We start from the raw sequence: 144,179 nt of genomic DNA on the forward strand, positions 1-144,179 counted from the left end.
AATGCAGAGATTACAAGTGTGCACCACTATGCTTGGCTTCCTTTTATTTTTATCTTGAAATAGGGTCTTGCTAGGTTGATGAGAGTCACACTATTTGCTGAGGCTATCGTCAAACCTGGGATCCTCTTTTCTCAGCCTCCCAAGTACTGGGATTACCATCAAGTGTCAGCACTCTTGGCAGATTTTTGTGTGTGTGGAAGTACTGGCCATGGAAACCAGGGGCATTGTACCTTCAAGCTACACCCCCAGCCCTATTTTTTAGTCTTTTTATTTTTTTTGAAACAGGGTCTCACTGAGTTGAGAAGGGCATTCCTAAGTAGCTGAGGCTGGCCACGAACTGCGATCCTCCAGACTCAGCCTCCCGAATGCTGGGATTCCAAGTGTGCGCCACCACGCCTGGCCTTAATATGTTTTCTTTAAAAAGAATATCAGTTTATTTTTATCAGTCTAGAGTTTTCTTTAGCTACTCTTGATCACTACACTAAACTTATACATCAGAAAGAATTCCTTAGACGGGACTGTTGGGTGCAGCAGGGACGAGCGACAAGATGGCCGTAGCGTTCTGAGACTTGGCGACCAACATGCATTCCCTTTTAACACGGCCGCATGCCTATTCTGCGGCTTTAATTGTTCACAGGCCCCAGAGTTGCAGACTGAGAACTTGGCAGTCACTGATGTCTCATCTTGGCCAAGGGAATATGAGGGGAAAGAGTCTCTTCCAGAAATAAGAAGCATATTATTTCTTAGCCTGTACTGAGATTCTGAACCAACCTTCCTTCCTCCCTTACTTCCTTTCTTTCTTTTCTCGTTTCTTTCACTCAGACCATTTGTGTCCAGTTTATTTGGTTGCAACAAAGCGAGTTCTGACTAGTTCCCCCAAGCAGGACTTGCCATCAGCAGTGCTACAGGCCCTCCGGGTTCCAGCGCACACCTCCCGAGAACCCGCGAGTGGGTGCATGCGCTGGGCTCTCCCTCAGGCTCGGAACTGCACTTTCCCCAGGTGTACACCCGTCCACCAGCTGGATCCTGTAATTGGGAAAGTGGTTGTGGCCTAATGAATTTAGATATTTATTTATTTATTTATTTATTTATTGCGGTACTGGGGATGGAACTCAGGTGCATTCTACCTCCAAGCTACACTCCCCAGCCCTATTTTTTATTCTTTATTTTGAAACAGAGGGTCTCACTGAGTTGCAAGGACCTCACTAAGTAGCTGAAGCTGTCCCCGAACCTCGATCCTCCTGTCTCAGCCTCCCAAATGCTGGGATTACAAGCATGAGCCACCACGCTCGGTTGAAAGTAGATTTTAAGCCAATTATTTTTAAATTTTTGGAGCTCAACTTAAATGGCAGAGTAGATTTTGTCTGAGAAACGTGGCTTGATCTCTCCAAGAGTTTAGATAATTCATTTAGTTAATAATCATGTCCTGAGTCTGCATTATATATCCACACCTACTAAGCTCTAAGGATCCACTAGGGGGCACAAAAGACACAATTCCTGCCCTCACACAATGGGCGGTATAAGGTAGGTCATTGCTGAGATTAAGTAATTATTAAAAATCTCTGGAAGGGGAGCCGAATGTGGTGGTGAAATCCCAGTGTTTGGGATAGCCATTGGGTTAGCATTTCTCTAAGTATTAAATAAATAGGATCGCAGATTCGAGGACAGCTTCAACAACTTGAGGAGACCCTGTTTCAAAATAATAATAATAATAATAATAATAATAATAATAATAATAATAAAGGGTCAGAGGAGTAGCTCAGTGGTAGAATGCCCCTGGGTTCAATCCCCAGCACCAAATAAATAAATAGGTAAATAATAGGCAAATAAATAAATATCTGAAAGGGGAGAGAGGCACAGGGAACTCTGGGGACCCCATAGCAGCAGGATATTTATTTCTTGGCAGAGGCTGTCAATGAATTTCCCCACGGGAAGTAATATGTAATTTGAGAGCTGAAGGACAGCTAAGAGTGACCGGAAGTGGAGGTGGGCGGGAGGGAAGTGTCATCCAGTAAGGGGAATAACACCTGCTGAGAGCTGTGGGAAGGCATCCCTCGGTGTGAGGTGTGAGTGGTGTGAGGTGTGAGCGCAGGGGATGGAGAGATGGTGGGGAAACCGACAAACCTTGGTCCTGCTGTCCTTCAGGGTGTGTCTGAAGCTTTTGGTCCAGGAGGCACGCGGGGAAAGAACCACGACCTGGGGTTTTGCGGCTCCTTTTCCCTCCGAGCAGCTGTGACTGACCCTCCCTTGCTCTCTCACCCCTCCTCACACCCATCAGTTAAAGTACCAGGTGAGCCTTTCTTTCTGTGTCTGCTGCCCCAGGCCGGCTGGTTGTCCAACCTTGCCCGGTTTTCTCCTAGAAGTCTAGAGGTGGAAGGACTAAAGGAGTAATGAGATAGTGGAGCTCCTGAAAAGAAACCTGAACATGATAAGGAAATTAAAAAGCTAATTTCCAGCCGGGCGTGGTGGCGCACGCTTGTAATCCCCGCGCTTGGGAGACCGAGACAGGAGGATCTCGAGGGTTCGAAGCCAGCCGTGCTGGCTTAAGAGACCCTGTTTCCAAATAAAAATATAAAAAATAGGTCTGGGAGTGTAGCCCGGAGGTAGAAGGACTTCCAGGAACCCCAGTACCACACACACACACACACACAAAAAGCTAATTTTCAGGGAAAAGGAAAGTCAGATTGAAGAAGGGACAGCCATTGGGTTAGCAAAGTATTAAGTAAAATCCAAGCATAGACAAGATGTGAGAATATTAAGTGAGAAAAGACAGTCTTTTCAACAAATGGTGGTGGGAAAACTGGTTATCCATCTGTAGAAAAATACAGGAAATTAAATCTCTGCCTCTCACCCTGTAGAAGAGTCAACTTGAGATGGAAAAAAGACCTTGAAATTAAAATTACTAGAGGAGGGCATAGGTCCAACACACCAACATATAGGCACAGGTAGAGACTTCCTCAATAAGACCCCAAAGCTCAAGAAATTAAAACAATGGGATGGCATTAAACTAATAAGTTTGTGCTCATCAAAGGAAACAAGAGTCTAAACAGAAAGCCTACAGAACTTGAGAAGATCTTGCCAGCTTCGATAGAAAACTAGTATCAAAAATATGAAAGGTCCTTAACAGATATCACCGAAAAACAAGAACAACAAAAACTCAATTGAGAAATGGACAAATAGACACTTCACAGAAGAAGAAATGTAAATGGCCAATAAATATATGAAAAAATGTTCAACATCATTGGAAATCAAGGAGATACAAATTAAAACTGCACTGGGATTCCATCTAACTCCAACTAAAATGACAATCATCAGGAAGTCAAACAACAACACATGCTGGTGAGGATGTGGGGAAACGGGAACTCTCCTACACTATTGGCAAGATTGCAAATTAGTGCAGCCACCTTGGAGATCAGTGTGGAGAGTCCTCAGAACACTAAAAATGAATCCACCATATGATCCAGCTATACCACTCCTGGGCATCTCTTCAAAGGGACTGAAATTAGACTATTATATAGTAACACACATATCCGTGTTTATAGCAGCACAATTCACAATAGCCAAATTATGGAACCAATTCAGGTGTTTATCAACAGATAAATGGGTGACAAGATTTTTTTTTTTTGGTGGTACTCGGGGTGGAACCCAGAGGCTTTCTACCTCCGGGCTATACTCCCAGACCTATTTTCTATTTTTATTTGGAAACAGGGTCTCACTAAGTTGCTGAGAGCCTCACTAAGTGCTGAGGCTGGCTTCGAACCTGTGTGATCCTCCTGTCTCAGCCTCCCAAGCGCGGGGATTACAAGCATGCACCACCACGCCCAGCCCTCAATAGGATTGTATTTATTTATATTTATTTATTTATTTATTTATTTATTTATTTATTTATTTATTTATTTATTGTGGTCCTGGGGATGGAACCCAGGCTTTCTACTTCCGGGCTACACTTCCAGACCTATTTTATATTTTATTTGGAAACGGTCTCACTAAGTTGCTGAGAGCTTCACTAAGTAGCTGAGGCTGGCTATGATCCTGCGCGATCCTCTTGTCTCAGCCTCCCTAGCGCTGGGATTACAAGTGTGCACCACCATCCCTGGCCTCAATAGGATTTTAAAAAGTATTTTTTATAATGCCTACTCTAATAGGCGTGACATGTTTTCTCCTTGTGGTCTTGGTTTGCATGTTCCTGATGGATTAAGGATGTTGAGTATTTATTTCATACACTGATGGGACATGTGTGTATTCCCTTTTGAGAAGTGTCTATTCAGGTTATTTTCCCATTTAAAAATGCTTTTATTGGTATGTTGTAAGTAGACATCATAGTGAGATTCAAAGTGGTGCAAACACATGCACACAGAACTTGGTGCCTTTCCTCTGCATCCCGCTTGGCTCCTTCCTCTCCCTCCCCATATGTTTTATTAAGATTGGTAGTGACACCTGCGCATATGGCTATAACGTTACTTGAACTGTTTACTCATCAACCCTCCCTTTTCCCTCCTCACCTCCCTCCCCAGTTCCCTTCCCCTATTCTACTGGTCTTTCTTTGCATTTATCTCAATCCCTGTTTGTTTCCTAATTTTTTTCTCTGTAGCTTCCATATATGAGGGAAAACATATGACCTTTTTTTTTTGTGTGTGTGTGTGGGTCTGGGGATGGAACCCAGGGGCATTCTACCTCTGAGATACACCCCCTGTCCTATTTTTTATTCTTTATTTTGAAACCAGGTCTCACTGAGTTGCAGAGGGCCTCACTAAGTAGCTGAGGCTGTCCGTGAACCGCGATCCTCCGGTCTCAGCCTCCCGAATGCTGGGATTACAAGTGTGCACCACCACGCCCTTCTAAACATATGACCTTTGACTTTCTGAGACGAGCTGATCTCACCTAGCATGGCATTATCTAATTCCATCCCTTTTCCTGCAAATAACATAGTTTTGTTCTTCTTTATGGCTGAGTAAAATCCCGTTGTGTTTTTATATCATATTTTCTTTATCCGTTCACCTGTTGATGGACACTTGTGTTGGGAAATTTATATGAATCAGAACACAGTTAGATCCCAATCTCTCACCCTGCACAAAAGTCAACTCAAGATGGATCAAAGCCCTATTTGCCCGTTTTTAAATTAAATTATTTGATTTTTGCTGTTGTTTGAGTTCCTTCTATATTCTGGGTATTAATCCTTCATCAGATAAAATCATTTGCAAATATTTCCTCTCATTCTGTAGGTTGTTCCTTCATGCTGTTCCTTTGCCAGGCAAACCTTTTTTAGACTGATATAGTCTCACTTGTCTAACTTTCCTTTTGACATTATATCCAAGAAATCATTGCCCGGTTCAATGTCATGAGGCTTTTTCTCTAGGAATTTTATGGTTCTACTCTAGGTCTTACTCTTGAACCTTTAATCCATTTTAATAGATTTTTATATGGCATAAACAAAGGTCACATTTTATTCTCTTTCATGCAGGTTTCAAGTTTCCCTGACCTTGTCCTCCGAGGAAATTGTCTTCCCCCTATTGTGTATTTTTGGTGCCCTTGTTGAAGAGCAGTTGACCATATATGCATGGCTTTATTTCTGGGCTGTTTTCTTCTGTCCCGTTGGTCTAGATGTCTGTATTTATATCAGTTATGCACATATTAGTTTCTATAGTTTTGTAATAATGTATTTTAATACTTTCATTGGTGCATTACAGTCTCACATCTAACATAATTTATAGTGATGGTCATATACATGCTCGCAGCCTCCTAAGAACTGGGATTACAGGCGTATGCCACCGTACGTGGCTTCCCCTATATTCTTATGGATATCTGAAGGGGGGAAATGCTCTATGGATTAGTTATCTATTGCTGAATAAAGCATCTCTCCAAACTCACAGCTTGAAACAACACATGTTTGTTATCTGACAGTCTCTGTGGGTTAAGGAGTTGGGAGCTGCGCTGAGTGATTCTGGCTCAAGGTCTCAGAGGTGCCGTAGTCGGCCTTAGAGACATTAGACGTCACACAGGGCATCCTCCAGGCTCAGCTTCCCAGTCCGCTCCCAGCGGTGGCTGTTGACAAGGCTCGATTCCTCACTGACTGCTGGACTAAGGATGTGGCTTGTTCTCAGACTGTTCCTAGAGGCCTTCGTCTTTTCTCTGTGGGCTTCTTCACGAACATGGCGGCCAACTTCACTAGGACAAGTGATGGAAGAATGTTTGTGTGAAGGAAGGGGATAGAAAGCACGAGAGAGAGAGAAAGAGAGAGAGAGAGAGAGAGAGAGAGAGAGAGAGAGAGAGAGAGAGAGAGAAGAGAATAAGAGCCTTCAGTTTTTTATTTGTATGATTTTTTTGCAGTCTCTTATTAGTGGTACTGGGGATAAAGGGGCATGCTACCTCCGAGCAACACCCTCCTGCTCTATTTTATTTTTTTTATGTTGAAAAAGAGTCTCACTAAGCTGTGGAAGGCCTCACTAAGTTGCTGAAGCTGGCCATGAACCTGACGTCCTCCTGTCTCAGCCTCCCTTGTGCTGGGATTCCAGACATATACTACCACACCTGGCATTTACATTTTTTAAAATTTTTATTTTGTGATCCTGGGGATTGAACCTAGGAACATTCTACCTGTGAGCTATACTGCTAGCCTTATTTTTTTATTTTTTATTTTGAAACAATGTCTCACTAAGTTGGGGAGAGCCTGGCTAAGTTGCTGAGGCTGGGCATGAACCTGCAACCCTCCCGTCTCATCCTCCCAAGCACCACAATTACAGGCATGCACCACCACATCCGACTGTGCAGTCTTTTTATAACATAATTTTAGAACATACATCCCATAATTTCTGTTGTGTTATGTTCATTAGAGTGAGTCACTAAGTCCCATCGCTACTCATATTCAAAAGAATAAAGCTCACGCCGGGCATGGTGGCGCACGCTTGTAATCCCCGCGCTTGGGAGGCGGAGACAGGAGGATCGTGCAGGTTCGAAGCCAGCTGCTGGTTTAAGAGACCCTGTTTCCAAATAAAAAAATATATAAAAATAGGTCTGGGAGTGTAACCCGGAGGTAAAGGGTTTCCAGGAACCCCAGTACCACCAAAACAACAACAACAACAAAAAACAAAAACAAAACAAAAAAAAGAATAAAGCTCCATCTCTTGCAATGGAGAATAAAGAACATGCGCCGTCACAGTTTATAATGGTCTGCTACTACACGTCTCTCCCTATTGCTGCACTCAGTGACGTCACATTGGTCATCTGAAATCAGTCCTGGTGGGAATATTTGTACCATGCAAATCGGCAAACTCTTAAGTCAAGAGTTGACTCTTAAGTCAAGCTTTTTTTTTTTTTTCCCACCAGAGACCCGAGTGTTAAATAGTTACAACAAACTATTCCTTCATGGGTATAGACCTATGCATTCACAGAATTCTTGTGGAGTAGATGAATTCTAGACTGGGCTTTGGAAGAAGAGAATAAAAGGTTACGAATATAGAAAGAGCTAGTTTTTTAGATTTGATGATAGAGGTGAAGCTAAAAGTGGAGGTTTGAGAAGCTTAAATATGTCCAGAAGTAACATGAAAAATGGAAACCCTGTTCCTTCCTTCCTTCCTTCCTTCCTTCCTTCCTTCCTTCCTTCCTTCCTTTTTCTCCTCTTCCTCCTCCTCCTCCTCCTCCTCCTCCTCCTCCTCCTCCTCCTCCTCCTCCTCCTCCTCCTCCTCTTCTTCTTCTTCTTCTTCTTCCTCCTCCTTTTCCTTCTACTTCTACTTCTTATTTTCTAGTACTGGGGGTAGAACCCAGGGGCTTTCTACCTCCGGGCTATACTCCCAAACCTAATATAATCTATTTTATTTGGAAACAGGGTCTCACTAAGTTGCCGAGAGCCTCACTAAGTAGCTGAGGCTGGCTTCGAACCTGTGCGCTCCTCCTGTCTCAGCCTCCCACGCGCTGGGATTACAAGGGTGCGCCACGTCCGGCTTTCTCTATCTTCTGTGCTCATGTGCACACAGTTTAAAGGGGAGGTTACAGACTTAAATCAGTTATTATACACACACACAGACTTGGAATGCAATTTTTAAAAAAATATCCAACAACCAGGATGAACAACTACATAAATGTCTATGAAGAAGCTGGGTGTGATGGCACGTGATTGTAATCCCAGCATTTGGGAGGCTGAGACAGGAGGATTGCGGTTTGGGGACAGCCTCAGCTACTATTTAGTGAGGCCTTTTGCAACTCAGTGAGACCCTGTTTCAAAAATAAAAAATAGGGCTGGGAGTGTAGCTCAGAGGTAGAATGCCCCTGAGTTCCATCCCCTGTACTGCAAAAATGAATGAATGAATAAATAAATAAATAAATGTCTATGAAGCTACGAACAATGTTTGCTTCACAAAACTTGGGACAACTGATCCACACCTAAAATGTCCCAGAGATTCACAGGCCAAAGTTTGGTTTCCTTTAAACCAATGCCTTGGTGTAGGTGATATGCCCAATAGCGTATGACAAGCACCGCCTCCGTCAGGTTTGAAGAAATTTATTTCAAAAAGAAAACATCCTGCATCGTAGCATTTTAGATTTGAATGAGTCCTTAGGAAACATAAGGGCAAGCCAGGCGTGGTGGCTCATGCCTCTCATCCCAGTACTTGGGAGGCTGAGACAGGAGAATCGCAGGTTTGTGCCTAGCTTCAGCAATTTAGCTAGGCTCTCTGCAACTTAATGAGACCCTGTTTCTGAAAATAAATAAATAAATAAATAGGACTGAGGGTGTAGCCGCTCAGAAGCAGAGTGCCTCTGAGTTCAGTCCCCAGTGCCATAAAAATAATTCTCATTTTATTGAAAATAAATGGTATACATTTAAACTGTGCTTGGTGCCCTCCTCTCCACCCCCATTTTCCCTTCCAGCCTCCCAAAAATGAGTGTCCAGGGTAATCATGCTATATTCATTCTTTTAGACATGTTCAGATGTAGCTCCTCCATTAATCAAGTTCAGCCTTCTTCCTCTCCTATCCTTCCATTCAAACTTTGCTGAAGTTTCCCCTCCATTATCTGGACTCCCTCTGGTATCCCTAATACTCCCTAGTTTGGGCTTATTAGAGAAAACATATGTCCTTTCTCTTTTGTGCTTGGCTGATCTCACTTAACATAATGTTCTCCAGAACTTTCCATCTTCTTGCGAATGACATGATTTTGTTCTTCTTTATAGCTGAATAGAATTCCATTGTGTGTATTTCCCATAATTTTGCAATCTATTCATCTGTTGATGGGGACCTGGGTTGGTTCCATATTTTGGCTATTACAAATTGTGTGGCTATGGACATAGGTATGCATATGTTGCTGTATTTCTCTGATTTCAACCCCTTTGGAAAAATACCCAGGAGTGGTAGAGCTGGATCGTATGGTGGATCTATTACTAGCTTTCTTAAAAATCTCCACACAGATCTCCATAGTGGTTGAACTAGTTTGCACTCCCACCAACAGTGTAAAAGAGTTCCTCTTTCCCCACATCCTCGCCAGCATTTGTTGTTGTTTGATTTCTTTATGCTTGCTACTCTGACTGGGGTTAGAAGGAATCTCAGTGTAGTTTTGATTTGCATCTCCCTGATGGCCAGTGATGTAGAACATCTTTTCATGTATCTATTGGCCATTTGTATCTCTTCTTTTGTGAAGTGTCTATTCAGCTCTTTTGCCCGTTTCTTGATTGGGTTGTTTGTTTTGCTAGTGTAGAGTCTTTTGAGCTCTTTGTATATTCTGGATTTTAGCCCCCTATCAGAGTGGTAGCTGGTAAAGATCCTTTCCAATTCTGTAGGCTTCCTCTCTAGGTTATTGATGGTTTCCTTTGATGAGAAGAAACTTTTTAGTTTGATGCCATCCCACTTGTTAATTCTTGCTTTAGTTTCCTGAGCTTTGGAAGTCTTGTTGAGAAAGTTACTGCCTGTGCCTATATGTTGGAGTGTTGAGCCCATGCCCTCCTCTACTAACTTCACAGTCTCAGATCTAATTTCTAAGTCTTTGATCCATCTCGAGTTGATTCCTGTGCATAGTGAGAGGTAAGGATTTAGTTCCATCTTTCTATAAATGGATAGCCAGGTCTCCCAGCACCATTTGTTGAAAAGGCTGTCCTTTCTCCAGTGTATGAGTTTGGCCCCTTTGTCAAAGATTAATTGACTGTAGGTGTGTGGATTTGTTTCTGTATCTTCTATTCTTTTCCACTGGTCAGTATGTCTGTTATTGTGCCAATCCCCAGTGCCATAAAAATAATTCTTAAAAAGGAAAAAAAAAGCCAGACATGGTGGTGCATGCTTGTAATCCCAGTTCTTGGGAGGCTGAGACAGGAGGATCGCACAGGTTGGAAGCCAGCCTCAGCTACTTAGTGAGACTCTGTTTCCAAATAAAATATAAAATTGGTCTGGGAGTGTAACCCAGAGGCAGAAGGGCTTCCAGGAACCCCAGTACCACCAAAAAAAAAGTGGTTTTCTTGTTAAAACCCAAAATATTATTAATACATGAAACCTTAGACCCAGATGAATTGTTTGGGCTTGAGAATCTTCATGTTTTACAAATTATCCAGATGATTCTGTTGCACTCAAATATAAGATCATGAATAACCGAATCCAAATCTGTCATTTTATAGATTAGGAAGCAAACATCTACGATGTAAAAGAGATCCCCTCAAGGGAGACCACAAAGTTGGTACAATTTCACCTATTTAAAAAGGAAAAAAAACCTCAAGCCCTCATAAATTCATAAAATTGATATTTTGTAGAAAACAGAAGATACAACCTTTGTTTAAAGAGTCGGCTAAAGAGCAACACAGGACTTGAACCAAAATATGTTGTTTACGTGTGTCCTTACTAGTTAATATGTCCCCTATCGCCACAAATTAGTGTGGCTACTTCAAATTGCTAACATGACCATCTTAGCCCTCTACTTCTGAAGTTTTTGGTTTTAGCTGCTCTATTTTCCTTTTCCCCCCTACATTTCCAAGGCTGCTTTTGGGGACATGATTTTAGAAATATAATTATGACTCTGGTTTCAAACTTCTGACCGCATAATCAAACACAGACTGGTCATAGTGGAAAATGTAGTTTTTAGCTCTGTCTACATTGACAAGAAGAATGGCTGGATCCAAATCAGTTCAGCCACGCAATGTGCTGCCATTTCTTTAAAGTGGCAACCTTCTTCTAAGAGTCCCCCAGAGAAGAGCTGCGCTGTAGGAAATCAAGATGGTCAGGGGAGTTTGAAGCTAGCCTTTATAGTAGCACCGTTACCAACCACATCTGAGCTTTAATTTTATTTTTTTGTTCCAACGAAATCATTTAAATATCTAGATCACTTTTCAGGTTGTTATGGGTTGGATCTAAAATGTCCCCCAAAGATTCCTATGCAGTAAACATAAGAGTTGGGACCTAATTGAAGAAAGTGGGTCTGTAAGGAAGACTCTGGGTATCTATCTTGTTCCACCCCAACCCCGTGAGCCAAAATAATTTTTTTTCTAAGTCTTTCTTTCTTTCTTTCTTTCTTTCTTTCTTTCTTTCTTTCTTTCTTTCTTTCTTTCTTTCCTTTCTTTCTTTCTTTCTCTTTCTCCTTCCTTCCTTCCTTCCTTCTTTCTCTCTCTTTTTCTTTCTCTTTCTTTCTTTCTTTCTCTTTCTCCTTCCTTCCTTCCTTCTTTCTCTCTCTTTCTTTCTTTCTTTCTTTCTTTTTTTCTTTCTTTCTTTCTGTGGTACTGGGGATGAAACCCAGGGGCATTCTACCTCTGATCTATGGACCCAGCCCTATTTTTTTATTCTTTATTTTGAAACATGGTCTCACTGAGTTGCTGAGGGCCTCACTAAGTAGCTGAGGCTGTCCATGAATTGCAATCCTCCTATCTCAGCCTCCCAAATGCTGGGATTATAAGCGTGCTCCATCACGCCCGGCTTCTAAGTTGTTTTTCTTGAGTATTTTGTCAAGACAGTGAAAAGCTAACAGGTCGAAGTTTCCACTTAACGCAGTGCATTAGACATGTGAAGGAAGAAAGCTTAGGAAAAATGTCTAGCAGGAAAGATGATCCACCTGACGTTCGATTTTTCTTCTTGCCTGCAGTACTCAATGGCTATGTATTTATTTGGATTTGTGCCATTCTTGAATCCCAGAGACGACCACTTCAGTGTATCGCCTGCTGCAGACACGGGCCAGAAATATAAATCCAGCTCAAGGCTGGATATTTAAAGCTGTAAATGATTTTATATTTTTACTGGGTGAAAGGATTAGAGGTTTCATGTGTCGTAGTCAATTTTCTTTGTATAAAGGATTTAATCTTAATGCCCAACCAAATCCTTTGTCCAAGGCCGCACTGTGTTTTGTGCTCTCCAGGGAGTTACAGAGGAGGGCTGATGTCTACTGCCAAATGACATTGTCTTAAAAAAAAAAATTTTTTTTTTCCTGGAAGAAGCCAGGAATGTGCATAAAGATAATTAAAGACACTATCTGCAAATTGGTAGAGAGCATTTCCTTTCTCTTAAATCTCCGAGATGTAAGAGGCAAGGGCACAGACTCTGACTTCAAGCCAGACGGTGCTATAAATGAAACCCGCACCCCTGGGTTTGGGTTTGATACAGCCGTGCCTCATAGTGAGAGTAAGTGGCTGTGTTAATATTGCCTTTTTTTTTTTTTTGGTACTGGGGATGGAACCCAGGGGTTTTATACCTTTGGGATACATTCCCAGACCTATTTTATATATATTTCTTGGAAACAGGGTGTCACTAAGTTGCTGAGAGCCTCACTAAGTAGGTGAGTGTGATTTTGAACCTGCGTGATCCTCCTGTCTCAGCCTCCCAAGCGCTGGGATTCCAAAGTGGCCACCACGCCCGGCTCTTTTTTTTTTTTTTTTTTTTTTTTTTTTTTTTAAAGATACTGGGGATGGAACCCAGGAAATTCTATCATCACGTGACATCCTCAGCCCCATTTTTTAGTCTTTATTTTGAAACAGGGTCTCACCGAGCTGCAAAGGGCCTCACTAAGCAGCAGAGGCTGTCCCCGAACCCGGATCCTTCTGTCTCAGCCTCCTGAATGCTGGGATTACAAGCACGCGCCACCACGCCCGCCTATATTTACACTTTTTATTTGTTTGCGTCTTTTCCCCCCTTTTCTCTAATTCTTAATGCATGAAGATGAAAACCCTGGTTGGGTTGGAAATGACGTTCCTTTCAAAAGCTCCATCAACAACCTTACATATATTTTATTTCCCCCCCTACCCATTGGTCACGTGACAACGCAGGGTGTCTGGGCCCCTCCAAGACAGCATCCTTGGGGAGCCCAGACCCTTAGCTCGGGTCCCACCTGCAGCGCCCCGGGCGCCCTCGGGCTGGCGCGGAGCTTCGCCGCCCACTGGCCGCCCCCGCTCGCAGTGGTTTCTCCTGCAGCTCCCCTGGGCTGGGCGGCGGTAGTGCAGCCCGCGTCCCGGGTCTGGGCGGCCCCCGCGCGGTGACACTCCTCACTCGGCGGGGAAGGTGCGTCCAGAGCAGGCTGCTGCGGAACCTGCTGGCCCTGGGCAGCGCTCGCCCGCCAGATCCCGGACCCACCCAGAGACAAAGCGGCTGCGGAGCAATGGCCGGGCGCGGAGGCCGGGCGAGGCTGGCCATGGGCGCCGCGCTCCTCGCCGCCGCGGGGCTGCTGCTGCTGCTGCAGGGCGCCCAGGCGCAGGAGCCCGGGGCGGGCGTGCGGCGGCGCCGGCGGCTGCAGCAGGAGGACGGCATCTCCTTCGAGTACCACCGCTACCCCGAGCTGCGCGAGGCGCTGGTGTCCGTGTGGCTGCAATGCACCGCCATCAGCAGGATCTACACGGTGGGGCGCAGCTTCGAGGGCCTGGAGCTGCTGGTCATCGAGCTGTCCGACAACCCCGGTGTCCATGAGCCGGGTAAGGGCGCGGTTCCCCGCCAGCCCCGAAAGCATCCCCGGGGCGGAGGAGGAACGGGCTGGTGGCGATGGGGGAAAGAGGCCAAGTGGGGAGGCCGGGGTACCTCCTGGGAAAGGGTGTCAGCGATGGAAGGAGGGCTGGGGCGGGGGAGAAAGAGACCCAAAGAGCTGCGGATTGCTGCGCCCCGTAGTCCATGCCCCAGCCCTAAGCCATCTCCGCACGCAGCCCTAGGCCATCCTTAGGTGAGCGCAGGCCAGAGAGGCCCGAGGGGGTGAGCCAGCTGATCCCGGTGCACCCCACAGTCACCGCAGAACCTTCCTCGCAGACCCCAGGGGGGAGACAAGGTGCAGAAGGCGGAGTCTTACAGGAGAACGGGAAGAGTCGTTTATATATATTTCCTAATTTCCAGAGCATCAGTTTATTGGGTGTCTCAGGCTCTGCGTACATACATAGGTGTACGTAGGTAGGTGCGCTCCTAGCTCTGGACCATCGGGAATTTTGAGGATATTACCAGCCTGGGGCCGTGGTGTGTGCGGACACCGAGATCTCCTACCACGGTGGAAAAGTGGCCTCTGACAAGCTCTCAGATTTTGAAACTGCACAGGGCCGCTCCTCCCCTTCGGCCGCTTTGAGATGAATGGTTGGATGTTTCCACATACCCGTCCTGTGCATCGAGGCACGTTTTAATTTGTGTTAAAATGATGCATTTAGTAGTTAACACAGTGTCCTGGGGGCGGCAGTTTTGATTTTGCTCTGTGGAAATGATTTAGGCCCCATCTTCTGATAGTGAAGGTACTGCTAAGATAATCTGGGCTAATAATATCAGCATGGAAGGCCTACTTCGTTGTTTTTTTCTTTTTTTAATGACAAAGAAAGCAAGACATATAGGCTAAATATTCGCAGTGCAGGGCTGGGATAGTTTTATAATGTTACATGAAAGCCAAATTGAGAGAGGATTAAACTAGGTGATCGATAGAAGCATTTACTGTTTAATGCATAATGTATGGGTTGATCAATAATAAATCTTTAGAAAACATTTCTTACCTTGAAATAATGTAAGCAAAAAGATTTGAACAAATTGGCTTCCAAAGCCCTAAAATCAGGTCTTGGCAAACATTAATGCAAAGCCCTCCATTAGAATTCAGTATGTAGAATAGGAAATTGTGAAAACTAGTTTTATATTGTTATCTGAAAATAAAGAAAAAATGGTGGTTTGATTTCTACCAAGTCAAATAACCAAAGGTAAGACACCCCAGCCGTCAGAGCTGGTCTAAATGTTTGTGATTCTCCTGCTGCCTACTTAATCAGAATCCTCGGCTATTCCACTTTTTGTACACTGCTTCTCTAGAGCACAACACATTGTTATTCCAAAGAGATCATATTCAAATGTAGAAACAAAATCATAAATGGATAATACTGTAAGAATGTGAGATGATTTTGAAAATGGAAACAGAGCTTGAATATCTATTTTGGTCAGTCCGTTAACATTTACAAATCCCGTTTGTAGAGCTCTATGAGGTAGGGACTGTGTTTTCAGCACCAGGTGAGGCGTGGAGGAGAGCAGGCATGAGTATACATTATGGGATAGTACACATTATGGGAAAATATTCGACATATATTATAGAAAAAGTGTATCAGCCAATAGCTGGGCAACATGATGTTTTAAAATAAAAGGTTTTGCCGGGCGTGGTGGCGCACCTTGTAATCCCCGCACTTGGGAGGCGGAGACAGGAGGATCCTGCAGGTTCGAAGCCAGCTGTGCTGGCTTAAGAGATACTGTTTCAAAAATATAAAATAGGTCTGGGAGTGTAGCCCTGAGGTAGAAGGGCTTCCAGGAACCCCAGTACCACCAAAAATAATAAATAAATAAATAAATAAATAAATAAATAAATGGTTTCATCCCTCATATACATAAAATATGTAAACTCCATTCATTTGACAATTATAAACTTGGAAATGTTGTATAATTTCTGCTTTACAATTCCTTGTTAAGTAAAGGGAACTTTAAGTCCAGGTATTACTTAATAACAGAATTTAAAATGTCTATACATTTTTTTCTTTTTGCAGTACTGGGGATGGAACCCAGGGGCATTCTACCTCTGTGCTACATCCCCAGCCCTATTTTTTATTCTCTATTCTGAAACAGAGTCTCACTGAGTTGCAAAGGGCCTTAGTAAGTAGCTGAGGCTGTCCTGTCTCAGCCTCCTGAATGCTGGGATTACATGCATGCGCTACTATGCCTGGCTATCCATTGTATATTATTATTATTATTATTATTATTATTAATTATTATTTTGTGGTGCTGGGGTTCCTGGAAACCCTTCTATCTCCGGGCTACACTCCCAGACCTATTTTATATTTTTATTTGGAAACAGGGTCTCTTAAGCCAGCGTGGCTGGCTTTGAACCTGCGTGATCCTCCTGTCTCCACCTCCCAAGCGCGGGGATTACAAGCATTCCTCACCACACCCAGCCTATCCATTGTATTTTTAAAAGTAAAAACAAACAGTTGTGAGTCAACACTAAAATAACTACAGGGGTGATTTTCCTTCCATCACCTTCTATGGGGGGTAAGTAAGCTAGAAATCTTCAGGCTGCTATAAATGTACAGGTCTGTTCAGTACGTCAGTTGGATGGTGCTGTGTGGATTAACTTTGCAGAGAGTTTTGGATAAAGAAAATGGCCTTCAAATTCCTTTTACATGAATCTATATTAAGAAACATAAAAAGGAATATCCCTATTCGGAGGTACAAATGAGCTTGTTGTGTGTGTGTGTGTGTGTGTGTGTGTGTGTGTGTGTGTGTGTGTGTTACTGGGGATTGAACTCAGGGGCACTGTACCTCTGAGCTATACCCTGCAGCCCTTTACTTATTTATTTTGTTTTGAAACAAGGTCTTGCCAGGTTGCTGCGAGACTCCCTCCATTGCTGAGGATGTCCTCCGACCTGTAATCCTCCTGTCTCAGCCTTCTAAGTACTGGGGTTGCATGCGATTGTCACTATTCCTGGCTTCAATCAGTTCTTTTGACCTTATGCATAGTCAGCGTGAGCCAGGTTCTATGAACTGTCTACAAGACGGTCCTTGCCCTCAGGGGAATAAAGAATTGGGAGTCTAAGGACACATGAAGGAGCCGAATGAACCATGTGGGGAGGCTGGAGAAAGGAGACCGGGGTTACGAGGCCCGGGGATTCCCTTACCGAAGAATGTGTGACCAGAAGGTGGGAGTATACCGATTATTGAAATTCACAGACCCCAAGGTGGCTCAGATATATTTGAAAGAGAGCAGCTGCCTTAACTATTTTCATCTTATAAGTGCCTTTTTGGGGGCTTTGTTTGAAATAACCATTTTTGATTTGGCTTTAGGAAACACTGTTTCACTTGAACTTATTTACTTGACTAAAACTTTGATGGAGCTGTTCATTTGCATTTTATTTTCCAGAAAGAGAGAGAAGGATTAGCTTTGTCATTTTTTTTAAATCTAGATTTTAAATCTAGATTTCTTTTCGTGGCACTGGGGATTGAACCTAGGAATGTTCTACCTCTGAGCCATATCCCCAGCCTTATTTTATTTTTTATTTTGGAACAGGGTCTCACTAAGTTGTAGAAGGCCTTGCTAAGTTTCTGAGGCTGGACTTGAACCTGCGATCCTCCTGTCTCAGATTCCCAAGAACTGTCATTCTAAGCATGTACCACCACACCCAGCTTAAATTCTTTCTCTGAAATTCAAAAAAGAAAATAAAATATAGTGAGCTAGAGCTAGAGCTTAGAAGTAGAGCACTTACCTATCATGTGCAAGAACCCTGGTTTTTTTTTTTTTTTTTTTTTTTTTTTTTTTTTTTTTTTGCGGGTCTGGGGATGGAACCCAGGGGCATTCTACCTCTGAGCTCCACCCAAGCCCTATTTTTTATTCTTTATTTTGAAACAGGTCTCTGAGGCTGGCTGCGAACCGTGATCTTCCTTTCTCAGCCTCCCAAATGCTGAGATTACTAGCAAGTGCTACCATGTCTGGCTGCCTGGGTTCTTGGTAATTAAATGTAGTTATCATTAATAGGAGAACCCTGACAAAACAAACAACATAAACACAAAATGCCTCTCCCTGCAGGAGAGCTGGCAATTGAGGGATTCGCTTTGATGGATGAGCAGTTTATGGGCAGGTGTTTGTTGAAACCATCAGTTCTCTCCCTGAGCTGAAAGAAGCGATTTTTGTACATGTTTGGTACAGGCTGTGTGCTGAACTTGAACGTGTCTCCTGAAAATGATTCTCTTAGCTATTCAACATTTGAATTCAACCAAAAGAAAAGAAAATTCCATTTTGAATTGGTGAGTGCGGAATATCTTTACCTGTTCTGTCATAACACCATAGGAACCAGCTTCATTTTTGACTGGCTAAAATACTCTTAAAAGAAACCTGGCTGGGCATGGTGGTTCATGCCTGGATTCCCAGTTCTTGGGAGGCTGAGGTTGGAGGATCACAGGTTCGAGGCCAGCCATAGCAACTTAGCAAGGCCTTCTGCAACTTAGTTAAACCCTGTTTCAAAATAAAAAATAAAATAGGAATGGGGGTATAGCTCAGAGATGGAATGCCCCTGGGTTCAGTCTCTTGTATCTCCAACCACACACAAAGAAACATCCTTTTATTTGTTTATTTTTTCTTTTTTTAAATTTATTTTTTATACTAGGAATTCAACCCAGGGGGATTTTACCTCAAGACTAAACCCCAGCCATTTTCTTTCTTCTCTTTCTTTCTTTCTTTCTTTCTTTCTTTCTTTCTTTCTTTCTTTCCTTCCTTCCTTCCTTCCTTCCTTCCTTCCTTCCTTCCTTCCTTCCTTCTTTCTTCTTTTTGTGATACTAGGAGTGGAACCCAGAGGCTTTCTACCTCCAGGCTATACTCCCAGACCTATTTTATACTTTATTTGAAAACAGGGTCTCACTAAGTAGCTGAGGCTGGCTTTGAACCTGTGTGATCCTCCTGTCTCAGCCTCCCAACTGCAGGAATTACAAGTGTACTGGGATTACAGGTGTGCGGGACCATGCCCACCTGGCCACCCCAGCCATTTTTAATTTTTTAAATGGTCTCACTAAGTTGCTGAGGTTGGCCTCAAATTTGTGATCCATCTGTCTCAGCCTACCAAGTACTGGAATTACAGGTGAGCACCGCTACACCCAGCAAGAAATCTATTAATTTATGTCTAAGCAATGAAATTAATGTTCCCACATAATTCTTCTCAGAGTTAAATATGAGCTAAGAGTTGCTTGTTTAAAACACGGATTCTTTTACATGTAGCATAGGATAGCTTTGGGGAATGAATATGATTTATAGCTGAAATGCAATCTTAAAAATTCATTAGAGCATGGCTATTTCTGTCTCGAAAGCTGGAATGATTATTTTGGAGCTCTTCCCCCCCAAGTCTGTTAAAATTTATAGGGCATTAATGCCAGGCATTTGCCAAATACAGTGATGGGACATTTAATAGTAGCAAGATTTCTACACAACTTGTCCCCCCAAAAAACTAAGAAGCAAAAACTTTGATCATTTGTGTGGCCTCTTTTCCTAACAGATTAGTACATATCTTTGTGAAATGACTACTAAGTAACACCTTACAGTTGGTAAAGACAGATGTTAGATTCTGGAGCAGAATCTAGATCAAATCACACTTTGTCAAGAGTTATTTTTAGACCCGAATGAGTCAACACAGCATTTGCCAGAAATAATGTTCTTGATTGACCTGGGATTGGCTAATAAAAGAGAGGAGAAACTGGGCTGGCCCCTGAAATTATGTCCCATGTTCTGACAAAAGAGGTGGTTTTCTATGAAAGCTGATGGTAAGGGAACCATCTCTCAGCAGCTTTCTTGTTGGTTTATTATAAGGGTGAAGTCTCCATCTTTATATTCATGTCCTTGGGGAAAGATACTCAATTATTTTTGTAGTGGGGATTGAATTTAGGTGCATTCTACCTCTCAAGTTACATATACCCTCAGCCTCCATCTTTTTAAAGTTTGAAAACGGGTCTCACTAAGTTGCTGAGTTTGATGTCTTCCAAAGCTCCCGTCTCAGCCTTCCAAGTACTGGGATTACAGGTGTGCGGGACCATGCCCGCCTTGGGAATATTAAGAAATACAAAAGAGTCCTGTGAAGGGTGATAAATTAACCCAGCTTTTCCCTAAGCATATTCAATGAAAAAATTTAGTATGGTTTGATAGGTATTAGGTAAAGAAGGATAAACAGGTTTGTATATTGTGAAACTTATCAAATCTCTTAATATGCCAAGGCGCAGTTCAACTCTCTAAGTCAGTTGTATACAATACAGTACCTTTTTCTTGTTTTTTCCAGTATTTTCCAATTTTCTTTCACAGTGGAATCTCCCTTCTCTTTCTGGTACTGGGGATTGAACCCAGGGGCATTCTACCTCTGTGCTAAGGGCCTTAAGTTCTGAGACGGGGCTCCAGCTTGGGATGCTCCTGTCTCCGCTTTGTAAGTACTCAGACCACAGGCGCGCCCTACCATGCCTGGCTGGGAATCCCTTTATAAAAATAGGAGCTTATCTTGAAATGAGTGCTATCACATCTTGAGAAACACAGTATTAGACCTTTGTCATTCATTATTAAGGATTCATTTGGCAATTTTCTAGCAGAAAGCCTCCTATGGGAGGCTCTACAGGAGGGGGAAGCCTGTGTTTTGCTTTAATTTGGGGCCTATAAACAGCTAGCCTAGTGATTTATGTGGAGTAGACTCTAAGACATGCTTGTTAATTGAGAGCGTGGTGCTGAGGCCATGAGGTGTAAGGCAGTTTTGGTTGGAAAGATTAAAGCTCAACCGGTGTGTTCCAATTCTTTTCTTGTTTAGTAGCTTCTTGCTTTAAATTCCTATTTACTTTTTTCATCTTTTTATAAAATGAAACTGTTTTAAGACTCATCATACCTCACAGGATTTCTGGGAGGCTGAAGTAGTACAGGATATAGGAAAGAACCTGATGTAGGTGTTTGCATCTGGCTATTAAGAAGGTGGGAGCCGGGCGTGGTGGTGCTCACTTGTAATCCCAGCATTGGGGCGGCTGAGACAGGAGGATCTGGGTTCATAGCCAGCCTCTGCTACTTAGCGAGGCCCTCTGCGACTCAGTGACACCCTGTTTCCAAAAAAAAAAAAAAAAAAATTAGCACTCCAGGTGTAGCTCAGATGTAGTACTGAAAAAAAAAAGTGGGCTGGTTTGTACCAACTTTACTTGAGTTGTTCTGAAAAGTTCACACTATACCAGCTTTGTGCTCATCTGGAGCAGGTGCCACGGGCAACATCACAAGGCCTTTGCTCACCTTTCTTTTTTCTTTTTATACTGGTAATTGAACCCACAGGACATTCTACCTCTGAGCTACTCCCCCGCCCTTTTTATTTATTTATTTTGGTGGTACTGGGGATTGAACCCAGGGGGCATTCTATCTCTGAGCTACGCCCTCAGCCCTATTTTATTTTATTTTATTTTTTATTTTGAAACAGGGTCTCACAGGATCCTCCTGTCTCAGCCTCCCAAATGCTGGGGTTACAAGTGTGTGTCACCACGCCTGGCTTTATTGCTTTTTAAAATGCGGGGCATTATTGCTTTTCCTCGGTTTGGCATCCTGCTTTATTCCCCTCAGTAGGAATGCAATGTTCATCATCACTTGAGAATGTCTTTATGGTTGTTTCTTTAGGGAGTTAAATAAATCTAGGACATTTTCCAGCATATTTTTGGCTATCTAACTTATCTTCCTGAAGAATTTATGATGAAATTGCTTAGGTCCTGACTTGAGTTTTAGACTTAGCAGAAGAGAAAGATGTGTGTGTGTGTGTGTGTGTGTGTGTGTGTGTGTGTGTGTGTGTGTGTGTGTGTTACTAGGGATGGAAGCCAGGGACATTTTACCTCTGGGCTACACCCCCAGATCAGCTTTATTTTTTTGTTTGGAAACAGGGCCTCACTGAGTTGCTAAGGCTGGCTTCGAACCTGCAATCCTCCTATCATAGCCTAACCCAAATACTAAGGGTTACAAGCGTGCACCACCAGGCTTGGCATGAAAAAGACCTTTGCAAACCTCCTTTCTCGGCCTTTCCTGACTTTCTGACCTCCACTGGGGTTTTTTATTTGAGTTTCCATAGTTCTCTGAAGAGCTGTACAGCAAAGGTTGACTCTGTAGACTTTGATGGAAGGGACTTGAGTTCAAATCCCGATTCTTATTTTCAACTGCATGTTCTTGGGCAATTTTATTTATTTCTTATTTTGAAACAGGGTCTTGCCAAGTTGTTGAGGCTGTCCTCAAATCTTCGGACCTCCTGTCTCAGCCTCTCAAGCGATGGGATTACAGGCATGTGTCACCATGGCCGGCTTCAGGGATTGCATCTGGTTCATATCTTTATCCCAGATGTCTTACCATGCTTAGGACACAGTGGACATTCAGTGGATACCATAGCATGACCTATTATGATTAAGTACACTGTCTCAAACAGGTAAAAATGTCCATCAGAAAAAAATGCCAGTAAAAAGTCAGTGATATCAGTGTGCGTGTGAGTGTGCCTGTAGCCGGATAACAGTAAAAGATAACAAACAGTATTTCCCCTCGGTGTATACTTAGATCTTACTGTGTTAAATCCAGTTTTGCATAATGGAGAAATCCGCCAGCTGACCTCACCGGTCCCAGGGATATCCGTGCTGTGTTTGCTATCTGTGGTAGCTTGGCTTCCTCTGCTCTTTGGACAGTTTTAAGAAAGTTAAACTTCTTAAATGCTAAATAAAACTCTTAAAGATAATCAGTGAAAATTTATTTGGTAAAATTTTTACCTTTAAAAAATGTCTGCCTGAGCTGGGCGTGGTGGCGCACGCTTGTAATCCCAGCATTCAGGAGGCTGAGACAGGAGGATCGCAATTCATGGACAGCCTCAGCTACTTAGTGAGGTCCTTTGCAACTCAGTAAGAGCCTATTTCAAAATAAAGAATAAAAAATAGGGCAGGGGTGTAGCTTGGAGGTTGAATGCCCCTGGGTTCAATTCCCGGTACCAAAAAAAAAAAAAAAAAAAATCTGCCTAAGCCTCTGGTGGAGTACACTAAGATCTGTTTGCCTGTTTTTTTTTATTTTTATTTTTTAATAAACACTGAAGTCATGGATTGCCAGGTTTTAATTTCCCTTTCCTGCTGAAGTGGTGTTCAAGTTGTATGGTTGAAAATGTCACTAAGGAGGAAGTATGAGAGCTAAAGATGGGCCAAATGGCCTTTAATTTAAAACATTCCCAGCCGGGCATGGTGGCGCACTATTGTAATCCCTGTGCTTGGGAGGCTGAGACAGGAGGATCGCACAGGTTCGAAGCCAGCCTCAGCTACTTAGTGAGGCTCCCAGCAACTTAGTGAGACCCTGTTTCCAAATAAAATATAAAATAGGTCTGGGAGTATAGTCCAGAGGTAGAAAGCCCCTGAGTTCCACCCCCAGTACCACAAAAATAAATAAATAAATAAATAAAATTAAAAAAATATGCCCAAATGAGTTCTCCCTTCTTCCCATTATTACAGGAAGTGCCAGGAGTCCATTGTCCTGGGAATATTTCTTTCTTTTAAAATTTGTGATACAATGTTTTCGAAGTGATCTGACAGCCAGTTCTTTCTAGTAGAATGTGGCCAAAGAGAAGAACTTATGTTTCTAATACTTTTTATCATTTTCAGATGATCTATGTACATCTTAAACCATGTCCAAATAAGTAACAGTTGGCTGGGCGCGGTAAATAATCGGCATCGTAACACTTGGGAGGCTGAGACAAGAGGATCACAGGTCTGCGGCCAGCCTCAGCAACTTAGTGACCCTGTTTTAAACTAAAAAATAAAGTAGGGCTGAGGGTGTAGCTCAAGGGGCAGAAGGCCCCTGCTGAAGTGTCACAAGTAGAGTATTATGGGCTCTCAAGAAAAATTAAATTAATTAATTATGACAACATACCAGGGAACAACTTTCCACTGCTAGTAAATATTTTGCTTTTTACCAAAAATCGGTTTAACTGTAAAATCACTACTAAGCATCATAGTTCTCTAGCAATAATAAATCAGCCCTTATTTTTGGACATTTGGCTTCAAATGAGCGATAGTTTTTTTTTTTTTAAAGGATGTATATTGCTTAAGTTTTGAATAAGCCTAAATAAAACTTATACCTTAAATTTGGGTTGCTAACATTTTTTTTTGCTGTGTTGTTGGAAGAAACAACAATTATCTCCTTTTGCCCGTCAGGCAGCCCTTTGGATGTCTAGATCCTGAAGTAATGCTGTCAGACTAGATGTACCCAATTTCTCTCCAGTACCATTAACATATTTATTTATTATTTGTTTTTTGTGTGGCTCTGGGATTGAATCCAGGGACGTTCTGTCTCCAAGTCATACCCCTAGTGCTTGTTTGTTTGTTGGTTTGATTTTGAAACAGGGTCTTGCTAGGTCTCTGAGAGTCTCGTTATGTTGCTGAGGCTGCCCTTGAATGAAGCTGTGATCCTCCTGTCTCAGCCTCCCAAGTACTGGGATCACAGGTATGAACCACCACACCAGGCGCATCCGTCCTATTTAAACACAGAAAACCTTCCCTTTTCTTTGAAGCTGCTATTCACTGCCTTTGTGTAATATTTTTCCAAGAAACATTTTATATCTCGAGCTAAGTTCAACAACTCACTCAAAGTATAACCTTTCACCATGCGTGAGCCCAGGGCAGAAAAATTTTAAAATTAAAGTTGGGTTGTTACCTTTCAGACTAATATTTGAGTAACCTTTTTTTTTTCTAGCCAAGGAGAGCCATCTAAAGCAACCTTTTACTGTAGCCATTATTAAATATTGCTATTACTATGTGGCATTCCACTGAAATCAACTTTCAAATATGAAATAGAAAATGTAGGCCTTTGTTAATATGAGTAATACTTCAAAATTTATTTAGGGAATATTTAGTGAGTACTCACTATATTTATGTCATTTTGTTTTTTCTGCCCTGTGACCAGATGTCTTTGCTTATCTTGAGGTGTACTATTTCATTTCTTGCCTTAGATTCACTCTTTCACGGTGCTTGGAATTGATTTGCATTCAGTATAAGCAGTGGGCGCATTATTACTTTCTGCAAAATGCCTGCTGCATAGAGATGCAAGGGTGAAAGATGTCCCCTTCTCATCCTTGAAAGAGCAAATATAAAGACAATGTCTAAAGAGGAAAATACTGGAAATGTTAAAGATGTGTACAAAAATTTTTTTTGGTCCATTTGGTGTTTTAGGTGCAGTGTTGAACATCTGATTTTGGAGTATAACCGTTCCCATTGAAATATTTTCATTTATCTAAAACCAAAACACTGTTCAGCACAGATTTTCTGTCTTTCAAGTTTACTAGAGGAAATCATTATTCATTGTGAGAACTCAATTAATGTGAGGCCAGGTTCTCAACCTAAGCAGCACCGTGGGAATTAGGTTCACATGCTTTTGGAAATTGTATTAGCTTGGAAAAATCAACAGAACCTTTACAGAGCTTGCACAATGAGGAATCAGCTCCCTATATGTATTTCCTTAATTGAATATACTTTTTGGAAAATACTAATGCAATAAAAAATGGAGGAAAATCCGGGCATGGTGGTGTACACTTGTAATCCCAGTACTTGGGAGGTTGAGACAGGAGGATCACAGGTTCTGGGCCAGCCTCAGCTACTGAGCGAGGCCTCCACAACTTAGTAATATCCTGTTGCAAAATAAGGAATATAAAATAGAGTTGGGGGTGGAATTCAGAGGTAGAATGCCCCTGGGTTCAATCCCTAGTACTCCAAAAAAAAAAAATAGAGATAGATAATTCTTATGTGAATATTGTGTAGGTAGAGAGTGAATGACCCTGTGAAGGTATATAAGTATATTACAGTGCTATATATACGTCTAGATTTGTCTAGATTTTCACCATGGCAAAATAATTGTAAATACAGATATCTTAAATTACTTTAAATTTCTAATTGGTTTAAGTATGTATATTCATAATTTCTTTTGTATATGCTGTGGAGGATGGAACCCAGGGGCATTCTACCTCCGAGCTGTATTCTCAGCCTGTGAACCTGCCATCCTCCTGTCTCAGCCTCCCAAGTACTGGAATTACAAGCCTGCATCACTATTTTAACTGTATATTTACAATTTTTACTTACATTTTTAAGATGGGTTTTTCATTTTATTATTATTTAAAAATGGCTTTTATTTTTCCATTTTACCTCCATGCATAGTCATTATTAGAAACTGAGAACTTTCTTTGTCTAAATTGTTTGTTCTTTTTAATAAATCACTTCTCAACTGGGCATGGTGGTGCACGCTTGTAATCCCAGCATTTGGGAAGCTGAGACAGGAGGATCACGCAAGTTCGAAGCCAGCCTCAGCTTCTTAGTGAGTCCCTTTGCAACTCAGTGGGACCCTGTTTCAAAATAAAGAATAATAAATAGGGCTGGGGGTGGAGCTCAGAAGTAGAATACCCCTGGGTTCCATCCCCAGTACCCCCTCCCCTAAAAAAAATCACTTCTCAGAAGTTTTTTTCTTTTCAGAAAATTTTCTTAGGCAGTTACTGTCTTTTCTAAATATGGTCATTCTTTGGTGGGTTTTATTTTCCCCATTTTTTTGTGATGCTGTGGATTGAACCTGGGGGCATTTTATTTCTGAGCTATATCCCCTGTTTGTTTGTTTCTTTTTTTTTTTGTACTGGAGATTAACCCAAGGGCATTTTACCTCCAAGCTATACTCCCAGCTCTTTTGGTATTTTGTTTGGAAACAAGGTCTTGCTAGGTTGCTGAGAGCCTCACTAAGTAGCTGAGGGTGGCTTCGAACCTGCGATCCTCCTGTCTCAGCCTCCCAGTACTGGGACCACAGTTGTGCGATACCACGTCTGGCTAACAGTCTGAGTCTTGGCATAGTATTTTGGTTAAATCTCGACTGCCTTCGTTTATTAAACAGGGATATCCTATTAGCTATATAAAGGAACACATTTTCTTCTTGTATATGTCCTTAGCACTCTCCCAATCGTTCTGACAAAAATCAGAGTTGTAAAATGAGGCTTCAGAAATATGTCTGTAAGCCTCAGCAAACAGGGAAACTTTAATCAACCTAGTGAGATCCTGTTTCAAAATAATAATAAAATAGGGCTGGGGATGTAGCTTGGAGGTAAAATGTCCCTGAGTTCAATCCCTAGTGTCACACACACAAAAAGAAATGTAGCCATAAATCCAGATACAGGATTTTGGCTTGAATGTTGTTTTTCCCCTCAGGAGGATCATCTTTCTTGCTAATTTCTTAGCCAAACATTCTAAAACTGCCAGGAGGTCATGGGACTTACAACCATTTATGAATTAAAATCTCGAAATCAACATCCATTAATTAATCAAAAAGTCAACATAGCAACATTATTACAATGTCACTAGAATAGTTGATGAGCAAGTCCAAATATCCAATGAAAACCATACCTTTAATTAAATTCAGGACATACTTTTATTATATTAGCACTTAATTTTCACATTAGCTAAATTATAAAGTGTGTGTCCTCCTATTTCTTTTCTTTTCTTTTTTTTTTTTTGTGGTACTGGGAATTGGATTTAGGGTTGCTCTACCACTGAGCTACGTCCCTGGCCCTTTTTATTTTATTTTGAGATGAGTTCTCTCATTAAGTTGCCTATTCTGGCCTCAAACTTGTGATCTTCCTGTTTCAGCTTTCTGACTAGCTCGGATTATAAGTGCATGCCACTGCACTGGGCGTGCCCTCCTGTCTTCCTTCCTTCCTTCCTTCCTTCCTGTCTTCCTTCCTTCCTTCCTTCCTTCCTTCCTTCCTTCCTTCCTTCCTTCCTTCCTTCTCTCTCTCACTCACTCTCTTTTCTTTCTTTTCTTTCATTTTTTTTTTGTGGTACTGATCATCAAACCCAGGACATTCTATCTCTGAGCTGTACCCTGAGCCCTATTTTATTATCTTATTTTGAAACAAGGATCTCATCAAGTTACTGAGGGCTAGCTAAGTTGCTGAGCTGGTCTTCAACCTGTGATCCTCCTGTCTCAGCTTCCCAAGTACTGGGAATACAGATGTGTTCCACCATGCTTAACTGTGTTTTACCATTTTTAAAAAGAGGTTTCCTAATGAATCTGTCCTTTCTTGGAATCAGGATACTGATGGCACATTTTGGCACGGACTTGCCAGTGTATCTGTTGAGTTTGCAGTAGGTTCTCAATGAATTAAAATGAATGAATGCTTCAGATTGAATGGAACGCATATTGGATATATTGAGGCGCAATTGGCCAAATCATTAACTGTGGGCATGCAATGCGCACCCTTTTTTCCACCTGTAAAGCAAAAAATTCTATCAGTACATAGTTCTGCCGTCTTTCCCTGGGAGCTTCAAGAGAGCCAGCCAACTCTGCCAGGTTTTCTCTGTGTCCACGGGCCTGGCACATATATTTGGTTACAAGCAGGGTCCTATGGTAACACTCTGCCCTAGATTAGTTCTGTTTCTCATTCTGGTCCTTTCCCCACAGAACCCTGGCCTTGTGTGGCCTCCAGACTTGCTTCTTGTTAGATGTGGGTCCTTCTTGTCTCTGCAAGTCGGGGAGGAAGGATCAGACAAAGCTAAGAGTAACATTTAGCATTCCACCAACTATCATTTCAAAAGTTGTAAGAATTGTGTGGTCTGAGCAAAAAAGATGACAATGAAAAAGAAGGAAAGATCTGGAAACAAGACAGAAAATAATTATCTAAACAGCTAAGAAAATGCCAAATCTAGTAGTATAGCCACCTGGGAGGGGAATTGCCACTTCTGATTAATTTTGAAAATGAAGTAATGCTTGGATAGAAACCTAGGGACATGGACCAAGTCAGTAAGACTCTCCTCTTTGGGTTTTTGGGGGTATATGAAATAGAAATTTTCAAAGGGGGCACAACATGGCAGTCAGGTGGTGAGAAGATGGCTCTGGATGTCGGTAGCTTCCGGTGGCACATATGAACCAAACCTCCGTGAGCTGAGACGCTGTCCTCCTGTCTCCTGCTTGCCACCCTACACATTCCTTTATGTAGATGGTTCTAAGACTGAGTAGCCTGTCATAGCATTTTCTTTCAGGGTAAGAATCTTTAACTTCAAGGAAATTTAGAAATGATATTTACACTGTTAGCATTTTAAGTAATTTTAAGCCATATAATGTTTAATAGAATTTGGTACAATATAATGTATTAGATTTGTCATATCATTTATGAAATCAAGAAAATTTGTCAGTACAACTGAAGAGAACTGAATATATTAAAATTATATCTACAGTTTGAAATATTGAAAAGTTAAGTGGTAAATCTCCTTTGAAGGTAAGTGTAGGATCTGCTAGATTTGTTAATCGATTATAAAATTTATAAGCAGAACTTAACTGTTTATGAAATTAGTATGACTGGATTTATAATATGTAGTCCTCCAAAGCTTAATGTTGATTTATAAAAACAAATTAATTTGTAACTCTTTACAAATGACATAAGTCATCCTTCAGGGAATCAAAAAACTTAGACTTAACATTAGTTTCTCTATGTGATGGCCAGAACTCAGTCTACTTTCTGTTTTTGTACTGTGCTGGAGCTGGAACCCGGGGTTTCATGTGAGCTAGGCACGTATTCCAGCACTGAGCTACTTCCTGGCCCTGGAGATCTATTCTTAAAGTAGAAAGGGCTCTTCTGGAAGAGTTTTTGCTATTATTTCAAATGGATGAGCTGTAGGAAATTTAAGGGGTATTAGACAAATACAAACCAGCCAATAACAGCCTGCTTCTGTATGTCCATGTAGAGAACAGTTCTCTAAGCCATCCTCAAATTAGTTTTCTTTAAATTAGAATGTGTCCTGGTTGTTGGTTCCAGTGTTCCATTGTCCAGTCTAGTGTCAAAGAGGAATAGAGTTTTATATTTTTCAGAGTTATACACACTTTGTGTTTCCCAAACTCACTGCAGCTTCCGGTGTTCTTTCTTCTGGTCACTGTGGAATGAACTGGAGAAACTTCGTTAAAATAATATATGAAATGTACTTGTGTCTAAGTTGGTAGGCTGAGGATACTTGCAGGCTTTGCTTTAATAATACAAACCATTTACTATGTGATATATTTTTTATTTTTTTGAGACCTTCTTTCCATTCTTTCTAGACTTCTGGGTATGCTTTTTATGGTTGATTTAGACTGCTGGATAGATGGGAGTTGGGGGTACCTGATCATGTTTTAACATTGTCTCTTCTCCTTTAATTTTATTTTAATTCCACAAATTATATCTTTTAAAAATCATATGTAGCTTTCAGGAGCATATCAATTCAGTGTGAGTTTGGAGATTTTTAAAGTTGCTGTTGTTTTAACGTCAAGGCTGAACTCGTGGTTGCTGTAACTTCATGACCTCAGTACAGGGAGAGGGAAGGAATGAGAATGTGTTTCTTAAATGAATGTACAGAAAGGTGAGACTTCCTGGTGTTTTCTTGAGAATTCATTGGATGGAGGTAATGTTTTTATGGACTCTATAAAGACAGTAGCATAAGGAAGACATTCATACCTTTGCCAACATTTCCAACAGGCCCAGAAGGCTCTCGTTGGCAAATCCTACCACATTTTTTTCCATGATGTTCTCAGTTCCTAGACCAGGTTTAACAGAACACTTTATTATGGAAAGGGCCCTTCTAACAACTTGTAGGTAAAAATCACCCTAATTGGACAGATCATCAAGAGAAAATAAAGACGCTCATTCACCTGGCATTTGGAAATACCAGGTAGAAAAGCTTTCAAACCAGTTCACAGTTGGAAACCAAACTCTATGTAGTAGGGGAGGGGCAGCAAATGAAGTCCTGCATCTTTCTTTGGTTTCTGAGTGTGTTGTTCTACCTGCAACGGTTATGTACTGGGTTAACAATGACAACAAAGAGCTACCTGTATGAGTGACATTTTGTACATCGAAAGAGTAACAGGCAACAGTGTTGTACTGAGTACTTAGGAAGGTATGGAGGTGTTGAATTTTTCTCTACAGGGAGTTGAGCGGAAGGGGAGAGAGAGAATCAAGAGAGGGCTTTCAGAAGGAGGTGGGGATTTGAGTAGGACTTAGAAGATGAATAACGTATGGAAAATAGAAGGCTTCATCATATGCCTTTAAAGATCATTCATGCTTCTGTAGATTTGTCTTTCTGTTCCCTAATGTGGGGACATATAAAGGCTCAAATCAGATTGTGTCTGATAATTACATTCCATTAATGTGAGAATATAGGTTTTGGGCAGTTGTCCTTTGGGGTCAGTTTTCCTCAATCAGGTAATAAAACTATATGGGATGGAAAGCATACCAACATTAGTTGTGTATGTAGATTAAGCATATAAAATAATGTAACATGGTTATATTATGTTATTTTTATATATTATATAATTATAAGCATAATTATATTAAGTGCATATAAGCTGTAAGGTAGTAGGCAGCAGTTGGTTACCAATATTATCTCCTAGGTATTATTGAATGATCTCTAATAAGTCATGGAGTAAAAAATATATCAGATAATTTTTATTTTTCTAGGCCCATTTCCAGCAGTTAAATTTAGATTGATTTGGGTTCTGTTTCAACTATACAATTAAAAAACTATGTTTAATTTTGGGGTATGGTGGCATGCACCTTAGTCCCAGGTACTTGGGGAGGCTGAGGTAGGAGGATCACATGAGCCCAGAAGTTCAAGGCCTGCCTGAGCAACACAGTGAGACCGTGTTTCAGAATCAAAACAGAACAGAAACTTTGTTTAAAAGCAAAATATTTGGGTGTGGTGGCGCAAGCCCATAATCCCGGTATTGAGGAAACTGAGACAGGAGGACCTCAAGCTTGTGACCAGCCTCAGCAATTTAGGGATACTCTCAGCAGCCTAGAAAGCCCTGTTTCAAAAACAAAAAGTAAAAAGGTCTGGGGCTGTAACTTGGAGATAGAATGCCCCTGGGATTAATCCCCAGCACTATAAAACAAACAAACAAACAAACAAACAAACAAACAACCCCCCACACACGTAAGAACAAGGAAAATGATGGAGCTGCCTTACAGGAGAATTCAGCCGGTGGCTCTTCTCCCTGCCTTGGCAGCTGTTTTGAAACGTTCATCCAGCTGCATTTCTCTAACACTTGAATAACGATCATATAGTTTGTCAGATGCTTTTGGGAGAGAAATCCACTCTGTGGAAATATTTAGTATTCAACTAATTTTTTCAATTATAGGTTTCTGATTAGAGTAAATTTATTTTGAATCACTCCTAATGTTGAACCCAATCTTCATTAGTGTTCCACAGAATTGGGAAACATTAGAATTATAGATTTTTTTCCCCTCTAACTGGAAGGAACGCTCTCATTTTATGGATGATTAAATTGAGCTTCAGAGAGCGATTGAACAACCTGCACAAAGCTGTGAAGCCCAAGATGCCTGGAACTTGTTTCCTGATTATATATAGATTTGGACAGTGCTTTTCCAATATGTCCTGTAATGATGTAGGCAGATGGGGAAATGATCCCAACTATGTCTTACGGGGTCATGAACCATTTGTGTATTTGTGTGGACTGGTCTACATGAGAGTTTACGGGAATGTAACTTATCAGTATGTTTGCAGTTGCTTGGGAAAGAGCTTCCTGACTGGTGTGTTGTAAGTGGTTATGGGTGTGCCAGCGCTGGGTGGGCAAGGGCCTGGTATAGTAAAAACTCAGGAAAGAATTTAAATAAATCACTCCAGCATACTGCAAGCATATACAGAAAATGTTATTTTTCTTGGCAGCCAAATCCACTCTCTAGGAAGAAACAAGCTTTTGTTGGAAGAGTGCTCTCATGAACTCTTGGAGGGCTGAGCCTTCAGGGCTGAGACATTAGCAAAACTGAATAAAAAGAAGACATTCAGAGTCCGTGTGGAGAGTCAGACAGGAAACACTGCAGGGCTGGTGGTTGAAGAGAAACTGTGGGGATAACAGAACTTACTAAGCTTTTCCATGTTTTATGGGGTATATTACTTTTTTTTTTCCTTTTGGTAATGGAGATTGAATCCAGAAGTGTCCTACCTCTGAGCTATACCATCAGCCCTGTTTTATTTTTCGCTTTGAAACAGGGTCTCACTAAGTTCCTGAGGGTCTTGGCAGGTTGCTGAAACTGGTCTCAAATCTGTGACCCTCCTGCCTCAGCCTTCTGTCTCCCAAGCACTGGGATTACAGGCATGCGCCACCACACTCAGTTTGGAGTAGATTACTTTGGGAGATAGGATGGAGTTCTTAATCTTCCTTTAAGATAGGCCCTGGCAGAGGCTCAGTGGTAGGGCACCTGATTTTTATGCATGTGGCTATAGGGTCAATTTTCAGGTATTTTTTAAAGATAGGCAATAACAAAACCCAAGACTGTCCCAAACCTAAGATTGCCCAGGGGAAGAACAGTTACTCTAAATTACATACAACGATGAAAACTTATTAGCAAAGATCAGAGAGCCACAGTACCACAGTGCTTCCTACTATCATACATAAAAGACATTTGGGGGTCAGAGAATTTAAGCCAGGCATCTCCTGTCTCCCTGATTTTTCAGTAGTGTTTCTCGATTTCTGATGCACTCCAAATTGGAATCCTGGTCCCAAAAGAACTCAAACATTGGAAGACGGCCTTTGCGGAGGCGCTGTGGTGTGTAAGGGCCACTCTGGGTTTGTGAATCGTATGGACAGTTGCTGCTGGTCATACAGGAGAGTATAAATAACCCAGACTGGGTGAGGTTGCCTTTTAAAAAATAGCACCTGTGTCTACAGTAAATGTTAATGTGCAAAAAGCTTTTTGTGTTAAAGGGAATCACATATTTGTTGAGAATATTATGTATTTATTTATTTATTGGACTGGGGATTGAACCCAGAGGCATTCTACCTCTGAGCTACATCCCTAGCCCTATTTTATTTTTATTTTGAAACAAGATCTTGCTAGGTTGATGAGAGTCTCAGTACTTGCTGAGACTGTCCTTGAGCCTGTGATCTTCCTGTGTCAGCCTCCCAAATACTGACTTACAGGCATGTGCCGCTGCTCCTGGCTGAGAATATCTTTTGAACTTAGAATCAGCACAGTTTCCCAAAGAAAATTTTTCCATATTTGTGATTATTTTATAAAACATACTAAAATGCTATATGAATTATTGATATGTTGAATACTCAGTAAATAACCTTTATCAAAAAGAAGCACTATGAGCTGGGCGTGGTGGTACATGTTTATAATCCCAGCATTTGGGAGGCTGAGACAGGAGGATCGCAGCTTGAAGACAGCCTCAGCTACTTAGTGAAGCCCTTTGCAACTCAGTGAGACCCTGTTTCAAAATAAAGAATAAAAAATGGGGCTGGAGGTGTAGCTTGGGTTCCCTCCCCAGTACTGAAAAAACAAAACAATATGGATAGGAGCTAGGTCTGGCATGAAGAGTCTCCTTACACAATTGTGCAGGAAATGGTAGCGTGCATTATGCTGAAGAGTTCATTAGATGGAGTAGGATCTGCCTGTATCAGACCCACCTTGGTTTGTGGCACGAGCTCTCCTACAACCTGGACTCGAGATAGCTTCTAAAAAGTGAGCCATCAGATGTTACAAATATCAGATTAGAAGGTAATGAAAATGATTAAAAAAGATTGATACACAGAAATATAATATCTGAAATAAAAGAAGAAAATGAAGCCTACTGAAACACAATGTAAGTTAGGAAATAAAGAAGATAAACTGGGTGTGGTGGCGCACACTTGTTATCCCACTACTTGGGAGGCTGAGACAGGAGGATCGCGGTTCGCAGCCAGCCTCAGCTACTTAGTGAGGCCCTCTGCAACTTAGTGAGACTCTGTTTCAAAATAACGAATAAAAAATAAAAATAGGGCTGGGAGGGTAGCTTGGTGGGAGAATGCCCCTGGGTTCAACTCCCAGTACTACCCCCCCCCACAAAAAAGAGGAAGATAAAATTAGGTGGGTGTGGTGACTGCAATCCCAATTCAGAATGGAGAGATGCTGAGTTTGAGGTTAGCTTGAGTTGCTTAGCAAGACTAAATCTCAGAGAAAAATAAAAGTTTAAAAACAGAAGCTTAAAGATGGAATAGACTTTGCAAACACGTTTCACTGTTGCAAAGAGAATATGAATTAATTTTAGATTTTTGCTCACACGTATTTAATGCATAGGCTGCACCTATGCATTGAAGTTAGGATGAGTTAAAGGCTTCACTCCTCCTCCTGCATCCCTGTTATCATACCCATTCTGCAAAACAGAAAACTGGGCCACATAGAGATTAAGTGATTTGTTTAACACCACAGGTTTTTAAGTGGCAAAACCAAGATTGGAATATACACGTATATGTCACTAAGCTATTAAGTAAATACATGGAATCAGTACACACACACACACACACACACACACACACACACACACACACACAGACATATCTCTAAGTAAATTATGTTTGTCTGAAAAATCAGGAAATTTAGAAACTGAGTGTAAATAAATATTTAAATTTGGAAGGGCAAATGGCTTTTTGAGATATATTTGATTTAGCTGGGTATAGTGGTGCAGGCCTGTAATCTCAGTATTTGGGAGGCTGAGAAAGGAAGATTGCATGTTTGGGAATGGCCTTAGCAATATAGGAGACCCTCAACATCCTAGAGAGACCTGGTTTCAAAACAAAGAAATAAAAAGGGGCTGGGGTGTAGCTACGAGGTAGAATGTCCCTGGGTTTGATCTCTACTAGCACACACACACACACACACACCTCTGATTTGAGGTCAGTGAAAGAATCTAAGATAGTTATTTCAACCAAAGTGAAGGATCATCATGGCACGAGTGACCTGAAATCTTGAGATGGGAGGCTCATCTGTCTTGAAAATCCAGCCTTTTTTCTGAAGTGGGTGTTGCCATGGTTACAGGATAACTTAGCAACTGCTGCCTGATTTCATTGGTTGAATGTCTGTGGACCTGCTGGCTGCCTCCTGCTGTTTTTTTTTATTGAGGAGACCATCTGGTATTCGCTGTATTTAAAGGTAAGGTGTGGTTAGACAAAGATGATACTCACTGAGGTGTTAAACCTACATTTTACAGACATTAGCTGTTTTAACCAATCAGCAAAAAGAAATGTCACTTGGAGTCACTATTAGAGTCAATTAACTCATGGTTCTAGGCTTTGGCACTAGGAATTAAAGGGCTCTATTGTTGTATTACTTGCTAATATTGTATTACTTGCTAATATTGTATTACTTGCTATATTTAGCTGCCTAAATATAGCTCATTACATGATCATGTTAATCTTATTATGCCTACAAAATTATTCTCACATTATATGTCTATAAGCCTTCTCACATTATATGTCTATACAAATATATGCATCTGATACATAAAACATAAAAATATACATGTTAATGGGGCAATGTGAGATACTGATCCATGCATGTTGTGTAATGTTTAATTTATTTATTTATTTATTTATTTATTTATTTATTTATTTATTTATTGGGTCTGGGGATGGAACCCAGGGGCATTCGACCTCCGAGCTACACCCCCTGCCCTATTTTTTATTCTTTATTTTGAAACCAGTTCTCACTGAGTTGCGGAGAGCCTCACTAAGTAGCTGAGGCTGTCCGTGAACCGCAATCCTCTGGTCTCAGCCTCTCAAATGTTGGGATTACAAGTGTGCACCACCATGCCCGGCTATGTTTAAATAGAGATATTTTTCCTGGTGTGGTGGCGCACACTTGTAATCCCTGTGCTTGGGAGGCTGAGACAGGAGGATCGTGCAGATTCAAAGCCAGCCTCAGCTACTTAGTGAGGCTCTCAGCAACTTAGCGAGACCCTGTTTTCAAATAAAATATAAAATAGGTCTGGGAGTGTAGACCAGAGGTAGAAAGTCCCTGGGTTCTATCCCCAGTACCACTAAATAAATAGAGATATTTTAAGTAGTTATTACTGAGAATGCTTAATATACCGGGGTATGAATAATTGCCAGGTTTTTCTTTTGCATTTGAGAGAGATAAAAATTATACATTTTAATGTAAATTGCCTAAAAGTGTCAGATGTGTCTATTATAATAATTATAACTACTGTCTTAGCAGTAAATATCTGTCACACGTCTCTGAAAAGACATGCCTCTTTTAAGGAGCTTTCATGGTGGTGGTAGAATAAGACATGTGGGTGTGTTATGATAATCAAGATAGAACATGACAAATGCCAGAAAACCAGGTAACACACAGTAGCGTCTGAAATTAGAGAATGGAGAAGGACAGATCTGGTAAGGACAGCAAGACGTCTCTGTGGAAGAGGTGGTGCCCGACTGGCCTGCATCTTGGCCAGTCTTGGTGGAAAGAGCAGGGAATTCGAGGAGAAGCCCCAGCATTCATCTGTATTGTAACGCCTTCCTAAGAAAGGCCCCAACGTGGCTTTAGAGGAGAGCAGCGGACGCCCGTGCATAGAGCTTGCTGTGTAGAGGGAGCGAATCTTATCAGATAACTTTGCCCATATCATGAGTGAGTCACCTCCCATGTTAGGTTGAGGTTTGGACTAGTCACTGAATTTGTGAAAAAGGATAGACATGCTTTTAACTGCACCACAGTTAAGGGAGCTGTTGTAGACTGGCTGACCATCTGGGGGGAAATACATGGTCATTAGCTTAATATGAAGATCTTCTTTTCAGGGGGGGGGAGGATGGAGGAGGATATGTGGGAGTCATTTGTATGGCTGGTAATGGTGTAGCCTGTGGTTGAGGATGTGACCTCTGAGTTGGGGAGAGGAGACAGAGAAGAGAAGGTGGCTACATCCCCACTCCTACTTTATTTTTTTATTTTGAGACATGGTCTCTTTAAGTTGCCCTATTTTGTGTGTGTGTGTTTGTGTGGTGCTAGGGATTAAACCCAGGGGCATTCTACCTCCAAGCTACATTTTCAGCCCAGTTTTTAAAACAGGGTCTCACTAAATTTTGAAACAGGGTCTCACTAAATTGCAGAGGGCCTCACTCAGTAGCTGAGGCTGGCTGTGAACCTGGATCCTCCTGTTTCAGCCTTCCAAGAACTGGGATTACAAGCCTGCGCCACACATCCAGTTTGTTAATTGGTTTATTTGTTTCCTCAAATATTGGAGATTGTTCTAACTCTTTCAGGCTAAAGTCTTTAAATCCCAGACTACAATATGGGGGAAAAGTTATCAAGTTTAGCCAAGAGAAGTTATATAGCAAACAACTGTTTTAACATATAGTTTATGTGAGTAGAATAACTTATTCCCAGGGAGTATAGCAGAATTTCAGAGATAGACTGGATATTTATTTCTACTAAAGAGTGGAATTCCGATTGTGACAAAGCTTTGCAGGAATTTGAGATGTTGGGGGGGGGGGGTCACTATGGTACTAAAGCCTAGAATATTCCTTCATTGTTTTAATGTGACTATTTTCTTAATGGTCACCTGTATCTACCAATGGTAGTGATTACTGATGCATTAAGGGTTGGTTTCAAATGCTGGAATCTATTATTTTCATTCCATTCAGTTTGGTTTGATTCACTTACGTGAGAAGGTATGGGGGACAGAGTCCTTTAAGCGTGTTGGCTAGATACCAGGGGTCAGACATAGACAATATGAAGACAGCAGCATTTGTTGAGAACTTACTCAATTGTTGAGCATTGTTTAATATTCTCTCCCTTTCACAGGTAAGGAAACACAGCTCAGAGACAGCACATACATTGCTAAACCTCACTAGTTATTAAGTGATAGGAACTTAAAAACGATAGATTGTCAGCTTTCCAAATCCATACTTCTTGCAGTAGCCCTGTGGTTCTCAACCTTAAGCCAGTGTCAGAATCCTTAAAGGGCTTGTTAAAACGCAGATTGAGCCCGGCGTGTTGGCCCACACCTGAAACCCAATATTTGGAAGGCTGAGACAGGAGGATCACACATTTATAGCCAGCCTCAACAACTTAGTGAGGCCCTCAGCAATTCAGCGAGACCCTGATCCGAAATAAAAGTAAAATGGGGCTAGGAGTGTAGCTCAAAGGTAGAAGCTCCTGGGTTTGATCCCAGTACCACAAAAATAAATAAAAAGTAAAGAATACCAACAACCGTGGTGTAGCAAGGCTTTTCAAAGAAGCTATGAAATACTGTCGTGATCCCATCCTGAAATAAACATGGATGAGCCATTCTTTATTAAATTATTTTACACTCTTATGTTCACCTAGGAACCTTCATATCATATAATTCCATAAAATTTTATTACAGGACCAATATTAACAGAAGTTCTAGATTTTCAGGATTGTATATCTGTTGCTACTCTTTCGGAAGCTGTTTTCTCTCTCAACCACACAAAGCTTTTTTTTTTTCTCCCCAATCAGAGATATTAATGAGTCAATCTCAAACGGTAGGAATAACTCACTCAGAAGAATAAATTCAATTTATAAGGGGTTACAAAAATTTAATCTCAAAGCTCTATGGACTGACTCCTTTTGAGGCAACCTGATTATTAATGATTCTATTCACAGCTGAGTCCAAAGGAGAAAATTCCAGCCACACTGGAAGAGTACAGGAAAGAGACCACAGTCATTTCAGTGGCCAAAGACCCAGCTATTAATGGCGACTTATTTTTATTACACATTCGGAATCTTGTCATCCCAGAAGGTACTGAAATAGCAGCTCATTAATGCTTAAGAAGCTGAAGTCTTATAAATTTGCAGTTATTTAAAAACAGAAAGGATAACAAAAGGGGGAGAACCATTTTTGTCTCCGTCTTTGTTTCTTTCTTAGAATGAAAGGAAGGCAGGATAATTTATTAGAAGCTATTTTAAATATCTAATGAGAACCCTGAGGTTAACTTAGAGAATGGGACCAGGTAGCTCGAAATTAAATGATGATGCTATTATGCCTCTCATGAAGGGAAGGCCAGGATTCAGGTACTTTCTTGGCTGTGATGGTAGATAAATTCAGGGAGGAAGGGAGGAGAGAGAGAGAGAGAGAGAGAGAGAGAGAGAGAGAGAGAGAGAGAGAGAGAGAGAGAGGAGAGATGGAGGGAGAGAGAGAGAGAGATATGGATGAGAGATGGAGGACATTACATCTTTTCCTGACCCTACCTAAAGGAAATGGGGAAATGATTATTTCAATATTGCCTAGGGGATCTTGACCACAGTATTACTTACAATAAAATCTGCCTCATCCTATCTCTGGGGAAAATTATTAAAACAAAAAGACATTCTTGGAAAAGGAATTTATAGTAGCAAGAGCAGTGCTATCTGCAACTTTCTGCTTGCCTATCTATATCTGTATATCTATCATCTATTATCTGTCTGCCTGTCTATCTTTCTACCTATCTTTCAGTGCCTTTGGGGAACGAACCCAGGGGCATTCTGCCTCAGAGCATATCCTCAACACTAATATATATATATTTATTTGCAAACAGAGTCTCACTCAGTTGCAGAGGACCTTAAGTTTTTGAGGCTAGCTTCAAACTTTTGAGCTTTTTGTCTCAGCCTCCTAAGTACTAGGATTACAAGCATGCCCTGCCATGCCTAGATTACACTTGGCTACTTAAAACCAGACTTTCTTTGTGAACTACTGTTCTTTAATCCTTCTTCCCTCTCTTTCTCTTCTTCCCTTCTTTCTCCCACTCTTTCCTGTTCCTCTTTATCTGATTTCGTGTTTTATTTAGTTATCTCATCCTGCAGAGCTAACAGTCAACCATCTGGTAGGTACACTTGACATTGTACACAGTTGGTAAATCAGTACCCTAGAAATTGCTAAACGCTTGGCCCAAAATAGCTTTGATCAATGGATGCAGCCTCTTTAAAACCTCCATCGTATGAAAATGGAAAACTGCTTCTCCCTCTTTTTGAGATATGGCCACTTCAGTTCTAATTCTTTTTATTTCTTTCTGCTCCTGGGGACTTAACTGCAGTACTCCAGGCCATTCTACTTCTGCGCTATACCCAGCCCTGTTTTATTTTCAGGATTGAAATAGGGTCTCACTAAGATTCTGAGGGTCTTGATAAGTTGTTGGGGCCAGCCTCAAACCTGCGATCCTATTTCAGCCACCCACGTACTGGGATTACAGGTATGTACCACCACACCCAGCCAATTCTAATTCTTTATAACATCTATAGAAACCATTTGCTATGTTTGAGGGGGTTTTCTCATAGATATCTAGATATGTGGGGTAAACCGATTTTATCTACATGATCATATGATTAATGCACTAAAAATCAGAAGACTTCAAAAATGATCAGTGTGTTCTGTTGTGAATTTAGTGGATTTGAATCCTGCTCATTGAAACATTACACCAACTTCTGGTGTTCTGAGGAAAGAACATTCTATACTGGAAAGACAGGAGACAAGAGCAGCTTGGGGGAGAGAGGGGGGATGAAGTCTCAATTCTTCAGAAGAATAAGCCATCTCTCTAAACTGAAACCACTTCCAACCACAAGGACACCATCTTTTTCCTAATCATTGGTAATTGTTTTGGCTACAGCAAATGGCTACCAAGCTGCTACCATTGGCTGAACTAGTATGTCTTTTAATTCTCCCAAACCCTATTTTAAAATTTTGAGGAAGGTTCTCATTAAGTGGCTGAGGGTTTTGCTGGGTTGGAGAGGGTGGCCTTGAACCTCTCTCAGTCTCCCAGGCACTGAGATTAGAGGCATTCACAACCATGCCAGGCTCAGTGAACTTTCTATAATGTGAGTCTTTAAATGTATATGGGAAGCCGGGCGTGGTGGCGTACGCTTGTAATCCCTGCCGCGCTTGGGAGGCTGAGACAGGAGGATCGCACGGGTTCGAAGCCAGCCTCAGCTACTTAGTGAGGCTTTCAGCAACTTACTGAGATCCTGTTTCCAAATAAAAATATAAAAAAAAGGTCTGGGAGTATAACCCGGAGGTAGAAAGCCTCTGGGTTCCACCCCCAGTACCACACAAAAAAATTTTGTATGGGAATATGGATTAATAAATTAAACATGAGTATGTACACATTTTCTTAAAGAAAAAAGTGGCAAACTTATCCCCAAAGGACAGTTTTTATAGTGGACTAGCCTCCGTCTACAAGCAGAGCAGCGTTAGTTATTTTAGAAGGCTTTTGGGTCCCAGCCAGCCTGAAAGCTGGGTTTAGAAATGTGTTAAAAGTTTTGTTTGAAAGGGTAAAAAAGCACATTATGGAAAAGTTAAACAAGAGACAAAAGAGAAAGTTGTACTTTTATCTTTATGCGGAATATGGATTTTAAAAAGAACGCTTCCCAGTTATAAAGTTCTGCATTTATAAGTGCCATTGCTGTGTGCTGGTGTTTCTTAGGCCTTCCCTGACCTTTGCTGAATTTGTATACACAATTGTACAAAAAACTAAAAAAAAAAAAAAAGCTGACAATGTACACCAAGACCTTTCACTTAAAAGCATATTTAACTGAAGTTGAGAGCCTGCTTTGCATGTCAAGAAGTTATATAAGCAGGATGTGGATACATGTAAATTATAGTCAAATGGCCAACACTGTGGTGAATTTGGTGGTGGAAAAGTTGTAGAAATTAAACATCTTTTATAGTTATATGCACACCTTATAATTACGTAGTCCTTTATAGTTTTCTTCGTTTTTCCTCACCCCACTCCCTTTTCTCCTCCTCCTCCTCCTCCTCCTTGTTTGTCTCTCTCTCTCTCTCTCATCCTGGAGATTAAAGACAGGGCTTGCACATGCTAGGCTACCACTAAACTACATTTCCTAGCCCTTTTTAAGTTTTTTGTTGTTGTTGTTGTTTTGTTTTGGGGTGTGTGTGTATGTGGTACTGGGGATTAAACTCAGGGGCATTCTACGTCTGAGCTACACCCCGAGACCTATTTTATTTTTTATTTTGAAACAGGGTCTCACTAAGTTGCAGAGAGCCTCACTAAATTGCTGAGGCGGGTAGCAAGCCCGCGATCCTCTTCTCCCAACCTTCTAAGTACTGGGATTACAGGCATGCACCACCAAAAGTTGCCTTGGGCAACTTTTCTCATTTTAACAAGACCTTCTCTTTCTTCCCTCTCATGAGTCACAGGTGCCATCTCCTCTGCCTCAAATGTTCTTTTCTTCTCTTTCTTCCTCTTACTTGACCCTTCTTTCTCAAGCATCCATTTCTGTACATCCCTACCCCATGCCTCTTCCCTACCGGGTGTCATGGCTGCATGCTCGCCCTGGCCTTCACTGAGCTGGAAACCCCATGATGACAAGGGAGGAGCCGCAGGGTAGAGAATGGGATCCCCTTCACGCTGTTCTCTGCGACACACCCACACATTTAGTCAATGAGCAGATGTCTGCCTTCTGAACACCAGCTTTGTCGGGTACAATGCTGGATGTCAAGCAGAAGAGACTAGTATGGTTGGACCTCTGTATCTACAGATTCCACATCTGCAGAGGCAACCAACTGCAGACAGAAAATATTTGCCCAAACAAACAACAACAAACAAACAAACTGCTTTGTATTGAACACGTTCAGACTTTTTTCTTGTCATTATTCTCCAAACAGTATAGTATAACATCTATTTACACAGCATTATATGAGGTATTGTAAGTAATCTAGACATTATTTAAAGTACATGGGCAGATGCCTAGGGGTTATAGGCAAACATTATGCTGTTTTATAGAAGGGATTTTGGTATCTCTGGTGAGGGAGTCCTGGAACTCATTTCCCACGGATAGAGGGGCTTGGGGGTCAGATCGCTCTGAATTGAATTCTAACTTTATCACTTCCTACCTTTGGAACTTTCAAGGCTTTACTTAACTTTACTGTGTTTGCTTTCTTCTATATAAGATGTTGGAATCACTAAAATGCCTTGGGAGATTTTGTGTTGGGGGTCATGCTAAGTAGCATGATACAGGCATGAACAGAGGCCGGGGGAACATAGAGGAGGAGGTGATGGACGCAGCTCAAGGGGTCAAAGAAGATACTTTCCTCTGTCCTTCTCGGGGCTTCTGGAGTAGACAGGCCTGGGGACACCTTAAAACTGGGCCGGTGTTTATCTTTCTGGAATGCTGAGTCAAAGGTCTTTGTGAACACAGGTAGAGCGGGTGAACTTCTATTCATGTATATTTAAGATTCTATTCTGATTTTAACTATTAATAGTTTCTTTTTTGAGAAGTATTCTATTTTAGTCTGGCCCAGAAGAATGTTCAGTTCGAAGCATTGCCTGAGCTTGCTTATGGTGTACTGGGGGAAAAAATGCCTTAGTTTTGCTATTTTCTCAAAAGATTGGTATTTTTTTCTGGAATGTAATAGCAAAAATAAAATCTGTGAAGAATTTAGATATATATATATATATATATATATATATATATATATATATATGGGGGGGCACTGGGGATCAAACTCAGGCATTCTACCTCTAAGCTACACTCTCAGCCCGATTTTATTTCTTATTAGGAAATAGGGTTTGCTAGGTTGCTAATAGCCTTGCTAAGTTGCTGAGGTTGGCTTTGAACTGAGATCCTCCTGTCTTAGCCTCTCAAGTACTAGGATTATAAGTGTGCGCTACCATGCCGAGATTATAATTCATATTTTAAGCCATGACTACTTTCTTGATTACTAAAATTACTTGAGGAATTACCATATGAAGAAAATCTCAATCCATCAGGCTGTCAGATTACATTTATCATGAAAATAATTCTACATCTTTCAACAAAATCTATTCCAAAGAAATATTTTTTTAATGACAAATAAAATAAAAGAAATACAATTTTAAGAATCTCATATTGAGCCAGGTGTGGTTAAGCACACTTGTAATTCCAGTACTTGGGAGGTTGAGACAGGACGATTGTGAGTTTTTGGCCAGCCTCCGCTACTTAGTGAGGCCCTCTGCAATTTTGTGAGACCCTGTTTTAAAATAAGGAGTAAAAAGCCGGGTGTGGTGGTTCATGCTTGTAATTCCAGTGCTTGGGAGGCTGAGACAGGAGGATCGCACAGGTTTGAAGCCAGCCTCAGCTACTTGGTGAGGCTCTCAGCAACTTAAATAAAGTATAAAATAGGTCTGGGAGTATAGCCCGGAGGTAGAAAAGCCCCTGAGTTCCACCCCCAGTACTGGCAATAAATAAGTAAATAAATAATAAATAAAATAAAATAAAGAGTTAAAATAGGGCTGGGGGTATAGCTCAGAGGTAGAATGCCCCTGTGTTCAATCCCTGGTACTGCAAAAAGAAAAAAAAAAATCTCATATTGAGTAGAATGACCTGCTTTAATGAAAAAAACGATTTTAAATAATCTGAATGTATCTATACCATAAATCAGATATTCTTGTTTGAAAAGCAAGATTTGTTATGCTTCTAAGAATAGTTTTTATGAAAGAAAAAGACAGTTATGTGATCAGAAAGCATAAATGGTGTGTGTGTGTGTGTGTGTGTGTGTGTGTGTGTGTGTGTGTATGCTAACAGTTGAATGATATTCCTTTGTGAGCTAACTTTAAGGTAGTTTGGTGAATAATATTAGCTGGTTTACATAATTTATCTGAAGAAATTTTGAACAAATATAACCTAACACATACACACACACACACACACACACACACACACTCAGAAGAAGAATGTATATAGAAATCAAATTGAGGTTGAAAAGCAGCATTTCACGTGACTGCAGGGACAGCTGGTTATTATCTTAGTATATATTTGCATGTTGAAGTGAACTACAGTGACTTTGCAGAGTGGCCTATTGGGAGACTCTGACTTAAAACAAAACCCCCCAAAATGTATTTAAATTTAGAAGAACTAATTTTCTCATAAATCACCTCATCGTTATAAAACCCATTCTAAGAGAGTGTGTCTGAAGCGGGCATTAGCTCTTTGATTTATTTCCTTCTTAGTCTTGCTGGTTACAAATCAGAAATAGGCGAAATTAGCGAATATACTAAGAGACCCAATTCTCAAAATATCTCGGAATCACTGACCTTCTGATTGGTGAAGAAAACCTTCGAGAAAGATCTTTACTGGTCTTCATGGCAGCAGATGTGTCTGATTCTTCTCTCAGTGGGAGGGCAGAGGATGCACGTGTTTCTTCCTGTCATTTTGTAGGGTCTGTTGCCGTTCCCTAGGGACCTACTGACTTGGATCATCTTCTAAAACTCCCACTACACGGGGGTAATTTTAGTAAATTCTTTTCTCATTGGATTAAGTGCAGCATCATGGAAGCAGCGTTAGTCAGAAGGGCTGTCTCTCACTACAGTCTTAAACATTTTCTGAGTATCATTTTCTCTTAAAATATGTTTTGGGACGATTAGTAATGACTCATACTTTTATTTTCACCAGGGGTAAAAGATTTTTGGGAAATATTTGTAGTCCACGCGTCTCTCCTATTCGCTATCATTGCCCAAGTATTTCATAACTCAAAAGTGTATAATTTAGCTGGGCGTGGTGGCACATGCCTGCATTTCCAGCACATGGGAGGCGGAGACAGAAGGATCATAGGTTCGAGACCAGCCTCAGCGAGACCCTGTTTCAAGATAAAATGGGGCAGCCAGGCGTGGTGGCGCACGCTTGTAATCCCAGCATTCGGGAGGCTGAGACTGGAGGATCATGGTTCGCGGACAGCCTCAGCTATTTAGTGAGGCCCTCCGCAACTCAGTGAGCCCCTGTTTCAAAATAAAGAATAAAAAATAGGACAGGGGTGTAGCTCAAAGGTCGAATGCCCCTGGGTTCCATCCCCAGACCCACAAAAACAAAAAACAAAACAAAAAACAAACAAACCAAAATAAAATGAGGCTGGGAATGTAGCTCAGAGTAGAATGCCCTTGGGTTCAATCCCCCAGTACCACATGCATACACAAAATGTATAGTTTAAATTATGTTGAAATATATAGATCAAAATCAACACACATATGTTCAGCTAGTGACATATTATATTGTATTTTGAGAAATATTGGAGAATGAATTAAAATCATTATGATATCATTATGATATCCCCAATCCTTACATGAGACCAATCTTTTCTGTTGTTTGTTTAGTTTTCTTTAGGTTCTGGTTTTCTTTAGGTTCTAGACCTCACCAGAGGTAAACATGGAATGCAAAAGAAAGAATTAGGACCTGGCTTTGGTTGTCCAGTTCTAGGCATGCATTAATTTGCATTTTGAAACTTAGGTATTGGACTCCATGAGCGATGGTACCAACTACACTCTCCCACCCACTCAGCCACCTCCCATACTTCCTGCCAATTCGATCCTAACTTTATTGTTACTGTTTTTAGTAGTGGGGATGGAACCCAGGGGCATTAATACCTCCAAGATACACATCCAGCCCTTCTCATTTTGAAACAGGGTCTTGCTAAGTTGCTGAGGGCCTCACTAAATTGTGGAGGCTGATCTTAAACCTGTGATTCTCCTATCTCAGCCTTCCAGGTACTGGGATTACAGGTGTGTGCTACCATGCTTGGCCAGTCCTAACTTTAAATGAGATTAAATCATTGCCTTAAGGTAAGGTATGAAAAACTTTTCTGGATTCCTTAATAAAGCCAAGGGAGAAGGAAACAGAGAAGGTTTAACTAGGCATTCCCTGTTCCCCGTGAGCTCTCTCCCGAGGAGGGTCCTAGGGGATGGGGGCGCTGACCCTTCCCCTTCATAGGGTGATTCAAAATACCATTTTAAATTTTCAGTAGTGTAGCTCATGGCCAGGTGAAGCACTTACACAAAAGGGTGCCGGAGGCTTTGGAGTAACAGAACAGAAACCAGCAAAGAGAAAAAAAGTAGATAAGTTAGGCTGTCCACTCACCTGGGTTAATCTCCAGAGCCACGGCCTCTGCCATGGTCTCCCCAGGCTTTGCCATGCCATCTCCTCTGTCTTCTCTAGGGGACGAGTCCTCTCCTTCATTGTACCCTGTTCTTACCCACTAGGTTTCTGTGTAGGGGTTACGTCTTCCTCGTTCTTCAGGCCTGAGTTAGGTTTAATCTCTCGATGGTCCAGTAGTCCCAGGTACGTCTGCTCTTCACTTTGTCTTGCAGTTGTGTATCCTAATGGCCCTTAAACTTAGTGGTGGTGGGGACCTTGGCTGTCTCTTTCAGCACTATGAGTTCAGCACCTTGGATAGTTCCCAGCACATAGTGGGCATTCAATAAACATTTTTTGATGTACGCATGAATCAATGGGTGAATGCATTCCAGGGGGGGAAAAAAGGACTCAGAACTCTGACACTTGGCTTCCCTTGTTCATAGTGGATGTTTCCTTCATGGTCACCTTGCAGGACTGGAATTAGATTTTATGTAGAAAACCGGGAAGTTCCCTCACAAAAAGTACAAATCAACTGCTAGGCCTAGGAAGCAGAGGATGGGGGGGGAGGGAGGGAAAGGGAGGACCATTTTTTTCAGTTTCGAAAATAATGTGGAATTGATTTTGATTAGAGGGTGGAGGGAATGAAAGAGAGAGGCGGAGGATCGACAGACAGCAGGTGTGGTGTTTTTGGCCATCTTAATTAGCAACGTGCTGGGCCTGGTGGCATGTGCCAACAATCCCAGTACATGGGAGACTGCAAGTTTGAGGCTAGCCTGAGCAGTGTATCAAGGCCCTCAGCAACTTAGCAAGGCCCTGTCTCTAAAATAGAGAATAAAGTAGGGTTGAGGGTGTAGCTCAGGCGTAGCTCAGAGGCTGGGTTCAATACCTATTATCCCTTCCAATAAAAGAAAAATGTTCAGTTTTGCTTTGTTTGAGCTTTGTGTATTTGTGAAAAAAGGAGATATTTCTAGAAGTCAATGATAGCTATAGAAAATTATTTGAACTAAGTTACATATGATTCGTTGATATCATTATTATTACTACTATCATTATTTGCAGTACTGGGGATTGAACTCAGGGCCATTTTACCTCTGAGCTACACCTTCATCCCTATTTTAATTTGAAACAGGGTCTCACTAAGTTTTGGAGGGCCTCACTAAGTTGATGAGACTGGCCACAAACCTATAATCCTCTGTCTCAGACTCCCAAGTACCGGGATTACAATTGTGTACTTCCTTGCCTGGCTTCTGCCTTTTTTTATTTTTATTTTTTATTTTTTAAACATACTTTTTATTGAACATAAATAGTATACATTTAAACTATACTTGGTGCCCTCTCCCGCCTGCCCCCATTTTCCCTTCCCCTCCTCCCACCAATGGTTGTCCAGGGTAACCATGCCACATTAATAATTTTACACATATTCGGATGTAGACCCTCATTAATCAAGTTCAGCCTTCCTCCTCCCCTATCTTTCCATTCAAACTTTGCTGGTATTTCCCCTCCATTATCTGGAGTCCCACTGGTATCCTCTGTGTTTCCTAGTTTGGGCATATTAGAGGAAACATATGTACCTTCTCCTTCTGTGCTTGGCTGATCTCACTTAACATAATGTTCTCCAGGGCTTTCCATCTTCTTGCAAATGATATAACTTTGTTCTTCTTTATGGCTGAGTAGAATTCCATTGTGTGTATTTTCCATAATTTTGCAAACAATTCATCTGTTGATGGAGACCTGGGTTGGTTCCATATTTTGGCCATTACAAATTGTGCCGCTATGAACATAGGTATGCATATGTTGCTGTAGTTCTCTGAACATGGCCAACACCTGATATATAATTTACACTAGGTGAGAGAATTGAGGACCATAAGTCATTTCTTGCTTACTGTTGTTATTTTGGTACTGGAGACTAAACTCAGGGGCATTCTACCTATGAGCTACACCCACAGCCCTCTTTCTATTTTAATTTTTTAAAATTTTGAAACAGTGTCTCACTGAATCCCTGAGGTTCTTGCTACATTGTTGAGGCTGGCCTCAAACTTGAAGTTCTCTTGTCTCAGCCTCCCAAGTACTAGGATTACAGCATGTGCCACCACACCCAACTTTGTTTTCTGTGATTATTAACAAAACCTGACTTTTTTGTTGCTGCTGTTCTGTGCAATGGAAATTTCACTGGGTGTAAATCATGACAGATCACGGACCCACTTCATGTGCCTCTTAAATATTCCATTAGAATCGAATTCTGCAGGAACTGAGCATTCCTTGTCCTCTAAACCTTCATCCCATGACAGATAATAATGATGCAGGTGGTGGTTTAGAATCACAGGCCCGGGAGTTTAATAACTTTTTTTTTTTTTTTTTTTTGGGTGGTACTGGGGATGGAACCCAGGGGCCTTCTACCTCGGGGCTACACTCCCAGACCTATTTTATATTTTATTTGGAAACAGGGTCTCTTAAGCCAGCTGAGGCTGGCTTTGAACCCTCGAGATCCTCCTGTCTCAGCTTCCCGAGCGCGGGGATTACAAGCGTGTGCCACCACGCCCGGCTTTAACTGTTTTGTTTAAAAACACAAACATCAGCCAGCAGTGATGCAAAAGGTCCGTTTGTGTGAATAAGAACTCAGCCTCCTGATTGACATTCAAGCCCCTTGGTGGGAAGAGCCCAGAGCCAATCAGATGGAAGCAGTTACCCAGGATCACAGAAGGCCAGGAGGTGGTGAGGATAATGCCAGACAGCAGACAGAGAGAAGCGCAAACAAGCCCAGAAAAGTCCTCGTTGGCCTTAAAAGAGGCAGATGGCGACAGGAAGCGTTCAGCGAGGGGCGACTGTGCTGAAACTCCAAAGACTTTTATGATGAAATTATCCATCTGTAGTTTAGTCTTTGGGGAAAAATTAAACCTCTTTGCCAGTATTACAAGGAAGGTTGATAGAACCATAGCAGAATATTAAGTACGTACGTATTTGTGTCAGGAGAAGAGAAATGTGAGATGCATTATCCCATCAGAATGAAAGTCTTGTTTGCTTAGAGATTGTGACCAAAATTATAAAAGAAAGTGTTTTGTTTTGCATAAAACCAGTTGGATTGGTAGAAAACCTGTTTCTTTCACATTTTTGATGTAAGAAAATATTCTCCTGAGAATGTTAATGGGTGGTTAAGGTAGCAATGGTACTTTTCTAGTTGAAAGAATAAAACGTTCTCTGTCTTTCTGTCTCCGTCTCTTTCTCCCTTGGAAGACGTTTTGAAATAGTGTATAGGAATGAGAAATAACAACACTGAGATTTAAGGTAAAAGGTTTTAATTTGAAAGTTGAGGAAAAATTACAGCGGAGAAAACTGTCATTTGTAATGGTATGGTGATAATTTGAAAAAAATCATTTAAAATGGTTTCAGATAGATGTCCCTGAATGTTTAGAATTGGTAACAATTTTTAAATGAAAGATCTAGTGTTTGTGCTGACATTTCAGTTCAGAGTTACTTATTCAATTTGCATATTGTAGTTGAAGAATCAAATAAGTTGTTTTTTAATTCTGTTTTTTATTTTATTTTATTTTTTGTGGTACTGGGGATTGAACCCAGGGGCATTCTACCTTTGACCTACACACCAGCCCTCTTTTTTTATTCCTTATTGTGACCCAGGGTTTCACTAAACTGTGAAAGGCCTCACTAAATAGCTGAGACTGGCTGTGAACTTTTGATTCTGTCTTACCCTCCCAATCACTGAGATCATAAGTGTGCTCTATTGCGCCCAGCTAAATTTGTCTTTTTAACCTTTTAGTTTGCTAAAGCCTTTCTACTCTGTACTTGAACATAGGTCTTTGATTTCATGCATCAAAAATATTAGGTACTTCATTCTTATTTAGAAGAACTAATAATTTCATATACTAGGTTCTCATCTATTTTTGTTGCTTTCTGTTTGATTTTTAACTACACTTAAGTGTAAGCTTTGTATTTTTATACTTAAATTTACAATGTAAAATGCTGTGAGACAGATTGGGTGTCAATGTTTCTGTCTTTTATCTCGAGAGTAGAAGACACAAGAATGAAAAATGTTATAAAAATTTGTGTTGCTTAGGCATGGTTTTCCAGTTAGAGAAACAAACTTATGTATCAGAATATTTTTGTATGAACTACAATTATAAAATCTAGGCATTTTTATATCAGTTACTTTATTTAATCCTCAAAATCACCTCTAAAATAGTTATTATCATCTTTATTTTATAATTAGAGAAATAAAGAAAAATATAAACCAAATTAGTTTCTAAGGTTACACACCCAATAAGGAGTGGAGTCTGGACTTGAACCCAATTCTCTGTGTCTCCTAACTCTTCCTCTTTGGCAGTCCTTCCCAATAGCCCTACAGGTTTTGCACAGCCTATGACTTAATCCCATTATCCATTAGGCTACTTGTTCTTTGCACCTGTTGAGGGTTGGTGCTCAGGCAAATGAAAATTGAAAAAGTTACAGGGGAGACAACAATTTGAAGCTCTAGTTGGGAACTACTTTGTCCAAAGTTTCAAAAACCGGCCAGTCAGCTGGGTATAGTGGTGCACTCCTGTCATCCCAGTACTGGTGAGGCTGAGACAGGGGGATCCCAGGTTTGAGGCCAGCAAGTGGTAACTTAGTGAGATCCTATTTAAAAAAAAATAGGGCTGGCAGTGTAGCTCAGTGGTAGACCCGTACCAAATACACACACATACGTAAAACAAGCAAACAAAAAGACCCCAAACAACCAACTCACTAACCAACCAATCAACCAGTTTTTATTAGATGGTGATAGGTTGAAAATCTCCCAATTTCTGAAAATTGGTATCTAATTGAACCCTCATTCACTAAATAATATTTTCCCCAAAGATTTAGAATCTTTTCATTAGTTACTGAAATACAATAGCTTCTTTAAATTTTTTTTTTTTTTTTTGTGGTGCTGGGGATTGAACCAGGGGCATTCTATCTCTTGAGTTTCACCCCTAGCCGGAATTTTTATTCTGTATTTTGAAACAGAGTCTCACTAAGTTGCAGAGGGCCTCACTAAATAGCTGAGGCTGGCCATGAACCCGGATCCTTCCATCTCAGCCTCCCAAGTACTGGGATTAAAAGTGTGTGCTACCATGCTTGGCTTACAGTAGTTTATTTCACACACACACACACACACACACACACACACACACACACACACACACACACATTTGTTTCTACTTCTAGTATTATATACTTTTTTCACTTCCTTAGTATTATGTGTATGGGTATCTCTTAATATCTCAAAGGACTAGTTCCTAATATCTCAAAGGACTAATTCATCCTCATTCTTAGATTTTCTTTCATTTTTAAAATTTCAACCAATTTATCTCCTAGAACGCCTTCAGAAGTATTGTATCATGTAAATTTTCTCTTTTATTGATTAAAATGCATCAAAATATGAATTTTAGAAAAATGAAAATATGTATACTTTTGTTTTTTAGAAAATTATAGCAGCTTTGCTAACATCGGTACTATACTTCTCATTATAGTTGTTTCCAAACAAACATTTTTAACTTGTTAAAAAATTGATTTTTTTAATGTATTTTATTTTTATCCACTTTGCTAAACTCTGAATTCTAATGCTGCCTAATTGATTCTCTCTGATTTTTCTAAGTATACGGTAATTTGCAAACAATGTTTGCATTTATTTACCAAAGTTTGTATATCTTACATAACTGAATATTTCAGATTTTTTTTCTTTGTAGTACTGGGGATTGGACTTAGGAACATAATATTGAGCTATACCTCCAACCTTTAAAAAATTATTTTAAGCCGGGAGTGGTGGTGCACGCTTGTAATCCCAGCATTTGGGAGGCAGAGGATTGCGGTTTGGGGGCAGCCTCAGCTATTTAGCGAGGCCCCTTGCAAATCAGGAGACCCTATTTAAAAAATATAAAAACTAACACCGGGCGTGGTGGCACACGCTTGTAATCCCTGCGCTTGGGAGGCTGAGACAGGAAGATCGCATAGGTTTGAAGCCAGCCTCAGCTACTTAGTGAGGCTCTCAGCAACTTAGTGAGACCCTGTTTCCGAATAAAATATAAAATAGGTCTGGGAGCCGGAGGTAGAAAGCCTCTGGGTTCCACCTCCAGTACCACACACACACACACACAAAATTATATATATATATATATATATATATATATATAACTAAAAAATAGGACTGGGGGTGTAGCTTTGAGGTAGAATGACCCTAGGCTCCATCCCCAGTACTGCATATATATGTATGTATACATATATATATATATATATATATATATATATATATATAATTTTGAAACAGGGTCTCACTAAATTGCTGAAGGTCCCTCCAAGTTGTGAGGCTGGCTTCAAACCTGGGATCCTCTTGTCTCAATCTCCCATGAAGGCATGGGGGCCACCATGCCCGGCTCTGGTGCATTATTAGGTAAAAACGCCACTAGGTAACTCTTTCCCTGATGTTAGTAAAATGGCTCTTCTGTCATATATGATTGTCCATGTGTGTATTGAAACATGTAACTAACTTTTCTTTAGAATTTACAGATTAGATGCTTTAGGCATTTGGATTCATAGCTAGTTATTATTAAATGTCATTTTGATTTGAGATACATTTAATTTAAAGAATACTAAGAATCAACTCTGAGGCAGATTATTCTTTTATTTTCTGATATTTCATTTAGATTTTCATATCTATATTCCTAAAGGAAACTGGCCTGCACACTTGTATTTTTTACAATTTTTATTGGATTTGGAGTTAGAATTTTATTTTCAGAAAATGTCTTTGAAATCTATGTACTGATTAGTGCTATGGTTTGGATAAATGTCCCCCAAGGTCCATGAGTTAAAGGGTAGTTCCAGGGTGATGATATAGTGAGGTGGGGCCCAGAGGGGGGTCCTTAGGTCACTACGGGTTTGCTCTTAGAAGGGATTGTGAGACTCCAGTCTCTTCTTCACCCTCATTGTTTCCTGGCTCGTGAGGTGAGAGATTTGCCATGATGTGGTGCCCTTGTCAGATGCCCAAGGCAATGGAGCCACTCTGTCTTGGACTGGAACTTCTAGAACCATGAATCAAATTAACCAACCTACCTATCTTCCTTCCTTCCTTCCTTCCTTCCTTCCTTCCTTCCTTCCTTCCTTCCTTCCTTCCTTCTTTCCTTCCTTCCTCCCTCTCTCCCTCCTTCTACCTCTGTTTCTCTTCCCTTCCCTTCCTCTCTCTTTCTCTCCCCCCCCCCCGCAATTTTTATACCTTTTAAATACTTTTTTAGGAGCTTAGAATTTAATAAGTTTTTTTGGTGGTACTGGGGTTCCTAGAAGCCCTTCTACCTCCGGGCTACACTCCCAGGCCTATTTTATATTTTTATTTGGAAACAGAGTCTCTTAAGCCAGGGAGGCTGGCTTCCAAGCATGGGGATTACAAGCGTGCGCCACCACGCCCGGCTAGAATTTAATACAATTTTAATCTGAAAAGGATACCCTCCTTTTTTATACGTTAATTACCTCAAGTATTTGATTATAGTGACAAAGAGCTATTATACTATAATGGGAGATGGCCCCATATACGTCTCTATATACATATAGAAAAATTATACTTCTTTTATTTTTTTGGTGGAACTGGGGCTGGAACCCAGGTGCATTCTACCTCCGAGCTACACCCCCAGCTGTATTTTTTTATTCTTTATTTTGAAACAGGGTCTCACTGAGTTACAAAGGGCCCCACTAAGTAGCTGAGGCTGGCCGCGAACCATCTTCCACCTGTCTCAGCCTCCCAAGTACTGGGATTAGAAGCATGTACCACCATGCCCAGCTGAAAAATTATACTACTTAACACTCTGCCTGATGATTAGTTACTTCTTTACTGTCTAAGTCTAAATGAATTAAGGTCAGTCTCTAAGGCAGAAATCTATAAGTATGTAGTTTTATTTGTAAAGTTATTTGACAGTAGCCTTTTTTCTAATATCTGGAAATGACACCTCAAAGTATGGGGCTTGACATGCTGAGGATTTGACATGCTAAAGCAGCATCCTGAAGGCTTCCCTGACCTATCCCTTAATTCCTCCATCCTGTCCCTAGACCCCCCCCCCCCTTCTCCTGAAATGCAAGAGAGCTGTCTCTGAAGCTTCCTTACCTGCTAAAGGAGTTCTTGCAGATGAACACAGTTCTCTTGGACCTCCTCTTTGACATCTCATTAAACAGGGAAGATTAGTGCACAGGAAAAGGAGAGCGAAAGTCTAACACTCCACCCAGGGAGACTTGATCACAGGCAGTCATCTAGTCTTCTAAGAACTGTTACCTGGGATGATTCATTTGCTTAGTAAGAGAACTTTTGTTAGCTAGGAATCTCCTCCCCTCTCACGGCCTGTACCTACCTGCATGGTTTTGATCTGGAATATCTCCCAGAGGCTCATGTGTACAAAGGGGGGCTTTTAGGCAATGGTTGGCTTTGGCCTCATGATGGATTGATCCATGTGATAGATAAATCCATTGTCAATGGATTAATCCATTAGTAATTGAGTGAACTACTGGAGGTGGGACTTAGTTGGAGAAAGTAGGTCACAGTGGACCTGCCATGCTTCTTGGCTGCCACACTCTTCCACCATGACAGTCGGCTTCATGTCAGGTCCAAAGCAGTGGAGCTAGCCAACCATGGACTGATCCTCTGAAACTATGAGCCAAAATAAAACCTTCCTCCTCTAAGTTGTTCATACCAGGCGTTTCAGTGATGAAATGCTGACACGCTACTTCTGGAGGCCCCAGTCCCCTATCCTTTCCAGAAACCACAAGCCTGTATTTTTTTTCTCTGGCTCACAATACTATTTAAGCATCGATCATCTGGCACTTCTTTGAATTTCACACTTTGTGTGACCCCTGTGTCCTTGCGCAGTAAGATATTTGTATGCCTTTGGTTTTCTTGTGAACGTGTCTATTGTCAATTTGTTTTATAGGTTCAATTATAGAGCCTCCGAGTATGGAAAGAGAAGGTCCTTTTGCCCCTCCTTTCCATAGCAGGGTTTGGAGACTTTTCATTGCTGTGTTCTTCTATAGGTGGGGGTTTCTCCAAAGTATAAAACCACAAATGTGTTGAAACATGTGCTTTTGGTACTTACAGACCTGGCCATGGCTTTTGTTCTGTGGGCGGAGATGGGGCCGCATCTTAGTTGGTGTCATTTGTATGGCTGGTCAGTCTCTCTTCTATCTCCTGGATTTGGCATTTGTAACTTTCAGACCCAGTGTCTTTCTGACAGATATGGGTCTCATTCCCAGACTGGTGAATGCCTCACTCTTTTTTGAGTTTGCCCAATTAATCCCTCACATTAACTAACAAACGCCATATCCTTCCTGCTCTTACAGTAGAAACTGGGACTTTTCTTGGGCATACTTTCTTGGGTATATCTTTTTATCCATGAGAGTACAATTTGAGTTATATTTATAGCTAAATATCTTGTGCTCACCTTGATATCTGTCCTAAAATTCTACCAAATATATCCTGACATAGGACAAAAACTATAAACAGGAAAGCACATATGGATAGTTAGTGCTTTCTTAAATACTGTTCTTTAAATTTTAATCATGTACAAGCATAGCATAGCTTTCTGTCTCCATTTATTATATCCCTTTTATTGCTTTGATCTGGTTATTTCTGTTTTTCTTTAATTAGTTTGCAAGAGGTTTGTCTAGTTCAGCATTTTGCAAGCAGTTCCCTGAATACTAAAAGGACAAGTAAGCTTGGGAAATCTTAACTAAATACCCTTTTTTAGGAGAAAAGGACATATTACCATAAGAAAAGATCTGAGAAGTTTTAAAGTAAAAGGGGAAACTTTTGAAGTCTACTTAATGATTAAAAGAACTTAAAAATAAAGAACTTAATTGTGTAGAGGAAGACTTTTTCTTGGCACCAACTAGTGTCCTTGGGGAGGGATTTTGATTGTTTCCCTTAACTTCCATTTGAGAAGTGTTAGTCTATTTTATCATCATTATTTTTATTTTAAATAAGGAACTTTGAAGTTTGTTTATCCAAGGCATTGTTTTTCTTTCTTCTGATTTATTATTTTTACATGTATTTTTTTTTTTTTTTTGGTGGTGGTACTGGGGTTCCTGGAAGCCCTTCTACCTCCGGGCTACACTCCCAGACCTATTTTTATAGTTTTATTTGGAAACAGGGTCTCTTAAGCCAGCACGGCTGGCTTCGAACCTGCACAATCCTCCTGTCTCCGCCTCCCAAGTGCGGGAATTACAAGCGTGTGCCACCACACCCAGCTTTTACATGCATTTTAAATATGATTCACGCTTTAAAGGAATCTTTTCATCTTTTTACAATTTATAAAGCTTATTTTTTCTTATATCAAAAATGAAAGCCATAATGTCTCTGAATATACTTTTCACTAATCCTAAAAGTTTTGCAATTTAATAACCTCGTTTTGCTATTTTATAAATGAACCTGTGTGTGTGTGTGTGTGTGTGTGTGAGAGAGAGAGAGAGAGAGAGAGAGAGAGAGAGAGAGAGAGAGAGAGAGAGAACTGAACCCAGAGGCATTCTACCTCTGAGCTGTACTCATTTTATTTTTATTTGGAAACAGGGTCACACTAGGTTGATAAGAGTCTCAGTACTTGTTGAGACTATCCTCGAACCTGTGATCCTCCTGTCTTAGCCTCCCAAATACTGGGATTACAAATGTGCACCACCATGCTTGGCTTGTATACTTTCTTACTTGTAAAATTTTACCTTTTAAAATTTATCAAAAATTTCTTATGACTAATTGTGTAACTCATTTTATTTCATGTGTATGTTTCAAGGTGAGTCTTCTGTTTCTAGATTATTAAAAGAGGCATGTTTTTAGTAATTTTCTTTTTTTGAAATCTCTATTATCCTTATTTTTTGTTTACTTGACTTACTGTAAACAGGGGAAGGTAGGTTTGAACTATTATGTAATTATGTTTGATTATTTTCTATTTGTAAAGGCATTTTCTATATATACTATATCTTCCTGCTGAATAGTTCAGAGTTAATTACTTACTAGATATGGTATCTTTTCAAAATATAAAATGACCCTTTTCATGACAGAGTTTTTTTTAAGTCTTCTTTTTGCATTACTGGGGATTGAGCCCAGGAGCATTCTGCCCCGAGCTATACCCCCAGCCCTGTTTCTTCCTTCCTTCCTTCCTTCCTTCTTTTCTTCCTTCCTTCTTTCCTTCCTCCTTTCTTCTTTCTTTCTCTCTTTCATTTTTTGAGTTCCACCCTCAGGGGCATTTGACCTCCGAGCTACACCCGCTGCCCTATTTTTATTATTTTTTATTTTGAAACAGGGTCTCACTGAGTTGCAGAGGGCCTCACTAAGTAGCTGAGGCTGTCTGCGAACCGTGATCCTCTGATCTCAGCCTCCTGAATGCTGGGATTACAATCGTGCGCAACCACGCCCGGCTTTATATTTTTATTTTGTTAAAAACAAAACACAGGTAGTTCTCCTCCTCCTACTTCTTTCTTCCTTCTTCTTTTTGTGGTACTGGGGATTGAGCCTATGGGCATTCTACCTTTGAGCCACATCCTAAGCTCCATTTTATTTTTAGGCCCTATTTTAATTTTAATTTTGAAACAGGATCTCAATAAGTTGTTGAGGTTCTCGTTAAGTTGCTGAGGCTGGCCTCAAGTCTGCAATCCTCTTGTCTCCGCCTCTTAAGTACTGTGACTACAGGCATGCGCCACTACATCCAGCTTACTAGTTCTTTTTTACTGCATATCTTAGCTCTTAAAATAACTTATTGAGTTTCTGGAATTTATAGAACTTCACTCAAACTTTTTTAAATCAATATATCCTTTATATGCTCACAGAGAAAATATGAAGTGAACTGACTTTGCTGGCTTTCTATTTAGGAAAACAGAGAATTTTACCTGCCGATTTCTCAGGTGGATAAAGAAACGCAAGACATAAAAGTGTACCAGCGTTACTAGATATGGACAATAATGCCATTCAAGGATCAATTAAAGTCAGAAGCATCCCAGAGCAACATGCTTCCTCAAAAGCCCACTTAATTTCAGTAAGGTCCCAGAGAGAGGTTTTTAGATTAGTGGTGTGCAGCTGCAGGGAGGTTGTCTATCTAGGGGACATCTAGCCATGGCTGGAGAGATGCTTTAGTTGTAACAACTTGAGCCAAAAGTGAGGAAAGATGCTCCTGGCACTTGGTAGTCAAAGGCCATGGATACTGCTAAGTAGCCTATGATACACAGGACAGCTTCCCAGAACAAAGAATGACCGGCTCCCAGAAGCCAGTGGTGCCACGGTGATGCCTGTTTTAGCTCAGATGATGCCTCTTGGTGCCTGAACGGAGGACTTCAGCGATAACCTTTGCTATGTTTTTTTGCTATAGTTTGGAGTACAAGACTCTCACAAGCTCGGATCTAGAGCCTCAGCCAAAATAAAGTAACTGATCATTTTCCCACGCTGACAGAAATTCTCTAGGGAAATGCCTTTCGATCCTAGAATTTTAGGGCTCTGTTCTCAATGCTTCAACCAAATCATTATGTAAGTCTATAAGGACAGATCCTTCAAGAAGGATACACACAAGCTCCTTTTTTGTACTTAAAAAAAATACAATTGAAGGTTAGATATTGGAGCAATTCCTGTGTCTGAATGACAGTTTAAGGTCAGCCTTTGTTATGCATAGTGATTTTTTCTGCTTAAACAGGAAAATGCTAAGTCCAGGGTCCAATTATAGTAAGTCATCTCAAGTGCTCTCGGACATCGACTCCCTGTTCTGTTTCCTGCTGCTTAAAGTGGGGTGCCCCAGCCCGTCTGCCTGCCAGAAGCACAGGCAACACTTAGACCTTGTTAGAAATTCAGGCTCTTGGATCCCAGACCAGCCTCACCAAATCAGAATCTCTATGTTAACAAGGCCCCAGGTAATTCTGTCAGCAATTTGGGCTGGACTCAGCTGGGTGATTCTTCTGCTAGTCTCACCTGAGTTCTTTTAAAAGCTGGTGGATTCAGAAACGCCCTTAGGTATCTGACTTGTGGTGTTAGCTATTGGCATGTATTTCCAGTGGACCAGAGGAGCCTACACAAGGGTATGAACCCGGAGAGGTATGATTCATGGGAGGAAATTAATCAGTTTCCTACATCTCCTATTTGAAATACTGTTGTCAATCCAAGAACGTAGAAAAGCATTCCCAGAACATACGTTGGGTAGATTCTTTTCTCTTTTACATTTATTTTTTAAAAAATTATTGTTTCTTTTATGTTACAAATGCTTGAAGTGTCCAGAAAAGATCAAATACACAGAGGAAAACATTAATAAAGCGTCCAAGATGAACCATAACAATTTTAAGTCCTTGTCTATGTTGTGCTTGTGTTTGGGGTTGTTTTTTCATGCTAATTATGTGATTAGCCGATAAACAGTATTTTATGCTTAGCATCTAAATTCCTAGGGAAGTTATAACTTTGGGTGGAATGAGGCCAGCTTTGGTGGTTTGGGGAGTCATTCTGCGAGCAATCTTCATACACCTTAGAGAGTTTATGATTATTGAAAGTTGAAGGGAAATTTTTTAAAAAAACACCCCAAAGCAACAAAAAAGAAGAAATATTATCGTTTCTGTGTTCTTTAAAATGAATTGAGTCTTATTTTTGTCTCTTTTTAATAGTTACAGAACTCACACAGCCTAGAGGCAGTTTTAATTTCTTAAAAATTACTGCTTGCAAGTAACCATATGTGGCCAAATTGGTTGCATGTGTTGATTCAGTTTTTGGAAGACATCATCTTAGTCATATTTAATATAAGACCTTCTTGTTCTCCGAGGAAAATGTCACTTTGGAAAATTTGCACATTTCTCCCCCCAAAGTAGTGTAAAACGTGACAAAAAACATAAAATTTTTTTCTTGGCTCAGCTTTCCAAATGTAAGTGTGTGTGTGCGTGTGTGTGTGTGTGTGTGTGTGTGTGTGTGTGTGTGTGATTTCAGAATCATGTTTGTAGATATATTCTCCAAAATCTCATTTCAGTGACATTTTGAAGGAAATAGACTAGAATGTGTTTTTAATTAATATTTAAGATTCATTTTTTTCTGGTGCGAATTCCAAAAGGATGTTAGACACTTAATGAAATTTCCAATATAATGGAATGCTAAAACTGTGGGGTAGTAACATAAAATTTTCATCTCATGTTGGAGTTTGAAAATACATAAAGCTGCCGGGCGTGGTGGCGCACGCTTGTAATCCCTGCGCTTGGGAGGCGGAGACAGGAGGATCGCGCAGATTCGAAGCCAGCCGCGCTGGCTTAAGAGACCCTGTTTCCAAATAAAAATATAAAATAGGTCTGGGAGTGTAACCTGGAGGTAGAAGGACTTCCAGGAACCCCAGGACCACAAGAAAAAAAAAAAAGAAAATACATAAAGCTATATAAAAGATTTTTTCTGACATATCTAATACATATCTCACAAAAGAAAGTTACGGCTAGATACTTTTCTCATACTGAACAAAAGAGAGAGTGAAATTTAGGGTGGGGTTGTTGTATCCTAGGAAAAACAAAACGAATAATCAGAGCATGATTTAAGTTAAATATTTGGATTTAGTCAAAGCCAAGGCTGATGAATTCTGGCACGGTCCAGAGAAACCCAATCACGAGATGGGACCATGTATAAGGCAGGAACCACCCTCTTGTTATTACCAACCCAGCACCTTGCCTTTCCAGAAGAAACTGTCCTTAATGGCGCTCGTGACCAACCCTACGCTCTTACCTCTTCTGGTAACTCACCTCACTTGCAGAGACTTGATGGTCATTGCAAGCCGGCACTTGTGCGCGGGGCCAGCTCCTGCGTTTCCACCCTGACCCCTGACCCCTGCTCTTTGCCAGCCTCTTGACTTTTTTGTCTCAGATCTCCATAAGATCGCATTTTATGAAATTTCAGGAGCTGTGGTGTTGGTTTATCTCCACCGTGGTCAGTTCTTGCTCTGGTAGGATTTCTCTGTCTTAAAATGATACCGCTGGTTTCTACGGTCCACACCGATCCGATGCCACCTGGATTAACCCTAGCGGTTGTTTTTGTATCTGCTGTATACTAGTCTGGGTATGGATTAAATGGGGTAATATTACAAAAATCGAATTGACTGTCTCTGAGTGCAAGAGGGAAGGCGAAGGGGACAGGGGGAAGGAAACAGGTCCTAAGCCAGGCACTTCCTATCTTCTTATTTTCATGCTCTAGTTTTCTATGAAGCAGGTGTTAATATCTCCAGTAAGATCACCTAGCTGAAAAGAGGGATTGTTTCTGAGAACGACAGTGCTTTTTACTTTCTTCTAAGTTTGGAGCATGTGAAATGGAAAGATTTTTGGCTTTTTTTGTCAGTATACATTATGCAATGGTGGTAACTGGAATTACGTACTGAAGAAGCTTGAAGTTTTGTCAGGCATGCGTGAAAGCTGATGAGATTTTTTTTGTTTGAATATGAAGCCATGGAAATATGTAAGGGTAATAAAACTGCCAGGGAGCAATTAGAATGGCTAAATATATGAGGACAGACATGAAGGGAAAGAGGGCTTTAACAGAAAAAACATTCCTATCTGCTGCGGTGATTGAAGAGAGCAGATAATAGAGACGAGAGAGGGGGAAAGAAACCCTCTTTTCTTTCCTCCTAAACCCCCTTAAAAATACCCAACAAAACAATCAACAAGGCAAATAATCTGACACTAGGAGGATGATTCCAGAAGGAATAAAGATTGGGAGAGACAAAGGCATTTCCAACGTGTGTGTGTGTGAGTGTGTGTGTGAGTGTGTCTGTGTGTGTGAGTGTGAGTGTGTCTGTGTGTGTGAGTGTGTGTGAGTGTGGGTGTGTGTGGGTGTGTGTGAGTGTGAGTGTGTGTGAGTGTGTGTGTGTGAGAGTGTGAGTGAGAGTGTGAGTGTGTGTGTGTGTGTGTGTTATTTACTTTCTTTTTTTCTTCTTTTTTTTTTTTACTTTCTTTTACATTAAAAATTTTTATTTAAATTAAAGATTATAGCCGGGCGTGGTGGCGCACGCTTGTAATCCCGCGCTTGGGAGGCGGAGACAGGAGGATCGCGCAGGTTCGAAGCCAGCCGCGCTGGCGTAAGAGACCCTGTTTCAAAAATATAAAATAGGTCTGGGAGTGTAACCCGGAGGAAGGAGGGCTTCCAGGAACCCCAGTACCACCAAATAAATAAATAAATAAATAAATAAATAAATAAATAAATTAAAGAATATATATATATATATATTTGGCAGAACTGGGGATGGAACCCAGGGCCATTCTACCTCCGAGCTACACCCCCACCCCTATATTTTATTCTTTATTTTGAAACAGGGTCTCGTTGCCAAGGGCCTCACTAGGTAGCTAAGTCTGTCCATGAACCGCGATCCTCTGTCTCGGCCTCCCTAATGCTGGGATTACACGCGTGCGCCATCAAGCCTGGCCTAGCAAACCTTTTGTTTGCAGAGTCAGATAGGATTTCCAGCTGTGCTGGCCACACAGTCCTCCTCTCAACTTCCCACCTCTGTGCTGGTAGGAGAAAGCAGAGGCAGAGGGCACTGAACAGGAGCGGCTGTGCCAGTAAAACACTCTTCACAAAACAACACAGCGGGCCTGGGTGCTGCAGCCGGCGCTGGCTGGGGTCCTGACTCGCACGCCATGGATCCCGCCAGGCTGAGCGGAAGAGCTGATCTTGGCTGCTCGAGGGAGGAACTTGGCCCAGGCCTCGTGTCTTTGTCCTGCTTATCTTGCGCCCTTCCGTCTTGCGTTCTCTGTGCTCGTCCTGTTGGCCTGATTGCATTCAAATCCTGGAAAGTTTCTTCCTGACTCTGGGTCTTTACACAAGCTGTTTTCCTCCCCTGGAAAACCTCACTTCCCTAAGATCTACTCAGCCTCCTGTTCTCAGCTGAAATGTTTGTCTATCTCCCTCCCTTCCTTCCTTCCTTCCTTCCTTCCTTCCTTCCTTCCTTCCTCCCTCCCTCTCTCCCTCTCTCCCTCCTTCCCTTCCCTTTCCTCCTCCTCCTCCTCCTCCTCCTCCTCCTCCTCCTCCTCCTCCTCCTCCTCCCTGTCTCTCTCTCTCTCTCTCTCTCTCTCTCTCTCTCTCTCTCTCTCTCTCTCTCTCTTTCTTTTTGCGGTACTGGGGATTGAACCCAGGGGCATTCTACCTCTGAGCTACACCCCCAGCCCTATTTTTTTCCTTTATTTTGAAATAGGGTCTCACTGAGTTGCTTAGGCCCCTAAGTAGCTGAGGCTGTTCGCGAACCACAATCCTCCTGTCTCAGCCTCCTAAATGCTGGGATTACAAGCTTGCGCCACCACGCCCCACTAAAATGTCACTTTCTCATGGAAACCTACATTTTCCTTCCAAACTAACTTGATTTTCTTTTCTGTTAGATCTGTGCTCCCCCCCCCCATAACTTTTATTATAATTCCCACTCTAGTTAAATACATATTCCTGTGGTTATCAGTTTGACATTTAGTTCCTTGCTAGACTATAAACTCTTGAGGGTCAGGGAATGTGCCTGAGTCTCCAACCCTTGATTAACATCTGACCCAATGCCTTGGATAGTAGACACTTAGCAAATATTTGCTGAAGAACAACAGTTTGTTTTTTTGGTACGGGGAATTGAACAGGAGGACATTCTACTTTTGAGCTGTCCCTCTAGCTCATTTTATTATTTATTTATTTGTATAGTACTTGGGATTAAACCCAGGACATTCTACAACCTTAGCCTGTTTTTTTTTGGGGGGGGGGCGGTACTGGGGTTCCTGGAAACCCTTCTACCTCTGGGTTACACTCCCAGACCTATTTTATACTTTTTTTTTTTTTTTTTTTTTAATTTGGAAACAGGGTCTCTTAAGCCAGCGAGGCTGGCTTCGAACCTGCGCGATCCTCCTGTCTCCGCCTCCCGAGCGCGGGGATTGCAAGCGTGCGCCACTATGCCTGGCTAGCCTGTTTTTTTTTTTTTTTTTTTTTTTAATTTTGTAACATAGTTTTGCTAAATTGCTGAGGTTGTTCTTGAACCCATAATCTTCCTGTCTCCGCCTCCCAAGTACTGGGATTACAAGTGTGCACCATCATATCTGGCTTTTAATTTTAAAATAGTTTTTGCTAAGTTGTTAAGGGTCTTGCTAAGTTGCTGAGGCTGGCCTTGAACCTGTAATCCTGCCTCAGCCGCCTAAGTACTGGGATTACAGACATATGCCACCATGCTTGACTAAAAATAAATATTTTCAGTCGTGTGAACAAATGAAAAATTTCAGAGCGGTAGCTCGACACATTGAGGACATCTTTGGAATAGGGAGATCAAAATCTGGTTTCTAAGGCTGGACGTAGTGGCTCATGCCTGTAGTCTCAGTAGTTGGGAGGCTGCAACAGGAGGATCATGAGTTTGAGGCTGGCCTCAGCAACTTAGTGATGCTTTCAGCAACTTAGTGAGATCCGATTTCCAAATTAAAAAAAAAAAAAATAGGGCTGGAGGCATAGATTAGAGGTAGAATGACCCTGGGTTCAATCCCCACCAAAACACACACACTACTACTGCTGCTACTACTGCTGCTGCTGCTACTACTAGTAGTAAAATAAAATCTGGATTCTAGTATTGTACCTGGCTAGCAAAGCCATCCCGGAACAACTGTCAGGTGAGACCATTGGTACCACACCCGCACAGTCAGAGGCTTCCAGAGAGGGTAGGCGGTGATCAACTATGATAATAACATTAAAAACAAGCTGTAAGCTGAAGCGCATTACACGGACACGCTACCTTTCTTCCGCTTGCTTCCTTTATCTCCGTGCGCTATAAGCTTGGTGTGGAGTCGTTGCTATCTTTATTTCTCGACAGTTTGCTAGTATCCTAAGATCGTGTAACTTGCATTCTGAGCCAAAGCAATTCAACGTCGTGGCTCGATGGGAACAGCGCCCTGGACGGGGTGCGCCCAGGTTGTCCTGTGTGGTGCGCCCCGCTGGATGGCGCGGTCCGCAAACCCAGCTGGCTTGTGGCTTGACCCCCCAGCAGGCTCTCCCCAGCCTTCCCTGGGCACCTGACTCGCTGTCCCGCGGGCTGCTCCCCTGGCTGTAGATGGGCGCCTCGGACAGTCCAGTTCCTGAGCTGAGGACGAGAGTTTCTGCCCTGCTGCCAGCCAGGCCCGGCTCCTCTCTGCGCACCAGCTGCCCACGATTCAGAAGCACAGGAGACTCCACCTTGTATTTTGGAGTTTTGTATCAATACCTAAATTCATCTTTTTTTATTTATTTCAAAATAGGGTTTTGCTGAGTTACTGAGGCTGGTCTCAAGCCTGCGATCCTCCTGTCTCAGCCTCCCAAGGACGGCAGGCGTGTGCACCATGCCGGCTGTAAGCGCATCTCTGAGCTCTGTGGTGGAGCAGGGGTTTTTTTTTTTTTTTCCTGTTTTTATTATGCTCAAAATGCCTCTAACGTTTGGAGTGTTTCCTATTAAAACAGTCTAGAGAAGAGCATTGTGTTATTATTGGGCAAAAGCTGCCCAGTCAATTTCCTATTTAGTCTATGTTAGAGACACTCTGATGTCAAAAGATTTTAATAACTTATGTAGTGGTCCTTTTGTACCTCAGCTGAAGTAGTATCCCCGGGGAATTCAGAGGCTTAAAAAAGGATTGTAACCTTCACTAGTCACTATTCTCTACTCCTCTTTGAGTTCAAAATTAACTGCTTAGGAGGCTTTGGTGTTACGAGTATTTAAGTTGAAGCTGTCTTGACATTCTTTTTTTTTTTTAATTGGTGCAATGTATTCATACATCATAATGGTATAAAGAAAATACTTTTGTAGACATACATGCACACATCGCCCAGTTAGCCCCTACCCAATCCGCACCCCGTTCCCTCCCCATCCCTCCTTCCCATGCTTGGCTTAGTGGTTGACATCTAGTTTTATAGCAATTTATCCAATATTAACGATGATAATCTCACAAAACAGTTTCATTTGTCTGATACCAAGCTTTTGATGATGACTAAAAATTAACAGTTCAATATTTCTTTTTGCTTTCTTTTTTACCAGAGAATATTTTTTTTCTGTTCTTTTTTTTTTTTTTAGGTGAAGCTATCATACATTTATTTATTTATTTTTCAGAAAAAAAATCTATCCTGATACGGAATATGGACTCTAGATACCCAAAACAATCTCAAAGAAGAACAAAGCTAGAAGATGTATATTTTCTGATTTCAAACCATACAAAGCTACAATAATTGAAACAGTGTAGTACTGTTCCAGAGGCAGATATATAAACCATTGGAGTTAAATAAAAGCCTAGAGATAAATTCTTCAATATATTGTCAAGTTATTTTTGACAAGGTTTCCATGGACATTTGGTGGAGGAAATAATAATCTTTTAACTAAATATTGTTGAAAAATAATAATTACATGAAAAATAATAAAATTGGACCCTTACCTAACATATATACAAATATTAACTCAAAATAGATAAAAGACCTAAGTATAAATCTTAATACTATAAACTTTTAGAAGAAAATCTGGGTCATAAAACCTCACAACATTGAAATTGGCAGTGATTTCTTGGATATGATTTCAATGGCACAGGCAACAAAAGGGTAAATAAACTCCCTAAAAAAAAATATTGTATATCCAAAGACAATGTAAACAGAGTTAAAAGTTACTGATAGAATGGGATAAAATATTTCCAAATGCTATATCTGAAGGTATATTAATATTCCAACTAGAAATCCTAAAAATTAGCAACAATAAAAGCAAACAATACAATTTAGAGATAGGTAAAAGACTAACATAAATAATGAATCTCCACAGATAACCAATCTTAGTTGTCTGTTGGATAGAAAATCTTGTTTCTCTGGTTCTGGTGTGTGTTACCTATTTCTTCTTTGTAGTTAATCTCTTTGAGTATTTTCTCTAGCTCTGGTTTTGAAGACATAAATTCCTTCAGTTTCTGTTTGTCATGGAAGCTTCTTATTTCTCCATCTAATTTGATAGAAAGTTTTGCTGGGTAGGAAATTTTTGTCTGGAAGTTGTTTTCTTTCAGAGTTTGGAATATGTTACTCCAAGCCCTTCTGGCTCTCATGACTTGGTTTGGGAAGTCTGGAGTGATTCTAATTGGTTTGCCTCTGAATGTCACTTGGTCCTTTGTTTTTGTTGCCTTTAAGATTCTCTGCTTGGCTTCCACATTGGTCATTTTGACAATTATGTGGCGTGGGGATCCTCTTCTCTGATCCTCTCTAACGGGAGTTCTATAAGTTTCCTGGACCTGTGTATCGACCTCTTGCTCTATGTTTGGAAAATTTTCTGCTATTACTTCCTTGAAAAGATTGTTAATCCCTTTGGTTTCACCTTCTTTTCTCTCTTCTATTCCAATTATTCTTAGGTTAGCTCTCTTAAAATGGGCCCATATTTCTTCAATGTCAGATTCCTGCTGTCGAATTTTTTTTTCTAAATTAGAAACTATGCGTTCATTTTTTGAATGATCATCTTCTAGGAGCGAGATTCTATTCTCCATGTGGTCTAATCGGTTGTTTGTACTTTGAATTGAGGCCTTTACTTCATTAATTGCATCCTTTATCTCTTTTTGGCTCTTTCTGAATTCTTTTCGAAACACCTCTATTATTTCTACAGTTATTTTCCTGATTTGATCTTCTATAAATCTCTAATTTTCTGTTTTATCGGGTTCTGATGTTGTGGGGTTGTGGGCATTCATTGCTCCATTGTTATTCCTCTTTCCCATGATTTCGGAAGTTTGTGCCTTCTCTGGGTTCTTCCCTGGGTCACTACAATTTCACTTAAAAGTGCTGTGGATCTCGAGACTATGGTATCTCAGTCCCCACTACTCCTCTACTGGGTTGTATCGCAGAGTCTCAGACCCAGGGAGTCAATCAAGGCTGCTTTAGACCATGGGGGGTGCCAGGTTGGGCGTTCTCCTATGGTGTAATATCTCTGCCACCACCACTCCCCCACTGGGTCAAGTCCCTGGGAGTACAGTACTGGGATTTCTCCTCTAGGGGCCCCAATTTGACTCAGTGTTGAGTGTGCAGACAGAGCTGTCGTGGACTCGGTGAATTTGCTGCTGCTGCCGCCGGTAGCAATATGGTGCCGCTGCCGCGCCCTCAGCCATGAGGCTGGCGTATTTCTTTTCTGTTTTTGAACTCCACTCTGGGTCCCTGCAGGGTGCGCTGAGCCCAGCCCCTGGGAGCTTTAGGTGCTCTCTGTGCCGAGAAATCTGCTGAATCCCGTCCGGCTGATCTGCAGCGGCTCACCTCTGCTCGCTGTCCACCGCTCCTCTCTGGAGCTCGGTAGGCTGTTGAGTGTGTTGGTCTGGTGCCGTCCGGTGAACTCGCCGCTGCTGCCAGCAGTAAGGCACTGCTGCCGCGTTCTCGGGCATGAGGCCGGTGTATCTCCTCTCTGGTTTCTGAGCTCTGTTATGAGTTCCCTTCCTCTCTGGAGCCTGGTGCTGCAAGGCAAAATGGCGTCCGCCGCTTCATGACGTGGCTCTACCTTTTTGTATTTTTATTTTTTTATTTTTGGTACTTGGGATTGAATCAAGGGGCTTTCTACCTCTGAGCTGCACTCTGAGCTCTGTTTATTTTTTATTTTGAAATAGAGTCTCGCTAAGTTGCTGAGATTGGCCTTGAACCTGACAGCCTCCTGTCTCAGCCTCCCAAACACTGGGATTCCGGGCATGTCTCATCACACCCGGCTCACGTTGCCTTCTTTACTTGAGGCACAGTTATGTTGAATCACGTCCCCCTCTCTTGCTTCATTTCACCAACATAGGTTGGTTGTCCTTTTGCTCAGCCCCTAGTAATGAAGCCGCAACCATCACTCCTGGTTCCTCAAGTCCAGTGGGGGACACGGATGGGTAATTTGAATGTGTGATTGCAAATATGGTGGGTGTTAAAAGTCACCAAGGTAAAAATGGTTTTTAAAAGAATGGAAACCAAACTACCAACCTAATGCATGCGTATCTGTGTTCATAGCTGCACAATTCGCCATGGCCAAATATGGAAATAGCTGAGATGTCCATCAACAGATGAATAGGTTACAAAACTACAGGATATGTACACAAAGGAATTTTACTCAACCATAAAGAAAAAGACAATTATGTCATTTTCAGGGCAATGGATGGAACTGGAGGACATTATGCCAAGTGAGATTAGTCAGTCACAAAAAATAAGAAATCGGATGCTTTCCCTAATATGTGAGAGATAGGGAGAAATGGGTCATAGGAGGAACTCGAGACGAAGAAGGAGAAACTATAGGTGAGCAAATAAGGTGACCTGACTCAGGGGGTGGGGGGAGAGTGAAATTCCCTAATGGACATGATGTACATTCACAAACATATCAAAATCAATCACTAAGCCAAACATGAGAAGTAGGGAGGGAAGAGTGGGGTGGGGATTGGGTAAGGGCTGATTGGGTGATGTGTGCATGTATGCCTTTGCCATCTTGTACCCTTAAGATGTACGGCTACAATGCACCAATAAAAAAATTAAGAAAAGACAAAATAGTTCTGATGTAGAGGGACCTGTCTGTCTTAAGGGCTAGTATGTACTCTAACTTTGGCCATCTTTGAACCAATGGATGGTAGAGTTTGTAGCAGAGTGTCAAGAAGTATTAGCTGAAAGGATGAGAATTAATGGCTAAAAGCAAGGGCAAAGGTCCTTAGCTCACCTCCAACGGGAGGACTGGCCCCTTTAACGCTGGACAAAGCAGTACAAATGCAAATTTCTTTCTTTCTTTTTATGGTACTGGGGATGGAACCCAGAGGCATTCTACCTCCAAGCTACACCTCCAGCTCTAGTTTTTATTCTGAAACAGGGTCTCATGGAGTTGCAAAGGGCCTCACTAAGTAGCCGAGGCTGTCTTCCATCCACGGTCCTTCGGTCTCAGCTTCCTGAATGCTGGGATTACAAATGTGCGCCACCACACCAAATGCAGATTTGATTTAAGATTCTCCTGACTCATGAGTCCTGGTGTCTTAAATGTTGTCAGTTGGGAATGGTGCCACGTGCCTATAATCCCAGTACTTGGGAGGCTGAGACAGGAGAATCACAGGTTTGAGGTCAGCCTCAGCAATTTAGTGAGACCTTGTTTCAAAATAGAAAAATAAAATAGGGCTAGGGGTGTAGGTCAGAGGTAGAATGCCCCTGGATTCAATCCCCAATAACACACACACACACACACACACACACACACACACCACCAACACCAACACCAACACCAACACCAACACCAACATATACACAAGCACTGTTTTCAGAAGTATCTGTACTGGGCGTGGTGGTGCACACCTATGATCCCAGTACTTGGGAGGCTGAGGCAGAAGGATCACAGGTACAAAACCAGCCTCAGTAACTCAGCGAGGCTCTCAGTAACTTAGTGAGGGCCACTTTCCTAATTAAAAAAAAATAGGGTTGGGGGGTGTAGCTTGGAGGTAGAGTGCCACTGTGTTCAATCCCAGCACCACCACCACCTGACCCTACCACCCCAAAAGAAAGGCTCATACCTTTGGAAGATCTGACTATTATAATTCTGATTTAGAAAAAATAATAGTAAGAAATATCTTCTTTGCCAAGCTTATTGAAGATTCTTTTTTGGATAGTTGCTTCCTCTTTGAAAAAGCCAACCTATCCAATATTAACAGCAGTAACAACAACAAAACCAAAATAATTACATAAACATCAGTTATCTGGTACCTCCCAAGAAGTAGCCTTGGGTTGGGCCAACTTTTTCTTTTTCTTTTTTTTTTTTTTTTTTTGTGGGTCTATGGGTGGGACCCAGGGGCATTTGACCGAGCTACACCCCCTGCTTTATATTTTATTCTTTATTTTGAAACAGGGTCTCACTGAGTTGCGGAGGACCTCACTAAGTAGCTGAGGCTGTCCACGAACTGCCATCCTCCGGTCTCAGCCTCCCGAATGCTGGGATTCCAAGCGTGCGCCACCACGCCCAGCTTGGGTTGGGCCAACTTTAACGTTTGATAAGGCGACAAAAAGCTCATGCAAAAGGGAAATAGGTAAGGTGGAGGAAGAGGCGGGAAAAGCAAAATTAACCAGGAGAAAGAGAGCAGAGTCTTTGTTGTTTATCGTTCTGATTTATAAGTCAACAGAAATTCATTTCCTGGTTAAATTGTTAGAAATAAATTATTCATGGCTGAGCCATCTGCGTCCCCTCCCCTTGCCAATTTATAAAAGGAACAATATGTCGTGGCAGGAGGCAGCTGAGGCCAGTGTTTGAATGTGACTCATATCACCTTAAAGACTTGCTTCCTTTTCCAGCCTCGCTCACGTCTCGTGAGACGGAGGTGCATCCGCGTTTCCTACTTTCGTCCGTGAGTCAGAGAGACTAATCATAAAAGACTCCCTCACTCCTGAGAGCGAGCATTTGCTTACAGCAGGGCTGCAGTCTCTAAAGGTGGAGGCAGCGACCTGATTAAAAAGGGGAAGAGCTTGCATCAGGTAGAGAAAATGTTGGCGTTCTAGATCAGAGAACCTTGAAGCGATGGAGGATGGGTGGAACTAGGGGGGCGTAGCACTCCCCGGTCTGCTCAGAAACCCAATTTAAGTGACCAAGACATAATTCTCTGCATGTGAAGTTTAGGTTTTTTTTTTTTTTTTAGATTTTGAGACCTTATTCCAAAGACTACCATTTGCATAATGTAATTTTTCTATTCATTAGCTTCATAGAAGACTTCCATACCAGCCCCTCCTTCTTTCTTTTGTTTTGTCTGCTAAAATCAGTGTGGACATATGCATTTGTTTTTCTGGTTTAACTTTGTGTGTTCTCTGTCCAAGTTTTCCACATGCCTGTCATGCTGCGAACCCTGTAACCAGAAAGGCTCCTAGTGTTCTTCTGCCAGTGATGAATCAATCAATGGTAGGCAGGAAGAATGGTGGTTTTAATGTTAATCTTGGATTTGGGAGACTGAGACAGGATGATTGCAGGTTTGAGGCCAGCCTCGCCGATGTAGAGAGACTCTTGGCAACCTAGTGAGACCCTGTTTCAAAACAAAAAAATAAAAAGGACTGGTGGGGTGGTATACCTTGAAAGTAGAAAGCATGCCCCTGGGTTCGATCTCCTATACGCACAAAAGAAAACAAAACAAAAACAAAAATAAAACACACAAACATACAAACAAACTCTTTACTTACGTAGAAGTTGGATCAGTTTGAGCTGAGCCCTCTTACAGACACTGGCAAAATGGGAGTGTTACCAAGGTATTTGTTTGCAGCAGAGATTTAGCAGACATGTCGAGAATCTCTGCACTGACTGCTGGATCCTCCTCTTAGCTCTGGTTTCTGGAGCAGAGGTCCGATTTGCAGAGTTTGGGCAAAGGATTGTGTGACTCCGGGGAGCACTGTGAGGCTCCATGAGCAGACTTCTGTAACAATCAATACACCTTATCTACTTTCTAGGATTTCTTCCACGGATTCTCCCCAGGGAGCTTCTTTGGCCCCTAAGTAACATTAGTAGCAATGCTGGGAGAATTCCGGGAGCAGTTGGAGATCTCGCCTCCGCCTGAGTTCTCTGGTTTGGAGATAGTTGTTTTGGGGGGTTTTCCTGAGTGACAAGTGAATACTTGAAAGATACTGGCTAATTAGTGCTTGAGGATGATTCCTCTTGGTTCCCCGAGACCCTCTTAGTTGCCCAAGTGGCTGGAGCGCGCCCCCCTCTCCCTGTCTAGCATCAAATGTCAGCAAGCTGTCAATCATAAGACTTCATCTCTGACAGCCTAATCTCAACCATGAAAGTCTAAGATGTTATTGCATCGAAGGCAACTCAGGATGTCCCTGGATGCAAAGTACATCCAGAGGGAAGCAGAGTCAGGAACTCAGGTACCGAAATCTCCGCTGACTGTGACTTTATCTAGATCTTTATCCCAGGTACCCAGCATTGCTGACTGTTTTTTGCAGGCGGGTTGAACATGGGGGCGTCTCCGGACCAGACTTAAGAGAGCCCTGGAGACTCAGCGCTGCAGTGGTCTGCTCCAAAGGCAGGTTGCAATCAAAGGATGGCGAAATCGATGGGACATGGTGGTGGACGCCTGTCATCCTAGCACTTGGGAGGCTGAGACAGGAGGCGCAGGTGCCAGTGGGTGCAGGATGGCCCCGTTTGTGACTGTTTCCCAGCCTCAAAAACCTGAGACCCTGTCACACTCAAGAGTCCTGCTAGATAATGAAATTGCTCTTTGGGGCTCAAATAGCATAGAGAATGTTGGAATATTGTGCATCTGTAGAAGTGAACATCTGGAAGAGTTGGCTTGTGTGTATCCTGAACACCTAAGGAGGCTGCATTAGTGGTACTTGGACATTGGCTTCCCTGTTTTTTTTTTTTTTTTTTTTTTGGTGGTACTGGGGTTCCTGGAAGCCCTCCTTCCTCCGGGCTACACTCCCAGACCTATTTTATATTTTTGAAACAGGGTCTCTTAAGCACGGCTGGCTTCGAACCTGCGCGATCCTCCTGTCTCCGCCTCCCAAGCGCGGGGATTACAAGCGTGCGCCACCACGCCCGGCATTGTTTTTTGTTTTTTTCTACTGGGAATTGAACCCAAAAGGACATTCTAACGTCAAGCTACAATCCTAACCCTTTAATTTATTTTTTAAATTTAAAACAGTCTCTGTAAATTGCTGAGAGTACTGCTAAGTTGCTGAGGCTGTCCTCAAACCCGTGATCCTCCTATTTCAACCTTCTAAGTACTAGGATGACAGCCATGTGCTACTGTGCCCAGCTACTTTTGCCCTCCTTTGAATACAACTTGCCTTTGGAGCAGACCGCTGTGGTACCTGATTTCTGGGGCTCTCTCAAGCCAGGTCCATAGACTCCCCTATTTCCAGGTTGCATGCTAGAATCAGTAATTACCACATGCAGAGTGGGTGTTTCCCTTATGACCTTGGTGTCAGTTCCTTCCAACTATTTATTTCATCATATTTGGGTTTTCCTTTACAGATCTTTCTTCAAAAATTTTTCTTTGAGCTCTGAGGCCACAAAAAATTTGGGGTTTGACTTTCATGCCTGGCCAGAGGGCCTGAGTCATGGTTGAGGACTTATGGGCACTCTGACCAAACCCAAATAACCACTTGCTCCATTTCTGCCCTGGCTGCCCTGGGTTGTGAACGCAGATATGTTCAAAGCATCTTTGTAGATGTTTCTAAATCAGGATGGTCTCTTCTGCTGGTAATGGGAGCAGACGTGTGTTTCCTATTTTGCATGTATAAATAAATAAATTATTTATTAATTAAATAGTATTTTGGGTCTGGCAGAACCTTTTCCTCGTGGAGGAAAATTTCTTCCTACAGCAAAGCCGTGAGTTTTTGAACCCAGATGTAACTGCTGCTCACACTGGTGTGTTTATAGCAATGCTTGCAGATTCCCTCCTGAAATCCCTTAAGCTTGTCTTCTGGAGATGTAAATAAACGCAACCTATAGGCAACTCGTACAAAAGTGCTCAGTTCTGTTTGCAGACTATAACAAAAATACCATCATCATAAACATAAGGTGTTGGAGCTGCACTGTTAAATATGGCAGCCACATGCCACTATTTTAGTTTAAAAGAAGCTGGGCGTGCATGTGCAATCCCCAGTATTTGGGAAGCTGGCTCAGGAGGATTGCAGGTTCCAGGCCAGCCTTGGCAACACTGCTAGACTCTCAGCAACCTAGCAAGACTCTTTTTCAAAGCAGAAAATTTAAAAAAGGCTGGGGATGTAGCTAAGAGATAAAACACCTTGGGTTCAACCCCCTGTACCATCCTCTATATTTTTTAACTAACTAAACTTATGTATAATTAAAAATCCACTTCTCCTGTTGCATTGGCTACATTTCAAACACTTAAATCTCACTGCACGGATAGCAATGATTCGAACATTTGTGTTCTCCCCAAATTTATTTGTTGGAAACCTAATTACCAATGTGATGGTACCTTCAGGAAGTACCTGGATCATGAGGGTACAGGCCTCACAAATTCAATTAGCACCCTTATAAGAGAGACCCTTTTCACCACGTAAGGACACAGCTTGAAGGCAGCACCTGTGTGCCAGAAAAGAGGCCCTCATCAGCCATCAAAACTGCCAACGCCTTGCTCTTGGCCATCTTAGCTTTTAGAGCTGTAAGAAGAAATTTCTGCTGTTTATTATCTCCATGGTTTATGGTATTTTGCTGGAGCGGTCACTCTAAGATTGCCTTCAGCACGTGAATTTGGAGAGGACACAATTTAGCCCACAACACTTATAAAGGACGCATTATCATTAGTCTCATGTAAGCATTGAGATGATTCAGGTCCAGAGGATAAATAGTTTTCCCAGAGTCTTGCAGCTGGTGCACGGTGGGAAGCCTGACAGCCCGCGTGCCCTCAGAGCTTGCGTCCACACACCACTGGAAGGGGTCCTGGATCTTCTTAAGTTGAAAAAAGAATTGAGCTTGAAACCAATAAAAAAAGACATAAAGCCAGGCATAATGGTGGTGCGCGTCTGTAAGCCCAGTACTTGGGAGGCTGAGACAGGAAGATGGCAGGTTCGCAGCCAGCTTCAGGCAACTTAGCGAGGCCCTGTTTCAAAATTAAAAAATAAAATAGGGCTGAGGCTGTAACTTGGAGGTAGAATGCCCCTGAGTTTTATTCCCAGTGCCATTAAAAAAAAAAAATAGCTATGCTGAGGTGAAGCATTGGGTGCATTGATGGTGGCCAGTGGGGGAGACTGGATATGGGGCAGGTCACCGTTGCCTCTGGGTTCTGGTATATGTCAACGCCAGTTCCCCAAAGCTCTCGACTCCCAGCTTTGTCCTCTCTCCTTTCCCTCATTTCATTTCCTGCCAGTTTTATCTGGGGATGGAAACTTCTGGTAAGTAGAGGAATTCTTGGGCCATGAAAGTGTCAAGTCATGCTCGCCTTATAGATTACAGGATTGTTGTAGCAGGTGAAGAACCAAATTCCTCACTATTGGAAGTTGGACAGCTTTCTCTAGTGACTGTTTTTTATTTTTAATAAAAAGAAAATAAACAAGATGGGCATGGTGGTATATGCTTGTAATCCCAGTACTTGGGAGACTGAGACAGGAGGATCATAGGTTTGAGGCCACTCTCAGCAACTTAAGGAGGTCCTCAGCAACTTAGTGAGACCCTGTTTCAAATAAAAAAAAAATAGAATAGAGCCAGGGGTGTAGCTCAGAGGTAGATTGTCCTTACGCTCGATCCCCAGTACAACAAACACAAAAGAACATAAACATTATATTAACTTCTCTATCTATCTATGATCCTATTTTCTTTCTTCTAGTAGTACTTACGTATTTCTTCTCTTTTTCTTCTTAGACATGATAGAAATTATTCTATTTTTTGTTATTTTTGATCGTTGGTGTTATTTATGCTCTGCATTTATGTTTTATTTAGTATTTAGGCTCTGCATTTTAAATTATCTTTTAAAAAATCAGTTTGAAAAATAATATCTACTCCTACTTTCTTTTGGCTGTTTGGTATTTTCTTTGGCTTTGAAAAGATGAAAGAAATGACAAAAAGTTAGCATCTTTTAAAAATAACAGCAATAACAAGTTAGATTTAGAAGTGGAAAATGTTCCTTTCACAATTGTATACCCAGGAATAGACTTAACACAAAAGGTGCAACACCCATGTGAAGATGTACTTTATTTTAAATTTTTATTTAAATTTTTTTTGTGGTACTGGGGATTGAACTCAGGGACATTCTACTTCCAAGCTACATTCCAGCCTTTAAAATTTTTATTTTATTTTATTTTTGTTTTGCAACAGGACCTTGCTAGATTGCTGAGGGTATTGCTACATTGCTTAGGCTGTCCTTGGACCTGTGATCCTTCTCTCTCAGCCTCCCAAGTACTGGGATTATTGATCTTTTTTACTATTATCTTTTTTTCTAAGCTGTTAAGTAGTTTAAAAATATTTTAAAGAAAGCAACTGTTTATTTTGTTCATAGATAAATACTTCTTTGATAAAAATATTTTTGATGTAATATCTCAAACTATTCAAATATAGAATATTAAATAGTTTTTTAAAAATCATGAGTTTCATAGAACAATCACGAGGTTCAGTATAAAATTTTATGTTGACATTTTAGGATAGTAGATAATGTTTACTTGGGGAACATGAAATTAAAGTTCATTAGTTAATATTTAGTAAATGCCATTATTTATTTATTTACTTATTTATTTATGGTATTGGATATTGAGCCCATTGACACTCTACCACTGACCTACACCCCCAGTGCTTTTAGTTTTTTATGTTGAGACAGGATCTCATTAAGTGTCCTAGGCTGGCCTCAAACTTGAGTTCTTCCTGCCTCAGCTTTCTGAGTATCTGGGATTACATACATGCACCACTGTAACTGGCTTTATTTTTAATTTTTCTTTGAAGCCAAGTGGTTCATATCTTAGCAAAATCTTTCAAGATTCGTTTTACTTTTGAATGTTTGTAGAATATTTCTTTAATATTAAAGAATCCCTAAGAGAAGGGACAGGTGAAATCCTAATACAAACTAATAAAAAGTGTCATAGCACCAGAAACCAGAAGCATTTGTTGAGGCAGTATGAATCTGTTTAGTTGCCTAGTTGACATTGTTTGATATTTTCTTCTTTCCTATTCACTAGAAGAAATTCTGTCAAGGTTTTATCTTAGTCCCCAAAGAAATGAGTAAAAGGGTAGCAAGCGATGGGTGAGATTAAGTAGAAGGTAAAATTAGAATAGTTGCAATCAACAAAAATCTTGAAAGTACTTTAGTGAGAGGACCATAAAAAAAATATGGTAGTCCCTCTTCTATAAGGAGCCACGATTATTCATGACTTATTCACGAGTGCATTAAAAATGTAAAAGCACGCATAATTATTTAATGTACATTTAACATTTAAATACTGAATTTAAAACCTAGAAGAGCAATACACTTTCCTGTAACCTGAGTAGTTCTGAAGCATCGTAGGGTTTCAGTAAGCTCTAGAATTTTCTACCATCCTTATTGGATGTAAGCTGGGCCTGGTGGCGCACGCTTGTAATCCCAGCATTTGGGAGGCACAGACAGGAATATCGTGGTTCTCGGACAGCCTCAGCCACTTAGTGAGGCCCTTTGCAACTTAGTGAGACCCTGTTTCAAAATAAAGAATTAAAAATAGGGCTGGGGGTGTAGCTTGAAGGTAGAATGTCCATGGGTTCCATCCTTAGTACCGCAACAAACAAACAAACAAACAAAACCAAAAACACTGAATGTAATATGCATGAGGAGACACTTTTTTGATGATGGAGTTTAGCATTTATAGTGACTCTTGGACGCGAGGTCACAGAGCAGCCTTGAAAATTATGTTGCATTCCTCTGGGTGGCTGGGCCCTTGAGTTGGTCGGCATTGCCAACAATTAGAAAAAACATTTAAGTTTTTCAAGGTGTGTGTGTGTGTGTGTGTGTGTGTGTGTTTAAAAGTCAGTCTCTTTTCCTCTCATTCCCCTCTTGATTTTTTATACTTTTATTGGTGCACCGTAGTCTCACATGACAATGTAGTTCATAATGGTGGCGCACATAGCATTTGACAGGCTCCCCACCCCCGCCCCTGCCCCCTCCCCATTTCCCCCCTTCCCCATCCAAGATACTGGGATTGCAGTGGTATTCTCACATATGTACATTATGTCTATGGAAGTGTTTCCTTTATTAATTCTCTCCACGCCCAAGACCACCTCCCTTGTTCCACTGGAGTTTCTCCTTCATTATTTAAAGACCCTGTTGTATCCTGATTAACCCCAGTATCTGCATAGGAGAGAAAACATATGGCCCTTCACTCTCTGTGACTGGCTGATCTCACTTAACACAACGTTCTCCAGGTCTATCCATTTTCCTGCACATGACATAATTTTGTTCGTCTTTATTGCTGAGTAGAATTCTATTGTGCGTATATCCTGTAATTTTGTAAGCCATTCATCTGCTGTTGGAATCTCCTGATTCTGGAAGCTCAAATTGCCTCTCTACACCGAGAGAGTGGTCCCCAGGCCTGCAGCATAGTGTGGGCCACAGACTAGCAGCCTGTAACTCCTAAGAGTTCATTAGAGCCAATAATAAGCCCCACTCTCCACTGCAGAATTCAAATCCACATTTTAACAGGATCTTCTGGCCATTCACATGCACATTCAAGTTTGAGGAGCTCTGCCATGGGGATGAATTTAAACTAGGCTGACATTATTGTACATTATAATATTGTCTATACTCCAAACCCACTTAGGGTGGGTGGCTTTTTGGAAGATCCCAGGGACTCCTAACATTCTCCCTGGAAGTTTGTTTCTATATATCTCCAGTAGGGGAGATTGTATTATCAACAGTGCAAGCCACGTGCGATATTATTTTCATTTTATTGCTTTCTGTTGGACAAACTACAAAATGTCTTATTTATATATTTTCTTATTTAATCTTTTCAGTGATTCAATAGAAGGGATTTTAAAGAGATAATATACTGAAAACAAAATCAGGATAGTGGAAGGGATTGCTTGTTCAAGGTTAGATATACAATATTAAAGGTGAAATTCAAACCCACTCGGTCACCCAAGTCCTGCTCCTCTGTCGCTGACTTTGTATTGTTGTCCTTTTATTTATTTACTTATTTGTTTTTTGGTGGTACTCCAGATTGAACCCAATGAGCCTTCTTTGTCTGAGCTACATCTCCAGCTCTATTTTATCTCTTATTTTGAAAGGAGATCTTGTAGAGGGCCTTGCTGAGTTTCTGAGGCTGACCACAAACCTGTGATTCTCTGCTCAGCCTCCCAAGCACTGGGATTATAGGTGTGTGCCATCACACTCGGCACATTATATTTTTAAACAGTACAGTTCTGCTCCTGTACTGCTTTGTTCAATTTGCAGTAAGCAAGAGCATGGAATAGTCTCCTATTTGCAATCAGAAAACAAGCCTGTGAGCCAGGCGTGGTGGTGCACGCTTGTAATCCCAGTGCTTGGGAGGCTGAGACAGGAGGATCTCACAGGTTCGAAGCCAGCCTCAGCTACTGAATGAGGCTCTCAGCAACTTAGTGAGACCCTGTTTCCAAATAAAATATAAAATAGGTCTGGGAGTGTAGCCCAGAGGTAGAAAAACCCCTGGGTCCCACCCCCAGGACCACACACACACACACACACACACACACACAACAACAACAACAACAAAACCCAAAAAACCAAGCCTGTGTAGTAGATGTGTGCTGGTATTTTATGGTGGCTGTGATATCTCTGGGTCTTGATTCTGCCTTATAAATGTCTAGTCTATTATTTCTTAAATTTGTAAAATCTTTGTAGAACTTTGTGTTTTTGTTTTTACAAGTGAGAGGAAAGAGAATTCATAATTTTGTTAGATCAAACTTTAAAAAAATTCTATGACTCACAAATTAAGAACTATCACCCTACTCAGCCCGTATCCCAATGACCCTCAGCTGTTGGAATTCTCACTCTGCTGCCATTACTGAAGCCCAGCCATTACTAAATTTCCCTGTGCCAACCTCCCAAAGCATTCCTTTTCAGTCCTGGTAGGGCATCATGATCCCCTCTAGAAACCTTTTTAGAACACAGATGCTCAGGATCCTTCTCAGACCTTCTGAACTCTGATTTCTGGGAATCTGCATGTACGGAAACTCCAAAATTGATTGTGACCAAGAGTGCTGCGAATCAGCACATTTTTCTCTACAAATTTTGAACAAAAGAGGATGCTTTGTACCTGTTTGGTTTGGAACGATCTCCTGTCCTGCAGACCAGATCCAGAGTCCACCCAGCCCTCTCATGGGAAACCTCAGATATATGGAAGGACTCAAAGAACTCCACCGGCCCTTCACTATTTTTGAAACAATTCTGTGACATTGAAAGCTTGGGTAGGTTCAACACTGCAAGTCTTTATGATGTTAAAAAAAAATTATGATGTTAAAAAAAAATCCTGAAGCGGTGCACAGATAGCCTCAGCTACTTATTGAGGCCCTCCTAACTTAATAAGACCCGATTTCAAAATAAAGAATAAAAATTAGTGCTGGGGGTGTAGCTCAGAGGTAGAATGCCCCTGAGTTTGAAGAGTTAATCCAACTTCCTCTTTATCTGCTCATTAACAAATAGAGATTTTTCTTCTTCACTCACCTGTGTTGATTGGAAGAGTTTGATGCTTTTCCAGCTACACAGGCTCTGATGACTACACTTTTACCTATCCCCTTGTGTATTCGCCTTTGAATACATGAGCTGTTCATTCATGGGCATAACGGGAGATGACGCACGGACCGGGGTGTTTTTCCATTACGCCTTGCCATCGCGTCTCAGTTCACTGTGATGATCCGTGGCTTTCACCTGGCTCCAGACAACTATCAAAATTGTCAACTGACATTTAGTGAGAGCCATGATTTGTAAAGGACATTTTAGAAGCTTGACTACCAATAGTTTGCCAAACCAAAGATATAGGCCTGCTTTTATAGGACCATTGGACTTCAGAGATTATTTTGTCCAACCTCAGATCATGCTTCTTAGCTACCTTTCTGCCTGTGTAGGAATTAGTGACTTCACAGTAGACATTCTGCCTTTCAGTACAGTAGTTCTAACTGAAAGAAAGTTTGTTTTCAGTTGTGCTAAATGCCATTTCTCTTCTCTTCCCTTCTCTTCTCTTCTCTTCTCTTCTCTTCTCTTCTCTTCTCTTCTCTCTCTCTCTCTCCCTCTCTCTCTCTCTCTCTCTCTCCCTTCCTTCTAGTTAACAATTCTAGTTTTGTACTCTGGGGTTTTGCAGAATAATCAAATCCTTCCCCATAGCAACTTAAAAAATCTTGAACTTTCAACCTGTGGGAACTTGAGGCTGCCACGTGAGCGTCTCTCAAGCTGCGAAATGAACTCCCTATGGAAATTATTTTTCAAAAGAGACATACAATCACAACTACCTGTGTTACAGCGAATCAGCACAGTGACTTGCCATGAGCCCGGCCTTTCCAAGGGTTCTTTCCTCTGCGCCTTCGCTAGCCAGTTCCTTTAACTCAATTTCGTTCTTAACCTCTCAGATGAATTTATGTTTCCTCTTATTTAATTGGGTAAGTATTCCGGTGAAAGACAGCAGAATCTTCCAAGAGAATGATCTAAAATAACTCGAAACTGATACTTTTAAAAGATGCATCAGAAGCTGGGCGTGGTGGCGCACGCTTGTAATCCCCGCGCTTGGGAGGCGGAGACAGGAGGATGGCGCAGGTTCGAAGTCAGCCTTGCTGGCTTAAGAGACCCTGTTTCCAAATAAAAATATAAAAATGCGTCTGGCAGTGTAGCCTGGAGGTAGAAGGGTTTCCAGGAACCCCAGTAACACACACACACACACACACACACACACACACACACACACACACACAGATGCATCAGGGTCCAAAAAGCCTCTTAAGTAAATAAATTCACAAAAGCCTTCTGCTAAGCATTTGATGTTGTCAATAATTATTTATAACGCTTAACTCTTTTTAGCCTTTCTTGGTGGTTAGCATCTACAGAAAAATTTCAAATCATGGTGCTGCACCATTAGACAATCTCTGCCCTTATCTGATTTGCATATTAAACGTTTCTCTGCTCACTTAAGATGTTCTCAGACAAGTCAAAGATTTTTCTGTATTTAACAGTGGCAGCTTCTTCTAGGATAGTAATAGTAAAGTGTCTTACATTAATAACGGAAAATAACTTATTCCTGTGAATTTTAAAATTTGAATTTCTGTGACTAGGCACAGAAATCGTCATAGCCTTTGCCGTCACAAAGCTAATCTTGTTCACTGAATGTAGGGAGAACAAAAGCAGTTTGGATACCTGATACCATTGCTGATAAATATTTTAGAAAAACTCCTCTATAGCTTAGAGTAAATTTTTTTCAGTGGTTTATTATGGCTAATTTCAGGGCAAAAGGTGATAAAATCTGGTAGGCTCATTAACTCAGTGTAAAATAATTCCCTAGTCCTCTCTGCTTTTCCTTGAACTGATAGTGGTTCAATACAAGAAAACAAAGCAGTAACAAAAACACAACCAAAGAAGCTTGTTTTAATTCCTCCAACATGAAATGAAACATAAAGAAAAGCAATTAGTCAGAGGCTGGTCTGATTATATTTCTCATAATGTGTTTGAAACATCTTTATATTTCTTAAAACTCAGTTTATCCTTCTGGAGAACGTAGGGAGAAACTAGAAGCTATTTATCCCAAATAATTGCTCTCTGTATGCAGCGGAGTAGAGTAGGCTTGGACTGGCTTGTGAGAGCCTATTTTTAATTTTAAGGACATTTGTGAGCCAAATGATTTCATGTTGATAGCTTCAAATTGGCTAGGGTGGGAATATTTATACCATAGAAATAGGCAGTGCTACAAGTTGGAGCTGGTTGTTAAACACTTACCAGCGTACTGTTGGGTATGTGTACTTGTAAAAAGCTTCTAGCATACTTTTGTGAAGGAACCAAATACTTTCATTAAAAAAAAAAAATTGAAAGCTGGGTGTGGTGGTACACCCTTGTAATCCCAGCATTTGGGAGGCTGAGACAGGAGGATCGCTGTTCGCGGCCAGTCTCACCTACTACTTAGTGAGGCCCTTTGCAACTCAATGAGACCTTGTTTTACAATAAAGAATAAAAAATAGGGCTGGGGGTGTAGAATGCCCCTGGGTTCCATCTCCAGTTTTACACCAAAAAATATGAAGACTTTTCTGCTAATATTGGAACTCTGACACTGTTTTACAAACATCTGACACCAGAAAGATCTTCTGTTCTTTCATTCACCTTTATTTCTTCCATTGGGGTCTTACCAAAAACATTCTAGATGTCATATTTAAGATAACTTTCAGCATATTTATGCCTAACACTTAAGTAATACTTTCAGAAATAATTCTATAATATATTGCTGCAGGATAATTATGTATTTGATTGTGACTGCCCTTTAAAAATATCAGATGATGTCTTCACTTTTAAGATGTTCTGGTGGTACACGCCTTTAGTCATCCCAGTAGTTGGGAGGCTGAGATAGAGAATTGCAGGACTAAGGACAGCCTTAGCAAGTAGTGAGACTCTCATCAACCTAACGATGTTTTGAGCTATACCCCAGCTCAGAGACAAAATGCCCATGGGTTCAATCTCTAGTACCAGAAAAAAAAAAAAAAAAAGAAAGAAACAGACAAAACACTCCAAAGGAAGAAGCAAGAGGAGAGAATATTGTGAGAATATTGCTTAAAAAAATTCTGTCCTTGGTGTACGCCTATAATACCAGTACTTGGGAGGCTGAGACAAGAGCATTCAAGGACAGCGTCAACATTCTGGTGAGACCTTGTTTCAAAACAAAAAAAGGTTGGGGGTTTAGCTCGGAGGTAGAATGTCACTGTATTCAATCCCCAGTAAACACACACACACACACACACACACACACACACACACACACACACACACAGAATTCTAGATTTTCTTTTGCAACCATTTTTGGTTTGGTTATTTTGAATTTTTGTGGTTTCTTTTCTTTCCTTCTTTATTTTTCCTTCATTTCTCCTGGAGAGAGAAATCCATTTGCTAATCATACCTGCCTCTGGGATGGTTTATTTGACCCCGGGAGGTATGCATTTCCTGTAGGAAGATGCTGAGCACATGGGGCTGCTAACCGTGTGCTAACACGTGAGTTGATTCATGACTTTTTAACTGACAAGTTCTAGGGAGCATGCAGGGTTCGGTTTCTGCAAGAATGATTTACAGGCTGTAGTAGGTTAGAATGTCAGACAAGTGGAAACAATTAGTAGCTCTAATGTCTTTACCTCAGGTTTGCCACAGAGGAAGGAAGCGCATTGATTAAAAGGCCCATCTGTTCCCGAGACATCGCCTCCTGCGTGCACGGCAGCGTGTACATCGAATCGGTTCAGTGGCTACGCTATCTTTAGAGTCCTTTGACTCTTACCCCAAATCACTGCCCATGTGCGCATTGTATCATGGTATCTGAGAAGTGGGATCTTATTCATGGCTACTATTGTTATTCAGTAATATATTTAGTATACTACATGTACTGGGAACAAAGTGTTTTGAGGATGACTAGCTCCAAGAATTACATGAATTCAGCATCTATGGTCAACCCTCCATAGTCACGAGTCCTGCATCTGTAGATTTGATCAGCTGCAGGTAAAAGTATTTGAAAAATGAATCTCCATGGGATATAGATAGAAAAGTTGTGTGTCTTGTCATTGTTTCCTAGAGTATAACAACTCTTTGCATAGCATTTACATTGCATTGGGTATTGTAAATGGATGTAGGGATGATTCAAAGTATACAGAAGGAATGGGTGGGTTACATGCAAATACACACACCACTTGTATAAGATGCCTGAACATCCTGAGATTTGGGCATCTTTGGGGGACCAGGGTCTTGGAGCCATTCGCATTGAATACAGAGGGTTGAGCATACCTCCCATTTAGTCGACTTATGTTGAACTAGTGGACTTATATTTTAGCAAAAAAAAATGATGTTGGAGTAAGAATAAATTCATTTTAGTGTGTTTCATCCATATTTTCAGGGTGAAAGACAGGAGAATTCTGTTTCTATAATTGAGGGTTCCCCCCTTGAAAATATTCTTACCCTACTTATTTTTTTCTAAATAATGATGCTTTATTTGCAGCTTTACACAATCTACCACGTGCTTTCACAATTGTTATCTCATTTCCTTTAGTGTGTGTGTGTGTGTGTGTGTGTGTGTGTGTGTGTGTGTGTGTGTACTGGGGATTCAATCGAGGGGCATTCTACCTCTGAGCTACACCCCCAGCCTTTATTTTGAAATAGGGCCTTACTAAATGGCTAAAAATCTTACTGTGCTGCTGAGGCTGCCCTCAAACTTATGATCCTCCTGTCTCAGCCTCCCAAGTACTGTGATATAGGCATGTGCCACCACACCCAATGGCTATTTCATTTTCCACTAGCTATTCTTTCTCTGTTTTCTTCCCATATTAAGGTCATTGAATAAGTAAATAAGATGTGAAAGAGATCCTCCAAGCTATCAGATCAATTACTATACCCAGGGGTCAGCCTGTCTATTATTACCAGGAGGAGGAAATATTAGATAAGAAAATAGACTGGTCACTAGTCTAAATCAAGGGGTTAAAGTACACTTTCTTTTCATAGAAAAGGGCAATGGTGGTCTTTTTCCTTGGCCATTTCTTTTAGGCTCAGTATCCCGGGCCTCTGAGCTGTTTGCGATCTCTCATATCACCTTAAGTTGCAAATTTTTTTTATCATTTGGGAACATTGCTAACTTGCCTTCTGCTTCAGACATCACCCACGTGCCAAGTTTAGTGGATGTGAGTTTCTAGGGCACAAAATAGTGATAATTTATTTTTGAGACTATAGAATTTTTAAGTTATTTTTACTGACTTAGTTATCTTAATTAAATTAACACATAACTTGGATATATTAAGAGTTATAAGTATGGACTTAAAATCATTCATTGCTCTGGTTTAAAATTTATGTAGTTATTTCTGACTATTAAAATTGTGAACCAAGCATGGTAGTATATGCCTGCAGGCCCAGTACTTGAGAGGCTGAGGTAGGAGGATCACAGCTTTGAAGTCAGTTACTTAGAGAGGCTCTCAGCAACTTATTGAGATCCTGTTTCCAAATAAAAAATAAAATAAGGTTTTGGGAGTGTATCTCAGAGTTAGAACGCCCCTGGGTTTAACCACCAGTATCACATGCCAAAAAAAAAAAAAAAAAAAAGAAAGAAAGAAAGAAAGAAAGAAAAAAGAAAAATTTATGGATCTGATTTTTAGAATTTAGAATTTAGCCGGGCATGGTGGTGCACGCTTGTAATCCCCGCGCTACACTCCCAGACCTCTTTTTTTAAAATATTTTTATTTGGAAACAGGGTCTCTTAAGCCAGTGTGGCTGGCTTCGAACCTGCGCGATCCTCCTGTCTTCGCCTCCCAAGCGCGGGGATTACAAGCGTGCACCACCATGCCCGGCTAAATTCTAAATTCTAAAAATCAGATCCATAAATTTTCCTTTTTTATTTCTTTCCCACAAAAACCCCAAACAAACAAACAAACAAACAAACAAAAAAGAATTTAGACTTTATTCTTGTCTTGTTCCATTGAGAATGCAAATCCTATCCTGTTACGTGTTCTATGCTACAGATGAAAAAGATAGAAACTTGGCCCAGTCGGGTCAGATTTGATTTGTGAGGCAATTGTCTTTCATCATCTCCTGGTTGATAATTGTACTACATGATCACGTCACTAGAACACTGACAATTACTTAAAATCATAGAGAAATGGATGCCACAGGAAGACATACCATCTGCCCAGCAACCGGTGATTCTTCAGTTGCAAACCAGCAACTCAGGAGTAGAGTCCAAAAAAGGGAAAATGAATTTGCTAGTGAGAGAGGAAAATAAGACGGATGTAAAAACAACCATCCCCGAGTGCACTGAGAAAGCACTTCTGGTTGCTAGGAGAGAGAGAGGAGTGCGCACACAGCTCCGTGTGCATCACCTAGCACATTCACCACCTGGCAGTGTCAGCCCTGCTAAACCTGGGCTTTACTCTTCTGTGCAAACACTAAACAGAAAGCCTTCCGCCATTTGCTTGCCAGCCTGTGGCGCTCCATCTTTCTAGGTGAAGGGAAAAAAAATTTAATGGTGATGAAAAGACTTTACTCTTTTATTTTTTGATAATTTGGAGACAGAGAGGGTCATTCAAAGCCCAAAGTCATCAATTTTATCTCTTATTTCTGGGTTAAGGATTCCGCAGGCAGCGTCTCTTCAGAATCCGTTGTTTGGGCTCTGCAACAAAAATAGCCGAGAGCCGCTGGAGAGGTTTACGGTGACCATGGAGATTAATCTTCTTCAAGGGAAGTCAGCTGTTCATGACAGGATGCCTTCATTCCCAGAGAAGGACTTCCAATCCTGCCTGGGGATGCTGGGAAGAGCAGCAGGCCATTGGGGCTTCTAGATATTCCACACAGGATGCAGACTCCTGGATATAGCCCCCAGTCCACCAGTTATACACTACATCCTATTTGTTGTTCCAGGAAACTCATCTCTCTCTCTCTCTCTCTCTCTCTCTCTCTCTCTCTCTCTCTCTCTCTCTCCTCTCTCATGCTAGGGATTGAACTGAGGGGACATTCTATCTCTGAGCCACACCCCCAGCTTTATTTTATTTGAAACACGTTCTCACTAAGTTTCTGAGGCTGGCTGGGATCCTGCCATCTTCCCGTCTCAGCCTCCCAAGTTCTGGGATTCCAAGCGTGCGCCACTGCGCTGGCTCCAGGAAGCTTTTCTAGGTGGCCGCAGCTGTGCCTGCATCTCAGGAGCACGTGCAGATGGGATTTAAAAGCAAGACCCTCCACTTAGTCATGAACTTATTGAATCAAATTTATGGTGGTCCTCCTATGGACTACGCTCTGGGCTGGGCACGGATGATCCATTCGCGAGCTAAAATAGATACCATCTCAAGACGGATAGAGCTTCCATTGTAGGAGATGGGAGACCTAATCAAATAAGCACATTGATTAATTAGTGTGTGCTTTCGAATGAGGTATTAAAAATGGACTTAGATTAAAGATACTCTGAGGAAGCCATACTCTGAGAATGTGAGGATGTGTGTGTGTGTGTGTGTGTGTGTGTGTGTGTGTGTGTGTGTGTGATGTAGAGAACATTACTGGCAAGAGCTCCGTGGCAGAAGGGTGTCTCTGGGGTGGAAGGGGTGAACAAGTCAGGCCACATGAAGTCAAGGTCTTGCAGAGAATTTTGGTCTGGGTCATGAGAGCAGACAGGAAGTTACTGGCAGGTTTTTAGGTAGAAATGACCTGAGGAGAGTTGTGTGTGGGTTTTTATTTTTTAATTTTGTTTTGTTTTGTGGCACTGGGGCTGGACCTGGGGGTATTCTACCTCCGGGCTACACTCCCAGGCCAGTTTTTCTATTTTGAAACAGGGTCTCACTGAGTTGCAAAGGGCTTCACTAAGTAGCCAAGGCTGTCCGCAACCTGTGATCCTCATGTCTCAGCCTCCCAAATGCTGGGATTATAAGCATGCACCATCATGCTTGGCTTGAGAGTTTAGTTTTAAAAAGATATCTCTGCTGGGTGTGGTGGCGCACGCTTGTAATCCCTGCGCTTGGGAGGTGGAGACAGGAGGATTGTGCAGGTTTGAAGCCAACCCTGCTGGCTTAAGAGACCCTGTTTCCACATAAAAAAGTATAAAATAGGTCTGGGAGTGTAGCCAGAGGTAGAAGGGTTTCCAGGAACCCCAGTACCACCAATAAATAAATAAATAAATAAATAAATAAATAAATAAATAAATAAATATCTCTGAGCCAAGTATGGTGGAACACACCTGCAACCTTGGATTACAAGTTCAAGGATAGCCTTAGCAACCTAGTGAAACCCTATTTCTAAATAAAAAATAAAAAGAATTGGATGTAGCTTGGAGGGTAGATTGTCCCTGGGTTCCGGTTCTCACACACATACACACACACACACACACACACACACACACACATACACACACACACACACACCTGAGGCTGGGTGTGGTGGCACACACTTATATTCTTAGTACTTGGGAGGCTGAGACAGGATTACAGGTTTGAGGCCAGCCTCAATAACTTAGCCAAACCCTGTTTCAAAATAAAAAATAAGATAAGGTGGGGGGTGTGTAGCTCAGAGATAGAACACCTTTGGGCTCAATTCCCAGGTCAGAAGAAGAAAGAGAAGGAGGAAGAGAAGGAGAAGGAGGAGGAGGAGGAAGAGAAAAAAATTACTGTGGCTATAGGTAAAAGGTAACTGGGAAGAAGCCAAAGAGGTGGGAGGAACAGTGTGGGCAGAACCTTGAAGCTGGGTAGTTGAGTGTCCAGCGCTCCTTCACCCTGGCTTCACTCCTGACGTCGTTGGTGTGCGCGCCCGTGTCCCCAGACCCGTTTCTTGAGTGTAGATGCTGCTTCACTTGCTCTTGGGTCCTCTTAGGACCCCGCATTGGGATTTGCACATATACATCCGACATTAAACTACGTGGTTCTTCTCCACCTCACAAGGCATCTCAGTGGGCTTAACAGAACACAGCCCTGCCGTGCTCTGGTGGTAGCATTATATTGTGATCCCCCTTATCCCCCAGGATGGGGAGACAAAGAGAGACTTGCTTTTCTTTAGCTAAGAGTCATGGGCCTTGAATCTTCTTTCCCGACGTTGTTCCTCCATGTTAATCGAAAGCAATGCTATTTCTATTATGGTTGTCATCTCCTCACAGACACAAGAGACATACTAGAGGAGATATTTTTTTCCGAGAGGAATTTCCTGCAGAGCTGAAGAACAGAAACCATCCTGACAATTATTTGACTCTGAAAACTCAGGAGCTGCAAACCAATGAACAAGGCTGCATCAGGGAGCGGCGTGGCTTGCGGCAGAACTAGGGAGAGCACGCCCTACCCTGAGCACGCAGTCAAACGCAGAATGTGCTGTGGCCAGTCGGATCAATGAGTTTGCCACTTTTTCTTTAAATAATTAAAAAAAAACAAATTTAGACCAGATAAATAATTTATTTTTTTAAATTTTTATTTATTTATTTATTTATTTATTTATTTATTTATTTTTGCGGGTCTGGGGATGGAACCAGGGGCATTTGACCTCCGAGCTACACCCCCTGCCCTATTTTTTATTCTTTATTTTGAAACCGGGTCTCACTGAGTTGCAGAGGGCCTCACTAAGTAGCTGAGGCTGTCCGCGAACCGTGATCCTCCGGTCTCAGCCTCCCAAATGCTGGGATTACAAGCGTGCACCACCACGCCCGGCTTCAGAGAAATAATTTAAAAAATCATTGTGCTTATCTATGCTTTGGGGTTATGGGCTAAGCTCCTTCTTTCTAGTGATTCGACGCTTCAAAGCTTGCTCGGGTAGGGGCCTCCTGCAGTACAATCTTCTCAAACAGTCTGTGAAGCAGGCTTCTAATACCGCTCTGGCTACTGGGTCTCTCTGTCTCCCTGTCGGTGTCTCTCCCTCTGTCCCTCTGTGTCTGTCTCTCTCTGTCTTTGTGTGTCTCTCTCTTACTGAGGACTGAACCCAGGGCATTCTACTTCTGAGCTACATCCCAAGCCCTGTTATTTTAGTTTGAACTAACATCTCATAAGTTGCTGAGGCTGTTCTTGAACCCGCAGTCCTCCCGTCTTAACTTCCCAAGTACTGGAATTATAGGCGTGAGCCACCACGCCCAGCTTCTCTCATCTTTCAGAATAATGGGCTATCGCGGTTTCCCATGCTCCAATCAAATAAGCACACCAGCGAGAAAGGCGTGAAGCACATGCATTGAACAGAAAGGAAGGAAAGCATTTTTAACTTGCGAAGAAAATATTCCTTCTCCTGTCTTCTCGTAACTTTTGGGCAAATCCGGAGGGGACAGTTTTGTTAGAGACTTTCCCTCAAAGTAATAATTTTTAAAAAGGGATGAGGGGTATAAATAGCACTGATCTGCTCCCACTTGATCCTTAGATTAAGATTAGCTCAAAGCAGGGCGAGAGGTCACGCAACGAACTGGTTTCCGGTGCTGGGATGTCCCCTAAGTCAGACCCTCGGGAATCTCATGCAACTAATAGCTAAGTGCATTTTCAGGAGAAAGATAAGTCCAGCTTCTTTTCTGGAGCCAAGAGGAACAGTCCTAGAGATTTTTATAAGTGGGTGAATCCTTTCCAGAGCCAAAGCTGAGGCTTTGGGCAGAAAGTTGCTAAGCAGCAGGGTCTGACGCGTCTGGCGCCTCCCAGAGAGCAGTGGGAAGTCTCGATGCGTGGTTTCTGTTTGAATTCCAAGCCTTTCCAAGCACGACTCTCATTCTTCGGGCTGCATTTGTACCATCGTGACCATAAAAATGCCTGTCCTCCTCCTTTTAGGGACCGTTGTAAAGAGAGTATTAGGCTGTAGATGGTAAAACACCTCACGATGATAAGATAATGCAAGTTCTTATTTGCCAGGGACTGTTCTAAGCATCCACATTCATTCATTATTTCCCTCAACTCTTTTTTTTTATAGTTTAAACATTTGTGTTTTTATTTTTATTTTTTAATTGGTACATTGTATTCATACATCATAATGGGGGTAAAAGTCTTGTGTAGACACACATGCACACATCGCCCAGTCAGCCCCTACCCAATCCCCACCCGCTTCCCTCCCCGTCCCTCCTTCCCATGCTTGGCTTAGTGGTTGACTTCGATATGTTTAAGTACACTGTGTGTTTTAGAGTTTCCTTCTTCCCCGCTCCCATCCCCTCAATTAGGTTGTCTTATTTGCTCCTCTACAGGATTTCCCTTTTCATCTAGAGTTCCTCAGGAGAGTCCTTCTTATGGGACAGAACCTATTGTTACCTCTACTTTTAAACTGGAAAACAGAGTCACAGACTGGTGAAGTATTTACTCAAGGGAAACCAGGAAGAATTGGGGCCACGGCTTAAACCTAGACAGTCTGGTTTCTTTTACTCCTTATGGTTAGGGATGGAGGGCATAGACTCAGAGGAGGAAGACAAGGGTCTGAATCCCAGTTTCATGGTTGTGGGACTGGTCTGGGGCAGTTTAAGCTTCAGTTTGGCCATCTGTAAAACAGAGATGGATAATAATACTTTTAGATGTTTGGTGAGGATTAAATAAGAAAGGATGCAGAGCCCAATGTTTAGCCCGTAAGAGGCACACAGAGCGTTCTTCTCACTCACTGCGGTGGGGTGGGCTGTTAGCCTGGCCGGACCAGCATCACAGAGGACCACACCCTGGGTGGCTTCGACAACACAGGCGTGTGTTGTTGTTCTCAGGTCTGGAGCCTGGAGCTCCCAGGTCGAGGGACAAGCAGGGCTGGTTTCTGGTATGGCAGATCTTCCTGGTTTCCATGTAGCTACCTTCTAGCCGTGTCCTTGCCTGGCCTTCCCTCAGAGGGGAGAAGAGAGAGGCAGATCTCTGGTGTCTTTTCTTTTAGCAGTCCTATTGAACTAGGGTCTCCCTTTATGACCTCATGTAACCTTAATTACCTTATTTATCATTATTTATTTATTCACTTATTTATTTCATACTGGGAGTGGAACTCAGAGGCATTCTACCTCCAAGCTACAACCCCAACCCTATTTTTTATTTTTATTTATTTATTTATTTATTTTTGGTGGTACTGGGGTTTCTGGAAGCTCTTCTACCTCCAGGATACACTCCAAGACCTATTTTATGCTTTTTTATTTGTGGAAACAGGGTCTCTTAAGCGAGCGCGGCTGGCTTCGAACCTGCGCGATCCTCCTGTCTCTGCCTCCCAAGCATGGGGATTACAAGCGTGTGCCACCACTGAAACAGTGTCACACTGAGTTGCAAAGGGCCTCATTAAGTAGCCGAGGCTGTTGGAGAACCGCAATCTTCCTGTCTCAGCCTCCCAAATGCTGGGATTACAAGTGTGTGCCACCATGCCTGGCTTCAGTCCTCTTATTTAAATATAGTTAACCGCGTGTTGGGCTTTCTACATGTGTATTTCGAGTGGACACAATTCAGTTCATGACAGATGGGCCAGAGAGAGAGAGAGAGAGAGAGAGAGAGAGAGAGAGAGAGAGAGAGAGAGAGAGAGAGAGAGATGGAGAGAGAGAAATGGAGAGAGAGAAATGGAGAGAGAGAAATGGAGAGAGAGAGTGAGAGAGAAGTGGATAGAAGCGTCTTTGGAATATTCTGCTGTTTGATTCTGGGAGGAAAGTAAATTGTTGGCCATTCATAATGCATTAGTAGATACACACCAACCACAGCATGTCATTTGCCTTCTTTTTGGTGAATAGAAATGTCTACATAATGTCTTCATGCTACTATTTTTGATCTTTCAGGTGAGCCAGAATTTAAATACATTGGAAATATGCATGGTAACGAGGCAGTTGGACGGGAACTGCTCATATTCTTGGCCCAGTACCTGTGCAACGAATACCAGAAGGGGAACGAGACGATCGTGAACCTGATCCACAACACCCGGATTCATATCATGCCTTCCCTGAACCCCGACGGCTTTGAGAAGGCAGCGTCTCAGGTGAGCAGGACCCGCGTGCGCTCTGCGCGCTTGTGCACCTGCGGATAGGTGCTTACCTATTCGTATACACACACACACACACACACACACACACACACACACACACACACTGCCCTCGCACAAAGGCTGCAGGATACGGCCTCACCCAAAGCTTGCAGGTGCAGTGGCGAGTGTAAGTAAGCCATACATTATTTAACTTGCTGCTCAGAAACAAGCCTACGGTGTAAGGCATGAGAGGGTTTCTTTAGCAGAGATTGCAAACGAGAAATTTTGTTAACGAGCTAATATTGTAATACTGTTGTGTTTGTATGGTTAAACATCATTTACTTGTCCCCATTTGTGGCTAGGTGAATTTCTTTGTAAACATCTTCCAGTATGAAAAACACCCACTGTCATGAAAAGTGGTGCTGTGGTTGTATTTGCATGAGTCGGTGTCTAGCGCCCTCTACTGAAACCAAGGAGGAAAGGCTCTAGGCCAGCTCAATGTTTCACTGATGTTTAATCGGTTTTTATGAATGATGAATAAAGTTAATAGTTAATAAAAAGTTAATAGTTATAAAAAGTGAATAAATAAACAGCAAAGCAACGCTATCTTCAAATTAAAAATATTTTATATTTTTATTATAATTTTATACCATACATTTTTATTTATAAGTTTAAATACATTTTGACAGGCTGGGAATTACTTGCTTTTTAAGCAAAAATAATATGGTGTGTTGTTATGTTGTTAGGAGAGGGATGGGGACACTTGATTTTGTCTACAGATTGAAATTATGTTCTTATTTTGAAAGAATACATAAAAGAGTTTACTTATCTACAGTTAAAAAGAGCCAATAATTCTATAGTTTGATATACAAAACTAAGACAGTGAATTTTTGTAAAGATAACATCTGTAAATAAAGATAATATTGGCATGATTTCTAAAGTTATGAGCCAAAAATTCTAGTAGCATATAAAATTAAATTATTTAATATTTTAAGGTTATACCAAAATTGTAAATGGGCAAAAAAAAAAAAACCCTGCTATTTTCTGTCATATAGTTTTTTACTCCTCACAGTCTAAGATATCTAAGTTTGCATGAAGTAAAAAAGAATGCTAATTTGGTTTATATCATAGATTTGATATAATTTAAAAGTTAAACAAGAAAACTCACATTGTTAAGTAAAACTGAATATCTTAGAAGTTCTTTATTTTTTTCAGGTTGTACCATTAATGAAGAGTTTAAATTGAGCTGGGCACGGTCAGACACGCTTATAATCCTGGTACCTGGGAGGCTGAGACAGGAAGATCACAGGTTTGAGGACAGCCTCAGCAAATAAGAAGACCCTCATCAACTTAGTGAGGCTGTGTTTTAAAATAAAAATAAAAATAAAATAGGGCCCATCTTGTAGATGGGCTCAATCCCCACTACCAATAAAAAAGAGTTGAATTGAACAGAAATTTTGAAATTTCTGTTGAATTGAAATTTTTATTGAATTGAAATTTCTCAATTGTAAAGCCTTAGAACTTATGTTGTAAAGCTCATATTTTTAAATATTATTTTTAATTTAAATTTATTTTTAACTAACATAAAATAAAAATTATATATATTTTTGGAGTACAGAATGATACTTTGATACATGTATTCATTGTATAATGTTTAATCAGAGTAAACATATCTATCTCCTCAAATATTTATTATTTCTTTTCTTTTCTTTTTTTTTTTGGAGTACTGGGGGTGGAACCCAGAAGCATTCTATCTCTGAGCTATACCCCAGCTCTATTTTTTATTCTTTCTTTTGAAACAGGGTCTCACTGAGTTGCAAAGAGCCTCACTAAGTAGCTGAGGCTGTTCGTGAACTGTGATCCTCCTGTTTCAGCCTCCCAAATGCTGGGATTACAAGTGTGTGCCACCAAGCCTAGCTTATTATTTCTTTATTATGAAAACATTAAAAATGTTTTCCTTTAGACTTTAAAGTAGAACTCATTTCTTAACGAAGACTCTAAGTGGGGATAGTCATGAATTTGAGATATGGACCTGGAAGACCCTTGAGTGACAGCCAACTTGGAAGTTGTAGGCAAGGAGGGAAACTGAAGGAAGAAAGATAACGGTATCAGATGAGACCCGGAGGAAGGCCAAGGCAGAAGAAGCAGAAAAAGTAGCTAGCAATTGGAAAGGCCGCAGAAGAGGCAGGAGACAGGGGAGTTTGCCAAGCAAGAGGGGAGGAAGTTCTGGAAAAGAAGACAGGATTCAATAGGGCAGAATACCATAGGAATACCATAAATTATATTATATGTTAGCATATAGTATATAATAATATATGTCACATATTATTAATATATAAGTAACTCATGTTAAATTCATTTTAAGCTTCTAATTGTATTTATTTTTTAAATATTAAAAACAGATTGCTTCCATTTATAGAGGCAATGAATATTTCCTTTAATCTAATAATTATATATTTTTTAATCTAATAATTATATATTTAATTATAGAGTGCTTTGACTAGGTATTGGTTTTTTTTTTTTCAGGTCTGGGGGTAGAACCCAGAGGCATTCGACCTCTGAGCTACACCCCCTGCCCTATTTTTTATTCTTTATTTTGAAACCAGGTCTCACTGAGTAGCAGAGGGTCTCACTAAGTAGCTGAGGCTGTCCGCGAACCGTGATCCTCCAGGTCTCAGCCTCCCAAATGCTGGGATTACAAGCGTGTGCCACCACGCCCTGCTAGGTATTGACATTTTTGTAACCAAATAAATATCTCTTCAATATCATTAATGTTTAGAGTATTACTCATATAAATTATTTTCAAAATACACTCATAACGAATACTCTAAACCCAATATCTTCATGCCTATTTCAGTAAGGTACTGAAAATGTCATGATGGCAGGATATTTGCTGAAGTAAATAATCATAGTACATTATTTCTGAAAGTGTTAATGGAGACCTTAAATAGATAGTGATAATAATTAATAATTAATTGATAACTTTTCTCTGATTTTTCCCCCTTAGCCTGGTGAACTGAAGGACTGGTTTGTGGGCCGAAGCAATGCCCAGGGAATAGATCTGAACCGGAACTTTCCAGACTTGGATAGGATCGTTTATGTTAACGAGAAACAAGGTGGCCCAAACAATCATCTGTTAAAAAATCTAAAGAAGGTTGTGGATCAAAACACAAAGGTAGTGAAATGTCGAGGTTCTGGTTTTGTTTTGTTGAGGAGGGAGTGAGGGTTGTCCTGTAGTCTGAGCAACAACGTTTGGATATCTTTACCATGATGAAGGATGTAAGAGTAACAGATGCCTGTATGGGGGGCTTTTCTGTGGCTGTGAGAGCCAAGGCCAGAGGGCCTGGGGTCTAGAAATTAGCCTTGCTCCCTAGGATTGGGTATTGGGTGGGGAGTAGGTGTTGGGGGTGGGAACAGGAGGGAGGAACCCAGTTGTGGGTCTCAGGAAGTCGCCATGGCCCTCTCAGGAGGCCCTCTGATATTTTGCACTGTTGAATCTCGTCTTCTTTTCCAGAACTTCCTCCCCTCTTGCTTGGCATAACTCCCCTGTCCCCTGCCCCTTCTGCGGCCTTTCCAATTGCTGGCCACTTTATCTGCTTCTTCTGCCTTGGCCTTCCTCCGGGTCTCATCTGATACCTTTATCTTTCCTCCTTAAGCTTTCCGTCCTTGCCTACCACTTCCATGTTGGCTGTCACGCAAAGGTCTTTCAGATTCATATCCTGAATTCCAGACGTTTCAGGAACTCAGTTTTTGTCTCACCTGTTCCATGGGTCTCTTTACCAGATGACACCTGGGACCTCCAGCTCAGCCTGTGCAGACACAGCATTTCCCCTTAGCACCACTATCATTTATCCTAACCATCAAAGTCTTCCACGTTTCCACCTTTATCACTGCTCATCAGCAGTTAGTTCCCACATCCCTGTGCGTTGACCTCCCCGACTCCTCTTCTATTTTCCTTTCCTCTGTGAACCCATTTCCTGCCTTCAGTTCAGGCTCCGTGTCTCCCGCTCTTGTTCAGCGTCTGTCCTTTCCAGCTCCCTTTAATCATCTCGGTTTCCTCCAGAGTGGTCATTTAGCTTCCGTGCTGCAGCGTCTTCATCTTCAGCGCAATCCCTCAGTCCTCCCTCAGGTCCTCAGGTCTAGAAGGCGTCCTGGGCTGTGCGCTGCAGGGCAGGGTGGTGGAAGCCCATCCACAGCAGGCCCTCCAGGTACCATGATGACCCCAAGATAGTCGCTTGAGGCTGAGCTCAGTCCGTAACCCTGGGGGTGCAGCCTTGTCCTCTTAAGATTTCTTCCTACTCAGTTATTTCTCACCTGCCTCTGAGCTTGCCAGTCTGGTCTCCTCCATTGCTCTCTGGGGTCAGCACCTGAGCTTTGCCCTGGGTTGCTTGAAGACAGCCTGGTGTAAAATAATCCAATAATTTAGGATAGTGGCACTTGTCTTTCTTTAATGGCTAGAGTTGTGAAGAAAATGCAATAAATACGGCTTGGCTATATTTCAAGAGCCAAAGCCATCTAATTATAGACCATAACATTGGAGCTCTCCTTGCAGTCTTGAAATGAGAGCTTTAAATATTGGTCACAAATGGCTTTAGAGGCCACCAGGGGCTTGTTCTTAGGGAGGTTCCAGAGTGGATCACTTAAATATGTAATTACAGTACCCAGGGGGGCTCAGAGTTTATTCAGCCCAAAAGATTCTCATCAGAGTCAAAGAGAAACTCACTTCAATTTATAAAATTGTGGAATTTTATGACTTGTTTTTGAACATACAAGTAACATGAATATTAGCAGTGGCAGATGCCTGACCTAAGAGCTTCCTAATAATAACTGTGTATTCAGGACTTTTTTTTTTATATTTGAACTTGTTTCAAAACCAGACTCTTTAGGCATTTTTATTAAAAATTAATATTTTGTTACAAACAAAAGGACAAAGCAGATACAAACAAGAAGGGAAACAACCCATTGCTCTATAGTCTTCATTGACTACCATTCGCATTTTGGTGACATATCCTCCAAAATTATGTTTATGTGCATAGCAACCTATAAATGCATGGCAGAATATCATGTACACTTTACTTTCAGGTAAACAATAACTATAGGAATACAGGGAGTTGTAGAGCTTTGCCTCCTGAGCTCCCAGACATGCCACCCTGCACCCTGGGGAATGGTCTGCTTATTTCCCATATGCAGAAGATCAGCTCTGGCCAATCCTCACTGATATGTGGGGGTCTTACCTTTGAGTCCCTGTTCAGGCACCACCTGGTAATTTTCATGGAGGCATGACTTTGCCATTCAGAGTCAATGCTTTATTTTTATACGCTTTTACAGGGAAATATTTGGTATTAACAACTTTTGGCAAAACATGTCCTCAGTAGACCTGGGTACAGACAACATTTGGCAAAACATATTTTCACACAAATTTCTCAGCACACACCTGCTCTGATGAGCTCATATATCATGGTTGGAAAAACACCCCAAACCATCCAAATTAACGTCATACAATTTATTCTGGTTGCCTAGCCACAAAAATTAATTTTATTTAATATTAACCTAAATAACAATATAATTCTGCATAGTTGCAGAGCATGTTCACACCCAAGGCTTAACCAAAAGTACAGAAAACAAAAAGGGTTTTCCATTAGAAAGGACACAAAGAAGCTGGGTGTGGCGGCACACACTTATAATCCCAGCATTTGGGAGGCTGAGACCTGAGGATCGTGGTTCGCAGACAGCCTCAGCTACTTAGTGAGGCTCTCTGCAAATCAGTGAGACCCAGTTTCAAAATAAAGAATAAGAAATAGGGCAGGGGCTGTAGCTCGGAGATCGAATGCCCCTGAGTTCCATCCCTAGGCCCACACAAAAATAAATAGATAAATAAAAAAGGACACAAAGATTATAAAAGATATTTAAAGGGCACAGGCATTTTACTTTTATATTTTACATTTTAAAATACAGCATATACATTTTATTTCTTTCCTAAAATGTGTTTAATTATCTCCTCAATGAGTTATTTTGATCCTTGGTTAAAAAGCACCACAGGGGGGCCCTGCCTGGCCACTCCCCATGACAAATACTAAACTTAAACATTAAACTTACTATCTCTACTTCTAAAATTAACTGCTAATATTATCCGCTATTTTAACCACTAAATATTTTATTAACTTATTCTAACTTAACCACCAAATCCACACTAATACCTATTCTATTTTTTCTAACATAGAATGTGTAGTCTACACCTTTTTTTCTGTAATATCTATTAAATTATTAACTAAGAAAATTCTTTTGTGCTTTAGTGAGCAGGCACCAAAGAGGTCCCTGCCTACCCAACCTTTCCATAAGTCTATTTTCATGCTAAAACCCATTTTTCCTTAACCTTACTATCCATTCTCCATCCTATATTATTCCTATTATGTATTGATTAGCTCTGGCCCCCTGACCCAATTAATTTTGTAGGCTTTGGTTAAGCCTTGGGTGTGAACATGCTCTGCAACTATGCAGAATTACATTGTTATTTAGGTTAATATTAAATAAATTAATTTTTGTGGCTAGGCAACCAGAATAAAAATATGTCAGGCTTTTCCTCAAAAGACTCAACATCTGTAGACAACTATAATTGTTTCAATTTCTTCTAGTCAGATTCTTACTATTTGGGATTTTGTGAATTTCTGAGTATTTCCCAGGCGTCTTAGTACCCTTTTCCTGTAACATCTTCATATGCAAAGAGTAGCACGTCTCATTGAGACCACCCAGATTATTAGGCTTAATTAATAATCCAATTTGAACACAGAATACAAAACAGGGTCAGTGTGAATGTAGTCATTGTCCTCATGACTTGCAGAAATTCTCCTCTCACTGGGACCTTGTCAAACAGCTGTAGGGATGCAGGTAGGGATGCAGGCCTCGCCAGCTGTAGATACTCAGATGTACCTTTCCTCTTTCTTTAGTTTTTCTCTTTTCTCCCTTCTCCCTATTCAAACGCCATCTTTTTCCCCCCCTTCCTGAGACATACCAAATTCTACTTCCTTCCTGAAGTTCTCAATGATTCTCTGTACCACAGTGATTTCTGCTTCTTCTGAATTCATGGAAATATCGGTCAACAACAATCACTCGACTTGAATAAACAAAGGGAATAAGGGCTGTACAAGAAAGAGGGCTGAACCTCCAAACTCCTCTATTCCAGTTCTTTATATAAAATATAAAGTTTTTAAACTGTGATCACTTTACTCTGTTTAGATCATTATACCTTCTTGTTTGTAACTGTATTGTGGTACCTGTTGGCAGAACACTTTCCCACAATTATGAGTAGCCTACATTAAAAGCAGGACAGTTTTAGTATGGTAAAGCTGATATCCTAAAAATAATGTGGGGTTCATGGACTCATAGCCTGGATTTTGAATCCTTAGCGATATGAACTTGGACATGTTGTTTAACACATCTGACTCTCAGATTTCTCCCTATAAAGTAGGGGTGTCATGAAGTTCAGTAAAACAGTACATGTGAAAGCTATTCATAAACAGAACAGAAATATATAAATATAAAATCTTATAACCATCAAATTGACTAATATTGTTAGATTTTTTTCTGCCCCAGGAAACAGTATGGATCACATCTACTGTAAAAGCTTTTCCTTTTATCAAAGAGGCACTTACAGTTTAAGAGTCTTCCTTGTTGCTGTTAAAAACCCATCACATAAAAGTGTCAAGTTTTTGGCTCCAGATTAATTCTTTGGTATAAATATTTTCCCCTTTTTTTGTCTTGCTTCCAAGATATGACTGTGAATCATTCAAAAGACAATGTGAATTCCTGAAACTTTTGCCTTTGTTTTAAAACTTAAGAAAACCATCCTATAGTCAACCAATATTTCTAATATTCTTTTCTAAGAACAACGTTTGAAGTAGTTGAAGGAAACTAGAAAGATAGCAAGCAAAGACTGAAACTGGAAATAAAACTTAACCACGTTTGAATGGCCGTAGAGGATGGATCTTGTTCTGTGGTTGAATTGTTTTCTTGTCTTCCCCTTAACTATTAGTCATGAAGATGTGGCACCACTGCAGGCCTGACAATATCTCAGAATTTCTAAATGATTTACATGCCGGTTTTCAAGCTATAAAAAAAAAAAAGAAAAGAAAAAAAGAAAAAGTGGCATGCCACAAAAGTAGAACTGTCAAGGAAACTTAAATGCGATTGCAATATTTTTTACTGTATTTCAGAGAAAAGTAAACATGAAGACTACATCTCTTATAGGAGCTCTTTCTCCCCTATGAAAACAACCATCAAACGGTTCAAATATGAATAGCTTTATATTTGAACTTCCGGTTTTTCTTTTCTTTTTTACTTGTCTTTTCTCTTACGTGACCAACCAATGGGATCAAACTTACAATCTTTTTAACTTCTGGCCTTTAATACAGCTTGCTCCCGAGACCAAGGCTGTCATCCACTGGATCATGGATATTCCGTTTGTGCTTTCCGCCAATCTTCACGGAGGAGACCTTGTGGCCAATTATCCCTATGATGAGACCCGGAGTGGTGGGTATTTTTTCCTGTTCCTCTAAGTAGTTTAAAGCTTATAATTACTTTACAAAGGTTTATAGAACCTTTTCTATAATATTCTTTTAAGGAACCGGACATTACGTGATTTTGCCTGTAGAAATACACACGTTTAGCAAACACCCGTAACTGGTCCACGCAGCATTCGCCTATCTATTGGGCATGAAATGACTTTAGCTTTTTTCGAATTTAGGTGAAGAAAAACACGGCCATCATAGAACACTTAGATAAGAGAAGGGAGAAAACGGGAGTCATGAACTTGGGTCAGTCCTGGACCCTGGCAAAATGGAACGATTACGGAAGTTATATATAGGTTTGTGTACACGATAGAGCTGGCCTCTCATGCTTGACCAGGGCCCCTGTGCATCTTTACACAGCACTGGGGCGCTCTCACATTTTTGCCCTTGAATCCACTTCTGATGGTGTCAGGGAGGAGAAGGAGTGCTTTGGTTTTCTCCAACTAATTTTAGTTAAAGCTTCAAGCAAAGCAAGCTCTCATCTGATAGTTTCAGCTTAAGTGTTGTTGCTCCAGAAATTTTCCTACTTTGGATCTATTTTTAGAAACCTTTGAAGAGTAAGCCCTTTATAAGAGAATTTTAGATATTGGAAACTTTGAGATTTGAAGAAAGTCTGATTAAACAGCATTGTTAAATACATTTAGAGATTTTGTGATTTGTTGATAGCTGGAAAATTTGTAGGCCAGGCATATTTTATAATACATGAGTAAGAATTCAGGGCATCAAAACATACGCTATTTGATTACATAATATATATAGAAAAATTGAAAACAATAAAATCAGATGCTCAATACTATGTGCATTATACCCACTCTCAATGGTTCTTAGTAGGTACAGGTACTTCATTTTTATAATTAAATTTTTTTTGTGTGGTACTGGGGGTTGAACCCAGAGGGCTCCTACCTCTGAGCTGTGCCCCTAGCCATTAAAAAAAATTTTTTTCGTTTTGAAATAGGGTCTCTCTAGATTGCTGAGTCTCACTAAATTGCCAAGGTTGTCCTTGAACCTGCATTCCTCCTGTATCAGCCTCCCAAACAGTGTGATTACAGGCATGTGACACCATACCCATCTAAGTTGTTGTTGTTGTTGTTATTATTATTATTATTATTATTATTATTTTTTTTTTTTAGTACTGGGGTTTGAACCCAAAGAGGCATTCTACCTTTGAGCTACATCTCCAGGCCTCTTTTTTTTTTTTTTTTTTTTTTTTTTTTTGGTGGTACTGGGGTTCCTGGAAGCCCATCTACCTCCGGGCTACACTCCCAGACCTATTTTTTTTTTTTTTTTAATTTTGAAACAGGGTCTTGTAAGCCAGCACGGCTGGCTTCGAACCAGCGCGATCCTCCTGTCTCCGCCTCCCAAGCGCGGGGATTACAAGCGTGCGCCACCACGCCCGGCTCCAGGCCTCTTTTTTAATTTATTTTTTTTTATTTTGAAACAGGATCTTGCTAGGTTGCTGAGAGTCTTGTTAAATTGCCGAGGCTGGACTTAACCAGTGATCCTCTTGTCTCAGCCTCCCATGTCCCGGAATTACAGGTGGGCACCACCACAGCCAGCTAAATTAAAACATTTTAACAATGGAAAGCTTGCTATCTTCCCAGGTCTATTCTAGCGTGATCTTATCACCTTTCTTTGAGAAGCCCTGAACTCCTAAGTTAGATGTGCATTCTGTATCCAATTTCTATTATTTGAGTGTGGGGGATTGGAAGCGATATAACCTAAAGAATAAAGTGTAATTGTTTAGTACTTCCGCATCCACGCCTTCCCCGTGGAGATGCCGCTGAAAAGCACCTGGGCAAGCGCGCCACACCCAAGCCCTCGCAGGCCCTTGGCGCGCTGCGGCTCTTGCAATCCTTGGGTCTCTTCTCCAGGTAGCGCTCACGAGTACAGCTCCTGCCCAGATGACGCCACTTTCCAAAGCGTGGCCCGGGCTTACTCCTCCTTCAACCCATCCATGTCTGACCCCCACCGGCCTCCCTGTCGCAAGAATGACGATGACAGTAGCTTCATAGATGGAACGACCAATGGTGGGGCTTGGTACAGCGTGCCTGGCGGTGAGTCGCCCTTTTGCTCTCCAATTAAGCGATATATTGGCTCCTTTAAAAGGATCACGTAGCTTTAGAGACCAATTTACACTGAGAGGAGGATCTTCTGTCCCCTCAGTTATCAAGCAGTAGACTGAACCTATAATTTACCCCTAAAATATTAATTTTATGCATTTGTAATGTCTAATTTTGTTCTTGTGGATTTTTAAAAACTGAGATGTAAAGTGAAGAGATACACAAATGTTGTTAACATTTGTGTACAATACACAGTAGATACTCAGTGGTTACCGAATAATATATAGTATATTATCAGAACTCCCGACCCTGCAGGAAGGCACTGTGATACTGGTTGGACCTAAGGGAAGATGGGTGTGTTAGGTTTGGACGCTTCAAGTTCTTTCCCCATAGAAGAGGTGGCTTGGGGGATGCGCATTTCTTTACTAGGTCAGTAGAGATTGAGTCGTTGGCCTTGTTTTTTTGTAAGCCTATTCCAGCAACGTGGAATGTGGATGACACCGCTTTGTACCCTACAACAACAATGTGTTAGCTTCATGATTACTTATGAAGCCGTTCTGATGGGGTCTCTATAAAATTTTGGGGGAAATTTCACAGTCTCTCAAAATGAAATACTTCGCCTACTCAGAGTGGCCAGCTTCTTGCCAAACCCATCCCCTCTACAAGAGGAGAGCTTGGGCTTTTAAGGCAATAGACTCTCAAGGATGTTTTCTGACCCCTATAAAGGGTGACTTCCTGTGGTGTTCCCTGGGCTTCCACAGATGCCCAGGCTGGTGCATCTTCCACGTAGCTCTCGATTCACCAGAGTGGCCTGTGTAGAGTTTCAGTCTCTGTCTGTATATATTGACTTTCCATTTGGTGCTTTGGCAGGGATGCAAGACTTCAATTACCTGAGCAGCAACTGTTTTGAGATAACGGTGGAGCTGAGCTGTGAAAAGTTTCCACCTGAAGAGACTCTGAAGAGCTACTGGGAGGATAATAAAAACTCCCTCATTAGCTACCTGGGGCAGGTAAATCAGTGTTCAGCATCAAAGGGAAGATTTAGGAATTTCAGGGGAGGGAGCTGCCAAAATGAAATACCTGCTGTATCATAGTCTTCTCAGGGGAGTCCTGTCCTGCAGTGGATCCATCTGCATCTGAATGAAGATGCCCTCCCTAGGAAGCAGGTGTCAGTAGTGACTCAGGTATTCCTTTGATGAGATTTTGTGGTCCCAGACTCTACACTGAAATCAACTATGGTGGGACCTTGTGGAGAAGGGGGGCAGAATCTTGTCTGCATGTATATATATTATTCTAAGCAAGGACAATCAGTCCTAAGACCCTCTTCCAGCCTCATCACCTTATGGAACATTCCAGACGAGACCAGGACAAGAGAGAGATAAATGTGGCACCTTGCCTAGAATAATATAGACATGCAAACAAGACTCTGCGTCATCGGTGTGGAGGCTCAGGCTGTGCAGAAGTGAGTGATATCTGTAACGAGAGCTCGTGCAGCTTGGGTGCTAGAAATCTCCAGGTTAGGGAACTAGAGGCTGATGAAAGACCAGGAAGACTGAAGTTCTGTGTTGCAATTGTTTGCTTGACGATGGTGGTGAACACCTGAGCTCAAGCATGGACCAGTTTACAACTCATGGAAAACAGGTGATTAGTGTTAGATGAATTAGGTTCTTATTTCAGAACCCCTCCACCCCCCCAGTCTGACCAGTTAAGCTACCATCCCCCTCTGATCACTTATCTGGGAGACCTGCCCTCTCCTGGTGCCCTTGGCCAATCAGTGAAAGGGATATTCCTCGCTAACCCTGAGCCAATTACCTGGCTGCACGACCCCCTTCCATGGGACTCTAGCCAATTAGTTTAAAGGGCATTTCTCCTACCTATTAGCCCCCAATCTGTAACTCCAAACCCCTATATAACCCTGATCCCAGCACATCCTCTCTCTCTTCCCAGATTCTTCTTTCTCCCCCTCTGTCTATCTGTATCTCTCTTCCTTTCACACCGGCCCCTCCAATAAATCTCTTGGCTACAAGGTAGTCTCTGGTGTGGTCAAACTTTGTCCTTTCAATTAGGAGACCTAATTCTGTATTTGGTTGAGAGGAAATCTCTTGCTGAATTTTACTAGAGGGTTTTTTTTTGTTGTGTTTTTTTTGTGGTACTGGGGGTGGAACCCAGAGGCTTACTACCTCCGGGCTACACTCCCAGACCTGTTTTTATACTTTATTTGGAAACAGGGTCTCACTGAGTTGCTGAGAGCCTCACTAAGTAGCTGAGGCTGGCTTCGAACCTGCGCGATCCTCCTGCCTCAGCCTCCCAAGCGCGGGGATTGCAAACGTGCGCCACCACGCCCGGCTTTCTCTTGCTGAATTTTAAAGGAATGTTTGCAGAACTAGGATTGGAAAGCTAATTAGGGTAAGTCGTCTGCCGTCAAGAGCTTCCCATTCAATAGCCTTGGAACACGCTACTTCTCAAAATCCTCAGTGGATGGTTCACGAGCACCTGCACCAGCATCATCTAAGCTTCTTGTTAAAAATGAGTTTCCCGTTTGGGCGTGGCGGTGACACCTGTAATCCCAGCACCTGCGAGGATGGGGCAGGGGCATCACAGGTTCATGGTCAGTCTCATCAGCTCACGGCAACTTTGTGAGAGCTTGCTTCAAAATAAAAAATGAGCCGAGTGTGGTGGCACAGGCCTGTAATCCCTGTACCTGGGAGGCTGAGATGGGAGGATCGCAGGTTCAAAGACAGCCTCAGCAAGGGGTGAGACTCTCATTAACCTTGTGAGACCCTGTTTAGAAATAAGAAATAAAATTGGACTGAGGTAGAATGCCTCTGGGTTTAATCCACAACACCACAAAAACTAACTAACTACCTAACTAAAAAATAATATAGGCCTGGGGCATAGTTTAGAGGTAGAATGTCTCTGGCTTTAATCCCCAGGACCAAGCCAACCCCCCCCCCAAAAAAAAAAAAACCCTCAAAAATCCAAAAATAAGGAGTTTTTCATCCTGCCAATGAATCATACTCTTTGCAGGGCAGGACCCAGAAATCTATATTTTTAGCAAACTCTCTGGGTGACATGTAAGTACAAAAGTTTAAGGGCTACTATTATATGTAGACCTAAGCAACCACACACACACAAAAAAATTTGGATATCTTTTAATCTTGGTTGAAATTGAAATATCCTGAAGTTTGGGGAGAGATTAGTATAGTAGAAACACATGTGGTAAAATGGCTTCTTCCAGTCATGAGTGAAAATTTTAAAATTCTGTGATTTTTTTCTTTTTTTTTCTTTGACACTAGAAATTGAACCTAGTAGCATTATGCCACTGAGCTATACACCCAGCCCTTTTTATTTTTGTTTTAAAACTGGGTCTCTCTAAGTTGCTGAGGCTCTTGACAAGTTGCTGAGGCTGGCCTTTAGCTTGTGATCCTCCTTTCTCAGCCTCCTAAGTACAGATATGCACCACCACCTGGCTCTGTGATTTCCTTCTGCAAAAGCCATAAAGTGAGAATGTTTTCAGTCTGAATTTCTGTTTAGTGATGATAGCTCATAACATTTCTTTAGGGATTTATTACTAAGGTGGGATTTTTCAAATAGAAGAGTTATCATATCAGAAAATAACAAAAAAGAATAAAATTTAAGGAATAATAAAAGTTGACATATTAGAAGAAAGTTGCTTATAATCGATATATCAGAACTAGACATTTACTTTTTTAACTATTTATTAAACTACATATTGTAGTGTTAAATTCTGGGCTGCAGAGGCAGAAAAAAGTCATGAATATTAGCTGGCATATTAGTGCCTAATATAGATGAATTATATGTTTTATATTTTTCAACAGTGAATAAGTTAAAAACTCTGATTTTTCTGAAGGTTTATAGCATTGACAACATTGGGGGTCATAGTTCCTCAAGATGAATCAAGTACTTGTGGGTAAATAACTCCTCTTTTATAAGCTGGGATCATTCTGAATTTTGTTGAACAGTCCTCAGCAAACAAAACAAAACAAAACAAAGAAACCTCCAGATCCAGTCACAAAATTTAAAATTTCAATTATTTTTTTTGTTTGTTTTCTGTCCTATGCCATCTCTAAGTATCCTCCACCCTCTTCACAATTTTAGAAATGATTCTCTCGTCATTTGGTTCAGAAAAGTAACTTCATATTTTATGTTTTTTCAGTGAATAAATTTCAGTCTTTCAATTTTGTCTGGCTAGTTTATAAGTCTTGGAAAAAAGTTAGAGACTCACTAGTCCTAAGTGATTTTTTAAAATGTATTTACTCTCTTCTTACTATGCCAGTTGCTATTAAAATGATCACTACTTATTTCTGACAACATGTATAGCTTTTTGTCATTTGTAAATTGCCTTTAGAGAAAACATTATAGGGTTTTAGAGATTTTTAAAAACAGAGCAATGCTAAAATTACTGCCAATGATAATGAGTGGAACCTCTTTGATAAAATATTGTACCATTGCCAAGTTTATTATTTGATAAGAAGGGGATATGTGAGGCTTAGCCTACCTTCAATAAGAAAACATTCAAATATCATCAGTAGCAAAAGAAATTTTGTTTTTAGGACCAGAGTGGTGAAGCGCAACCCTAGTATTTGGGAGGTTGGGGGCATACTGTGTTAAGTAATCAAGCTTAATTAATTGCATTTGATATCCAGGAAAGTGTACTGTCTTAAAGACTTGGAGCAACTCTCTGTAACTTCAAATACATATGGACTTAAATGAATATCTTTTAAAATACAGCAGAAAGGTTGTCCCAGTAGTTTGCATCACAGTTAATTGGTGACTGTAACTTGATTCGGGGGAATATAGCAACCTTTCCATTGTATTTCTAAATAGATATTTAATGTTCATTTATTGAGTTCAAAAGTAAATATACTTTTAATGGTACATTGTAATATCACATCTTAGTAAATTTCAGAGTGGTAGGAACAGACATACACGTAGCACTTGGTGATCCCTCCCCATGATACTGAGATTGGCATTGGTAATTTCACATATGTATACAATGTCAATGGAAATGCTTCCTTCATTAATTCTCCTTCCATTCCCCGTCCTCCTCTAGAGCCCCTCTGTTGCTCCACTGGGGTTTCTTCTCCCTTATTGAAAGTTCCTAGTGTATCTTGATTAGTGTACTTCCTAGCTTCCTCATATGCAAGAGAACATATGATCCTTCACTTCCTTTTTTTTTTTTGGTGGTACTGGTGTTCCTGGAAACCCTTCTACCTTTGGGCTACACTCCCAGACCTATTTTTATACTTTTTATTTGGAAACAGGGTCTCTTAAACCAGCGAGGCTGGCTTCGAACCTGCGCGATCCTCTTGTCTCCGCCTCCCAAGCGCGGGGATTACAAGCGTGCGCCACCGCGCCCGGCCCCTTCACTTCCTTGACTGGCTCATTTCATTAACATAACATTCCAGGTTCATTCATTTTCCTGCAAATGACATCATTTTGTTCTTTTTTATTGCCTAGTAGAATTCCATCCTGTGGATATCCCATAAATTTGTAATCCATTCCTCTGTTGATGGACACCTGGGTTGGTTTCATAATTTGGCTATTGTGAATTGTGCTTCTATAAACATGAATATTTTATGCCATTTATTTTCAGTCAAAATAATATTTTAATGTGTTTAATGCAAAGCAGGCTCTCTCTCTGTCTCTCTGTCTCTGTCTCTGTCTCTCTCTCTATATATATGCACACATGCACACACACACATATATATTATCCTGATTGAGCCAATATTAATGGGCTATAATGTCCTTGTTAACTAATAGTGATTTTAAAAGGCACATATAAGTGACCAAATTTAAAAGAGAGGGATGGAGCCAGGCGTGGTGGTGGACGCTTGTAATCCCAGCATTCGGGAGGCTGAAGCTGGAGGATCGTGGTTTATGGATAGCCTCAGCTACTTAGCAAGGCCCTCAGCAACTCAGTGAGACTCTGTTTCAAAAATAAAAAGACTAAAAAAATAGGGCTGGGAGTGTAGCTCGGAAGCACAATGCCCCTGGGTTCCATCCCTAATACTGAAAAAAGAAGAAGAAAAAAAAAAGAGAGAGAAAGAGAGAGAGATGTACTGAAATACATTAAGACTAAAATTTCACAGATGTGACAGACTTTTTTGTTATTTGGAATGTACTTCAAAGTCTTTCTTTGATTCAGAACAAGATGTTAAATTTCAGGAGGTTACTTCTCATTTGTCTGAGAAAAAGCCAAGTGAATCATGTACAAAAATTCAATTGAGCATGTTTTGGCTCTTAAATAAATAATGGGAATCTACAGTATTTTGCTAGGAAATAAAAAGATGTTTTATACAAAATATAGCTTGGGCCATTTCTAATAGGAATTTTCTGGTTTTTTTCTTATTTTCTGTTTTTGTTTTTGTTTTTTTTTTCTTTCCCCACAGATACACAGAGGAGTTAAAGGATTTGTCCGAGACCTTCAAGGTAACCCAATTGCCAACGCGACCATCTCCGTGGAAGGCATAGATCATGATATTACATCTGGTGGGTGTTCTTTGCCACGATCTGGAGGCTCTGGCAGTACTTAATAGCATAATTAGAATTCTTATACTATTCTAAGCAAATGCCTCATGTCTCTACATGGTCTCTGCCCCAGCTTTGATCCAGTTTTGTCTGTGGTGTGGGTCAGCTGGAATGAAGCTCAGGAGGGCGGCACGGCGTGGACATCGGGCTGCAGGAGGTGGCACCCTGTCCTCAGCTGTCTCACTGCACAGCTGCGAGGTGGTGCCATCCACTGCCCGGGCTTGGAAGTTGCCCAGGTGAAGGAAACGGCCTAGGTGGAGTTAAACCATGAGTGACCTGCTAGTCTATGTTAAGGGGCAGTTAAGAGCTGAGGATGGGTGGACTGGTGAAAGAGTGAGAAAGAAGAAAATGAGGGAACTTCCAGCATCTTGTGTGTCTAACAATTCTCATACATCTCGTCATTTAATCCTTGTAATAAATCCTGAGTTATTTAAGGTGAAGCAGGATAAGATTGTGATGTCAGAAATTTCTAGGTTTAAAACCCCATTTCATTTTCTCAGTTTGAAAAGTATGGTGTATTTTCCTGGCAAATCTACCGACTCCCATTAAACATCTGTCTAGCTTATTTTAGTTTAACTGTCTCTTACTGGGATCTTTTAAACAATAACAACAACAATTTTATTTTTTAGCCATAAAATTTTAATACTATTTCTGGACCTTAAATTAGTTAATCTTTTACCTCTTCTTTTTTCAGTACTGGGGATGGAACCCAGGGGCATTCTACCTCTGAGCTCTACCCCCAGCCCTATTTTTTATTCTTTATTTTGAAACAAGGTCTCACTAAGTTGCAGAGGGCCTCATTAAGTAGCTGAGGCTGGCTGCAAGTTCATGTTCCTCCTGTTTCAGCCTCCCAAGTACCAGCTTTAACTTTTTTTTTTTTAAAGCATTCTGTATCATTACTTCTTTCCAGACTCAGTTTGTAGCTTGGATTTCTTTTAACAGTAGTCCTCTAAAAGTTCATTTATTCATTTGTTTGACACATATTTATTAACATTCCAATATGTGCCAGAAGTTTCTCAAGCAGCACCCCAGAATCTGTACCAAGGTACTGCTCTCCTTAACCCTCAGGGAGTGTTAGACCTGGACAATGGTACCCTCTGGCCATGGGAAAACTGTTCCCTCTGTTAACCATAGAGTGCCAGGCAAATAGATTTTCTCTGCGTTCAATGACATGGGATGTTGAGAGAAATCTAACACGGGGAATAACTAGGTAGAGAGGAACGATTTCTCAGGCGCAGGATCTAGAACATTTCAGTTCTTTGAGGATAGCATAAAAAAGAAGGAACTAGAAATGGAGTTCTAATGTGGGAAGAAAATGAAGCGTGTTGTCCTGGAAGCCCTAGAAGTGTGTTAAGAGGGAGGGAGTGATAAAAAGTGTCAAATAAGACGACTCTTGGGAATGAATCACGGGATTTAGCAGTATGGAAAGTCTTGACAAAATCTGACTTTGTGGAGTGAGTGGTGGGGGCCCCACTGGTGTGGGTCCAGTAGAGAAGAGGAAGCCAGTCATAGAGAATATTGACAAATCTTTTCAGAAACTTTGTTATAAAGCACAAAATACAAAAGTGGCATTAGCTGAATAGAGATGTGTGGTCTATAGGTAGGTTGGAAGACATGGGGATGGGGCTCATTTTTTTCTGATTGTATCTTTTTTCACAGTAAAATAAGATGTAATGCATCAACTGAGGGAATGATGAGGATATGTTAGAAGCATTAGGGGAAAAAAAAGAAAGTGTTAATTGTTCACTAGGACCATGCTACTCAAACTGTGGTCTCTCCTAGCGGCTTCAGCATCATCCTGGAGGCTGGATGAACAGGGTCTTCGGTTTTACCCAAGAGCTAGTGAACCAGACTTTGCATTTTACAAAGGTTTCCTAGATGACTGATATGCACTGAAGCTTGAGAAGCAATGATCTAGGAAAAAGGGAGACTGAGTGGACCAGGGAGGTGTAGAAGAAAGTTACCATGACCTACCTACACAAGGCTGATGTTTGGGAATTGGAGACAGATCACCATGAGTGTGTGTTTCTATAGGTCCCTGTAGCCACATAATCATGGAGCTGGGAATTATCCAGGGCTGGTGGTTTGCTAGGTGTATATGGCCAAGGGAAAAAATCAAATGAGGCAAACGTGTAGGCATGAGCATGGTATAACAGTGGGCCACGGGACCCAGCATAGTTTCAGAAGGAGCCTAGAGGAGTTAGAGTTTAAATCCTAGTTTTGCTTATGAGTTTCTCTGGAGAACTTGTTGAAAATGCCATTCTCAGGTGGCACTCCAGACTGATATACTCTGAATCTTTTTAGAAATCTAAATTTTCTAACAAGTGTTTGGAGGATTCTAATGAGGCTACTTTTGGGACACACCTTGTAAATCATTGATCTAGATTCTTAGACCATCAGATCCTCACCTGACAAGAACTAACACATGATGCCTAGGTGACTGACCCCAGTGTTTGGGACTTCATGTATCTTTTTAACTGTGTGACACCTGACAGGTCTGTGATCTTAGAAAGTTGATAAATTTAACATTAATATCTGCAAAGTAACTCTAAGAAATGAGGCCTGTAGAGAGAACTTTATAAGCTCTTTTGCTAGAATTGTATCAAGGGCTTGAAGAACTTGAAGAAGGACTTGCAGGACTTGAAGGACTTGAAGAAGTTGAACCGAACCACAGTGGCTTTTCTTTATATTGCAAAATTATGCGTTTTGTTTGCCGTTCTGTTTTCCTACAGCAAAGGATGGTGATTATTGGAGGTTGCTGGTACCTGGAAACTACAAACTTACAGCCTCAGCTCCCGGCTATCTGGCAATAACAAAGAAAGTGGCAGTTCCGTATAGCCCGGCTGTTGGGGTAAGTAATCATCATAATGGTTAAGCACTAGAATAATAATAATGCCAATAAAATTCGGCACTTACCATCACCAAGTATATTTAAATGACTTATATTTAATCTTCATAAGAGCCCCATGAGGTAGATTTCATTATTATCACCACTTAGCAAATGAGAAAACTGGGGCCTAACCAAGATAAGTGGGGGGGGGTATAAGGCTTCATTTTCACATCATGGAGGCTGGAAGCCAGAGAGAACCAGCCAGGGAAGGAGAACCCATATAGAATCCCCAAGGCTGCAGCCCGTGAAGCCATCTTTTCCCACCACACCCTAGCAACCTAGGCCATCGCCAAGATAAATCTATTACAGTGCATTTGTCCACTACTGAGATTACAGCTCAGCATTGTGACCTCGTTTCTTTGAGAACTGGGGAGGGGGAAGTGAATTCTATTTCCAAACCATTGCAGGCTATCTATGTATTAAAATCAGGAAGGAAATTTGGGCCAATGAAACCCAGACAAAGCAGTTCAAGAACATGTTGTAAAAGGCTCAGCTCTTTTGCCTTACGTTGCATAGGTGTAGTGAGTACATCACATTCCAAAATGACCAAGGGTTCAAGTGGCCACATCAGGGACCTTGCAGTGGGGGCCCGAGGAGGACTGGGTTGGAGGCTGCACAGGTGGAGCAGCCCTTTATACGGGGGTGTGTGGACTCCCCGTGGGCCTGATGAAGATTCCCAGCAAGGGGACAGTGGCATGGATATGTGTGTGCCCCGGGGATTTCTTTAACAAGTCACGATTTTGGAAAACAGAGCTTTGTGGATCGTGACACCCACACGCTGAACTGCATCTTACATTCCTCCTCCTATTAAGAATAATTCACCCCGACAGAAGGAGCTTGCCGAAAATTAACTCTAAGCTACATATTTTTATGAGGGGAATATGCAGGAGTGATGGATTTTTTTTTAACAATATCTGACATTAAAGCTATTAGATTAAAGCACAATTCAGACATAATGGCTTTTTATCCTCCCAAAAGTATAATTTATCACAAGAGATTTTTAAAGGATCTACTTTAATTTCAGTGGTTGGATTGAGCATCTTCTAAAAGCTCTAAAAGCTGTTCTTATTTTTTTAATTTTAATATTTATTTATTCATTTATTCTTTGGTACTGGGGATTGAAGCCAGGGGCATTCTACCTCTGAGCCACACCCTTATCTCTGTTTTATTTTAATTTTGAAACAGAGTCTCTCTAGGTTGATGAGAGTCTCAAGACTTGCCGAAGCTGTCTTCTAACCTAAGTTCTTCCAGTCTCAGCCTTCTAAGTACTGGGTTTACAGGCATGCGCCACCATGCCTGGTTTAAATTTCAGTTTTAGAAAATATAGAGAGAGCTGGTTGTGGTGGTGCACAACTATAATCCCAGTACTTGGCAGACTGAGCCAGGAGGATTGCAGGTTTGAAACCATTTTCAAGCCAGGCGTGGTGGTGCACGCTCGTAATACCTGCGCTTAGGAGGCTGAGACAGGAGGATGGCACAGGTTCAAAGCTAGCCTTGGTTACTTAGTGATGCTCTCAGCAACTTAGTGAGACCCTGTTTCCAAATAAATTATAAATACAGGTCTGAGAGTATAGCCCGGAGGTAGAAAATTCCCAGGTTCCACCCCCAGTGCCACACACACTAAAAGAAACCAGTTTTAGCAACTTACTGAAGCTCTTAGCAACCTAGCGAGATCTTGTTTCAAAACAAGAATGAAAAAAGGTCTGAGGATGTAGCTTGGGGGTAGAATGCTTAGGTTCAATCCCCAGTACCGTACCGTACCAAACCAAACCAAACCAAACCAAACCAAACCGTACCAAACCAAACCAAACCAAACCAAACCAAACCAAACCAAACAAACTAACCACCCCCAGAAACCCCTCCAAAACATACACAGTTTGATAACAATACGGTCTTGATTTTCTCCTTTAGGTTGATTTCGAGCTGGAATCATTTTCTGAGAGAAAAGAAGAGGAGAAAGAAGAGTTGATGGAGTGGTGGAAAATGATGTCAGAAACTCTAAATTTTTAAATAGGCTTCTAATTAGCTGCTTTTAATCTATCTATATAATGTAGTATGATGTAATGTGGCCATTTTATTTTAGATTTTGTGCAGTTAATATTGGACATTGATTTATTTTTACTCACTTAAATATTAATCAATATTACTTAAAATAGACTCTTAGGCAAAAATATAAGCAAGTCTATTTCATTCCCTGGTATAGCATTCATTTCCCTACATAGACTACACGAAGGACTATAAAAAAAAAAACATTATGATCTTGCCATTTTAGGCTTCAATGCAATACTCCAGGTGTTCTTTGCAATACAGAACATTTTGGGTAATTCTAGCTTTTAAAAACTAGTGAAGTTCTTTTCATATAATTGGGGGCAATGTCACATAATGGATGCCATTGTAAAAGTCAACAGATACAGTTGGAGTCATGAGCACTCCGGTACAAAGAAATAGCTCAGTAGAAATTGTCCTTTGTCTCTTGTGCTGACTAGCTGTGTAAGCATGATCCTGTTAATGCATTTTTTGATGGGAAGAAAATGTATATGTTTACCAAGAGGTTTTATGAACAGAATGAAAATTGACTTCTCGCTTGTACTTACAGGGACAATAGTGTTATATTATTCAGCCTGTTAACACTACTTCAGAGTTTAGGGAGTTCTCTTGATTGTAGATGGGCCCAGAATTGCATTCTGAATGAATAAAGAATAATAAAAAAAACATATCTATGGTGTACATTTTAATTTTCTATGGATTTTGGCTTAAAGTTGTGATCTCATGATGAAAAAACAAAAAGATTCCTTTGAGAGTGGCATCTCATTTATCTTCTGTTTTTAAAAAAATATGCTTTTATTGGTACATTGTAAGTGTATGTCATAATGAGGTTCCCAGTGATGGAAACATATGTGCACACAGCACTTGGTGTGTTTCTTCCCCCCTCCCTGGACATGTTACTGAGCTTGGTAAGGACAGCTTTGTATACGTCTGTAACATTACTTGAACTGTTTGCCTCACCAGGCCTCCCTCCGTCCCCCTTCCTCCCTTAATCCGCTTCCACTCTTCTACCGGAATCTCTCCTCCTTTATCTGAAGTTTCTTTTTATTTCCCAATTTCCCTCTAGTTTCCACATACGAAAATAAACATACCACTCTTGACTTTCTGAGACCGGCAAATCCCACTTGGCTTAAGATTCTCTAATTCATCCATTTCTGTGCAAATGACATAATGTTCTTCTTTGTGGCGGAGTCAGATTCCGTGGTGTGTGTCCACCACAGGTCTATAACCCACTCCTCTGTTGATGGACACCTGGGCTGGCTCTATAATCTGGCTATTGTAAATTGTGCAGCTATGAACATGGAAATGCATGTATCACTGTAGTAGTTTGACTTAAGTCCGTATCTTCTACTTTTTAAAATGTAAAAGCAGTATGTGTCAAGTAATGTGCAGGCTTTATGTATATTATTGTGGAGGATGGAAGGTTCTGATTCTACAGATCTTATGGGTCTGTCATGAACACAGACTTTAAATAAATATATGTACCTATTAGTATGTGATTATGCACTACAGTGAATGAATGAAAGAAAATGATTGGGAGTGAAGCAAAAGAATGACAGGGGCAACTTCAATTAGACTGGATGAGGGGAGTCAGAGCCTTGTAATATACTAAGGCCAGAACTAAATATGAATGGGTAAGAGCAACAGAGAGTGACCCAGATAAAATAAAAAGTGTGTATGTGTGTGTGTGTGTCTTGCTGCCACTGGTGATGGTATGACTCATCAGTGCCCCAGGTTCAAGCACCAACTGTTAGAATAATAGACCCCCAGATATATAACAGCATAAATAAAACAGCAGTACACTTCTTCCTTAGGTATCTGTACCGGGCAGGCGAGAATCAAGGAGTAGCTCACCTCTACGTAGTCTGGGATCACGTTCTTGGACCCATTCTTCTTATTTTTTAAATACACTTTTGTTCGTGTGTGTGTTGCAGCCCCACATCATAAAGCAGTTCAGAGTGGTGGTGACATGCATGCTCACAGCGCGTGGTGACCTTCCCCCGGCTCTCTTCCTTCTCCCTCTCTTTCCTCCATACATGATATTGATATTGGCATTGGTGATTCCAAATATGTATATAACGTCAGTGGAAGTGCTTCCTTCATTGATTCTCCTCCTCCCCTATTGCTCTCCTGGGTTTCTCTTCCATTATTTAGTTTCTCTTGTATCCCAGATCCTCTGTGGCATCCACGCATGAGAGAAATCACAGGACCCTTCGCTTTCTGCGACTGGCAGGTCTCACTTAGCATACTGTTCTCCATTCACTTTCCTGCAAATTACGTAATTTTCTTCTTCATTGCTGAGTAGAATTCCATTCTGTGGCTATCCCATAATTTTGTAATCCATTCATCTGTTGATGGACACCTAGGCTGATTCCATAATTCGACTGTGATGAATTGTGCTTCTATAAACATGGATATGCACATATCATTATAATATTCTAATGCCAGTCGCTTTGGAAAGATACCCAGGAGTGATATAACTGGACCGTATGGTGGATCCATTCCCAGTTTTGTGAGGAATCTCCACATTGATCTCTATAGTGGCTACTATTTGAAACCCCACGCTGGGACCCATTCTGATAGAAGATCTGCCATCTTCTACATGTGTCTACCACGGTTGCATTGGTGACAATCTCCATTGCAGTCCATGGGGAAGGGGAAAGTGAATGAAAGAGCATGTGAGGATGTTTTCGTCAGCAGCTTGGGAATGGTTTATATTATATCTCCTCATAGCATGTTGGTCACCTAGAGTTGTATTTGGCCACCGTAATCACAAGGAAGTCTGGAAAATGTAGTCTAATAGCGTGTCTGGGTAGGTCAGTAGAATGTAGATTTTATTGAGTATCTAACAGTCTCTGCCAGATGGAAGAAACAGCAGGTGTAAAAGCATTAGGGTAGCAACAATATAGGTAAGTCTTGTGGCTGCGCAAACTTGTAATCCCAACATTCAGGAGGCTGAGACAGGAGGATCGTGGTTCGCAGACAGCCTCAGCTACTTAGTGTGGCACTTTGCAACTCTGTGAGACCCTGTTTCAAAATAAAGAATAAAAAATAGTGCTGGAGGTATAGCTTGGAGGTAGAATGCCCCTGAGTTCCATTCCCAGTACTGCAACAAAAAAAAGAAAGAAAGAAAGAGAGAAGGAAGGAAGAAGAAAAAGAAAAAGAAGAAGAAAAGAAAAACAGAGAAAAAAGAGAAAAAACAAATTTTGGAGGAGGAAAGATATGAGAGGTGGGAAATAAAGCCCAGGAAGTAGGCAGGGACATAAGTTACACAGGATCTTACCAGAATTGTGCATTTAGGATTTTGTTCTTAGAATCACCAAATGTTCTTGAGCTAGAAAGAAATAGGATATAAATTATCTCTTAAAGATTATTCTGGCTGTTGTGTAAGAGTAGAAGAAAGAGTAGAGGTATGGTAAGATCTATTGCAGGGCCCAAAAGGGAAGTGACTTGGATCAGGTCGTGATGGTAAAGATGAGACGTAGGTGGGTTTGTGACACTCTTAGAGGCAGAACTGACAGGTCTTGATGAGGAGTTGGACGTGGGTGACGAGGGAGAGGCAGCTGTCAAAGATGACATTGTGATTCTAACTTGAGCAACTTGGTGTGTGGCATGTGGCCTGGTGGGAAAGAAACAGATTGGGGAAGGTCAGGAGAAAATAACTTCAGTAGAGGAAAGGTTTAAGTGTTTGTGTGGTATACTGATGAAGGTTCTGAGGGGTATGGATAGCCTGTCCATTGGTTGGATTTTCTATGTGATGTGTGAAATTCTCAAAAGAGGTCTGGGATTCAAGACAGATTTGGATGCAGTCAGAGTATATGAGATAAGGTGGCCATATAATATTTTGATCCAAATTGGGGCACTTTTGTGAATGAAAAGAGCACAAATAATTTTGTCATGGTAATAAGTATAATCCAGAGCTGTCTGGGGGCAAGCTCGGGAGAAGAGTCACCTCCATAAAGAGGACCTTTATATCCATGACAACATACAAAGCATCCTACGAGGAGCCATAGCGTGAGAATAAAGATAGGATTTAGCCTGCCTTTGAGGAACTTCAGAATTTTGCTCCTACAGTTTTATATACAATAGGATATGCTAGTTCATGCTATGGTGAGAGTCAATCCCAAATCTCAAAGCTCAGTGTTAAAAACTTAACAGTAATTTATTTTGTAGGAATGCTATAGATCCATGTAATCCTCTAAGACATTCGTCCTGCTAGATGGTGCAGAATGCTTCCACCTTGTGGCTCTGCGCTCTCAACACAGTCTCCAGTTTTGGTCACAGGAAGAGATGAGTGTGGTCTCTTCTGCCTATAGTTCAGTGGCCATAGCTAGTCACAGTCTTGCTTCTACCATGTACAGTTAGCGATGTCATCGCTGCCGTGGTCCTCTTCCCTGGTTGCCAACACAACTCTCCTTCTCTTTTTCCAAATATAGGATTCACTCCAGAAGGGAGACAACCTAAGTTTGCATCCAATCACGGTTTTGAGCTTCAGTTTGGATACCATGGTAGTCTTTACATCAGGTTTTTGTGGCTGTTTCTGCCCCAGAGACCCATGAACTAGACAGAGAGGCTATATGTACACCCAATACATGGTGACCCAGTAGGGTTGGGAAAAAAATCAGCAACATTCCCATTTGAAGTGCTGAAGAATAAGAGCGGCACGACACTCGCTGGCCTGCAGCAGCTCTTAAATTGTTCTGAACAGATATTTTATAGGCCTTCCATTTGGGGAGTGAAATATAGTTCTGGTTTCAGAACTGATCCTTACCTCTGGGAAGAGCCTCCTTCTCTTCTTCTTGATGGCCCTAATTATTTTATACTCTCTCTTTTAAACTTTTATTGGTGCATTGTAATCATACATCGTAACGAAGTTCAGAGAGATAGGGACACACATACACACAGCACTGGGTGAGCTTCCCCTGGGGCCCGCCCTGTGCCCTTCCCTCCCCCATGCACGGTACTGACATTGACATTGATAATTTTGTATAAGTTCATAGCATCAGGGGAGGTGGTCCCTGGGTGTGTATCCTTGGAGATTCTATGTATGGTTCTTCCTCTCCTGGCTTACTCTCTTGTTTTGGCCTCCATGTTGTGAGGAACACAGCCTGTGTGCTCTTCCTTTCCCTACCTCCCACCGCCATGTCTTGAGATCTTTCATCCCCAGCCTCACATGGACTGAGCCCAAAACCATAAGGAAATAAATCTTCTGTCCTCTAAGTTACATGGTCAGTCTTTTAGATTATAGCTGCAAGAGTGCTGATGGATACATGCGCCATCTGCACTGTGGGACATTCCTGTCTCCAGTCACTGCAGAGGGAGGGGACACTGGAACTAAGAGTGGACTTTTCATCTCCTTTGCCTGAAGGAGATTCATGTAAGCTTGGCTCACATTTCCTTGTCCAGGATGAGTTGGCCTTGCCTAACTGGATGGGATGCAGGAAATGTAGGGAGCAAGTAGATCCCATAGGGTGTCTGCCACAGCTGTACAGACCAGACTCCTCATTCGGCTGCTGGGAAGGAGGTGTTCCACATGTAATCTTGTCATTTTATCCATTTGCTCTGACTGAGGTGTCTAGGCCCCCCACTCTCCTGGGCAGGCTCCTATTGTGCTCCAATTTGACCTGATGAGGGTCTGGGGGAGTACTATAGGGAGGGAGATGTCTTTCTCCTGATTTCTTGTTACAGTATTGAAGGAGTGCCATTAGAAGTGAGTCCCAACATTCACTCATTCCTGCAGAGATTTCATCTACCTACTTGTCAGGTGATGACAGGTGTGCTAGTCAAGTGGCATGAATCCGCCAAAGGACGGGAAACATCCTCCTTTCCTCCCAAGAGGCAGCTCCAGGCTTTCCCTTGGGTGCTGCGGTGGGCTTGGGGTGGGCATGTTGGGATGGTGGGGGGAGTTGGGAGACACAAAGTATTAGTATCTTTTATCCACAAATGTATCATCATTTTCTCCAGTTTACCCTCTTTTGTTGGTCTCCAACTAATCTTATTTTTCAATTCGTTCTGAACACGGGAATAGAAGAAATGGGTATTTTCTGTGGTGTTCTTAAACTCTTTAATAGGTGTGATACTTTCACAATTTAGGTTTGGCCATTATTATTATTATTATTATTATTATTATTATTACTATTACTATTATTATTACACTGCAAAAGTATGGACAGACTACCATCTCTTTAATTTGAATAGTGTACTTCTCAGGACAATCCAAGATGAAATAGACATTTTTTTTTTTTTTGCAGTACTGGGGATGGAACCCAGGGAAATTCTACTTCTGGGGACACCCTCAGCCCTATTTTTTATTCATTATTTTGAAACAGGGTCTCACTGAGTTGCAAAGGGCCTCACTAAGTAGTTGAGGCTGGCTGCAAACCATGATCCTCCTGTCTCAGCCTCCAAAATGCTGGGATTACAAGCGTGCACTACCACGCCTGGCTGACATTTTTTTTTTAAAGTTGTGTCACTGTTGCTTCATATATACTTGACATAAATCAAAATGCTTGATTTTTTTTTATGTGGTTTTTAACTGAAAGTTGAGGAGGTCAGGACACAGAGGCTATGTAAGCTGAGAGTTAGATAGAACTGGGTTATGAACAGCAGAGTCAAATTGCTTTAAGCAACAAAAATCAAAGAGGGAGGAAGGGCTAAATGAGTGATGTGTGCATGGATGCTTTTACCAACATGTACTCCATTAAGATGTACGACTACAATGCACTAAAAAAAATAAAGATCTGAGGAGGGGGAAAATCAGAGAGGGAGGGACCTGGGTAGTTGATTTTAAAGAAATGACACGTTTTGAACTTTTTTTCCCCCTCTCATTTACAATGAAAACCAGACATCATGAGGGAAGGAATAACTAACCTTAACTCATTTTGATTTTCAGTTCTTCACATAAACAAAGATAAACATTATTTGCAGAAAGGGGACTCTGGACTTTTACATTCATTTTTTATGGACACAGGCAACCTCTGAAACCTTTCCATGATTTAGTTCTGTGGGAGGCTAAAAAGCCGTCATCTGTTCCAACACATTACTCAGCTTCTCTTTTCAGAATACTCTCGAGGATTGTCTCCTGTGATTAGGGTTGGATGGCATTTGGAGTTTCTTCCTTAAACGTGTCAGGATAGAAGACATCCAGGCTTTCATGCCTTACCTTGTAAACACATGATATCCTGGCTTTGTTATTTTTAAGTAAACATCATTCTAGGTACTTATAATTCTTTATGATTTTTAATTCTTTTCTCCTTCCTTCCTTCCTTCCTTCCTTCCCTCCCTCCCTCCCTCCCACATCTTTTTTCTCTCTCCTTTTCTCCCTTTATAATAGACATCTATGTTTAAATCAAGTCACTCATAACTCGGATTTCTAGGGTATCATATAAATCTAGTTTTAAATCATTGCAAAACTTTCTGAAAATCAGTGCTTTTAAAAGCAGAGCAAATTTCCAGATATCTTTCAACATCAGATAGATGAGCAGAGACTCCAGGGGAATAACAGAGGAATTAAAGAAGGGGGGACAAATCACAATATAATCGCTAAAATAATGCTATGAAAATATACAAAACCACCAATTCCAATCTCAAAGTCATGTATGGTGGGGGAGGGAATCTAATGGGGAGGGTCCAAGAGCTGTATACATGTATTTTTTGATACTCTGAACCCTAATATGATGTAAAATTTCAATGAACCAAATTAAAAAAAAAAAAACATGGCAAAGATTTGATTAGCGGGCTAAGGACCATCAGTGTGATCCAAGATGATATTGAATATGGTCTGTAAGGACGACTCAGAAGAGAAAAATTACCTCGACGAAGCCTAATGTTAAGTTTTTGTGGGGTGCCCTGGTTTCTTCTCTTTCTTCTCCATCATAAGCTATCTTTGCTCTTACCCTTTCCCTCATTTCCTTTTCTTTTTTCCAGTCTTTGATCGTGCAGATTCACTCAGCAATTGCTAAATGCTCACCCTGTGTTCCCGGCTGGGGATTTGAATAGCTCATTACCATAGTCTAAGGTCATCGCCAACATCGCTATCACGATGGTCCTTCCTGCTAAGGAGCAGCACAGTCTGCGCCCCTCGGGCACTTGCGATGCAGTCTTCTGAGAGCCCCCCTGTACCGTAAGAAGTGCTGCAGTATTCCTCTGCAGCAGGTGGATTCATTGAGAGTTTAAGTTAAATTTCTTACCTTACCAGAAATGGTGGCGCGCGCCTGTAATTCCAGTACTTGAGAGGCTGAGATGGGAGGATCACAGTTCCAGGCCAGTGAGGGGTAATTTAGCAAGATCCTGTTTCAAAATAAAATAGGAGGCCGGGCGTGGTGGTGCACGCTTGTAATCCCCGCGCTTGGGAGGCGGAGACAGGAGGATTGCGCTGGTTCGGAGGCAGCCTTGCTGGCTTAAGAGAATCTGTTTCCAAATTAAAAAATATAAAATAGGTCTGGGAGTGTAGCCCGGCAGTAGAAGGGCTTCCAGGAACCCCAGTACCTAAATAAATAAATAAATAAATAAATAAATAAATAAAATAGGGCTGGGAGTGTAGCTCAGAGGTGGAATGCCTCTGGGCACAATCTCCAATACACCACACACACACACACACACACACACACACCCCTCACATCTCACATATACTAAATGGCAGAAGGAGATTAAAGCCGGTCGCCTGATCTTGAACTTGAACCCATTCGTGGCTCTGCCTTTCCTAGCTTCTTCGTGGCCAGAAGAGAGGCTTCCTCTGATTGGTTAAACATAGCTTTGCTTCGTGTTCTGTTGACTACTTCACAGATGCTAATTGCTATACTTTGGGTTTCAGGAAAGTACTCATGAGCTATTCTGGGAAGAGATGGTTGATTTTAAAACATGGCTCAAATGAATGCAACGAGCTCCCGTTGAATAGCTCCTCACCATGTAGAATTCCTGGGGATGCAGTTCGTGTGATGGAATTCCCTGTGCACATGGTGATGTTTGGCTCAGAGGACATGTGCTGGGTGCTGACATCAGTGCCGCAGAGACACGTTTCTGGCTTGACCAGGGCAGGTCTGTAACTTACAGCTGGGCAGGGCAGCCGAGGAGAGGAAGGTGTAGCAGCACAGCAGCCTCTCCTCCTGCAGTGTCCCACGGAGGGGAGGGAGGGACTCCCTGGAGGTCCTCGGCTGCAGGTTCTGGTTGTTGCAGTTCTGTGAGTTGAAGGTAGAGCCAGGGCAGACCCCAGCAGAGGATGTAGAAACCAAACGCCAGGGGTCCTGAAAGGTGGAAACCTGAGGTAGATAAGACTTGAAAATGAGGGGCCTAGACTTTAGCACGAAGGGACTCACCAGGCAGAGTGAGGCTTTCAGACAAACGTTCCCGGTTAGTGCACAGTCTGGAGGGAAAGCTGGCAAGGCAGGTCCCGCGGCGCACTCTCAAGTGAGTTAATACACGAAAACACTTAGAAAACTGCCGACAGTAACAAGTGCTCGAAAATGCAATTTCTATTGTTATTGCTACTCAAAGATTCATAATTATTATTCAGAATGATTGCTTCTTAAAGTTATTATTATTTATTTATTGTACTAGGAATTGAACCTATCTGAGCCACAATCCTGTTCTTATTGTGAATTTTGAAGCAGCTTCTGAAGGCCTCGCTAAATTGCTGAGGCCGGCCTTCAACCTGTGGTTCTCCTGTCTCAGCCTCCAAAGTTCTGGGGCATAGGTTTATACCGCCACGCCTGGAATTTTTGTTATTAGTGTTTTTATTGCACAGCAAGTTAAAGGACTTGGAATTTTGGACCTATTACCTGAGGAAATCCAGTTAAGGACCCACAGCTGGGACCAATGCTTGCGTATGAGGTGAAAACCTAGTTATCAGAAGACTGATGGTTTAATACTAGGTTGCAGAGTCTTGGGACTGCTTAAATATTCCTATTTTAAATGAAGATGGGTCTAGGGACCTGTACCTGACTTGGGTCTTCTGGTGGACTTCAGAGGAAAGCTATGATAATAAGGTAAGAACATCACCTGGACTTCAGGCAGAAGATGCATTCTTTAGTAATAGTTCTAGTATCAACCAGAGTAGTATTTGAACAACTTAAAAAAATTTTTTAAATCATGATCCTCATTATTTGGACTCATTACTATTTAATCATCAACTTTTTACTATTAAGGCTAGAATAATTTAAGAAAAAAAGAGAGAGAAAACCATACTGGATTTATACTTCAAGATTCATGAGACTGGGGTCCACCTTGCATTGTTAGAAGCTGCTGGGAGCCGGGCGTGGTGGCGCACGCTTGTAATCGCAGCATTTGGGAGGCTGAGACAGGAGGATCGCGGTTTGAGGACAGCCTCAGCTACTTAGTGAGGCTCTTTGCAACTCAGTGAGACCTGATTTTAAAATAAAGAATAAGAAATAGGGCTGGGGGTGTAGCTCAAAGGTAGAATGCCGCTGGGTACCATCTCCAGTACCGCAAAATAAATAAATAAATAAAAGCTGCCGGGAACAGTTGGTGTTTCTGAAATGTCACTACTGGGACATCTACGTGGAGATGACAAGGAGAGAAGATGAGGGAACTTGCCCAGGCATTTTGGGTACCTGGGATGTGAATCTGCCCGCAGGTGTCTGTTGAATGAATGCTCTTGGGGCGGGGCACACAGCGGGAGGTGAGCTGCATTTACCTGAACAAAGATGTTCCAACGTGAGCTTTAAATATAACCGGAGAGCCAGGCATGTGGCACATGCTTGTAATCCCATTATGCGGGAGGTTGAGACAGGAGGATCGTGGTTCGCAGACAGCTACTTAGTGAGAACCTGTTTCAAAATAAAGAATAAAAGATAGGGCTCGGGGTGTAGCTCAAAGGTAGAATGCCCCTGGGTTCCATCCCCAGTACTGCAAATAAATAAATAAATGAATAAATGAATAAATAAATAAATAAATAAATAAATAAAACTGGAGCCTCCTTCTCGGCAGATGACCTGACACATTTAGAAAACTTACTGATGAGAGCTTTGTCCTTCTTTCTGTTAGCACTTTGAATTCACCTGCTGCAATTGGCACAAAACTGAGAGAATTGCTTGTATTTCTTTTCTATGTAACTTTTCAGAATTATGCTATTCTTGGTTCTGGGTCTTAGAAATGATCTAGCAGGAATCCATCTCGCGGACTTAAAACTGACGGAATGAACAAGATATTTAATGAATTCCTAGGAAACCACTCGTTGATTGCCATAAAACAGAACCTAACACAGAAAATGATGAGTTTTTTTTTTTTTTCTGAACGGCTGAATCAGCAGTTGAGTTTGTCAAGTTTCATGAGCTTGTGTATTATCACAATGCATTTTTATTGCTCTGATTAGATGACTTAAAAACTTCCAGCAAGCCGTCTGGCTCTGATAGCTTTCTCTATTTACTCCCATGGACACCAACTTATTCTAGGAATTTCTGAAAAATCAGCCCTGACACTGCCAGACTCACTTCTATTCGCTGCTCTTGCAGTAGAACTATCTAGAAAGCACTGCCCCAGTCATTGGTCTACGGCTATCTTTTGCTTCTGAAACTTCACTCCAGATTTCCTCCTGTGTTTATCTTAAATTTGAAGTGCAAGTTGTTGAGAAAATAGCATTGGGTCTAACCAGAACTTCACGAATCTCTTCCCATGCCTTCCTGGGCCGTGTGAACTACTGCCGTGGAATTTAGGGTTCGATTAGAGATGATTAAAGTGGTGGGTGGTGTGGCATTCTGTGCTTGAAACCTAAAATACACTTCTTTGTTCATAAGATACACAGACATATTTTGAAGCCAAGTATGTGTGTAATTAAAGGAAGACAGAGCCAGCTTTCTGTGGGCACCTCAAGCTCCACACCGCGGTATGCGCTCTTTATCAATGCAGGGTTTGACACAAATACAGCTTGACGGGCAGAGACATGAAGAGAAGCATCTGATGTTGGGTTTTTATTTCAGCCCCTTGCTAGGTGAAAAGTCCTGTAGGCTCCTGTCCACACACGCTTGGCTTTATTATCACTTCTTCCTTTTATTTGCAAATGCAGAAGTAAGGAATATGGCCCCTGCAATCACAACATGGGTCTCTGAGCTCTAACTTCTTAACTGGGGCAGCAAGAGCCTCCGTCCACCTGAGTGTTATGTGGCTGAAAGAGACAAAAAAAAAAAAAAATAGCGTGCCCAGTACTAACTTCCCAGATTCTTTGGGATTAAGCTTAAACAACAACCAGAAAAGAAAAGGAAAAAAAAAAAAAAAAAAAAAGAAAGGAAAAGCAGGAAGTATTTTTTTTTCATCCAGAAATAAATTTCAAACCCAGCATCATTATGTATTAGTCTGTTTTCCATTGCTATAACAAAATTGCTGAGGCTAGGAACTTTACTGAAAAATAATTATTTAGCTCATAGGACCTGGTGCCAGCATCCGCTGGGCTTCGGTGAGGACCGCATGGTGGGCGGGTGTGATTATGAGAGAGATCACAAGGTGAGATAGGAAGCCAGGGTGTGGGGAGGGGTCATTCTTGTTGTTTTGTAACAAACCCTCTGTCGGGAGTTCACTTGGCTCCCACGGGTTGAACTCTGAGGGCACACACCAATGAGCTAATTCTCTTGGATCAGGCCCCGCCCCTTAAAGGTCCCACACCACCTGTCTGCTGCCACACTGGGGTCTAGACTTCCAGCACATGACACCTTGGGAGACACACTCAAACACCTCTAAGCTATAGCGTGTTATTCGTGATCCTTTCCAACCTAAATATGGTGACCACCTTGCTCGCGTTTCTACTGTTTTCCTAGCTCCCTGTCCCCCAGCGTACTTTGTCGTCACAATCTTCTATACCTTCCCTTGGCCTCTCTTCCTTCCTTCTCGGCTGTTTCTTCCATCCTTCCTCCTTTGCCGACTCTGCCTCTTTGGCCCTTTTTATGTCGTGACTGCTTTAGTCTAGGATGAGGCTGAAGGGGCTGAAGGCAAATGGCGTAACCTCTCTTACTCCTCTCCACAGGACCTCTCTCTTGAAAAAGACCTTTCAAAAAGAGGATTGTATTTAGCTCCAGCCTCTCTCCTGGAGAGAGGGAACCTCCTCAGACCTTCTACACAGCTTTCATAATTGTAGCCCCAGCCCTGACCTCCAGGCCCTTTGTCTGGTTTCTGCTCTGGCCTCTATGAAATCCAGCCACTAATGACAAATATATGAAATTACAACCAACCAACTAGAAGTCAGGAAGGATGAACTCAGATCAGTCTGAGAGTAGAAATAAGACCCCAGCAGTTACAGGTGGTCTAATAAAGGAGGCTGCAGTGTTTGGAACCCCAGCTGCTGTGTATATAATGGAAAATGGTAGATCTGTTTAGTAAGATATTCACTAAAGTTCTTTTCTCCAATAATCTCCTAAGTCTACAAAGAAAATTTCCCAAGGAATGTAAGAGAGAGTCAAAATAGAAGGTAAACTAAAATCTTTAGGTGGTGATGTTCTAAGTCTGTTTAAAATGTTCTGTGACTCAGAAATGGCTTTGTATTGCCCAGCAGAACAGGGCCACAAAGAGGTGTGACTCCAGAGTACCAGTGATGTTGACCCTGCTCCGAGCAGCACAGAGAATCAAGTCTTTAGACGTGGCCCCTCTGGATCCCGCACAGAGGGAATCTTTGGGATGTGAAAACACCTTGAGTTTGGTATAACCACCATGAGGAGAGGACTCAGTGAAACTGGCCCTCTGAGGGCAGGGGAACACGAGGGATCCAGGTGGAGGGCAGGGCGGGGTGGGCAGGGATGCGGCAGCTGTTGTCGAATCCAGTTGTGGGTGATGTTCTGAGGCCAACTCTATCTTTTCTAAGAAAAACTTGCAACCGATGTGAGTTTATTTGGCTACTAGTTCTGGAGGCTGGGACATCTGGGATCAATGGGCTGCACCTGGTGAGGGCCCCCCTGCATCTTCCCATGGTGGAGCCCACCATCTGACTAGAGAGCAAGGCCTGTCAGCTAAGGGCTCCCTTCCTAGACCTATTTTATATTTTATTTGGAAACAGGGTCTCACTAAGTTGCTGAGAGCCTCACTAAGTAGCTGAGGCTGGCTTTAAACCTGTGCGATCCTCCTGTCTCAGCCTCCCAAGTGCGGGGATTACAAGCCTGCACCACCACGCCCAGCCTCTCCCCCTTTTTAAATTGCATTAGAGATTTGCTTCTCTTTCACTGTTAAGAGTCTCCAGTTAAGAATGCCAGATTCTTGCTGCAGGTCTTCTCTGGCCTCGATCCACTTGTCTCAGCCTCCCAAGCGCTAGGGTTACAGGTGTGCATTAAAACAAGGAGTCTTTGCCGGGCGTGGTGGCGCACGCTTGTAATCCCTGCACTTGGGAGGTGGAGACAGGAGGATCGCGCAGGTTCGAAGCCAAACTCTCTGGCTTAAGAGACCTTGTTTCCAAATAAAATATAAAAAATAGGTCTGGGAGTGTAGCCAAGAGGTTAAAAAAAAAAAAAAAAAAAACACCAAGGAGTCTTTAAACTTCTCCCTGTGGCTTAAGCGGTAGTTTGACATTATTTTTTCTAATTATTTATTAGCGTTGAAGACCAAGTGAGATGACGTGAACATGCCACTGTGCCGTGACACGTATGAGAGAAAGCTGATGATATTTCCACATATTAATGCACGCCAAGAAATAGCAAAACAGTTAAGATGTTATCAGGGGAAAAACTGTGCATAATTACGTGGTGGCGCACGCTTGTAATCCCTGCTTTTGGGAGGTGGAGACAGGAGGATCGCGCTGGTTTGAAGCCAGCCTTGCTGGCTTAAGAGACCCTGTTTCCAAATAAAAATTATAAAATAGGTCTGGGAGCGTAACCTAGAGGTAGAAAGGTTTCCAGGAACTCCAGTACCACCAATAAATAAATAAATAAATAAATAAATAAATAAATAAATAAAGCCCATCATTTGGAAGACCAGGGGAGGCAGGTTAGCCAGTGGTTAACTATTGCAGGATGCCCATGTAAACCGCCTCGCACTGCTGGTAGGTAGCTTTTGACTCTCCACCTTTGCTAGAAGTCATCCATGTTCTTTCATTCCTTTTTCTTTTTCTTCTCTATGAACCAAGGAAAGTGCTTAGCATATTGACTGGGTTGGAGTCAGTGCTCAGCAAAGTCTCTGTCTCCAGTTTATTACAATGGTGACATTCTTTTTTACACTAGAGTAGTGTACATGAAAGAAAGTGCCACCAAATCTGTCAGGAAAACAGGGTTTGTCTATGACCCAAGGCCTAGAAGAAACGGAGAAGAGAGAGAATGAGCCCAAGGATGGCCATCTGAGGGTGTGAGGAAATGAGGAGGAACTTTCCTCGCACTTTACCTCTCCCGTTTGGGTTTGATTTGGCCTGGTTTGCTTTGGAAGATCCTTTAGAGACAGCCAGAGCCCATGTTCTCCACTCCAATAGACACTCAATGGCTCCTGAGTTCTGAGACCAACACAATCCAGGTGGACAGGTGGGTAGCAGAAACAAATGGTGTAGAAAAGGGGCAGAGGAGTTGGAGATTTGGCGCTTGGGCAAGGATTGGAAGGGCTTAAAGTTAATTTTAAAGCTTTTAGAGATAAAGACATTGGTGAGACAAGAGATGGCTCTTCCTCAGGTTTTAATTCCAAGGGTCAAGCTGAACCCTCAGCCCCTAAGGACATCAGAGGCCCCCGCGAGACAGTCACTCCAAAGACCTCACAGAGCGCCCTAAAATGCTTTCCTATGGCTTCGTCTCCATGGAGTCCGAGGTGTCAGAGAGCAGATTGCTGAGTTATGGGAAGGGCCTGAGCTTTGGAGTGGGTCATACCCTGGTTCACGTCCAGGTTCAGCCGCTTAGGAGCTGTGTGATTTTTGACAAGTTACTTAATCTCTGAGAGACATGCCTTCATCATTGAGGAATGAAAATAAGAACACCTCCCTCGCCTGCTTGTTCTGAGACAGACTGGAGAATAAGTACACAAAACCAATCAGTGTCTTTTTCCTGGTGACATTTTGTGATTTAGGCAAAACATGAGTCTTTTTAAAAAGACTCATGATAAGCTAAACACACTTAAATATGTTTATAGAACCATGGAACCAGCTTAATTTACATAAAGTAATGGAAATATTTCTCAGACACAGGGCTGGGGAGTGAGAAATCCAGGATTGTTCTGGCCAAACCAAGAGAAAACCAAATAAAGGGTCGAGATCTTCTTTTTCTTTTGTTCTTTACACAAAATAAAGAAACAGAACAGAAGGCTGTGTCTTGGTAATGATATTTGATAACTGAAGGAAAATAAGACTTCTATTTTCACTCAGTTCCATCTTCATGTATTTCTGTGGAAGTAGATTTTATGTGGGTTTTAGAATTTTTTGTCCAAGAGCAGCAACTTACTCTTTTTTTTTTCCCCAGGAAAAATAAGTTACCTGATTCTCATGGAATCAGATAATGGCAAAACAGGAAACTCAGAAATGAGATGAGAGGGTTATTTGAGGCCAAGCATAGAGGTGGGATGAATGGTCCCCAAGACTCAGTGGTAATCATGGCATCATGACAATAATATGCCAATAATGGAGATGGTGATGCCCATTGACATTACTGGAGAGGTTACTGGAAATTATGAGGCTACATTTTCTCCAAAATGTGCTACATTTCCTCCAGGCCTCTTCCTAACACATTTGTATGCTATCTCATATCCCCATTCCAAAGATGGAAAGCAGCTTACAGTTAACTACACCGTTATTTAACAGATGAAAGGTGAGCTGTGCAGGCGTTGTGGTCCCTGGTGAGGAGCAGTCATCTAGCATCTTAGCTGTGTCCTTGAATACCTTCTGCTCATCGTCTTCACTAGGGCTCATAGGGATTTTCTCATTGCTTTCACAGTTACAAATTATTTTCCTGCAACACATTCTTGGAATATTCCTTTAGAACAGGATTTCTCAACCTTGATACCATTGACTTTTTGGGATGGGTCACCGGGCTTTGTCATGGGCTGTACCAGGTTTTTAGGATGGTTAGCATCATTTCTGGTTTCAACATACTAGATGCCACTAGCACCTCCTAACTGATGACCAAAAATGTCCCCAGACGTGGACAAATGGCTGCCAGGGGGCCACATAGCCCCTGACTGAGAATTGCTGCTTTGGAGTCTTTAGAAAAGCTTCTAAAATAATCACAAACATGTTAAATACAGATTAACTATTGGCTCATCTTGTGTCTACCAGATGTATTTGTCATCTTAGGTATGGTCCACATTATAAAATTTATGAATACTAGTCAATCCTAGTGACACTGTCGTTTCTCATTTATTTTTTCCGATACTGGGAATTGACCTAGGGCCTCACACATGTTAGAAAAACTCTGAGCTATATGTCTAGCACTTTTTTACTTTTAAAATGTTGAGACAGGCTCTTGTTAAGTTTCTCAGGCTGCCTTTGTACTTTTGATCCTCCTGCCTCAGTCCCCCAAGGCACTGGGATTCTAGGCATGCAGCACCAACTCCGGTTTCCTTTCTTGTTTGAAAAGGTAACTTATCCCTCCCCAAATAATGGCATCTGGAGGTGGCTCTTTATTTGTAATAGTTTGTCTGAAGCAAGTAACCCTTGCATGTGGGTGCTGACATAGGCCCACACATATTGCATACATGGTCTATTTGTTTTCTAGGGCTGATGTAACAAATTAGTGAAAACTTGGATGGCTTAAAACAACATAGATTTATCATCTCACATTTTCTGGAGAGTAGAGTCTGAAATCAAAGTATAGGTAGGGCTACAATCTCTTCAAAGACTCTAAAGGAGAATTAAGCCTTGCTTCTCCTTAGCTTCTGGTCCTTTCCTTGGCTTGATTGCTTTGATCTTGTCTCTGTAGCCATGTGGTGTTTAGCCTGTCTTGTCTGTCTCCAAATTTACCTCTTCTTTTAAGGATGCCAGTCATTGGGTTAGGGCACACCCCAATCCAGTATGATCCTGCTGCAACTTGATGACATCTGCAAAGACCCTATTTCTAAATAAAGTCACATCACAGGTAACATATCCTTTGAATTGAACATATCTACCTACTACCCTGAGTAACTGGGATGCTAAGTTGATGCCAGGGATATTAGAAGACACAATTGAAACCGTATTGTTTTGATTTTGTATCACCTCTGTGTGTCTGTAGCTTGTTCTTTTCTGTGTCTTGAAAGAATACTTGTTACTGCATTTAGGGCTTAATCAGATGATCTAGGACAATATCTTTATCTCAAGGTCTTTAATTTCAGTCTATCTTCAAAGACCCCTTTTCTGAGTCAGGCAGGTGTCTTGGGGATTAGAACATGGACATGTCCTTTTGAGAACCACCATTTACCCCACTGGAGAGGTGACAGAATTCTAAAATAGGGCAGGTTTTCATTTGTTTGGAATGATTTGGCTATCGTTTGCCTGAAATAGTCACTTAAATTACTCTTCAAGTCATTTCTAATTAATTTAGTTCTTTATTTTGTAATCACGCCAGTGTTTAGTGTCCCAAGACCTTGGCTAAAGAAAAGGAAAAAATTCTAGGCAAATATATCAGGAGTAAGTCAGGCACAAACGATTCTGCTTTTAGTACATTTAAATTCATAAAAATAATTTATTCAGAGGAACAATACCTATTCGACTTCAACTTTTGAATACTAAGTATTTTAAAAATATTTAGTAGTTTATGAGATGATTAAAATCTCAAAGATGGATCAATTTATAGCCAGGACTGGTATTTAACAGTAATATTCTCAACTCACTTGTTTCATGTGGGTCACACTTGGGCAGTTGGAAGATTTTAAAAGACATAATAGGTGCTAAAACAACTTAGATTGCAAGACGCACCCTCAAGAACATTAAACACAGAAAGAACCCTGGTGCTAGCAAGTTTTTGCTTCTACACTCAGACCCACTCTCCATTGTCCACTCTCTGATCTGGATTTCACCCCTGCCCTTTTCTTTTGTCCTCAGACTTTCGAGGGGGTGAGGCCAATGGAGGCAAGAGGTTGAAGGCCAGGAGAAGTTGTGGTCATGGTGCTGATTCCCTGTGTGTCTTCCGGCCCAGACACTGGAGGTTGGCTGCATTTTGAAGGAGAAAGATCTCAAGAGAACAGAAGCTCCCATGGGCAGGACTGGGACCTCTTGTGTTTGGTATTGCAGCTTTAATACCTGAAACAGTTACTGGGACAGGCAAAAAGAGTGATTAAAGGCTGAATCACTGGGAGAAGGGCACTCCTTTGGGATCAAAGGCTAACATAAAAATTCTATGCATTAGGGAGTAATTCAGTGAAAGAACGGACTAGGTGAGGTTTGGAAATGGAGATTAATTGGTGCTAAAGCTAGTGTGTCTGTGTTTCAAATTCATATTTTCCCAGAGCAGATGAAGTTTCCGACAGGTTGGCTTTGGGCCACATCAAATGAAGACATGCAGTCTCCTCTTGTTTATTCGTTTGAGTTGATTTTAGTGAAAGAGCATTGGTCTTTGTGAACAACAGTCTTTCTTTGTGGGAACAATTCATATTTGCCTTTGTCTTCTGTTTTTGCTTATGGAATGTATCTGCTCTCCTCTGCAGCAGAACACAGGCAAGGAGAGAGGAAGCCTGTGGATTCGATGGGTTTCCAAAGGTTCACTATTGCTATTATCTGTAGTAATCACTAGCAGCAGTAGTAGTTCAGGGTGAGTCTCAGGCTCATTTTACTGAATTCTTAGTCAGTGTACTTCCCAGGCATGAGAATGAAGCTTCCTTTTTTTTTTTTTTTGGTACTGGGGATGGAACCCAGGGACGTTCTACCTCTGAGCTACACCCCCAGCCCTGTTTTTTATTCTTCCTTTTGAAACAGGGTCTCACTGAGTTGCAGAGGCCTCACTAATTAGCTGAGGCTGTCCGCACATCACGATCGATCCTCTGGTCTCAGCCTCCTGAATGCTGGGATTACAAGGGTGTGCCACCATTTGGCTATGACTCTCTTTTGTTTGTAAAGAAATCATTGTAGAGCAGTGTTTTTGAAGGTACATACTAAAGACACCTATTTAATACCATAATAGTGTTTCTCAAATTTATTTTCTTTTTATCCCTCTCATGGTACTGAACCCAGGAGCATTGTACCTTTAAGCTATACCCCTCATTTTATTTATTTATTTATTATTATTTATTTACTTTTGCTTTGAGATAGAGCTTCACTAAATTGTTGAGGGTGTAACTAAGTAGCTGAGGCTGACCTTGAACCTGTGATCCTCCTGTCTCAGCCTCCCAAGTACTGGAATTACAGGGGTGTTCCATCACGCTGGGTCAGTCTTGCACCTTTGTGTCAAATAACACCTACTGACATCCACAGAACCATTTGGGGAGTGCTGGTTTGGGGCAATAAAGTGCTTTTTATTCAGCATTAGGATGCTTCCTTTAGCATGCCTATGTGTGCACCTGAGTGCGCATGCCAGGTAGCAGACTCCGCCTGTGCCTCTCTGCATCCTTGAATACATGCATGAAGGTGTAAACGTTTCCCCATCAGGTGCCATATGTTTAGTGTGTAGACATGTCTCTGTGTATATGTTTATACACACCAACAATTGTGTGTGTGTGTGTGTGTGTGTGTGTTGAGTGTGAAACTTACATGTGGCCATTTAGCAACCACAACAGCACAATTTATCAAAGATTATAGAAACCAAAAGCTGGGCATGGTGGCACACCCTTGTAATGCCAGCATTTGGGAGGCCGAGACAGGAGGATCACGGTTCACAGACAGCCTCAGCTACTTAGCGAGGCCCTTTGCAACTCAATGAGACCCTGTTTAAAAATAAAGAATAAAAAATAGGGCTGGGGGTGCAGCTCAGAGGCAGAATTCCCCCGAGTTCTATCCCCAGTACCGCACACACACACACACAAAGATGATAGAAGCTAAGATAGGAGATAGGCATGCATACTGATAGATTTCACACTGAAGATGAGCCTGGAAATCTTCTCTTTTTTTTGGGTAGGAAATGCAAATATTTTCCTGAAGAAATGGTCAGTTTAGGATTCGTATAAATACCTCATAACTTCTTAGTAGGTGTAGGGTTAACAAATCCTTCCCTTTGAAGATTGACCAGTTTCTAAAGAATTTGACTGATCCATTTATATGTTTTCCATATAACTGAGCTTAGCTTTTATTATATTTGTCACTCGAAGATACTGGATAATGCAGAAGTTGTCAATTGTTGCATGATAAATTACCCCCAAACTTGTTGACTTCAAATAACACATATTTCCAGGCATAGTGACACACACCTGTAATCTCAGTACTTAGGAGGCGGAGACAGGAGGATTGAAGGTTCAAAGACAGCCTCAGCAATGCAGCATAGCTCTCAGTGATTGAGGGAAACCCTGTTTCAAAGTAAAAATAGATAAATAAACAAGTAAACAAATAAATAAAATGGCTATTGGGTGAAACGCTACCACTTGTTCTGTATTTTTTAAAAATTTTATTGGTGCATTGTAGTCATGCATCTTAATGGAGTACAAGAGGTAGAGGCATACACGCACACATCAGTCACTTAGCCCTTCCCATGAGAAGCACAACTTACTAGGTCCAGTTCTAACACACACACACACACACACACACACACACGCGCGCGTACACACACGGGATTGCACAGGACATGGACACTATAAGATAAGGATCATTGGAACCTTTTCAGAATCTGTCAGTTGCAGATACCCAAAACATGCTGGCTTCTGTGAGTGTATTATATAGTATTCAAAAAAAATTTTAAAAAACACAAACATGTATTTATGAGCCCGATGTGGTGATGTGCACCTGTAATCTCAACAGTTGGGAAACGAGACAGGAGAATCACAGGTTCATGGCCAGCCTCAGCAAATTAGCGAGGTGTTCAGCGACTTAGTAAGACCTTGTTTCAAAAAAATAAAATAAAATAAAATAGGGCTAAGGGGATAGCTCAGAGTTCAATTCTCTCTCTCTCTCTCTCTCTCTCTCTCTCTCTCTCTCTCACACACACACACACACACACACAGAAAACTGTGATCTTTTCCCCAAATAGTTCCCACATGCACTTTTCTCAGGTGCCCCGCCATGCAGGTTTGCCCTCTTTGAATTTGTTCCAGTGACTTCTCATGAGTCTTGCTGATTTCAGTCTCATATTTCTTACTGCTGACAACATAATTTTCCTGAAACATGCCTCTTTAAGACCTGGAATGGCTGCATAGTCCTGAGTCTGCATCGTTTCTCAGTTCAGAAAAATCATCTCCTCCTTGACAAATATGAAAATTGTATATTTCCCTTTGTTGAAATGTTGAAATGTCAAAATACTGTCACGACAAAAAGAAAGAAAACCTACTGATTAACTGCTCAGCTGGAGATCATCCACAGAGGGGATCCGGTTCCTGCCTGTTGGCCTGGCCTGAGTTTGGATTCTTTTCTTCCTGAATCCTTCATGCCAGCTCTCTAGGTCTAAAATCTGCTTCGTGCATTGGAACCTGTCCTCCTTTTATCCCACGACATGCAGATTTATGTATAGAATTGTGAAAAAGACACGCACGTTTAGTACTATTGGACTAGGATGACTTCCCAGAGGTAATCATCCTAATAATCCATAGTTAGAGGCCGCACAACAGATGCAGGAAAGATGCTCTGAGATGCGCACGGGGATTGCAAGTGTTCAGGAGAGGGGTCCTTACTGTCTTAGCCATAGAAGGGGTGATACAGAGCAGTGACAGCTTTTAAAAAGTCTCTCTTCCTCTCAAACACTATAAACAGGCATGGACACTAATATTAATGTTTCAGTAAGTACATTAACACAAATATTGATAATTAGTGTATCAATGCTAATGTATTGATGATCTCTTTAGTAAATACTTAAGATCGCTTCTATTTTAAAATTTTTGCTACATATACTAGGTAAAATAAAATTAATTACTTATTACTTACTAAAGAATTCTTTAAGATTTATTTCTTATCGGTGCATTGTGGTCAAATGTCTTCATGGGGTACAAGGTGGCGGAGGCCTCCGTGCACACATCGCTCATTTAGCCCTTCCCCACTCCCACCCCAGTCCTCCCCCTCCCTCCTTCGCATGTTTGGCCTAGTGATCGACTTTGATATGTTTATGAATGTACATCATGAACATTAGGACATTTCCCTTTTCCTCCCTCCTATCCTCCTCAGTCAGCTTGTCTTGTTTGCTCTTCTATGGTTTCTCCTTCTTCATCTAGAGTGGGATTTCTATAAACACCTAGCTTATGGTCCCTTATAAAAATACATGCTGCATTAGCCGGGTGTGGGGTGCACACCTGTAAAACCAGTACTAGGGAGGCTGAGACAGGAGGACTGTAGGTTCGAGGCCAGTCTCAGCATCGTAGCAAGATTCTTAGCAACCTAGTGAGACTCTGTTTAAACACAAAACAAAACAATACAAAAGGAACAAGCAAACAAAAAGGGCTGGGGTCATAGCTGGGAGGTAGAATGCTCCTGGGTTCAATCTTCAGTACCACAAAACAACAACAAAGACAACAACAACAACGTGTACATGCAATCCCCCAAATTAGTTACCTTATTTGTGAGAAACATATTTCATTCAATTAAATAAAAAAATTAGAGAAATTAATTCTTCTTTTATGGAAACTGATTGTTAGGTTATAAGGCCCGAGCCGCCACTTTCTGTTTTATTGTGTAAAGACACTTGGATTCTGCTGGACCAGTTTCCCTTAAAAGTTTACAGTTGAAGATGTCCCTATTCTCTAGAGCTACCAATGTCTGATGTTAGCTCAACAAGGCGATCTCACAAATGCACATCAATTCTTTCTCTTGCTAAGCAGCGAGCATTTTCCAATTTCTGCAATTTCTCTGTTATCTTTAGAATAAATGAGAAAAAATATTATTTTTTTTGTGGTAATGGAGTTGGAACCCAGGGCCTTTTTCTATCTCCGGGCTATACTCCCAGACCTATTTTATATTTTATTTGGAAATAGAGTCTCACTAAGTTGCTGAGAGCCTCACTAAGTAGCTGAGGCTGGCTTCGAACCTGTTCGATCCTCCTGTCTCATCCTCCCAAGTGCGGGGATTACAAGTGTGCTCCACCACGCCCAGCTAAAATACCATTTTATTTTATTTTTTTTGCGGGTCTGGGGATGGAACCCAGGGGCATTTGACCACTGAGCTACACCCCCTGCCCTATTTTTTATTCTTTATTTTGAAACTAGGTCTCACTAAGTTGCAGAGGGCCTCACTAAGGAGCTGAGGCTGTCTGCAAACCACGATCCTCCTGTCTCAGCCTCCCGAATGCTGGGATTACAAGCGTGCGCCACCACTCCCGGCTTAAAATATCATTTTAAAAATGAGAAATTACTGAGAAAAAACATCAAGCCTATAAAAAAGTTACCCTTATTATGCAAAGCAAGTGTGGTGAGACATGAGAGTAAATATGCTAGCAGTTGGAGCTTATTTGGCAGGAAGAGAATAGTCTTCTCTGGGTTTTATGGTTGCAAAGATAATCTTTTTATTACCCACAAGAGCTCAATAGCCATTCTTAGGGACTTAAGAGTCAGTTGAGTGCACTAATGTAAATTTATTAGAAGACAAACAATGTTATATAATTTAGGTATTTTATGACTCCAGTTTTATAAAGTAGAAATGTTTTTATTTACATGCATCTTCATGAAAAGAAGTTGCTTTATGTTTGCCTTTTACCATGATCATATCTCAGCAACTCTCCTGTAGTGAGTAGGAACGTTTTTGGGGTTCAGAGGACCTGAAACAACATCTTTTTGTTGCTATGAAATTAGAATCAGAAAAGACATTAATGGACAATATTCCCTAAACAGGGCAATTCCTTTATAGGTCCAATTAAAGTGATTTATTACCCAGGATTTGCTCATAAAAGTTGCCATCTTATGTATAACACATATAAAATTCGCGTTTTTTGTGTGGGGCGTGTCAGGAGCAGGCATTAGTCTTCCAGAGTCCTGTCTCAGCTAAAAGACAGGGACCTTGACAAGCTGGATCAATTTCTGGGAGATGTTGCCTCGGGCAGCTGTATTTGCTTTTCGGTTGTGCAGGTGAGTCATACCTGTTGCTGTCACTAGGTGGCAGTGTTACACTAGTTAAAAAAAAAACCGGGAACAGCTGGGGAGTCCAACTTCAAAGTAAGTTTAATACATTTTATGCTAAGACAGTTTGAACAAGACTCTTTGGAAAGAGTTAGTTGTATGCCAGGCGTAATATATTATAAACTTTTTTTTTTGTGTGTGGCCATCCTCAGCAACTTAGTGAGGCCTTCTGCAACTTAGTGAGACCCTATTATTTATTTATTTATTTATTTATTTATTTATTTATTTATTTATTTTTGTGGTACTAGGGATGGAACCCAGGGGCTTTCTACCTCCGGGCTTCACTCCCAGACCTATTTTTTATATTTTACTTGGAAACAGGGTCTTACTAAGTTGCTGAGAGCCTCACTAAGTAGCTGAGGCTGGCTTTGAACCTGTGCGATCCTCCTGTCTCAGCCTCCCAAGCGCGGGGATTACAAATGTGCGCCACCACGCCTGCCTGTGAGACCCTATTTTTTTTTTTTGTGGTGGTACTGGGGTTCCTGGAAACCCTTCTACCTCCGGGCTACACTTCCAGACCTATTTTATATTTTTATTTGGAAACAGGGTCTCTTAAGCCAGCGAGGCTGGCTTCTAACCAGCGCGATTCTCCTGTCTCCGCCTCCCAAGCACGGGGATTACAAGCGTGCACCACCATGCCTGGCTTTTGAGACACTATTTTAAAGTAAAAAGTAAAATAGGCTGGGGGTGTAGTTCAGAGGTAGAATGCCCCTGGCTTCAATTCCCAGTAATACTTCACCCTAAGATCAATAATCAAGAAGAAAGGCAATAGGAGCTTGGCCCTGCGTCCTGCAGAAATCAGATTGGATTTTGGAGGTAGGGCTGGAAGCATTTTCTGGTGGAGTGGACGGAACTTCAGTGTTAGACGTGGCAAGCTTGATGTGTCTGTTATCCATCTAAAGAGAAAAATTTTGTTCCATCTGGAGTACAAGAGAGAGGTCTAGTGTGGAGATATAAATTTGGGAGTGGACCCCATTTGGATGGCTTTGAAAGCTACGCAGATCGGTGAATGAATGGCTGGGGGTGGTGTGTGGGGAAGGAACTGGAAGCTTTCTTTGAAGAAGTGATGTTCCAGCAAAGTTCTAAAAAGTGAGCAAATTAGCTGGCTAGAGAATTCAAGGGAGAACTCTTTCCCCTCAATGGAACCAGTAAGAGGTTTTCCACAAAGGAGCAGGCTAATCATAGAGATTGTAGATACAGGACAAGATTGTTGGTGTTGGAAGGTAACGTTCTTTTTTTATTATTATTATTTTTTGCAGCACTGGGGATAGGACCCAGGGCCACTCTTCCTCTAAGCTACACTCCCTGCCCTATTTTTTATTTTTTATTCTTTTATTTTCATTCTTTTGCAGTACTGGGGATGGAACCCAGGGGCATTCTACCTCTGAGCTAAACCCACACCCCTATTTTTTATTCTTTATTTTGAAACAGGGTCTCGCTGAGTTGCAAAGGGCCTCACTAAGTAGCAGCTGAGGCTGTTCTTGAAACTGGATCCTCCTGTCTCAGCTCCCAAATGCTGGGATTACACGCCTGGTTTATTCTCTATTTTGAAATAAGGTCTCACTGAGTTGCAAAGGGCCTCACTA

The 144,179-nt window shown here is 41.4% G+C and overlaps 1 protein-coding gene across 1 annotated transcript; it reads left to right on the plus strand.

The window, feature by feature from the left end:
* Nucleotides 1-13,545: 13,545 nt before the first annotated feature.
* Nucleotides 13,546-117,513, plus strand: CPE (carboxypeptidase E; the record flags this gene model as incomplete). The annotated part of the gene is made up of 9 exons (XM_080710732.1): nucleotides 13,546-13,855; nucleotides 95,256-95,452; nucleotides 98,445-98,612; nucleotides 103,846-103,967; nucleotides 105,877-106,055; nucleotides 106,932-107,071; nucleotides 112,475-112,574; nucleotides 115,346-115,464; nucleotides 117,415-117,513. 9 exons carry the CDS (start codon nucleotides 13,546-13,548, stop codon nucleotides 117,511-117,513), a joined length of 1,434 nt encoding a protein of 477 aa, XP_080566858.1.
* Between the last annotated feature and the right edge of the window lie 26,666 nt (nucleotides 117,514-144,179).

The sequence above is a fragment of the Muscardinus avellanarius genome (assembly GCF_963383645.1).
Source record: "Muscardinus avellanarius genome assembly, chromosome: 14".
Taxonomy (NCBI): Eukaryota; Metazoa; Chordata; class Mammalia; order Rodentia; family Gliridae; genus Muscardinus; species Muscardinus avellanarius.